This window comes from Lygodium microphyllum, chromosome 1, assembly GCF_053477565.2.
Source record: "Lygodium microphyllum isolate KBCC chromosome 1, Lygodium_microphyllum_v1.1.10, whole genome shotgun sequence".
Lineage (NCBI taxonomy): Eukaryota > Viridiplantae > Streptophyta > Polypodiopsida > Schizaeales > Lygodiaceae > Lygodium > Lygodium microphyllum.
In genome coordinates, this window is record NC_141135.1 from 55,407,031 (window position 1) to 55,551,209 (window position 144,179).

At 41.4% G+C, this 144,179-nt stretch overlaps 1 protein-coding gene across 1 annotated transcript; it reads left to right on the forward strand.

The window, feature by feature from the left end:
• The first annotated feature begins 13,072 nt into the window (after positions 1-13,072).
• LOC148041138 (large ribosomal subunit protein eL27-like) lies at positions 13,073-13,808 on the forward strand. Its single transcript, XM_087678058.1, has 2 exons — positions 13,073-13,099; positions 13,387-13,808. The coding sequence occupies exons 1-2, from the start codon at positions 13,073-13,075 to the stop codon at positions 13,792-13,794; spliced, it is 435 nt and encodes a 144-aa protein (XP_087534184.1). The 3' UTR covers positions 13,795-13,808.
• Positions 13,809-144,179: the final 130,371 nt, after the last annotated feature.

A 144,179-nucleotide genomic window follows, 5' to 3' on the forward strand; every position in this document is an offset into this window, starting at 1 on the left:
CAATAGACATAACAAAATATAGGCGTGGCGCCTATCAAAATCTAGTCCAAGAGTCGAAAACCCGCTAGACTCCAATGCTTTCCTCCGCCACTGCTGCTATCTCTACACATCAACTGAAGCATTCACAATCGTTAGTAAAATAACACAATTAAACCGACAAAAGTGAATACCTAGCAGTCTTCAGCTACATAAATAAATCAACTGGTTAGAAATAAATCCTAACCTTAATTTATTACGAGTGCGCACTCTAAACTCATAAACGTTTATTAATTTAATATGCATTTTGCGGAATCACCCGCTATGGAATCACCCATGTACACACTAAATTAATGAAACGCCCGAAAAGGACAGGCGTCCCCATCAACTTCTCGCACAAAGAATCCTCTTTGCGTATGAGCCCCGGTCATCTAAGTTTACGGAATCCACCGTAAAACCTCACGGAATCCACCGTGGAATATGCCTCCTGCCATCAGTGGACTACTGAAACCTCACCAAAAAAAGTTATAATATATTCATGTGTCTCATTTATTCCATTTTAATCATATTTAAAATAAAAATAAAAATAAAGAATAACATAACAACATAATTTAAAAAAAAAACAAAATAAATCGTGCATACCAAACATATATACATCCATTAACCTTGCCTTCACGTGTCACATCATTTTCAGTTCGTGGTTTTTTCCTTTTTGGAATGCTGACTTGCATCTTGGGATTGAGACGTGTGCATTCCATTTCATTGCATACAGACATACCCCCTTCTAGATATATTTTTTCCTTTCTATTTTTTATTTTTCGATATCCCAAAATTCACGATTAAATCTTAAAATGAGTCCTAAACACCACCATGGCACGTGTACTTGCGCAAAACACACCTTTTTTTAATAAATTAAAATCAACCCGCCATTCACTTTGCATGTGCTACATGCGTTTCAGAGGCACCTTAATTTTAAATAAAAATGAATCAGCCGTCACAAAAATACACTCACTGAAAAAGAAGAGCACTTCAAACACATAAAATTTTAAACAAATGAATATGCATTTAGAGACCTGAGTCTAGGTATCGAAGTCCAAGATTCGTTAAAAGCACCGTTTCACATTAATAAATTGTAACTAACAATTTAAAAATGAACCATCGTTTTCTTATTAAGGTTTACAACCTAATAAAATTTCAAGCATTGTTAATAATTTATTAAAATGAACCCTTCACTAAAATGATTCCCCTCACTGCACTTTTTTCCCTTTTCAATAAATACACTTCGTGGGATGGGCACGTGCAGTCTTTCAAGTTGTTATTGCTTATAGAAGTTCTAGTTATGTCCTGAGAGGGTAATTGAGGTATTATGGTTTGATTGTATGATACGATTACGGGCGCGGTCTGTAGTTTTTTTTTTGCTGATACGAGGTCTTGGGTGCATGTTTGTTGCATAGCATGAAGCTTTCGATTGCATATGTGTAGGGGTCATGCCGAATTTTTTCTAGGATGTGGATTGCTTCGGGTGGTCAATTGGTTAGACATGTCTGTGTGTGATTATTCTTATCAACTTCTTTTTGATAGATATTCCATTGTTTTGCAGGCATTCATTGTGATTGTCTGTGTGTGTGGTGTGTGTATGTGTATTCCATCTAAATGGCACCTCAAGCTACTCCTCCTGTTCAGTATGTCATTAATCAGTAGGGATTATTCTTTCCTACTGACTTTTGAGCCTATTGCGAAAGCTGGCCTTGCATCTTTTGTGGCTACTCCACTCCCTCTGATTCCAAACAATCCATCCCTTTGTGATGAGTTTCTCGCGTCATATAGTAAGAAATCGGGCTTGGTTCATGGTACTTCCATGGTCCTGACAGCTAGAGGGTTAGGGAAGGCTTCGTCTCTTCCCTACAAAGGAGAACCCTTTGTCACAGCCAGAAAGTTATTCTCAAATGAAGAGATCCTCAAGCTATTACAAAAGCAGACTAAAGAGGTCCTTGATGTCAAGAAGGTGATTAACACTTCAGGAGTGTCATTCTCAATGATCACTGATCCTCTCTGGAAGCTAATCTGCCAATTTCTCCAAGACAAGTTCATGCCTGCCAACACACCATCTCACTATTTGTCCAAGGAGCTCTTCACAGCTTCTAGAATGGTTTTAAAAGGGGTTTCCATTGACTGGAGTACTTATCTTCTTACGAAGATGGACCAGCATTTTGTCAAGGTGATTAGAGGAAATGTTACCAATGTAACTTGTGGTTCATATTTATATGCTTTCCGTACATATTCAAGCCTTAAGAAGGGTGTTTTACCTCCTCCTCCATCTAATCCAGTCCCTCCCCCTCCACCTTTAGAAGATTCAAAATCCATTGACATAGAGGATATTGACTCCTCTCCTCCGTTGGTCATTCAGTGGAAGCGCTTGATGCGTGTAGCAGAGACAATTTCACTAGTCATTTCTTCAATGTCAGTTCCTGCTACCTTTGGAAGTGACCTCCCTGTCTACCTCACATGCAACAACTTATTTAGGGCACATCGAGAGGCTTCTTTGGATATATCGGTTCCTTCGCTAAACAACTTAGTGACAGGGGATGCCATTCCTTTCCTTTGTAATGACATCCAGAGTTCTATTGAACTCTCAATGACAGCTTGTGTTCAACAGTTATATGCTTCTTTCTATGAAGAATTGATGCAATCCAAAGACCAGATGCATAAGGCAACACAGAGTTAGCCTCTACTAAAGACACTCTTTCTGATCTGTTTAAGTAGATGGAGCATCAGACACAAATGATTGATACCCAGAGAGAAGAAATATCTTCTTTGGAAACTCAGTTAGGAGAAGCTCAATCAGAGGTCACTAGAGTTTCAGAGGAGAAATAGAAAATGTCAAAAGAAGCTCAAAAGTTTAAGATTGTTCTGGATACGAAACTGTCAGCTTTGCAGACTACTCACAATATAGTGGAATTCCAAGCTTCCCAGATTAAACCGTTAAAGGACAAACTAGCGCAATCACAGTCCATCCCTCCAAGTCCCAGTGTCCCCATGATTCCTTCTATATCTCAGCAGGACTTGGCAGTTCTCCAAAGACAAGCCACATTATGTCTGTTTTTTCAAGCTAAAGTGGAAAGATTGCAGTCCAGGATGGATTTATTATGGTCTAGATTTGAGCAATTTTAGGAGTATGTTCCTCCCAACCATTCCTTTTTTGTCCCTGGCAAACCCGCATCAAGCTCATCCTGATGAAGAAGGGTCTCTGGGCCATCACAAATGGCAAAGAGAAGAAACCTCGAGATGCGGACCTTGCAATTACTTGGCAAAAGAATGATGACAAGGCACAAGCCATCATTAAACTGGAATTGGATGACAGCTACATCCATCATGTGGATCCCTGTGACACGTCCCATGACACTTGGGACAAATTGGATACCTTATTTGGTGCACAGTCAAAGTTGTCTAAGTATGGTCTATTAATTGAATTTTTCGGACTTGATATGAAGCCTCATACATCCCTAGCATCCCATCTGAACTAATGGAAAGCCTGCTTACCCAACTTGCAGGGATAAAGCTAAAAATGGATGAAGTTGTTTGTATTGGTGTCTTGTTAAAAAGCCTGCCTCCTGCCTATGATAATGTATCAACCACTCTAACCAATATGCATGATCCTCAACTTGTTGATATTAAAGCCTCTCTTCTAGAGGAAGAAAAGAAACTTAAAAGCAAAGAAGAGCCTAGCACTTCAAAGGATGAACAAATGTTATATGTAAACAACAGATACAAAGGTAAAAAGGAACCGCTCTTCTATGACTTCTGCAAAAGGACTGGACACACTAAGAAGTTCTGTCATGCTAGAAAGAGGTCCCAAAAGGCCTATCTTGTAGCTGTGAAAGAAGAAGAAGACCATGGACCAAAAGAAGAAGATGAAGATGAAGATGAAGACCACCAGGATCGGAAGGATAAGCCTCATCAGTCCTTCTACTCTCATTGCTCTAATAGACTGTTTTAAAAATCCTTGTATTTCCTTGCCCTAATACTTCCTGCCATAAGCTTTGTAAACTCCTCATGTAACTTGGCATTACAGTCCCTATACACTTTCTGAGGCCCCTGTTACAGCCTCTGGATGTCCATCATGTTTTGGTGCCCACACTTAGCCTTTTCTGCGACAGCCTCTGGTGTCTACCATGTTTGTAGTGTGCCCACACTTTGCAGGTGGTTCTCATTACAGCCTCTACACACTTTATGCCTTTCTAGTTGTGATTGAGAAGGGGTGTTGAGATTCAGTAATCACACTCACTAACAGCCTCTTTATATGGAGCTTCAGGGCCAAGGACATGCAGGCTTACCTATCCCATATGCACAGTGGTGCCTACTGCAGTTTCCTACTTTCCTATAAAGCATTGTACTTGCTTCCTTTTCTTAATGCAATGATAGTACTCTTTTCTTATCAATCAAGTGTCTGTGTCATTGTCAGTCCTACACAAGATTGTGTTTATGAGTTCAAGTCTCAATCTTGAAACCTAATTCACTTGTGTAATAGTTGTCTACAATGCCATGTCAACATGAGTAGTATCTTTATCTTCCATCCTCTATAGCTTCCGCCTTTGCCATGCTCTAGATCCCGCATCTTTGACAATTTTGTGTTTGTGATGTATTAATTTGTATGTGATGAGTTCATGCTGGTTAAATAAGTTGTTCGAGAGTTCTCTTTTCGACTACTGATATTGATGGTAATGGTGGATGGCAAACCTACGATGCAAAGCTGAGGAACCTCTTATATCCTTTACAAATTTGTTGTGAATTTCTATTATTTATAAGATGTGTTAATGAATAATGATGTTTTCCTTTAGTAGTATTCTTTCTTAGATAGAGGTGATAAGTTAGGGTCGTGGTTTGGGTGATTATTGAAGGTACTAAAGAAGATCAAATTGAGCTCTTTACTGAACTTATATTCTTATTTTCCTTAGGTCACGAGGACGTCCTTTCTAAGTGTGGGAACATATGTTGAGAGTGGAAAAAGATTGAATTTTTGACTGATTTTTGTTGTTTCTAAGGTCTGAATGGTTGATTTTTGATGAATTTTGAGTGATGATTGGTTGTTTTTGGAAGTGTTTGAGAGTGTTTTGGATGATATTTATTATGTTTTGGAAGCTCATGATGATTCTTAGTAGAAATATGAGGCTCTGTGATGTTCTGGTAGGTTCTGTTGAGGTTATGATACCTTCTATTTAGCTTGTGTTTTGTTCTAATTTTCTTCTGTATGAAGTATGGATTGATGATTAATGAAGGTTGAGGTCTTTTGAAAGCTTATTGAATAGTTTTTGATAGTTTGGAATGGTTTTAGTATGAGTTATGAGGATCTATTATTCTCTGATGACCTTCTGTAACCCTCTATAGACCTTCTGTAGAGCCTCTGTCTCTGCTCTGTCTTTGCTCTGTTTCTGTTCTGTTATGTTCTGTAAGTGTTCTGTAGAATGTATGTGTGGTTTTGGAAAAGTTTTCTAACTTTTGGAAATGATGAATCTAAGTTCAAAAGAGCTAAAACAAATGAAAGAAGTAGTTGCTGAAGATTGAAGAGCAGACTGGAGTGACAGTGACAGTAGTGAGCTATGAAGAGACACTATAGTGGCTCTGGTGCCCTTTCATACCTCCCATACCTCTTGGGAGGTGCATCCACGACCTAAGAAGGATTATTAAGTGCCATTCTTGACTATTGTAGTGAGGAGATTATGTACTATTGATAGAGAGAGAGAGAGAGAGAGAGAGAGAGAGAGAGAGAGAGTGAGTCAAAGATAGCCAATTCTATAAAACCAATGTATCTTTCTATAAGAGATTGAGAGAGAAAACTATGAAGACGTTGAAGATGAATACTATGTGATTGATTTTGATTCAAAAGTGGTGTATTCATTTGTGTTCTTGTTTTTTATGATGGACTTTATGAAAAAATTGAAGATTATGGTTGATTCTATCAAATCCGTGGGAGATATCTACTATGTTGTTGTGTGAAGATTTGTTATTTTCCTTGTTTTGGTCATCAAAAGAAAGAAATAAAAGCTTGTTGATGTTACAATATAGATTTTCTTGCAATAGAATCCCCTTTTCCTTGGTGTTCCTCTTGGAGCTCCATCACACTTAAAATCTTAATGGATTGGTTTGTCTAATCAACAAGGATCTCTCACTTGACCATGAACCAAATCCTTGCATTCATACGCTTAAAACATAACACATATATATAAATTCAAGAGCACATATATATAAATTCAAGAGGTAAGGTTAGAAACACTTGGCATGTTCAAATGGTCTAGGTGTACATGTTGGATGTTGAGGTCGTATTATGCAGGAGGTACCATAGCTTGCCACAACACGCATCCAGCATAGCAGAGACCATGCAGTAGTAGCCAATGTGATAGCATGGTTGATGAAGTTCTAGTAAGTCGCCAATGTGACAAAGAATATAGCACTCATCTCAACACGCACTCATGTAAGAATGGTAGATTAGTCTCTCATCCCCATGGCTATTATTACTCAAGGAGGAAGGAAGAGAACCCATATCTCACACTTAGTTGAGAAATTGACAAGAGGAATGGCATAGAGGTAGTATGCTAGTGTGCATAGTTGATGGTACATTAATGCATCCCAACCCATTTGGCATAGGTGTGAGAAGATAGGCCATGGAATCTTATATTGCAGTGCACAGAGAGCAAAGTGACATATGTTGTGGTAATGGAAAAGGCCTATCCTGTGTGTTCATAGGAAAATGGAAATATATCGGTGCTAGTATCATAACGTTCCACAATCCTCACCTCTCAGAGTTGATTGAAGGAAAACTATTTACACTCAGCCCCCCAAACTGTCTCACACTCTCTTGATAGATACAAGAGGGAAGCCCATACTTACATCCCCATCTAGTTAGAATAAAAGCTCACATCACTCAAGGAGTCCTAAATGATGATTGGCTTCATCCTATCGATGATGTCCAAGAGTATTAGCCGATGAGTAGGCATACCCAAGGAGGCAGTCAACAAATCAAGAACTTGAATGTCGTGTAGGAGAGGTCATCTATTGTAGGGGTTAAATGTAATTGTCAAAGAAAAAGAAACAATGCGCCAAGGGAGATGGCTTCCAAACTGCATCCTATGGCATTGATGGTTTGCACTTGGAGAGCCATTAGGGTTGACAGTGAGTATCTTGTAGGGGCATATCCAGTGTTGTTGGAGCTTTTCTAGACACTTTCCAAAGCATGAATCATAAGCAAGGACGAGATCAACTTCTTTGAATTCTTTGTGCTTGTTGAAGTTGTCATGGTAAGCAATATTCAAAGCTTGTGTGGGTTCCATATACTATAAGGCCATCTTGTGAGTCTCATCCAAACATTCCAAGTGTAGGAGATAGTGTTGCAGGGACTTGCCATCTTGGAGTTTCTCTTTGATAGAGCTACTTGCAAAGAGGGTAGTTCTAGATCAAGAGGGAAGATGGCTTTTGTGCCTACACCACAACTGGAAAGGTGTCTATCTTGTATTAGCCTTATGGGAAGTTCTATACACCTAGAAGGCCTCTATAAGTCAATCATCCCAATCACCATAATATGCAACACTCATCCTTATCAGGATCAAGCAAGGGATGTGATTGGTGAATTTGACTTGGTCATTGGCTCTAGGGAGGTAGTAGGGTGTGGACTTAACATGGTAGATCTTGTAAAGCTCTATCAACTCCTCCATAATATTATTCACAAAGTGAGTGTCTCTATCATTCTCTAAGAGACTTCCAAGACGAGTAACAATGTTCTCATATAGGAATAGAGCCACGTCATTGTTACCATCGTCTCATTTGAGATCTTTGGCTTCACATCACTTTATCACATAGTTTGTATATACCAAGATGTATCAGTTCTACTTCCTTCTAGTTGGAGGATCGATGGGGCCCACGAATTTGATTCTCCACATCTCAAATGGCTTTAGGGGAAAGGATAGGTTGTATGGCATGGCATTGGATTTGGTGGGCTTTTCCATCCATTAACAAGCATCACAAGCATTAGTCGTACACATCCTTATGCAGTGTAAGCCACCAATAACCTATGAGTAGAGCCTTTTTGCCATTGCTTCTCCCACAAAGTGTCTACCATAGGGCTCATCATAGCACGCTTTCAGCAAAATCTCACCATGATCTCCATCTCTTATTGTGCAATACATGTAGATAGCACTTCATATTTGCCTTTCTTGTACAATGCATCGCCTAGCAAAGTGTAGGGAATTGACTCCAACATAACCTTCTTCTTCTGTCTACTCAAGATGCCAGGGGGATACTGTTGTGTGGCCAAGAGGTTGGCAATGTCTACATACCCTGGGGTTACTATTTTGACCAGAAATAGTGAATCATTAGAGAGATATGGATCATCTTGCTCTTCTTCAATCTAAGGGATCCATAACAAATGATTAGCTAGACATGGGAGCGATCGGTCTTTGTAACCACTTCAAATTCAAACTCCTAAACATGAGTAACCATTGCATCATTCTACCTTTCACATCGGCTTCATTCATCAAGAAGAACAGTGTCTCATGATCCACATAAAACTTGAGGTATGTTGATAGTAGGGTAGTGTCGAATCTTCTCCAAGGCAAACATCGTTGTGAGCACTCTAACTAAGTCATTGTGTAGTTCCTCACTCGACACTAACCTTATGGATTTCATAATAGATATCTGATCCAACTTTGAAGAGCCTTTTTGGCAAAGGATTGTGCATAAGCCTTCGATAGTGCACATGAAACTCCTTTGTCCAATCAAGGGGTTGTATGATGCGTGCTTTAATCAGACACTGCTTCAAAGTGTTGAAGGTGTCTTCACAATCATCTCTCCAAATGAACTCTAAATCTTTAGTAGGAGCTTCTATAGGGGCCGCTTTTTTTGCAAAATGTGTGATGAACTGTGTGTAATAGTCCACATGGCCAAGAGATCCCTTCAACTATTTGAGGTTGGTTGGTGTAGTTAGAGTTGCAATCTTCTCAATCTTGGTAGGATTTGTTGCTATCCCTTGTGTTGAGACAATGTGGCCTAATAGAATACCCGAAGAGACTCCAACAATGTATTTTTTGGAGTTGAGGGAGATTCCATACTCCCAACATTCATCACAATTCTAGGTGTCTCTAGTGCTCACAGAGCATACTAAAGATACAAAAATCATCTAGATATACTCTCAATGAAGTGAGGCAAGCCATTTTGGAATGCAACCATCATGACTCGCTGAAAGGTAACACGATCATTACATAGAGCCCAAATGGCATCACTCTATAAGCATAGGTACCCCATTCTATTGTAAAGATCCATCTTGGATTGATCTTCTTTTGCTATTTGGACTTGGTTATACCTAGTAAATCCATCCAATAGGAAATAGAGCTCATGTCCCACCACTATATCCAACAATTGGTCTATTAAAGTGATAGGAATATGATCCTTCTTTGTCTTGGAATTCAACTTACAAAAGTCCATATAAATCCACAAAATTTCTATTCTTGTTGGGATACTACCACGATGGGCCAAACCCATTTACTATTGTGGATACTGGATAGATGAACTTAGCTTTTAATAGCTTTTGTATTTCTGCTTTCACCACGACTAAGTAATTTGGATTCATGCACCTTTGTTGTTGCCATACCAGCTAGGCATTAGGCTCAAGGTCGATGTGATGCTGACACACTATGGGATCAATCCTTTTCAGATCTTTATACAACCATGCAAAAACATCCAAGTTATCCTTTAGCAGGTCACGCAGGACCAACAACTCCTCTTCTGAAAGGCTGATACTCCCCTTCAAGTGATGTTTCGTATCATCTTCATCCACAAAAGTTAATTTCTTTTCACCTTCCACTTTGCAAATGAAGGTTTGAAGGATTGCTTCTGGGTATAAATTTGACTCCTTCAAGGGAGTGGCCTCCTCATTTGATGCTCCACTAAAATAGACTTCTTCCTTCCATGGGGACTCAGCTGGCTCTTTGGGATGTTGAAATGGTATCATCGTTTTTTTAAATTTTGTTTGAGAATTAATTACCTCTTGACTTGAGGACTCATCTTCTAAAGACACATCGAAGAACATCACATAACAGGGACCGTTTGTATTCTATTCAGGTTGTAGGACTTGTGCTTGTTGGCAAGGTGCATCATCATCATCCTTTCTTGAGAAGGGTAAATTAGAGCAATAAGAGTCATTGCTATATTGAGAAACACAGATCCTTGAGCAAGGTTTAGCTATGGGGAATGGATGTCAATGACAAAATGCATAATGAATGAGACTAGACACATTGACTATTACTCTTGAATTAGATTCCAAGATTAATTGACTTGGACTCATAAACACAATCTTGAGAGGACATGGACAAGACTAAAAGTACAAAGTGAAATCGCATTCATATTCAAATGATTGACAAGTACATTCTTTTATAGTTGCAAGATGCATACAAAGAGGCATATATGGGTGTGATTAAATATTTCTCAATATCCCTTCTCAATCACAACCATAAAAAAACATTGAATATACAAAGGTTGTCATGTGAGTAGAACCTTACTAAGTGTAGACATGGAAAAAATGTTAGGATCTAAAACTGGCCCGACACTAGCTCTAGGGCTCTAGCTGAGTCTCCTATGCTCACCAAACCATCCTCAGAGCCTCGTAGCTAGGAACGTCTAGAGGTTATACACTACTCTAAGAAATAACATATTTGTATCGATTTCAGTCCAATGGTTTTGTCCTTTCCCAACTCCACAGAGGGAGTACCGAAACATACAAGTGGCTAGCACCTTGATTCACATAAATAAAGAGCTTCCCCCTAGCAGAATGATGTGGCTCTTACGACCCTCCTACACTCCAAGGATCAGGCCTAGGATGCACCTCTTACACATAGAGCATGAATGTAACAAAGTCCTCTCATAATATAAGCGTAACGATCCAGGAGACTATATATATTTCTCACTTAATCAATTTTCCAAATATTGCACTAACCTATAGCAAAAGGCAATCTTACTCTCAATGTTTGTTATCACTTAGACATACAATTGCAATGCATCCAGGAATTTATCTTCCGATACCATATCTAGATTGCATGTGCAAAGTGTATGGCATTCCATGCTCAAACAACATAACTAAAAACCAACCAACGTGAAGTGCACAAATAATCTTTCATTACTTTTTTCTACTAGTGTCGTATTGCATTGCTAAGGAATATCATCGAGCCAACCTGTGCTACTGAACCTCTTAAAACTTATATGAATCACATCCTGTATGTTAAGATATGCAAAGAAATCAGCAACTTAATCAAATGTATTTCCCTTTCAGGCCCACATCCCTACCATTTACATTTAGATTGATTGTGCAAATATAGAGAGATCTCATTACAATTTTTTATAGAAACAAGCCCTAAAATACGTTCTCTAATATATAAACAAAGGCAAATTGAGGTAAATCCTCATGCTTCACCTTCATTAGATACTCACAAATATTCTCCCAATATTCTTTTAATTTTTTACATTTATTTGACTTTTTTAATGAATTGTTTCCTTCACTTCAACACAAATTATTAATTTTTTTGAGTTTTTTAATTTGTATGACTTATGTGAAGTGTGATCCATTAGGATATTCAATTTCATGCCATATGAATATCATTTGAATTCCAAAACCCAAGAACAATCTCAGGTTTTCATTAAATCTTATGTTTTGGGTTTTGTAGTTTTATTACTTTTAATATACGAAAAGAAAAATGAATGATTTTTTGATATTGTAGACATAAGAAAATATTCAATTATTTGCAACCATTTTCTCATCATATTCCCTAACAATTAATCATTAAAATTAAATAATGATTGCTTACTCAAAAATTTACATATATATGTCTTGTAATTCAAGAAAAATGAAGTTAGTGATGCAATTTCCTAGCCGTTGACACTTCCAAATCACTTAGTCTACTTTTCATTATGCTTTTGAACCATCTTTCATCACTGGTTCATCAAATCAGTCCTCCCTCCCTCTCTCTCTCTCTTTTAAACAACCATATGAACAGAACAAGGAGGAGAGAGAAATAAGAGAGAAATTTTGATTTTTTATCTTGCTAAATAGTACACCATTTCTTGTGCAGATCGGAGCGGTGTTGTATTGCTGCGCATTCGAGGTGTGAAAACCACCTAAAAGTTGTGTGTGTGATTTGATACTTTGTACATATTTAGTTGTTATGTTTGCTCTTTCATTCTATGCCGAAGACGGAGAAGAATAAGGAATTTTGGTAGATTGGTAACTTGAGATGCAATTACATGGACCACTTTGATTGTGACCAAGGGTTCGTTTGAAAGCTGTGGCAGCATAGGAGCATTCCCAATTGGGCCAAGAGATACATGCTGAGATCATCCTAAGGGGCCTAGAAAGAGACTCTGTTGTTGATGACATGCTTGTGGACATGTATGAATTATGTGACAACTCGTGAATGGGCAACGGCAGTTGATAGAAAAAAACTACCAATTTCTATTCTCTACAGGAAGGATCTTGTGAAACTAGATGGTACAGATTCCATGCTATTGTATGGTTATGGATCCTATGAGTATCCAATTGAGCCAGAATTTTGATCAAATAGATTAGCGCTGATTGATAGAGGATTTGTGTATGCTGTTGCACACATACGCGGAGGGGGGAGAGATGGGAGGAAAATGGTATGAAGACAGGAAGCTATTGAAAAAGAAGAACACGTTTATTGACTTTATTGCCTCAGCAGAACACCTATTGGCCCACAATTTTGGTGCTAAGGACAAGTTATGTATCCATGGGAGAAGTGCAGGTGGTCTATTGATTGGTGCTGTGCTAAATATGAGGCGTGTGGAACAAAAAGAAAGGAAAAAGAGGTTTTTTTAAAGGGGAAAAAAGGAAGAGCTTTTTTTGAATCGAGAGAGAGGGAAAATAGACGAATGAGGAAAGAAAATAGGGGGAGGAACGCCATGGACGGAGCTATCGGATTGTGAGCACCGTAGCAGAAGGAGATGCAGAAGACAAAGAGGCCATGGTGCAACTAAATAATAAGACAAAGAAGGAGGTGACGGGGGCTCATAAGGCAGACGATGAGGCGAAGACCTACTGAAGATGGCGGACAGTCAATCGCGGACGAAGGTGAGGACTAAGCTGCTACAAAAGACGAGAATTTGAGAATCTGAGACCACGACGAAGCTAATGGGAGAGCCGACAGAGGTGATGTAGCTTCAACGACAAGGAAACTGGTAAACTCTCCTGAAACGAAGGCTGGGAACGGGATGACAAAGGCATGGATGAAGCCGAGATGAAGCCAAAGGGAGGAAACACGACATTATTGTGGTTAAGTTATCATTTATCATCGGCGTGTAGAGAAATTGAAGAGGAGACTTCATTGAGGAGGAAGTTGATGGAAACCTGCAACTGAGGGGGGGAAGTTCCTGAAGCCCAACAAGGTGGTGGTCATCCTGCAGGGCCGCTACGCAGGTCGGAAGGCTGTCATCATCAAGAACTACGACGATGACACGCAGAGCCGCTCTTATGGCCATGCTCTGGTTGCAGGCATCGACAGGTACCCCCGGAAGGTGATAAAGAAGGCTTCTCAGAAGAAGATTGCCAAGAGGTCTCGCTTGAAGCCTTTTATCAAACTTGTCAACTACAACCACATTATGCCAACTAGGTACACTCTTGACGTTGTTCTTAAGATTGTTGTTACTACTGAAAAGCTCGAGACTAAGGCTAAGAGAGTTGAAACAAGAAAGGAGACCAAGGCAATATTTGAAGAGAGATTCAAAACGGGGAAGAATAGGTGGTTTTTCTCCAAGTTGCGATTTTGAAGCCTGTAGGACAGCTGCTGCCTGCTGAATTGAACAGTGTGGTAGTCTTCTGATAGCGGATGTTTCCAACAGCCTTTCTCAATTTTATCTTCAGCTCTACCTCCAGCTCCTCACACAGAAGGCACAAGTTTGTATATGAATCAATGTGTGATATTGCTGGTCAAGATAACCAGATGAAGGCATTGCTATTTTCAGCCACAGAAATTTACAGGTTTACACGGTTAAGGGAGTGGGAAGTATGCTGAATGTACTTGTTGAATGTACTGCGAATGCACCTGCCCTCAGAGATTCCTATTGTGGGTTATGAGCTGATTCCCAATGTTCTCTTGCACTGTCAGATGGCTCCATTACTCCAGACAATGTCCCTAAAATAGCACCTGTGACTGGGATTTATCTCAAATATGTGTGGTTCAAATTCAAAGTGATAGAAGGATTACAGTCTGTAATGTGCACTCTTCAAAGCCAGCTACCCTTCAATGCCTAGGATGTGTCAAAGTAAAGATAATCAGCAAGAGTTACCACTGTTCTCCTGAGTACTTTGCTAACTATTGGAAACATAGTGACCAGTAATGATATTCAGACCCGGGTTATCCTAGACAGTGAAGCACTTCCTTACCCGTTGTCTCTGTTTTCTCAAAATCCAGTGAAAAATATAAAGAAGGAAGAAGAAAGGAGAAAAGACTCGTAATTTAATTCGATTTTTTATGTGATGTCTGGTGCTGGAGCAAGCTGATCTATTGGAGTGATTTCCATTCAGATGAAGTTGATTATTAACCTCCTATCCTGATATTATTCAAAGTCCTCCGTGGTCGCGACTTTGCTTTCGAAAACCCTTCGACAGCGGAGAGTGAAAAATTGAAGCATCCAATACCCAAGAGTAGGGAGAGAATGGTTGCAGTTCAAAAAAATCCATTTTTTGGGGGAAAGAAGAAGACGACAAAAAATGTGTCTCCCCCTCTCCCATGGTGTTTCATTTCTTGGAGATTAAGCTCTTCTTTTAAAAAATTACCACAAGTCTCTCAAATAACTAGTTCAATCTTGGGTTTTCACACTTGTGTAAAGTGGTTTTGGCTTGGTTGAGGGGGTTAACAGTGTCAAAATTTCTTTCCAGCTTTCGAATCATAGTAGTTCCTTCATAATACCAAACATTACTACCATTAAATGGGGGGTCAAGTGGACTCTGATTGACGAATGGACACTTGTGTTGGGATATTGGGATTGAAATGCATCTAGGAAGACTACAGCTCCTTAATCCATAACCATTTCATTTTGCACCAAAAATGCATCTTTCACACCTCTCAAGATCTTTTTGTACTTGAATCTCAACTTTAAAATGTGCTCTCATTGGCGACCATGGGATAGGGTGACTCAAGTGGTGGAATCCATGAACTAATTTGCACAAACTTAAACCATAAAGAGCATCAAGTTGCTACAAAGAAAAGTACAAAACAATGCACAAACACAGCTCTCACCCTATCAATGATAAGATCAAAGCATGAAGTCCACAAGGGATAGACCAAGCTCAATCAGGAAAAGCTCCAAAGCTAGCCACTAACCAACTGCTCCAACACAAATCGCTAAAAAGAACTATCAAAGGAGTCATCATAAGTGGTGGTCTAATGTGCCTACCTAGCCTAGGAGAACTGGACCAAGAACTCCTACTAGGCAAGGACTCCTATAGCCTAGTCTACAGATTTTTCCATTTTACCACATTTTTCTTCAGTATTTTATACTTGGGAGTGTAAAAAGAAGAGAGTTGAGTGCATTGTGACCCAAGGGGAGAACATGACATTAGACTCAGGCCCTGTCTCAGTATCCAAGAACCTACGAAGCTCTCGCAAGGTGACACTAAATCCTTTTCTTCTTCTATTCACTTTTGTTTTAGCTCCAACCATCTGTATTTCTTTTTCCAATTAAATGCCACCCCCAAGAAGACAAGGCATTGGCCTTGCATCTCTAACACGCCCTCAAGAAAGTACCAGCTCCTCGCAAGGCCATGATCATCTACTCTTGGAATTTCTTTCTTTCTTTTCTTTTTTCAAAAGTTAGGACTCCTTTTTACACACCTCCATATCTTATAAATATTTATGATATATTCATGATCTGTTTCTTATATTTGAAAGGCTTCTCTATCTATCTCATAACTAATAGGGACTCCTAGAAACAATTGCCTAGTAGGCTAGCAGAACAAGGTCACTAGGACTACTCTCAAAAAAAGCTCTTAGAGTGCCCAACAATGTCTTTACAAGCAGCAAACAACTGCTAAAACCTTCCTAGACACACCAAACCTAGCCCTGGGACTTCATGCCTTGAATGCTAGCCCCTCACAAAAAGAAAAAATTTCCAAGTATATATATACACAAAAAGCATAAAGGAAAAGACCTCATAAAGGAAGCACATCACCTTGACTTGGTTAGAAGAATCTTTTACACAGCATGAGGCTCGCTCATGATGCTCCATCGAACTTTTTTAGTGCATCACTGACACAAAAACCCATTAACCACACCGGCACCAAACAAATAAATAGCCCTCTTGGTCTAATGAGGTAAATTCAATTCACTACAAAATAAAGGGCCCTCTTAGCCTAATGAAATCAAACATTAAATCCAACAAGAACAGCCCTCTTGGCCTAATGAGATAAATCCACCAAAGCATACCATTCAACATCCTATTGTTGAAAACAAACTGTTGGCCCCCACATAAATCATATTGAAGCAAAAAACTAGGCCAATGGGATTGCTTGCTCGTGCTCTACACTAAATGCATCAAATTATTAGCTAACCCCTTATATAAATGGTAAGAGGTGTCCTACGAATATGTCATTGAACGATCCGATGTGTCCATGACAGAATAGGAAGATGGTCAATCACTACTTGGCTCATAAACCATACTAACCATTGACAACCAAAATAGGATATGTTAGTAAGCAGTCCTCATACCAGCCTTGGACTAACATCAAGAGACAATTGTTAAAGTCTCTCCGCTCCACAATTAAGAAAGACATCTTTAAGAAAGGCATAAGTTGATACATCACTACCTCAAAAATCCCAAGGATGTCCTAGTTTGCATGATGATACATTCTTAGAATGAGATTTCTCACACTATAAGTCCCATTCAATTGGTTGATCACTAACTGCGAGTCACCTTAACCAATAACCGGGGAATAACACCATGTTTGGCTAGATTTATTTTCATAAACAAGGCCTTGTATTATACCATATTATTTGTAAAAGTAGTTCCTAAATATACTTCCATTCTTAAAACTACTCAACAATGGGGATCTTGTATGACAACCCCAATACTCACATGCTAAATGGGTCCTCCACTCGGGGGGGTTCACGATGTATATATATCCTCTATATAATGTGCATTCATGGCCTATTTATAAATATCCTAATATGTGAATTTTTTTTAAATAAAACACAACCCTTTTCTATTCAATCTGTAAGTAACCCCTTTATATGACACCCTTCTGTATGTAAAAATTGTATAAAAATGGTGTTTTAAAAACCTCTTATTTTGAACTCATGTTATATATACATATATTTATGAGTGACCCCCCCCCGAGGTCCTCCAGAAGCTCCATCAAAATACCACATATAAACCGAGGCTTCATTGATGGAACTTGCCATGGCAATCAACTTACTCGTACTTATGATAGTTAAAATCTAATTGAGAGAGAGTGTGTAAGGTATGTAACTCAATAGGGATATTAGTAAGCACACGATGACAATGGTAGCAATAGACTCGAATATCCCATGTAAAATATCAATCTTTCCACTCAGTAATGTGATAACCCTTACTCCACTAGATCATTATGGCTTGGTGGTAACACTGCTCTAAATATGGATGCTCAAGATAAAGAATGATTCTCCCCATCCAATAGTCTTGGTACTCTCTGTAAGTTTAAGTTGAATCTTGAAGGACCTGCAAAGGCACAAAGTCTGACATTAGTCCCTATACATAATAGGACTTCAGTTTATTGAAATTTACTTTAGCTTTAAACTCTACCCCTTGCAAATACGCACTCTAATTGATGAACTGACACTTGCATTGGGTTCCTATAATCAAAATGCATCTTAAAAAACTCGAGCTCCTTGATTTGTAACCGTCTTATTTTGCACCAAAAAATGTCCCTTTTATGCCGCTTAGGGTCCTTTTGCACTTGAATCCCAGGTCTTTCACTATCAATTTGTTGGGTCCTCTACCCAAGGTTAGGGTTTCCTTGAACCAATCCGTCTGTACTCTTACTTCAAAAATCCATGGTCTTCCCCAGAAACAGAGGATAAGAGGTCTTGTAAGAATTTGGTTTCACCACCAAATAAGTTAGCTAATAGTCTCTTTCCACTAGAGTTGACTTCACATATGGGAGAATATCCAAAGACTTAATTCTTCTCTAGTCTGCTAGTTTGATAAACCACTGTGTAGACTGCATACATTGTAAGTCTAGATCCTTCATTGTCACATTCGTCATTATGTTCACTGATGAGTCTCCACTATCAATCAATACATTCGTAATAAATCATCCTTCAATCCAAATGTTAATCTCTAGGTGTCACAAACCAGGAAGGCATTAGCCACATCCACTATTATTACTAGCTCTGGGGCCTTGTTGGACTTAATGGCAATTGTGGAGCAATCCTTAGGCCACGCCTTCTTGTAATTATGCTCTTAAATTTCTTTCGGAAATAGCTAGGGGACAACATCAGCACTTTCGGAGTGTTAGGCTTAGTTTGAAGGTATCTAGGTCTTCGACCAAATCGTACTCTTTGATAGGATCCACACACTTCTCCAACTGGCTAGAGAAATGGGTGATAGCCACTTTCATCTTTTCTCTTTGTTCTATAAGTGGCAACATCTAAACTTCTTCTAATACTGGAGGTACTTCTACATCACCTATCTCCTAGACCTATTCATATCTCCTAGATAGTCTTTGTGTCTGTCTCTAGCACATCAGTGCTTTGTATTGCATTATTATATTCTATACCGTTGAATTTTCTCTATTGGAAGATTGGACTTTATAGTTTTGGAAAGAGGATTATTTTGTTTTTGGATGAGTGATTTGCTTTTCTTAGCATATGTGATTGCGAAAACTTTCAATTCCACTAAGTTGGAGGCAGGTTCTTAGGCCTTGATCTAGCTTTTGGCACCATTGACCTTCATAGGGGCTGGATTGGGATAGTCTTTTTAGTATATCCTTCTCCTTTGCATCTGCTGCATAAGGGCTTATGGTCCACTGACCTTGTAGGGTTTGGAAAATTATCGGGGAAGTTACTATATGTATATCATCTACATCATGTGCGTTCAAGGCCTATTTATAAATATCCTTATCTATGAATTTTTCTTGAATAAAACATAACCATTTTCTATTCAATCTATAAATAAACCCTTTATATTGCACCCTTCTGTATGTAAAAAGTGTATAAAAATGGTATTTTAAAAATACTTTATTTTGAACCCACATGATACACACATATATTCATGAGTAACTTACCCAATGAAAAATTTGGTGAAATATGTTCTTAATACTATATTAGGGAATTTGGAAATTCTTATATAATTTAAAAATTCCTAGTATAGTTAATATTTGGCCACATGATCAAATCTTATTCTCTTACTTGAAAGTGAAATCTACCCTAATTACTATATAGGTGTTCTTTCCAAACCCTGCTTTGAAGCATGGGTTAAGATTTAGCCACATGTCCAAATCTTTACCCCTTATTTGAAAGTGGGACTTGAGAGACTTCCAAATTCTCTAATATGGTGTTTTTTTTCTCCATATCTGTAATACTCCACTTCTGATCTCTAGCTACACCAGACTGTCTTCCTCTATAGCTTTGGAAGGGAAACTTCCTTGGGCCAAAATTAGGACCAAACTCTTTAGGCTTTGGGCCAATATCCTAGGTTGTCATCTTATTCTAGCAGGTTAAACCTTGCTTTCTCATCTTTCTTTCTTCTTTCATATATCTCCTTTAGAGAATAAATGTCTTTTGCGCGGTTCTTCTATACACAATATGAACAGAAGGCTCCTGGGATAGTTGGTTTTCAAGTATATTCAGTGGCTAAATGTCTTGCTTGATTGTTCATTCCACACCATGTAATAGATTGCGTCATATCTCTTCCATGTTCTATAGTATTGGAGATGTTGGAGATATTCACCTTTAGTTTCTATAGCTATTCTATAATAACATCCATCAACTCTTGAATTGAATTGGATAAATAGTCCTTAAATTTTTCTCCTCCTCGAGTAGTCATAGTAGGATTTTGGGAAGTCTCTGTAATCACTACATAGACTACTTGGATATGTCCAAAGGGTCCTCTTGATTCTGATTTTTAGACCTCTTGTTGAGACTGTTGGTTTTTTTGTTTTAGTTGATAGGGTTCCACTGTTGTTGTTGACTTGCCATTGGGAGAATGGTTTGAGGCCACTATTATTGTGGTTGAACCATCATTTGAGGAACTGCTATATGTGGCCATTGTGGATTTGGTGCAGTGTACTATGGAACTATTTGCATCTGAGGGGAGGAATAGGGAAAAATCCTTGGGATTCCATTTGGTGGGTATACCATTCTTAGCAAGGGAGGATATAAGACTCCTCTTCTTGAAGTCATCAAGAGCCTTGCTTCAACTTTATCATATAAACTTGCACCTTCCACTGGAGCTTGCAGGTTGACTAGTCTTCTCAACTCCATAAACTTACAAACTTTTGGTTATAGGCCTCTAAGAAAAACTCCCTTCTAAATACCTTCATCCAAGTTATGGTTGGTTCATCTCTTCAGTATGGATTTCATTCTAGAAACACGTGCTTTCACTCATTCTCCAGAGGATTGACTCCTCTCTATCTGCTCTTCAAAACCTTCATGCCTGAATCTGGCAAGAAAGGCAACTGTTAGGTTGTCCCATGTGCCAAAAGTTCATGCTACTTGTCTCTCATACCACTGGAACGTCGCCCTTTTAAAAGTGATGGGGAATATTTCCAACCAATGCTTGGGGGATTCTAGCATTATTGGCCATACAAGCTACCATGAACCGACTACATGAAGATCAATGCGTTCATTGTACTCTCCCTTAAAGATTGGAAACACAAGACTACATTTGATGGCATATCATCAACATTTCTAGGATGGATCTGACTTGAAAGGGGACCTTGAGTTTCCAATGGAACTACTATAAAGAGTACCACAAAGGCATTAAAGGAAGCTTCTACTACTAGCTTGTTCTTAGCTTCGATTTTTTTCTTCTCTCTTCTCACATGCCTCTAGATTCGTTCTAATGCTTGCCTCTTGATCCATCATTAACATTAAGGAGTTGGATCCACCCAAATTTTTGTACTCAATAGAAAGAAATCAAAAGGGCTTCAGTATCTAGATGACTCTCTTACTAACATTTCTTCTACTTCCTTCTTTTCAACATGTCTGAATTTGGTTTTCATTCCACTAGAGAGAGGAATATATTCAATTTTAAATATATCAAAATTCATTCTTCTGAGGATCGCCATAGTGCCATTATCCTGATAATACCAACTTCAGAGGGTTTCAATAGCATAGGTGGTGAAGAATACTCTATCTATTGTCCAGGACTCTTAAAACTTCTTCATAATCTCCTAGTTGATGATATCAAACAATTCTTCAATGAAGGCCAAATCTTTCATTGATACTCATTTTGTCTGTTTTTCTCTTCAAATTTTTTAGAAACAATTGACTATAGTGAAACAACTTTCGATAGCTTCAAAAGACAATCGGATCAGTTTGTCACATAGAGCCCACATTAGGATGGTGATATGTTTCTTCCACTGAGGAATGCACTTCTTGTAGAAAGTGGCTTTAGAAATGAAGATCTCCAATTCTTCAATAGTAGTAGGTATTGTATACTCTTTCATTACTTTTTTTCGTCTTCAACAATGCTACTACTTCTGTTTTCAGCCCTCTAATGGTAGTATTCCCCGACTACGCACCAAAAAAATGGAGTCCTAAGAGAGGAACACCAAGAAAGTGGACAAACTAATGTAGCAAAAATTATCTTGTCACACAAACAAGTATATTCTTCATACTTTAATCAACCACAATAAGAAAATAAACACTAAGAACAACCAATCTTCACACAACATTATATAGTAACTATCCCACACATTTATCATAAAAAATCTTCAACATATTCTTCATATTCTTCATAGAATCCATCTAATAATCAATAGGACACAAAGAAATGATCAACTTTCAATGAAATTGATCACATAGTATTCATATTTCATTGTCTTCATAGTCATCACAATCTTTCTCTCAATATCTCTCATAGTCTCACTCATAGATATATTATTTTTTATAGAAAATTGGCTCTCTCATACACTATCTCTCTCACATATTCTTTCTCTCAGTAGTATATTGTAATAAAAAATAATAACTCTAAAAAATCCTCTCTTGGTCATGGATACCCCTCCCAAGAGGTATGCTTAAAATGAAGAGTTATCAGTGCCACTACAGTGTTCCTTAAGAGCTCATCAGTATCATTGTCACTTTGGTCTTTAGTTCAAATCTTCATAAGCTACTTTCTCTACTTCTTCAAGCTATTTCAAGCTTGCATTATTCCTCTTTCAAGATTGCAAAACATCCCCAATCTAGACATCCATCCATCAAAATACTCATAAAAGCAAACAAAGGTTTGCAGACCACATACAAAAGCTCTATATAGAACACTATAGAAGGTCTATAGAAGGCATAAACACCATATAGCTTAAACCAAAACCAATTTAAACCATTCAAAACCTCCCAAAACACTCTCAATAATTCCTCAGCTCACTCATTCACAATCTCAACCTTACAAATAAAAAGAAAACATATCAAAATCAGAGGCAAAACAAACCCTATCAGAACTAAATAGCAATTCACAAAACTAATCAAAACATCATAAGTTAATCAAAACCATCATGAGCTTCTTAAAACTACTCAACCCATCCCAAAAAACTTCAAATACTTCCAAAATCAATCAATAAATCCTCAAAATAAACCATTCAACTCACAAACACAACAAAAATCAACCCAAAAATCAAGGCAATTGAGTCCTCAATAGATTGTGATTTGTTTATTCTTTCTCTCATCTTGATCTCTTTAAACCTTACTCTTTGCACCCTTATTTCTAAAATCCCTATGGTTTCAGGTTTCATTCATTTATCCCCAGATAGTAGTAAACATTGAGACATATAATCATTCACATCTTTCAAAGCCCTTTTCAATAAAAGCTTTTGTGGATCTTATCAAATATCTCAAATAGGCCCAAATGTCCACCATTAGAGATGAATGCATGTATTGAATATTTTTTTGGTTGAAGTTGGTTAGAAGCATCAAATAAACTTGTCCCTTGAACCATAAGAGACCATTATGCCACTTGAAATCTAGAAGTTCTTCATTGTCACCTTACTGTAATTTCTACATTAACATGGTAGGATGGCCATCCAATAAGTAGTCCTCTTCAATTTCATGAATCAAACATGCCCACATTCTAGATAAAGCATAAGTCACTATATTATATTTCCTCGCCATGTGAGAGATCTCAAAGTAATAACTCTCTAAAGTAGCTAATCATCACCTTTGGTTGGGAGAAAGGTTAGGTTGCCAAAGGAAATACTTTAAGATCGGATGATCGCCCTTGACCTTGAACTAGCTGCCATAGAGATAATGATGCCATTTCTTGATGGCTTCTGAGAGATCTCAAAGTCATAACTCTCTAAAGTAGCTCATCATCACCTTTGCTTAGGAGAAAGGTTAGGTTGCGAAAGGAAATACTTTAAGATTGGATGATCACCCTTGACCTTGAACTAGCTGCCATAGAGATAATGATGCCATTTCTTGATGGCTTCATAGAGGATTGCAAGCATCTCTTGCTCATAGACATGGTGCATCCTTTCTTTGTCATCAAGCTTTCTACTTTTGTATGTAGTTTGATATCAATGTAATGGAAGGGACTTCAACTGAAAATAAAATTCTCAATAACTAGAAGATATCTAGCAAAATCCATATCTTACCATATGTTCATGAGTAGCACATGGTACCTAGAAGCTATAGTTGAAATGTAAAAGTATAATGGAAAAATATGCAACATGATACTCAGCTCATGGTATGAGTACACACCCTCAATGACTAGTGGAAGGTTTAAGACTCAAGAGCTAGATTGCTCAAATGAAAAATGATAAAAAATCCTTTACAATGGCAAACACTTGCCTTTTATATGGGCTCCTAAGTTTCTAAGGTTATTACAAGGCTAAGGGTGAATTTTACTTTATTACATATATCATGAAGATATAAGCTATTGATATATGAGACTATGGGAGCATTTATAATATGTTTCCATGTATGTGCGCCATGGAATCAAGGTATATGCTAAGATACCTACACAGCATGATCATAAAAAAACTTGCATGATTATGATGACATGTGACTAGCCTTACAGTCTAAGATAAACAACTTATGGTAAGATTTTTAATACAAAGCTATCTTTTATCATTGTTTTCATTGCAAATGTGATTTGTGGCCCGAACCTTATCAATGAAGACACCATGTTATTCTTACAAGATTACCACAAGGATAATAATAGTGATGCTTGTCAATAGTGATGTGGTAGGTGCGTCTTAATAGGCCGGAAAGTTGTGTATCCAAAAATATTCATGAAGAGATGGGTTGGTGCTACTATTATTAGATATGGCCATATATGGCTATGCTTTCATGTTTATGGAGATGATGGTAGCCAAGGCATCATCCATACATGGAAAATATCTATACATTGAGTCAATGACATTGAGGGAGTTGCAACATGTCAAGAGTGTCATTATCCTTTCGATAATGGAGCTTGTGGAGCATGGGAGGCATGTATAGTTGTGATCCACCATGTTTTCCATCAAAGAAAATAAGTTCCTTAAGTGTGAAGGCCATCCTAATTACAGAGTAAGTGGTGTTGGGTTATAGCCCATGAGTAGGTTAAAGTTGAGAGTTGACTCCCTACTACAAGAGCAATTAATAACCATGGCTAAGCACTTAGCTTAAGAACAATTTGTAAGAAAATCATAGGTCACACATTGATTTTTATTTGGCATATCCAATCATTGGTAGTTGTGTTGAGATTAAATAAGGATAATTAGGGTTTATATTATTCGGGATAAATGAAACCTTAGTCCAAGAGAATGGTTGTGTGCTCGATAAATAACACAAGGAAGGATGTAATGTGTAGAAGAATGTCTAGAAGAGGTTCAAGCTCAACATGACTCTAGCAACAAGTGGCCTAAATCAAGGGGTACATCGATCCAATTAAGGGGTAAGAATATGATTGTGGGCTAGCCTTGGGAGGTATCCAACGTAACTTAAGCTGTATGCCTATGGCTATTTAAAGGGAACTAGATCAATGAATCTAAGGTTAAGTGCATTAGTCAACCTCCCTCTCTATGATGTCTCCATTCACACCGACTCCTATGCGACGCTATCGCTGCTTCGCGTGCCCGATTTTGACTTTCACGCGAGAGACGCATCCCAGGCCAAGCCTTTTTTGCATTTTCCATATATCATTCACAGCAAATTTATTATAATAACTGGGCAGTGGATCGCGATTCGCCACGCGGAAAGGTCCAGCGTGACCCGCACGCAGATTCCAGCCAGGACGACGCGGCCGCATTGACTCGAAACTTCCTGTCTCCAGACTCCCATTATCCGTAAGAGCCGCCGCCAAATCCAATCTCTTTTCATCGGAGAGACGTCGACGACTCACGAGGACTCCTCCTGGGACCTGCAGCCTTCAGAGAAGAGGAGTCGCACAACTGACTGACTGACTGCACCTTCAACAAATTCCTTGCCATCGTCTCGCGCAGGACAGGCCGAGTACTACTACTGCTTCTACCACTCCTCTGCACTGTGCAGCTTCAGAAGAGATCAGCTGTTCTTCGATCGAACAGAACAAGAACAGTAACTACTACACGGATGCTGATGCAGATTGTCGATTGGGACCTAGAGCATACCCCACAGTACTCTGCTGCCTTTGCTGCTGCTGCTGCATCGCCATCACCATCACCTCCCACTTATGTGCATCAAATAGAAGCTGCTGTAGCCAGCACGGCCAGTACCCGCACAGCTATAGGCTCTAACCACTGCCGTGATAACTACGCAGGACTCGCAAACATGATCCTTGACAGAGCCGCGCTGACGAGCTTCCACATCTACACCGACGGCTCATGGAAGAAGAAGCCACCGCCACCGCTCGCAACGCCATCCGCAGGCATGCCACCAACTGATTCTGGCACAACAACAATCACTGCAGGTTACGGCGTCTTCTTCCGAGCCTGGGATGTCGGAATCGGAGTCCAGGTACAGGAAGCAGAGCTGCGCCGTGTCAGCAGTTGCTCCCCACAGAGCTTGGAGCTCATGGCCATATGCTGCGCAGTTGAGTCGCTCTTGGCTCTGTACTCAGCCTCCCCATCTGATCACCCTCCTATTGAAACAGCAGCTGCGACCATTCACACCGACTCCTATGCGACGCTATCGCTGCTTCGCGTGTTCCAGGAAAGCCCTCAGGTTCTCCGAAACCACCAAGACTTGAAGTTGCTGGAGCGGATTGGGGCAGCTGTTAAGGATGTTGAGCCTTGGTGCCGCATCACGCTGCAGAAGGTCCGGGCTCACTGCGGCATCGCCGGCAACGAGGTCGCCGATTGGCTTGCCAAGCAAGGGGCAACCCTTCCTGATAAGAACTCCGCAGGTTGTACTGCGTCTGCGGTGGGTCAGTACCATTCTCCTTCTTCTTCCAAAGGTACCATACTGAGGGATCGTCATCAGTACCATCATTCGATCCCAACAGAACCACCCCCCTATGGTCACCACTGGCAGTCCTTCTACCTCAGCACGGACAAGCTATCCCCTGCATTGGACCGTCTACATCCCATCACCTCGGAGAAGATCGCCTCCGCCGCTACCTTGTATTTTTCTTCGGTGCTGCCAGCCTCTTCAAGTGCTGCTGCTACTTACACTCAGCATCTGCAGCAGCAGGCTTTTGCAGTTACAGCATACCGAACTAGTAACCCCATTCATGGCAGTGCCAATGGGCAGCAACATGCAGATGCACAGTACTACAGTGAGCACCAACAACATATATCTGCTGCAGCAACAATGCTGCCAAATTTTACGGCTGATCAGCCCAGCAGCTGCTCCCGTACCATGATGGGGCAATATGGGCAAGGTCCTGCAGCATGCAGGTCAACTAATTACATGTGGCAGCCGCAGAGATTTTACCCGACTGCAGGTTTCAGCATGAATCAGCAACCCTGCAGTGGCCCAAACCAGGCTTCCAGTATGCCTTCTTGGGGCCATAGTCCTGTTCGCGGCCATCAGCGGCTTGTATGGTTCGGTTCCACCTATTGATGATGATCAGTAACCCCAAGATCAGGGATAATGCCCTGCAGAAAGGAAAGAAGAAAGAAACAAGCAAGCAACAAAAAAGCCGCCTTTTGCCACTTTAAGTGCAGCAACATGCAGACGCAGAGTACTACAGACGCAGGCACCAACAACGGGTATCTGCTGCAGGAACAAGGCCAAACACTGGTGAGCAGAGCAGCTGCTCCCTGAACATGATGGGAACACGGGCAAACTCCTGCAATATGGACTATATGACAGCCCCAACCAATTGTACCCTGCAATGTGGGGCAATATGGGCAAACTCCTGCAATATGCACATCAATATGCAATATGTGGCGGCCCCAACCAACTGTACTCAACTGCGCCAGGTTTCAGTAATAATGAATCAGCAGCCCTGCAGTGGCCCAAACCAGGCTTCCAGTACGCATTGATTCTCAGGCCGCATTGATCACTAAGGTACCCTGACGTCAGGGATAATCCCCAAAAAGGATTTAAGGGAGGAAAGCAAAAAACAATGAAGCATCAATGCACCTGTAATGGTCAACACACCATTCATGTTGTAGTCAAGGAAGGATGATGCCCTGAAACATCAGCTTGTTCATCTCCCTCAATTAAGTGGTAATTCTGAGCAAAGACATCGGCAGCAAATTGGTCTGCAAGATACTCTTCATTTGTTTTGTACTGCACTTTGAAAACCAGTGTAATTCTGAGCAAAGACATCTGCAGCAAATTGGTCTGCAAGATACTCTTCATTTGTTTTGTACTGCACTTTGAAATCCAGTGCTTTTTAAAACGTCAAACAACTGCCTAATTTTGTAGAGCTTTAAGATCGGCGCTTGTCGATACGATGTTTATGTAAATTAGAACCGTGCTGTAATTAGAAGCTTATATCAAGCAGCAGCAGCATCAAAGTGTTGTGCTAATGTGATGCAGTAGAATGATTTGATCAAAATGCAACTTTTCCCAAGCTACCTGCATTCTTTGATAGAAGCAATACGCATATAACAACCGCATCACTCTGTAGTTCTGTTACGAGACAGTGGCTTTCTAGGCGCGCAACTCCAACATGTCCACCAAACAAAATATCTCTCTCTCTCTCTCACGCGCGCACGCGCCTGGCAACATGTCTGTAACAAAATGTATCCAATCCCTTTATGTTATCACAAAAACTACCAAAAACACTCGGTATTAATTTCGTAGTCACGTTTTCTTCATTCGCAATTAAAAATGGAGTTAAATTCAGGAGAAATTTGGGTCTGTATTGCTTTGTGAGTGGATTGCCTTAGGGGTTAGCATCATTCTTTAAAGTGCTGATCGTAGTATTTGAGTTATATAACAACAGCTAGCATGGATGTTGTATATGCAAGTCTAGTAAAACTGGATGTGATTGTACTTGTTTTGGGAAGGTCTAATACACATCATTGTGTGAGTAAGTAGATTGTATGTGATGGAGATCATCTTGTCACTGTCTTCAAAGCATTTCTTGCTTCCATTGCGCACAAAAGTGTCCAATTTCTACCTCTGATATAGTAATTGTCATTGATAAGTACAAAGGATTAGGATCGTCATCCCTTTAACTCACACCCTTCTTGGAGGCGCCTAACACTAAGAGATAGGAGGGGAATGTAGGTGGTGCCTCTAAGGTCACTTTGGCAAAAATGCATATGCTACTACTGTTCACCTCCAATCTTTCTGCATCTTCAAATGACAATAGCAATTCGTGTTCATGCACAGCCACCTACTTCATAAGATAGCTCTTGGTAGAGAGAGAGAGGAACCTATTTGTGTCACATCCTTTCTCTAGAGACATGCTATGCAAGCATGAGACTAGCTTTCTTTGATGCCTTGCTTGTCCAACAAGAACCACCCATCTTCACATGCACACCATCCTCTGAGAGAGAGAGAGAGAGAGAGAGAGCAAGAGAGATAGAACCACCCATCTTCACCACTACTCCTCCTCCTCCTCTCTCTCTCTCTCTCTCTCTCTCTCTTCCCTTTTCTTCTATTTTCAATGCTACATTACTTGGTCTTATAGCTTATGCAAATGAGCAAGTGTACTAGCAACCAACAATAGCATTGTGTGTTCATAGTAGGAGGAATACTAATGAGTTGTTTCTCTAGCAACAATGTGTGTTCAATCATAGTCAATAATTGTGTGTATAGCAACTCCATGTGACACATTTCAGTTGCAAGTAATGCATTCCCAATTGCAAGTAGTGTGCGGAGAAAAGAGAAACCCCTCTATAGCTAACACATTGGAGACCAAGAAGATGGCGTAGAGTAGGGTAGAGCACTCGCTCATGCAAATAAGCAAGCCTTAGTAATAACACTTTTTCATATTATTGCTTGTTGAGAGAGCAAGATTTTTTATAAGAGCCGATGAGTCTCAAATACCAGATTAGCAAACAAATAAACAAACTCTTGAATTTCAAGGCAATCCACCAAATTTTAGAGTGTACATCTCTGACATATGGTATGCATGGAGGGATGCCATATGTAATATCAAAGATTTTATCAAGGTTCGACCACATAAATATGGAGGGAATTTAAGGTGGAGCTTATACCATGCAACACATATCTTGCAGCCATGGATCTTGTATGCAGCTCCAAGAATTTGAGATGGAGCTTATCTAGACCATGTGTAGCACCAATAATTTGAGATGGAGCTTATCAAGGGGTTCACTACATGTAAACCATTTATATCACATGCATGTAAGGCCTAATTAAAACTACCCACATTTATGAATTTTGTCTAGATAAAACACACCCCATTTATGATTCAAACTATGAATAACACTTTTATATGGTACCCTTTTGAGTGTAAAAAATGTGTAAAAATGGTATTTTAAAATCTCATAATTTGAACTCACATGATATACTTTACATATTTATGAGAGTGACCTCCCTGAGATGTCATGTGATTGAAGAAGGGAAGCTTTTGATGATTTGATTTTATACCTTATGCATATCATTATAAAAGCATATCCCCTTCATTCAATTAGCCTTCACTTCAGGGATAGATACTTCTTGATAATTGTGTAATCACACACACACACACACACACACACGACTCTGTATTGTATTGGTGTAATGAAAGAAGCTAAGAGGAGAGAGAAGAAGAGCTGAAGAGAGAGCGCCAAGAAGAAAAATGAAGAAGACTAGAAGAAGAGAGAGAAAGAGAGAAAAGAGGAGAGAAGGAAGGAGGAAGCCATGGAAGCTGGAGATGAAGGTGAAGAGTATGATCTTGATAATAACTGGTTGCCCAAATCTAGGGCTCTTACACCTTATATACCCCGATCAGTGTGATAGGGTGTCTAAACTCTAGTCGGTGTGTATCCCGCTTGTTACAATCCATCCCCACTCGGAAGGTTTTTGCCCTCAAAAACAAGGTGAAATAGAGGAAAGTGATGGGTGGGCAAAGGGAGGGTTGCAGAGTACACTCGGATTCCTTTGACAATGAAAATTGGGTGGCTAGAGACTAGGGACAACATGCAGTCTGGGACCGGTTTGCTGAAGTAAACAAGTTATAACTTTTGATAGGTTGCTCTAAATAGGGCATACCACATGTCGAAATAGAGCTTATGATGAGTACCTTCAATGGTTGTAGAATGCACATGCTTGGGATTTGAGTATGTACAAAATTGTTCTAAAACAATGTGCAGTGTGTGGGCAAAGGGTGGTCAATTGGGGCATGATCGGCTAGTCTTCCAGCCGTTGGACCTCACGGAGGTAGGGAAATTCATTGATGATGGTTTCTGGGCACCAAGAGGATTCTTCCAAGTGTAGGCCTTGCCATTTGATGAGGTATTCTTTAATGGACCAGGACCATAAGTGCTTATCTCACTGCCCAATGATTGCTTCAGGGATATATTGAGAGTGATGCCTTCTTCATCTATGGGGGGAAGTTCTTCCACATAGTCCATTGAGGAGCCTACAAAGGGTTTCAGCTGACTGACATGAAACACATTGTGGATTTTGGTGGTAAGGGGGGGAGTTCTAAGCAGTAGGCCAAGTCACCAACTCTCTTCAGGATCTGGTATGGGCCATAGAAGCGGTGGGCCAGCTTGTTACTGCTGCCCTCTTTGAGAGTCGAGTAGCGGGACTTAGGCACTTTCAAAAGGACCAATTCCCCTTCTTGGAATTCCAAATGCCTTTGTTTCTCATCAGCATAGAGTTTCATGTGTGTTTGGGCCTTTTGAAGGTTCATTTTGCATTGCTGAAGTAAAGCTTGCATGCGATCAAAGTCAACCTGACTCTGAGGATTGATCTTATCATTAAATAAGACTGTGGGGAGGGGAACCTTATACCCATATAAGGCCTCAAAAGGGGAAACTCCAATGCTAGAGTGCTTGGAGTTATTACATGCAAACTCAGCCAAGTGAAGCCACGTATCCCAATTGTGTTGTACATCATGGCAAAAGTGCCTCAAATATGTCTCAAGCCATTTGTTCACTCTTTCAGTCTGGTCATCAGTCTGAGGGCGGTATGTAGTGGACATTGGTCCCCATGGAGGTAAAAACTGTCTGCCAGAAGTTACTCATAAACTTCGCATCCCGATCATGTACTATGACCTGTGGCAAGCAATGCAACTTGAAGACATTTTCCATAAACTGAGTTGCCACCTTGGAGGCAATATAAAGTGGGCAGCTTTGGTGAGGCGATCAATGACCACACAGATATTGTTCCACCCTTTCTTAGTCACAGGAAACACTAGTGATAAAGTCCATTGTGATGTGAGTCCATTTCCCTTCAGGGATAGGGAGAGGCTACAAGAGGCTAGCGGGCCTGAGTGTACTATTCTTGTTTTGTTGGCATGGAACACATTTGGTCACAAAGTCATAGTTCTGTAAGATTGCCACCCATCACCTTTGCTTAGAAGTCAAAGTAGAGTGAGTCAAGAAGTACTGTAGGACTCGGCGGTCGCATTTTACTTAGAAGCGGCTGCCATACAAATAGTGGTGCCATTTCTTGATGGCATGGCGAATGGCCAATATCTCCTGGTCATATACATTCATTTGCATCTCCTTCTCATCAAGCTTGCAACTCTCAAATGCAATCACACCATGATCTTGCAACAATACTGCACCAATACCCCAGCCATTGGCATCAGAATGAATGGTAAACAGCTTAGAGAAGTCAGGGAAAACAAGGATGGGGACTAAAGTAAGTGCATCCTTTAACTGTTTGAAGCTATGATCCGCAGTGGCATCCCAAAAGACTCCTTTTTCAAGAGATCAATCAAAGGTGCTGCAATGGTGGCATAGTGCTTAATGAAGTGTCTGTAGAATGTAGAGAGACCAAGGAAGCCACGCAAAGAAGTGGTGGTCGACGGAGTAGGCCAATCTCTAACACATTGCATCTTCTTCGGGTCGGCTTGTATACTATTTTTGCTCACAATGTGTCCCAAGTACTCCATAGTTTTTTGCATGAATATGCATTTTCTCTCCTTAGCAAATAGTCAATGCTCTCTCAATATGTCAAACACCCTCTGAACATGTGTCAAGTGCTCCGTGGATGACTTGCTATAAATGAGGATGTCATCAAAGAAAACAAGCACAAACTTGAACATAACGGGTTGTAGGATTTTGTTCATGAGGCTTTGAAAGGTAGCGGGGGCATTAGTCAACCCAAAAGGCATTACTAGAAAATGATAGAGTCCATGATCAGTCCTAAAGGCCATTTTGACCTCATCTCCTGCCTGCATACAAATCTAAGGGTAGCCAGAGTGCAAGTCAATCTTAATGAAAAAGCATGCCCCTTTCAACTCATCTAGCAAATCATCAGTTCGTGGGATGGGGTGGTTCTTTACTGTAATTTTGTTCAAATCTCTAAAGTCAATGCACATGCGAAAGGAGCTATCTTTCTTTTTGACTAAGAGGATGGGGGATGCATAAGGGGAAGAACTCGGTTTAATGAAACCCATCTCTAACAACTCCTTGATTTGCTTTGTAACCTCTTCACGCTCACACTTGGAGAGTCTATAGGGGGTTTATTCACTGACTTGGAATGGGGCTCTAGGTCAAGTGGGTGGTCCACTTGTCTCTTGGGAGGGAGGGATGTAGGCATCTGAAATAGGTCATTGTATTCCTCAAGACTAAGGCCTACAAGGTTAAATCATGAGATACTGCAGAGGACTGATTGAAATTGTCCTTATTTAATTACAAAACAAATATTTGTGAGCATTTCTTAAACTCCTATTTGAGTTGCTTTGTTATAATGAGCTCAAAATCAGCATGATCTTGAACTCCATCTAGGTGGATAGGTTGCCGATGCATCATAAACTCCATGTAAAGCTGAGAGAAGTCCATAGCAATCTTTCCCAATTGTTTCAGCCAATCACACCCCAAGACAATGTCAATGGGGCCCATATCTAAGGCAATTAGGTCAACCAATGCCACATAATTTTTAGCCAAGCATAAGGAAACTGCAGCACATACATGTATGCTGATTTCTTCTTCTCCATTTGCTACTTGGACCTCAAGGGGTGGTGTAATGCCGTAGGGGTGCATTTCAACCGATCAATGGCTGATTTATTGACAAAACTATGAGTGCTTCCACTATCCACAAGGATAAAAACATGCTTTCCATTGATATTGCCTTGAATGCGAAGGGTACTAGGGCTATGAGAACCTGTCCAAGCATCCAAGGACACCGAGCAAAGGGAAGTGGGAGGTGGGTGGGGTGTCAAATCAAGTATCTGTGATGGAGCACCACCCGGGTCAAATGGAAACCTATCCTTGAGGTCATAGAACTGCTCCTGATCAACATCCTCCATAGGCTCAACCTAGTCAATGGGTAGGTCATCCTCCTCAGTGTGCCAATCTTCCATGACATACATGCTATGAACTTTGATCTTAGCTTTCTTGTACGGACATTTGGAGGCACAATCAACAATGTAATTATCTCCACACTTAAAGCATAGGGCCTTTTCCTTTGGTTACTTCACAATATCTGGGGAGATGAAGCGTTGGTTACTCGATCCATGGTACACTGATGCAATAGACTGTTTATTTTTAGCATACTTATTCTCAGCATTAAAGCTCAATGCTATCCCAAAAGTGCCCATTTTTCTTTCAAAATGGAAGATGGGGTAAGTGGGTACTCTGGGGCTATTATTAGGCATAGAAGTGCCTCGAAAACCACCTCCGTATGGGGCTGCTCGTGAAGGAATGCGGGGCTACCCAACACCTTGCCGAAAATGCTCATTCTTACGGTACTTTCTTGCATATCTCTCAGCCAATTTGATTGCATCAAACTGTGTGGTAGGTTTTTGGGCCATGACATCTGCCGATAGACTCGCTTCCAACCCATAGATGTACTTGTGTAATTGAGCATCATTGCTAATGCTCTCCACATACATGGCTAAGTTCATGAACTAATTTGTGTATTCACGTACAGTGAGGTTACATTGGTCAAGAGTGTACCATCATCTTGCCAACCGTTCTTTTTCTATAGGGGACACAAAAACTTGGACCATATGCATTTTAAAATCTTCCCAATCAATGAACTGTTGATTCTCTCGATTGATATAGCACCACCATGTGTGCGCAAACCCTTCCAAGTGGAGAGAAGAAAAATGTATTTTCTGATCATTAGTGCAGGGTAAGATATTGAAGTAGGAATCCAACTTGGACATCCATTCCTCCAAGTTAGATGGCGAAGGGGCTTGCCCATTGTACTTTGTTAGGATAACCTTGTCATGCAGATCATTGGGGCCATGCTGCCCATGAAATCCTTGTTGTCCATACATCCGGTGGTGGCCATACATGCCTTACTGTCCATACATCCCATGTGGTGCATTAATCTCATGTTGTCCATTATAACCATGATGTCCATGATTGCCAAGTCAGCCATTTGTACCATATTGTCCTTGATGGGGCTGATTCATATGGGCTGCATGGGGGCTCCTAGGGAGAGTGGGGGAAATCCAACCTAGGGTGGGAGAAGGCCTCAAATGGATGTTGGGTGTATGGTGGACGGGGGAATTCAATAGGTGCTCATCATGCGTTGTCGAAGGGTTTCGAAAGCAAAGTCGCGACCACAGAGGACTTTGAATAATTTCAGGATAGAAGGTCAATCTAGTGAGATCAAATTCAATTTGAAAGCTCAATTTTTGATAATATGTGACATATATTCAGCTTCATCTGAATGGGAACCTTTCCAATAAACATCTTGACAAAAATTCATGTCATGTTAACAACCTATCTTTTCCAAAGGAACAAGGAAATATGAAGTAAGATCTAAGGGGTTGGAATAGGATCATGAAGGCATCTTTGTATTCAGGTACAATTTTTGTAGATACATTCAGCTCTATTATATAGATGAAAAAAAAAATGTAACAGTCAACCAGAGAATGATGCTCTGCTTATATTGGGCCTATACAGTGATGTAGGCCAACAATGCTCTTCGAATCAAGCCTTTCAAGACTCAAATCTTGGGTGATCATGAAGCTCTTCCGAAATCAATCAATCAATCAAACAAGGGTTTGAATCAATGTCACCTCTTGGGTCATGTAAGGCAGCAACACTCAATAAGCAAGTTAAGAGGATTGAATGAAAACCACTTCGTTCTGAGGTGAAGGGTGCAATCAAAAAGATAAAAATGTTGACGGAATGGCAGCACCAACCCACATTTGACAGGGACAGAATTTGCAGTCCTTATAACTCTCTGCTCCCATAATATCCTTTCTGCGAACCTGGTCCTTTGCCATTAAGCTCCCATGTTCCCCCTGTTCCTTTGTAGACTATACAGTATCTGACCCTAGCCATGAATCTTTAATTTCAGCACGTTTCTGTAACAGCAACTGCCAAGTGGACTCTTGTTTGCAGTAAAGAGAAAAGTTTTCCATATGCACCGTCAGCTTCATATGGAACATAATCTGGATGGCCTTTGCTTAGAAGGTCATTGTACTCCTTCCACCCGATGTACTTCACCATTGAAACCTCTGACTCCTGAAGCAAGCGTCTGGTTTCAGATTCTAGCTGTGTCAGATTGGCAAGCAACATGACCAACAACCTGTTTATCGATTGTCTTGGTCTTCCTAGCACCCCGTTGCAGTCTTTCCTTTCTGGTTAATTGTCGAGATTCATCTGGATACTTAGAATCAATTCTTGCCAACGGGCATGCCAGTTCCAACTCTCGGATATTTGTGCGCAGCCTGACAGATGTAAATGGCTGTTTGCCCTCAAACAATTCTGTATCTTTGCTCATCTCCAATAAACACCGCCACTGCAAATCTAGCTCTGCAACTGTTGTGCTCGAAAGGACAAACACATTTTGACACTTTATTTTTCCCACAATTGTCACTACAAGACGATTGTGACCTGCGTTGCCTTCCTTTCTGTCGTATTTTTCTGCTCACGATTGGACAACAAGACTTAGCCTTCATTGTTCCTATCTTCCACGATTAACTATCTGCCGTTTTCTGGATAATGTCTTCTTTTACGCGGAGTTTGCATGACTCTTTTCAGTTTCATCTTCCGAGCTCTTTTGTTCTTCCTCCACCTCAGTTGCAGAGATCCTCTTCGATTCCCCTGTTACTGAGAATAATCCCCTCTATCATCATCTGAGATCTTCTCTTTTTGGATGTACTTAATGTAGAAGTCAATAACCGTGTCATTCCATAAACTCCGAAGGTCCAAGATGGCGAAGGTCTGTGTATTGAACCTCCATGGCTTCTGGATCAGATCAATTTCATTCTTAGCTTTCTGTAGAAAAAGCCATTGAAGGAGTAGAAAACATTGCCCTCTATCCTCCTTTCGGACCAGAAAAGCGGCTTCCCCCTTTTTAGCTCAACGACCATGCTGGTCCTCCTCTCACAATCATCGCTTAGTGATGAAGAAGCTGCCAACGTGTAGCTGTGGTTATCATTGATGAAGCCTCGTCGCATGACGACAGACTTCTACTCTTCAGGTTAACATAGCTTTAGCTCATCGCAGTCCGGTTCATCACAATCCAATAGAGATGTTCATTTTTAGCGCCTGATCTCTCCTCTTCTGCTATCCCCCCGTCTGTTTTTCTTCATAATGCTCCTTTTTTTTTCGCTTCGTCATCTTCGTTTTTGCTTCCCTCCAAAAAGCCCTCATTTCAAAAATAATCCTTCTTGCTTTTTCTTTCTCATGCCCCCAAAATATCTAAGATAACCAAATAGTTTTTCAAACTGAGAGCTAACCCATAATCCCTGATCATACATTCTATCTCAACACCTTTATCAACAAGGCTTGCATGACAGCAAGCAGTGAGAAGGGATAGGTAAGTGACACCATCCAGTAACATACCTGCTGGTTGCATTTCCTTAAATACTTACAGGCATGCTGCAATATTTCCTTCTTGTCCATAACCAGAAAGGAGTGCATTACATGAAACAAGATCATACTGAGGAATCATACAAAACACCGCCAATGCTAAGCCTTTTCTTCTTGCATTTGTCTATACAATCGCAAGGCATTCTCCAATCTGCCCTGCTCAACATAGGCTGAAAGCATCCCTTCATGCCGACCATTATTGAAGGAGGACCTATCAGGTGCAACCCCAGCTGAAAGAAAAGGTAGTAAAAGACCCCTCTTTACTATATTACCACGCAGAATAAATATGCAAACATAACAACTAAGTATGTACAAAATATCAACTCCCACACACACAACTTTTGGGTGGATTCCACACCTCGGATGCGCAGCAATACGACATCCACCCCCTCTAATCCTGCGCATCCTCCGGATGGGCCAACTACCCATGATCGTTATCATCAAGATCCACAAACAGATCAATCTCTTCATTATGCATTTCCAGTATATCAACAAGATTATATGTCATATCATCTGTCTCTTCCATTGGAGTTTCTTCTCGTTGCTCTTCTCTTGCAAATTCTTCCAATGCATAATCTTCATCATCTCTTTTCTTGAAAATCTTGATTCTTTTTCCAGCAATAGGCACTCTAAGCACTGTCCCATCCAATTCTGTCAACTCATATGTTGCATTATCAAAGACATGTCTGACTATGTACGGCCCAAACCATCTTTTCACCATCTTCCAAAGAATCTGCAGTAACTTCCTCAATTTTCGCATGGCTCTAGTGTGACGCTCATCCCAAAATAATTTTTGCCCCTTTCGAAACAGCTGATATAAACAATGTGCTATGTGTGCAAAATGGGGTATCCAAATCATATAAAACACACATACTCCAATGAATCTCCGTACCTCTGAAGTGGTAAAACAATACTCTGTAATCTTGCCTATAGAATCCACCTTCTTATCCACAGTCTTGTATTTTGTGTCAACCCTGGCTTCATTATGATCCTCTACATTACTCAAATCTTGTTGTAAATCAACAATTCTGCACTCTGGTGGCTGAATATCCTCAACCCTCTACTCTATGGACTACATAGGAACAGCCCTAAACTCTGGATGCTGAAATATTTCAGCAGTAAACTCTGTTGGCTGAAAGTTTTCAGCCCTCTGTGTCTCTGTAAAATGATCATAATCAGCCGGAAACTCTGTTTGTTGAATTTCTTCAGCACTCAACACTTTTTGCTGAGCCACCTTAGCCTTTGACTCAATCTGTGACACAAAATCTGCAATTTCATGAAACATGTCCAGGGATTGCACTAATACATTACTGTGACAACTCTGCATATCAGTTTTCAGCATATCTTCCATCTATGTCATTGTATCTGCACAAATCATACTGTCATACATCCCATCTATGTGCTCATCATGCTCTAAAATTCCTGCATTTTTCAATTTTTTCTCCTTCCTGCATATGTACTGCCTGGCAGCTCTAGGCAACTTAGAAGTCTTCTGATAGCTCATCGAACTGTTTGCTGAAATCCCAACAAAACTGGAGGAGAAAACACTGCTGCCAGGAGGCGAGAACTCCAATCTCCTCTGCTCTGTACCACCGTCGTCTCACAAAACAGCGGTACCTAACGAAAACCCAAATCCCTCACAGTGGGCAAAGGTGCATCTCTAAGAGTATCCCTGTTTCTAACATGGTTCACACACACAGTCATAAACTGAACTGCTCTCATGCCATCTTTACTGCGAATCCGTGCATAAGCAGATCCATCATCCATTACCTTTGTTTCCATACGCATCTCTGTGATGAATGGCTGTCCAAGAATTATGGGATAAGAGCATGAATCCTGCACAAAGAAATGGAAATCCTCCTCTACATCTCCAATAGAAACCGTGACACTAGGACATGCAGCATACAAATCACCTACAGTGTTGTTGGCAGCTCTCATACGCCACCCATGCTCTACATCCATAGGCCATCTGTTACTCTCATAAACTCCACGAACTATGAGATTAATCTCTGAACCATGATCCACCAAAGCAACATAAGGCACCTGTTTCTCTCCAATTTTTACCATCGTCTCTGTAGTTGCCCTAGCCCAATGACTCCGCGAAAAGTGACTATGCGGTATCAAGACAGGCTCATCAGTTTCAGCATAATGCATAGGCTGAACCCTCTTCTCTATCTGTGGAAAAATAGAAGCATTCTCAACCATAACCTCATCCTCATCCTCATCTAACTCCCCAACCAAAACTCCCTGTGTATCAATAGTAGGCAATGCATGTCTTTTCCTCTTCAGGACCTCTTGAAACTGATCTTGAAACTCTCTTTTCGAGATGCTCAAAACCTCAGAAATAGTAAAAGTCACCTCACTACCAAGTATCTTGTCATTAAAGATTTTCTTCATGTCTGCAGATGTCTCAATTGTTGAGATGGCAAGCTCAACACATGTGGACATGGATGATGGACCGCCTGGTTAGATGGGTCCACACGTCTACACTTAGTACGTCGGTGGTCATTATGACTCTCACATGGCCACTGACTCATTACTTATTATATTCAGGTTGTTACACCTATTTACAGCTGGCATAGTTATAGCGCCAGTCGACTAGTGTAGTCGGTTATGCATTGTTTGACTTAGTAGGCCACTTTCCTTTTATGTTGTATCTTATCTATACTTTGTGTACATTGTAAAGTGTGTGGAAGAAGAAGAAGAAATCAGCAAGAAAACGTTTTGGCCTCCATCTCTCTTCTTGTCTCTTGAGTGAGCTTCTCCTTGTGCATTCTGTGTGTGTTCGGCGCAGCATCTTGAGCAATCCCCTCCACCACGCGATTATTGACATGGTATCAGAGCCGCGCCATTGAGAGAGGCTGATTTCGAAGGTTGAAGCAAAGGAGAAGAAGCAAGGTTCGAGCAAGCAAGCTACGGGTAAGAAGCTCTCCCATCCTTTCACTCTTTCTCTTGGATAGTGCCTGTGGAGGCACCGGAAGCAGGGCAGAGCAAAAATCTCAGATTGCAGTGAGATTTGGTGTGCGCGAAGAGCGCTGTATATTCTGCAGATAAGCCCTTTAGGGCTTACCCGCAGTTATTTAGGGCATTTGAGGCCGTTTCAGGGCCCGTTTTAGAGCCGCAAGGTTGCGGACAGCAATTTCAGGGTACGCTGTGACTTCGGCTGTATCGATCGAAAGTGGGTGCGCAGGTTACATATTTCAGATCTGTAAGATCAAAGGTGTTTACCAGTGAGTAAACACAAGGTTTATCTGCAAACTGGTTGCAGATTGCATGTATTGTTGAGCAGACAGTGAAAAAGGCTGTCTGGTGTATTGCTGTGCACTACAGGTCGAGGGTTGCAGAAGATTTGCTTGTTGTTTGGTATTATTCTTGTGATAATGGCAGAGAATAGTGGAAGCCCCATCATTGAGAAGCTCGACAAGAACAACTACCCTTCATGGAAGTTCCGGGTCACGAACTTTCTTATTGGAAAAGGCCTCTACGAGTTCGTTTCAGGTGAAGAAAAGGAGCCGGAGGTGAGTGATCCTCCAACTGCAGAAGAGATAAAGGCACGAAAGGAATGGAATGCAAAAGACAAGAAGGTCATGTATTGGTTGTCTGCAGTAATTGACAATAATATGTTGGGACACATTAGAAATGCAGAGAATGCATATGCAGCTTGGACCATACTTGAAAGTATGTTTTCTGTAAATACAAAGGCACGGAAGATTCAACTCAAGCAAGAGTTGAATACATTAAAGAAAGGGAAGATGTCTATAAATGAGTATGCACTGAAGGTAAGAAGCATTGCAGATGCATTGGCAGCGATTGATGCAATGCCCGATGATGATGATTTGGTGTCGTCTACCTTGGGTGGACTTAATAATGAAAAGGCTTGGAAGTCTTTTGTAACTTCCGTATATGTCAGAAAGCCATTTCCAGATTTTGATGAGTTGGTCTCCCTTATGATCACTGAAGAGATCAACATGCAGAGTGAGACATCTGAAAGAAGCGGTGAACAGGTCCAAGCTTTCTACTCCAGTTCAGGAAGGGGACGTGGCAGGTTCTCTTCAAGAGGCCGTGGTACAGGACGTGGTAGTGACAACCAGCAAAATAGATTGAATCAGCAATTTGGCGATATGCAGGTTTCAGGAGGTCGTGGTAACTTTAGAGGCAGGGGGAGCTTTAGAGGAAGAGGTGGATGGCAGAACAGAGGTTCTAACAACTCTGGTATTGTGTGCCACTACTGTGGCAAAACAGGTCATATTGCAGCCCAATGTTATGCTAAGAGAGATGATATCCGCAGTGGTAAGTTGCAGCAAGGAAACTATGCATCGTCTTCACGACAGAATGAAGACAAAAATGAACGTTTGTTTGTTATGCAGCATATGCTGAATGCTGTTACAGGAAAGGGAACACATGAAGATTTTTGGTATGTTGATTCAGGTGCATCCAATCATATGACCAGCCATGCAGAATGGTTTGGAGAGATGCAGGATTTGCAGAATGCAGGTTATGTGCAGACGGGTGATGACTCATGCCACCCAATTTCACACATTGGAAAAGTTCCCTTGTCCTTGCATGATGGTAAGACAAAGAGTCTTTCAGATGTATTACATGTACCATCTATTACAAAGAACTTGGTGTCAGTCGGTCAAATGGTAGAGCAAGGGCTGCAAGTCAGATTTAATGCAAAGGGCTGCTTTGTAGAAGACTTCAATGACAAGTGCAGGTTGGTAGCAAAGGGAAGTAGAGTTGGACGTATGTTCACTCTAGATGCTGGAATTCCTACTATGAATGCGGCTATGTATGCCAAAGGAAAAGGTGTTGTTGCAGACATTGAAATTTGGCACAAACGCATTGGACATGCAAATGTACAAAGGCTGAAATTAATGCAGTCCAAAGGGTTGGTTACAGGTTTGCCTACATTTAAAGTTGCAGAATTTCAGAAGGTATGTGAAGCATGTCAGTTTGGTAAGCAGGCAAGACAACCATTTTCACATGACAGAGATGTAAGCAGAAATATCCTTGATGTTGTGCATACAGACATTTGGGGGCCTACACAAAATGTATCTCTTGGAGGCAGTTCATACTTTGTCACATTCATTGATGATTGTTCTAGAAAGCTGTGGGTATATTTTATGAAGGAAAAGAGTGAAGCTTTTGAGCATTTTAGAACTTTCAAGGCTGCAGTTGAAAGAGAAACAGGCTTGAAAGTAAAGTGCCTGAGGTCAGATGGAGGGGGAGAGTACCTCTCAAATGAGTTCAGTGATTTTCTGAGGTCTCATGGGATAAAGAGACAGTTCACATGCAGGTATACCCCACAGCAAAATGGGGTTGCAGAAAGGAAAAACAGGCATATTGCAGAAGTTGCACGCGCCTTGATGGCTGAAAAGAATATGCCTAAGCATTTTTGGTCTGAGGCTGTTCATACTGCTGTTTATATTATGAACAGAACTCCCACAGCTGCAGTTCATGGTATGACCCCCGAAGAATGTTTTACAGGTAAGAAGCCTGATGTTTCACACTTGAAAGTGTTTGGCTGCATTGCGTATGTTCATGTACCAGATGAGTTGCGGAAGAAACTGGATCCAAAGGCTGAAAAGTGTATCTTTATTGGATACTCTTTAGAGCAAAAAGGGTATCGCTGTTACAACCCTGTCACATGTAAGTTCAGAGTGAGCAGGGATGTCATCTTTGATGAAATGAGCAGTTGGTATGCATCTAGTGGTGATGCATTGGATGTTGATGATGATCATGACACTCATGTGCAGGCTGAAAGGCAAGAATCACGGACTCTTAGTGGACCAGAGACATCATCTGGTAGTCCTTGGTCTGGGAGACTAAGGAGTACCTCTACATCTTCGAGTGCATCTAGTAGCACTACAGGTAAAGACAAAGGAAAGAATAAAGTGTCAGAAGGCATTGATGCAGTTCTTGATGGAGACTCCAGTGGCTCAGAGAGCTTGGATGATGAGCTTGGCATTCCTTCAGTGAGGACTCCAAGTGTGCAGAGAGCACGTGTTAATGCAAAGACTCCATTGAGTGATCCAGTGGTACGCACGTCTAGCAGGGTGAGATACCCTGTTAAAAGATTTGGTTTTGAGGGTTATGCAGCTCACCATTATGCTTATATGGTGAAACTAGTTGAGGATGTTGAGCCCACATGTTTTGAGGAGGCTGTTGGTCATGCTCATTGGGATGCAGCAATGGATGAGGAGATGGCTGCATTAGAGGCCAATAAGACTTGGGATCTAGTATCATTGCCAAAGGGAAAGAAAGCTATTGGATGTAAGTGGGTTTATAAGATTAAGCACAATGCAGATGGTTCTATTAGCAGGTACAAAGCTAGGCTGGTTGCAAAAGGCTATGCCCAAACATATGGCATAGATTATGATGAAACCTTCAGTCCAGTTGCTAGGATGGCAACTGTCAGATGTGTGATTGCTTTGGCAGCAGCCAAAGGTTGGAGGTTGCAGCAAATGGATGTAAAGAATGCCTTCTTGCATGGTGATTTGCAGGAAGAAGTGTATATGGATCAGCCAGCAGGTTATGAAGATTTAGAGCATCCCACGTATGTGTGCAGGTTGAAGAAGGCACTCTATGGGCTCAAGCAAGCACCTAGAGCATGGTCTGACAAGATCAGAGAGTATCTTGTCAATATTGGCTTTTATGTTTCTGATGCTGATCACTCACTTTACGTGAGAAAGGGAGATGCAGGTTTGGTCATCATAGTCATCTATGTGGATGACTTGATTATTACAGGTGATAGTGATAGTGGAATTGCTGAAGTCAAGGGCTGTTTGAAGATGAAGTTTGAGATGAAGGATTTAGGTGAGCTAAGGTACTTCCTTGGCATTGAGGTGATCAGATGTGATGATGGTATATGGCTGTCCCAAAGACAGTATGGCTTGGATATGTTGTCCAAGTATGGTATGACTGCATGCAAACCACTTTCAGTCCCGTTGGAGCAGAATGTAAAGCTGAGTGCTGATGTTGGGGATGAGATAGAAGACCCTACTATGTTCAGGAGGATAGTGGGGAGTTTGATCTACATGACCATTACAAGGCCAGACTTGAGCTACGCTGTTGGTCTTGTGAGTCAGTTTATGCAAGTACCTAGAAAGCCACATTTGGATGCAGTGAGACGCATATTGAGATATGTGAAGTCCACATTACATTATGGGCTTTTCTATGAGGCAGGTACAGACGTACAGGTGTTTGGATACACAGATGCAGATTGGGCTGGTAGTATGTCTGATAGACGATCTACCAGCGGATACATGTTCTCTCTTGGTAGTGCAGCAGTTGCTTGGAGCAGCAAAAAGCAATCTACAGTTGCTTTGTCGAGTACAGAGGCTGAGTATAGAGGTGCTGCTGTTGCAGCATGTGAGGTAGTATGGCTGCAAAAGTTACTGGCTGATTTGGATGTGCAGGTGGAAGGTCCAGTTGTCATTTATTGTGACAACATGAGCAGTATACAGTTGGCTAGGAACCCTGTGTTCCATGCCAGGACAAAACATATTGAGGTACACTACCACTTTGTGAGAGAGAAGGTACTAGCAGGTGAGATTGACTTGGTGTATGTCAGCACACAGGATCAGATAGCTGATATCTTCACGAAGGCATTGGGTACAGAGAAGCTTCAAAAGTTTCGAAGCTTACTTGGAGTTGCAGAGATACAGTTGAGCTTGAGGGGGAGTGTTGAGATGGCAAGCTCAACACATGTGGACATGGATGATGGACCGCCTGGTTAGATGGGTCCACACGTCTACACTTAGTACGTCGGTGGTCATTATGACTCTCACATGGCCACTGACTCATTACTTATTATATTCAGGTTGTTACACCTATTTACAGCTGGCATAGTTATAGCGCCAGTCGACTAGTGTAGTCGGTTATGCATTGTTTGACTTAGTAGGCCACTTTCCTTTTATGTTGTATCTTATCTATACTTTGTGTACATTGTAAAGTGTGTGGAAGAAGAAGAAGAAATCAGCAAGAAAACGTTTTGGCCTCCATCTCTCTTCTTGTCTCTTGAGTGAGCTTCTCCTTGTGCATTCTGTGTGTGTTCGGCGCAGCATCTTGAGCAATCCCCTCCACCACGCGATTATTGACATCAATATCAGACATCAATCTAAACCCTGGCTGCTTTCTCTCTCTAGGCTCTTGCCTCTTTTCTCTCTTTTGAGCATCTTCCATCTGTCGTTCTGGCCATGGTCTCAAAGACGGTCCTGCAGTAGGTAGAGTAACAAACTCACCCCCTCTAGTCTTTTTAGCTGCACTTGAATTTTCTTCATCCCTCTTACGCTTCTCCTCAACAAGTACATCTGCTCCCTGAGACTCAGTCAAGTAGGCATAAATAGAGTACCTGTCAACAGGCGAATCCCAACCTGTCTCAGATCTGATGCTAGAGCCTGCACTAGTCAAAATAGTTTGCTGAATTTTTCCCTTGTTTGTAGTCTCCATAGCATACGTCCATAATGCTGACTGATTCTCTGATCCCTTCTCAATCTGAACTCCATATACAGAAGCATCTCCTCTACCTGCCACATAAGAAGTATGCGCAGCCATGTCATCCACTAACTTCTTCATTCTGCCTTTCCCAAAGTTGGTAGCAAGCGGAGCTCCTATTTCAGTCAACCAAATCTTACCATCTTGTCCCCAAAATACCAAATTCTTCCTCCTTGCATCCTGAAAAGATTCACAATCCCTGCAATACTGATGGTCCGTACTATCGCACCAAATACATATTCGATCTCTCCTAGGTGCACTAGGAGCACTCCTAGGTGCAATAGGAGCACCAGAAGAAATAGTAGGCGCAGTCGAAGCAAACTCCTCTTTCAATTTCCCCACCAATTCTGCTTTAACTGACTCCAGTGTCAAATCCGTTATGCCTTTGATTATATCATCAAGAGAGGAAGGCACCGATGGAGCGGATGGTTTTGGAGCAGAAGGAACTGGCATCGGTCGTGGAACTGGAGGAACAGGAGGAGTAGAAACAGTAGGCACTAGCATAGGCCAAGAAACTGGCTGAGGAGGAGAAGAAATAACAGGGATAGAAGCAGGCATAGGAGCAGAAGACGGTGTCGGTGTCATAGAACCATTCTGTAGGCGGGTCTTCCATATCCTCCTCTTGGTCAAAGTCGAGACTGCATCCTGGGCATCTTGCCAATCCGTTTTAAGTCCCATAGGCTTCGTGCGATCCTCAAGAAGCTCTCCTAATTCTTCCTGAAGAGCAGGATCTGCAGCTTGCAAGAAAAGCTCAACTTTCTCAACATCCAATGCTCTTTGTTCAATGGCATCAAGCTGACTATACCTTTCTTCAAATTCTCGAATCAACTCTGAAGCAGCTAGACCTTTGTTTGGCATGTAGACCCACTCTCGGAATAACCGCCGTGTAGCCATCCCAAAGTCCTCAAGGAAATACTCTTCTTTCAGGGCCTTCTTAAAATCTTGCCAATGTGAATTTTGAATAAAAGGATCAGTCACTTTTGCCCTCAAGGCAGGTGTGACAAGACGAAGGAAATACTTACTCATAAGTCCAGCTGGAACTCCAAAAAACCCCATCTTGATCTCATATGTCTTCAAATATGCTGAAACATTACAGCCATCAAATAGCTTCTTCTCATTCTCAACTGCTTCAATCGCCTTAGTCGCGCTGATTGCATTCTCCTGCCCCGAATATAGTTGCCTTTGCTAAGACAACTGCTGTTGATGCAATTGCTGCTGCTGCTGCATATACAATTGTGTCTGCTGATTTTGAAGCTGCATATACATAGACATATTCTACAAAATCTACTTTAGATCATCCGTTGAAGTACTTGACGCAGCAATCAATGATGGAGCTGAAGTAGAGGACACAGCAGGAATTGTAGAAGAGGCTGAAATGGATGCTGAAGTATCTCCCATCCTGGAATTTATGCGACGCTTTCACGTCAGGTTCACCAAAGATGTCGAAGGGTTTCGAAAGCAAAGTTGCGACCACAGAGGACTTTGAATAATTTCAGGATAGAAGGTCAATCTAGCGAGATCAAATTCAATTTGAAAGCTCAATTTTTGATAATATGTGACATATATTCAGCTTCATCTGAATGGAAACCTTTCCAATAAACATCTTGACAAAAATTCATATCATGTTAATAGCCTATCTTTTCCAAAGAAACAAGGAAATCTGAAGTAAGATCTAAGGGGTTGGAATAGGATCATGAAGGTATCTTTGTATTCAGGTACAGTTTTTGTAGATACATTCAGCTCTATTATATAGATGAAAAAAAAAAATCTGTAACAGTCAACCAGAGAATGATGCTCTGCTTATATTGGGCCTATACAGTGATGTAGGCCAACAATGCTCTTCGAATCAAGCCTTTCAAGACTCAGATCTTGGGTGATCATGAAGCTCTTCCGAAATCAATCAATCAATCAAACAAGGGTTTGAATCAATGTCACCTCTTGGGTCATGCAAGGCAGCAACACTCAATAAGCAAGTTAAGAGGATTGAATGAAAACCACTTCGTTCTGAGGTGAAGGGTGCAATCAAAAAGATAAAAATGTTGACGGAATGGCAGCACCAACCCACATTTGACAGGGACAGAATTTGCAGTCCTTATAACTCTCTGCTCCCATAATATCCTTTCTGCGAACCTGGTCCTTTGCCATTAAGCTCCCCTGTTCCCCCTGTTCCTTTGTAGACTATACAGTATCTGACCCTGGCCATGAATCTTTAATTTCAGCACGTTTCCGTAACAGCAACTGCCCAGTGGACTCTTGTTTGCAGTAAAGAAAAAAGTTTTCCATATGCACCGTCAGCTTCATACGGAACATAATCTGGATGGCCTTTGCTTAGAAGGTCATTGTACTCCTTCCACCGGATGTACTTCACCATCGAAACCTCTGACTCCTGAAGCAAGCGTCTGGTTTCAAATTCTAGCTGTGTCAGATTGGCAAGCAACATGACAAGCAACATGACCAACAACCTGTTTATCGATTGTCTTGGTCTTCCTAGCACCCCGTTGCAGTCTTTCCTTTCTGGTTAATTCTCGAGATTCACGATAACAATCGATGGAAAGGTCTAGATACTTAGAATCAATTCTTGCCAGCAGGCATGCCAGTTCCAACTCTGGGATATTTGTGCACAGCCTGACAGATGTAAATGGCTATTTGCCCTCAAACAATTTTGTATCTTTGCTCATCTCCAATAAAATCCGCCACTGCAAATCTAGCTCTGCAACTGTTGTGCTCGAAAGGACAAACACATTTCAATACTTTATTTTTCCCACAATTGTCACTACAAGACGATTGTGACCTGCGCTGCCTTCCTTTCTGTCGTATTTTTCTACTCACGGTTGGACAACAGGACTTCACCTTCATTGTTCCTATCTTCCACGATTAACTATTTGCCATTTTCTGGATAATGTCTTCTTTTACGCGGAGTTTGCATGACTCTTTTCAGTTTCATCTTCCGAGCTCTTTTGTTCTTCCTCCACCTCAATTGTAGAGATCCTCTTCAATTCCCCTGTTACTGAGAATAATCCCCTCTATCATTGTCTGAGATCTTCTCTTTTTGGATGTACTTAATGTAGAAGTCAATAACCGTGTCATTCCATAAACTCCGAAGGTCCAAGATGGCGAAGGTCTGTGTATTGAACCTCCATGGCTTTCGAATCAGATCAATGTCATTCTTAGCTTTATGTAGAAAAAGCTATTGAATAAGTAGAAAACATTGCCCTCTATCCTCCTTTCAGACCAGAAAAGTGGCTTCCCCCTTTTTAGCTCAACGACCATGCTGGTCCTCCTCTCACAATCATCGCTTACTGATGAAGAAGCTGCCAACGTGTAGCTGTGGTTATCATTGATGAAGCCTCGTCGCATGACGACAGACTTCTACTCTTTAGGTTAACATAGCTTTAGCTCATCGCAGTCCGGTTCATCACAATCCAATAGAGATGTTCATTTTTAGCGCCTGATCTCTCCTCTTCTGCTATCCCCCCGTCTGTTTTTCTTCATAATGCTCCCTTTTTTTCGCTTCGTCATCTTCGTTTTTTCTTCCCTCCAAAAAGCCCTCATTTTAAAAATAATCCTTCTTGCTTTTTCTTTCTCACGCCCCCAAAATATCTAAGATAACCAAATAGTTTTTCAAACAGGGAGCTAACCCATAATCCCTGATCATACATTCTATCTCAACACCTTTATCGACAAGGTTTACATGACAACAAGCAGTGAGAAGGGATAGGTAAGTGACACCATCCAGTAACATATCTGCTGGTTGCATTTCCTCAAATACTTACAGGCATGCTGCAATATTTCCTTCCTGTCCATAACCAGAAAGGAGTGCATTACATGAAACAAGATCATACTAAGGAATCATACAAAACACCGCCAATGCTAAGCCTTTTCTTCTTGCATTTGTCTATACAATCGCAAGGCATTCTCCAATCTGCCCTGCTCAACATAGGCTAAAAGCATCCCTTCATGCCCACCATTATTGAAGGAGGACCTATCAGGTGCAACCCCAGTTGAAAGAAAAGGTAGTAAAAGACCCCTCTTTACTATATTACCACATAGAATAAAGATGCAAACACAACAACTAAGTATGTACAAAATATCAACTCCCACACACACAACTTTTGGGTGGATTCCACACCTCGGATGCGCAGCAATACGATAGCGTATGAGAGGGCCAATCTCATAGGTAGAAGGGGAAATTCCCTTAGCGCCAAGTGTACCTTGTGGACCAGGCAATGGTTCTTGATGTGGAGGACGTCTAGACTCATGCCTAGAGTCATTGGTCTTCTCTTGGGATGAAGCAGTCGCTAATTGAGCAACAAGAGTAGTGAGCTGCTCCAAGGCCTATTGAATCTTTGAGTTTGAGATAGCCATGTGCTTAATTGCTTCATCAAACTTGGACATCATTTGGTGATGGTTGGTGACCATATCATTATGTCGTTCCATATGACGGAGCTCATGTTGGCAAAGGGTGTGATTGAGAAGGGTGTACAGGTCCATTTCAGGCATTTCCTCCTATATGGTAATCTTATGCCGAGCTTGGTTCCTCATTCATAAGGTCTGGGAGTTTCTAATCTCCCTCTGGAGTTCCTCTTGGGCCTTGCTTTTGCCTTTCTGGCCAGCCATCTGGATGCAGTCTATAGGACCTGCTGTCAGTAAAAGGGGCATAACTCTTTGTAGCCATCTGGATGCAGTCTATAGGACCTGCTGTCAGTAAAAGGGGCATAACTCTTTGTAGGAAACTCCGATTGATGAGGTTTTGGGCTCAACTCGGAGGGGAAAAAGTCCTCTTCAAGGTGAGCTATTAAACTTTGTGACAAAAAATGATCAGAATTTTCCTGTAATGGGTTTACTATTCTTGACCTGGAGCGGTCTGCACCCTATCCATAGTGACCCTAGTGCACAAAAATGGGCATAAATTTTAAACCCTAGCTTCGATTGGGGAGTTTTTTAATTCAAACAGGAGGGGCCAAAGCCCTCTTTGAGATTATCTATAGGGTTTACTTCTAGATTCAAAAAATAATAATCTGCAATGGGATCTTCTTGACTGTCCTGCAAGATTGTGAGCAAAAACACTGCATGTCCCTTAGTACTAAGGTCTTACGTGGATAGAGCATAGTTCAAGGGGATTGATCAGCCACATCAATAGCATACTGAGCATACTGAGCATAATCCCAAGCATCATTGCATACCCATCAGCTCTACCATTAATGCATAAGTACATTCACTGCGATACATCTCCTTTGATTGCATGCACTTCAAGTGTCATACATGGGTGCCATTAGCATTGTGGGGTGTCCAAGAGGGAATATTGGGGCAGGGGAGTGGAGCTCATGGAAGTACATGCACCTACATACAAGTATTAGGTTCCGGATCATCGAGAGGTGGGCAAAGTTCCCCCGAGCGGGGTTATGCACCCCTTCAGGGTCTTAAGTGGTAAGAGAGGGTCACCTCTCTTTTGTCTTACCACCTCACCTGGCATTGGCCTTTTTCCTCAGTCAAAGTATACATGGCAAACATTTTTATTAAGCAATCAGCATGAAATGCATTGGAAAGAAGACATTTTCCCTTTTCATGAGATGCAAGGAATGACAAAGGTTGGAGTAGGGGTTACCTTGGTAATCCAGTGACTCACTAGCTGCTACTTACCCAATTTACAATGGCTATTAGTCATTTTGGGTTGATCCAAGATCACAAGACCAAATGGGGGTTAATGTCAACCGTTACAATAAATTCTAGGAAGAGGTATGATGCATGCACATGAAGAGGATTGAACTATTAAACCTATGCAATCTTAAATCTCTCCAACCAACAATGGATTAAGCTCAGCAAGTGGCTAGATTGAGAGATTAAGATCAGATTGGCATACCTCTTTAATACTCGAGAGGATCGTGGAAGCATGAATCATCGATCAAGTTCGGTTGGTTGGGGCATCCATGGAAGAATACTTCAGCATTCGAATGCTCCTACTGATGAGGAAGGCTCCTCGTGTTTGTCCCCTAGCTTGAGCTTCAAGAATGGGAAGCTTCAAGTGAAGCTTTCATGGATGCCCACAAAGCTTCCATGCATGTTGAACTCCATGTCTTCATTCGGGTGAGAGGATTCATTCACCAGCTGAAGGGCTTGTGGGGTTTGAGCTCTCATGGTCAGGGATGGCTTCAACTTGAAGAATCCATGGCTGCCCCAAATTGTTTCAAACAATCCAGCTACTGTCCACCCTTAAGTTTGAATCGCGGGATCAAAAGTGCCAAGGGGGAAGAGAGAGGTATGCTAAATCAATGCCCAAGAGTGGCAAGGAGTGGCCAGGAGGTAGCGGTGGGGGAATGGCAGGAGGGCTGGGGGAGGGCAGGGCAAGAGGGCTGGGGGAATGGTAAGAGAGCTAGGGGAGGGCAGGGTAGCCATCGCAAAATGCATCGCAAATTGCTTGGGCTGTCCTATAGGCCTTCTAGGTAGCAACTCCCCTAGTCCACTACTTGATCAATAGCTTAGGGGTCAGGGATGATGTTCTAGGGCTCGTTGATGTCGGGGAGCACCCTCAGGCCAAATCTTGGGGTTTCTTTGGGTTGGCAACCATGGCAGCTTGCAGGAGAAGAGAGAGAGAGGGCTGGAGCAAAAAGTAACTGAGGTTTTGCCCTCTTCCAACTCCTAGGACTCTAAACTTGGCCTGGAACCCTTAAAATTTGCATGAAAAGAAGTGACGACCTGCTATTTTAATCGTTTTACCTCCAGATATGTCTAAGTCTCTAGCCATAGCTCCTGCTTGCTCTAAAAAGTTGAAGTTAACTGCAATGCTTCTTACTATACCTGTACCTATAAGCTAAGTAACTAGGGTTTTTGGGATTTGAAAAGGAAGAAAGAAGAAAGAAGAAAAGGACCAAAGACTGAAGCTCTGATGCCACTTGTAATGAGAGAAGCTAGAGGAGAGAGAAGAAGAGCTGAGGAGAGAGAAAGAGAGCAAGAAGAAGAAAGAAGAAGACTGGAAGAAGAGAGAGAAAGAGAAAAGAGGAGAAAAGAAAGGAGGAAGCCATGGAAGCTGGAGATAAAGGTGAAGAGTATGATCTTGATAATAACTGGTTGTCCTAATTTGGGGCTCTTACACCTTATATACCCCGATCAGTGTGACAAAGTGTCTAAACCCTAGTCGGTGTGTATCCCGCTTGTTACAATTGGCTCTAGTATGAAATTGATTGTTCAAAAACAAAGGTAGGCCACACGCCTAGTTTTTATTAGTAATGTGAAAATATATTTCTAGGAAATATTCACATGCTCTTCAAGGGAAGGGAAAGCCAAGGCACATGGCTAATTCCCTAGAAACTGGCTTCAAAGTTTCTTGCACATAGTGCCAACAAGAAGGCATGCGGCAATTCAAGTTGTGACCATAGAATGGAAGCAAGAAAGCAACTACACTAAGTTAGCACCCATGAATAGCATCTTCAATTCTTTTTTGTCCTTTTAATACAGAAATATTAGGTTAGGGTTTGCCCATCCCCTTGATAATCTTGCCCCATTTGTAGCCTTTTCTAGCCCATCATGGCCTTGTTTACATGCAAATAAGCTTTCATATTGTCAAAAAAATAGATTGAATATAGAACAATATCTACTAGGTACAATTTTCATAAGAGCAAGCCCAACTCTCATAAAGTAACAATGTCAAGTGTTACAAAATAATAATTGATATCTTCCAATATATCTATCAAAATTTATATGAATTAATTTCCTTTATCTCTTTTGATCTTCTGATCTTTCTTCTTATTGTCTTTCTATTAACATTTATTCCCTCTCCTAGATGAGTACCAAGGTCCCATGGCATTTTTGCCAACCAGATGGTGCTAGTGCTAGTGAAAGGCTTTCGGACAACTAATCAGGGAAATGGAAAGGGTGGATCGAGTGATGTTGCAAAAGAGATGCAGATGGCATGGTAAAAGAAATTGAAAGTGCTATAGTTAGCATGAAGAGGGGGGAGAGGTGATGGTTGATGATGAAGAGGTCAAGACATGTGCAAGCCATTGATATTTGTGGTTTGTGAAGAGCTTCGCAATACCTATTTGTCACTTGTGCTCTTCTAAAAGGGTGTGTCTATCTGTTAGTGCAATGATTGTATACTTGTGTTTGTGCAACTAGGATTTGGATCAAATTTCAAGTAAACTTGAAATATTGTCCCACATTTAAGGATCCAATTGGTGGAACTGTGTGATGTAGTGCTATCCTCATAATAATAGGGCATCCAAGCAAGCCTAGAATGTCTCACCACCTTGATGTGCCCCAAGGTTTGTGACATGGGAAAGGGGCAAGGGTTTTTCCCTAGGTGCAGTGAATGTGCAGGTGCTTTTCTTTTCCTTTTTTGGGATTAAATAAATGTAAAAAAAATGACAAGATACAAGAGAGGAATCGATCACTCAAGTAGTGGCTTTAGTGTGCATTGGTAAGAAGGTATTGCTTGACATGCTCCCATAGTTGTAGCAATGCCTCTAGGTAAAATAGATGTGTACACATGGTGAATCTATTATCCACCATGTCCTCCAATAATAACTGGATACAATAGGTTGGAAATAATAGGAAGTAGAGTTGAAGTCAACCCATGTCCACTAAATCAATTTGGGCATTGATGTGGAAAAAGAGTGGGGGGTTAGCCTGCCTTCATGAAGGATTACTAGTTGTTGGAGGGTTGTTAGAGGAGCTTGATGAGAAGCTAGAGGAAGTAACATGTGATGATAAAGGAGGGGTCTAGGAAATTAGCAAACTCTCTTACAAAATGTGCAAAGGAGGGGATTAGGTCAAGGGGATTGCAATGTATAAGAATGTGAAGCTAGAGGAAGTAACATGTGATGATAAAGGAGGGGTCTAGGAAATTAGCAAACTCTCTTACGAAATGTGCAAAGGAGGGGATTAGGTCAAGGGGATTGAGGAGATTACAATGTATAAGAATGTGCATCATGTGAGTTGAAAAAAGTGAATATAAAAAGATATAATCTTACATATGTACATTTATAGAAGGAAATATTTTAAAATGCACAAATTTATTCACATCAGTTTGCAAGCATCAAGAAAGAATCAATGGATGTGATTATAGAATAGCTACTACAGCCATTGAAAGTGAATACTGCTAGCATATTCAGTATTGCAGGAGGTGGAAGAGATGTGATGCGATCAAACACATGGTGTGGAAAGTGTCATCAAGTGGGACATTTAACAATTGAATGTACCCAAAAATCAACTAATCTTGGAGCTTTCTATTTATACTACCTAAGAAAGAACCACACAGAGGATATCTACTCTTTGAACGAGATGCATGAAAGAAGGAAGAAAGATGAGGAAGGAAGGTTCAAAGCCTAGAGATTTTGGTTCCAATTTCGGTTCAAGGAGGTTTCCCTCCCAAAGCTACAAAGGAAAATAGTATGTTGCTTGTTGGTGGATAGAGATCAAAAGTGGAATGTTATAGATGTGGAGAAAAAGGTCACATCTTCCCAAATTTTCCAAGCTTAGAAAGTTAGTAGACTACAAGCCCTTACAAAATTGATGCAAAGAAAAAGGCCATAGTGCCAAAGATTGTCCTAGTCCAGCCCCTATGAAGGCCAATACCGCTGATAACTAATAGAAATCCCAAGAGCCTACATCCAACTTGGTAGACCTAGAACTTGGTAGATCTAGAAGTTGCTGCAATAATGCGTGCTAAGAATAGAGAACCAATAGTTCCAAAAGAAAACGTTCCCCCTGCTAAATTCAAGCTCTCAATAGAGCCATAGATTAGTACATTACAGAGTAATCCAGTGTCACTAAAGGATACAAAGAGTTAGAGAAGTGGGACCAGAGATCTAGGAGATAGAAGAGGTGGATATACCTTTTGAGATAGAAAAAGTGTCGATGCAACCCTTGCTTGAAGAAAGAGGAAAAATGAAAGTGGGTATCACCCCATTCCCTAGTCAATTGAAAAAGCCAGTAGACCCTATCAAGGAATATGACATGGTGAAGAACCTAAATACCTTCTATCCTAACTTGACATTCCCTCAATTGGGCAGAAAGAGATTGAAAAGTATTCTCACACAACAATGTGGTCTAAGGATTACCAACCTTGCAACTATTACAAAACCCAACAAAGTCCCAAAGCCTGTAAAAGAAGTTGATGTAGCCAACACCTTCCTACTGGAGGCTTGGCACACTAGAGACTGGTATCTGGATAGAAGGCTACTTCATTGCAAGTGCATTAATAGATGGAGGTTCTTTACTGAGCATAATGAGTGATATGACGATGAAAGATCTAGGCTTGAAAGGCACACAACCTACCTAGTGGCTTATTAGATTAGCCGATCAAAGTAGGATCAATCCTTTAGGCATCCTCCCATATGTCAAGACTACATTGGCAAGACGAGATTACATGATGACATACCTAGTGGTAAAGCCAAACTCTTATGGTACATCTTACCATCTGTTATTGGGAAGACCCTAGATATTTGAAGTAAGAGTAAGGATTGATTGGTTCAAAGGAACCCTAACCCTAAGTGGGGGATCAAATAAAATAGTGTTGAAATTGTATGGTGCTCAAAAGGGGCATGGATCCACCTCCATCAAGATTTTCTCTATCTCTTTTAATGAGGTTGTAGATGGAACATCATCAAAAAAAGGTGCCATCAAGAAAATTTTCCAAAATAAGCTTAAATCATAGTCTCTAACATTGAGCACTAAAAGCCAGCTCTCAAAAGATGCAAATTCATTTATTGATGGGTGAATATCTCCTACTTGAACTAGAAGGAATGACTTCTGAAGTTACCTCTAATAGTGAAATAGAGGCATGGATAAACTTCTCCCCGTGCTACATGCCCATAGCTGAGCTAGAGATAGAAGTAGAAGATGCAATAGAGAGCCTATTCTTCTCCTATAGATCCGCTATAGAGGTAGAGACAAAGTCCAAAGAGAATGATTATAGAAGTGAAGGTATAGATTATGAAAGTGAAGTGAAAAAAGATATCCAACTAGAAGAGAATATAAATGAGAATGAAGTCCCAAAGGCCACAAAAGCTAAAGATCCCATGCTATTGGGACAAAATGGCTAGGGTATCCTTTGGATTGGTAAATGAATCTCATCATAGGAAAAATATTTCTAAGAAGTGGATTAAGTAAAATAAGCCTTTCTTTAGTAGTGGATCTTGTCATCCTAAACTACCATTCTCAAGAATGGATAATGATGATACACGTTACCAATAAGTACCAGTCCTACATCCTGAACATAACTTAAATGTTTCCTATCATGTGACATTCCTAGATGTATCATCAAAAGATGAGTCCTCAAGTCAATAAGTAATTAAATCTCAAACAAGATTTGAAATCAATTGACTTTTATTAATGTAGATGGCACAAAAAGACATCTCAAAGTGGCAACAGCCTTCTAGAAGAGGAGTTCTTGACCCTTCATAACCTATTGAAGGAGAATCTTGACGTTTTTGCTTGGTCTTATAAAGACTTAAAGGGGATAGATCCCATTGTATGTCACCATCATATCGACCTAGAGCTTAATGCTAAGTCAGTATGGCAATGACAGAGGTGCATAAATCCAAATTACCATGCTTGGTGAATGTAGAGTTGTTAAACCTTCTAGAAGTTGAGTTCATCTATCTAATGGACAATAGTGAATGGATTTCACACATCGTGGTCAAACCTAAGAAGAATGAAAAGTTGCAGATCTATGTGGACTTCTAAAACCTCAATTCCAAAACAAAACAAGATCATTTTCCTATCCCCTTCACCGACCAAAAGTTAGACATAGCGGCATGTCATGAACTCTATTCCTTACTAGATGGCTTTAGTGGATACAATTAGGTGCATACTACAGAAGAAAACTAGTCCAAGATGACCTTTACAACTAAATGGGGTACCTATGTGTATAGAGTGATGCCATTTGGGCTTTGTAATGCCCCTGCTACCTTTCAACTAGTCATGATGGTTGCATTTCAAAATCACCTACACGATCTCATTGAGGTATATCTAGATGATTTATTTTCCTTCAGTCCACTTAGTAAGCATTAGGCACACATAGAGTCATGATTTTGATCGATGACAATAGCATGTGATCTCTCTCAACCTTGACAAATGCATCTTTGGAGACTCCTCGAGAGTACTTTTGGGCCACATTGTCATTGCACAAAGAATAGCAATAGACCCTATCAAGATTGGCAATCCTAACTATACCAACCAACCTAAAATAGTTGAGAGGATTTCTTGGCCATGTGGACTACTATAGGAGGCTTATCGCACATTTTGCAACAAAGGAAACCCCCCTCCATAAGCTCTTGAGGAAGGATGTAGAGTTTATTTGGACACGCAATTCTGAAGAAGCCTTTAATGCCTTGAAGTAGTGCCTCATCAAAGCACCTTTTTTACAACCTCCTAATTGAATGAAGTGATTATTAAACTTGGTCGTTTTCATCTCCTGGCTGATCATCTATCATGAATCCCTCAGAGTGACGAAGGGGAGCAAAATGATCCTGACCTTCCTAATGCAGCTTTGTTTCTAGTAGAGACTATGACTCCATGATATGCAAACATTGCCAACCTCTTGGCCACACAATAGTACCCCTTGGTATCTCTAGCAAAGAAAAGAAGAAGCTTCTATTGGAATTTGCCCCTTACACTTTGCTAGGTGTGCACTATACAAGCGAGGCAAAGATGAAGTGTTGTGGAGATATGTTGCATGAGAGATGAGATTTGGATCCTACTGAAATAATGCCATGATGAGCCATGTCGTGGAAACTTTGCAAGAGAAGCGACTACCAAGAAAGCTCTACTTGCAGGATACTAGTAGCCAACCCTCCAAAAGACACAATGATTACTATTAACATTGTGATGCTTGTCAATAGATGGGACAGCCTACCAAAACTACTGCCATGCCAGTGTATCCATCCTTTCTTTAAAGCCATTTGAGAAATGGGATATTGACTTCATGGGTCCTATTGACTCTCCAACCAACAAAAAATAAAACAAATACACTTTGGTATGTGTGGATTGTGTAGCAAAAGTGATGTGAAGTCAAAGCTCTCAAGCACGATGATGGTAATAGCATGGCTTTATTCTTGTATGAGAACATTATCACCCACTTTGGCAGTGCCTTAGATCTTATCAGTGATAGAGGTACTCACTTTCTGAAAAAAATCATGGAAGAGCTAGCAAAGATCTACAACATCTGCCATCGTAAGTCTAGACCCTATTATCCTAGAACTAACAGCCAAGTCAAAGTCACCAATAGCATCCTCTACTCAATCCTCACAAGGACAATTGCCCCACATCACTATGATTGGGATGATTGACTTACAGAGACCCTTTGGGCATACCAAACCTCCCATAAGACCATAATAGAACAAACACCTTTCCAAGTGGTATATGGCACAAATTTGTTTTTCCCTATTGAACTAGAACTACCCTCTCTTTGATGGATTAAAGAGTTGCTAGGAGATTATGAGTCTCTACAATGCTGCCTACTACTCTACTTGGAATGTTTGGACAAAACTTGCAAGATGGCCTTATAGTGTATGGAAGACACATAGGCCCAACACAAAGTCTACCATGACAACTTCATTAAATAGAAATAATTCAAAGAAAGTGATCTCATCCTTACCTATGATTCAACATTTGGTAAGTTTCTTGGAAAGCTCCAACACTGTTGGATGGACCCTTATAAGGTACTTGCAATCAACCCTAACGGCTATGTTTAGATCAAAGTCATAGATGCCTCTGGCGATCACTTCCTAATCAATGATTGTTACTTGAGAAAGTATTACCCTCCCTATGGATCTTGAAAATCACTATCTATAGTTACTTTTTCCCTTTGATGTCATTTCTTCATGCTTCACATGCTACTTATGATAGTCATCCTCATGTGGATTCTGTTGATAAAGTGAATGATTTCTACTATACCTTTTGTCCTAACTTCTATCCCCTTTCCTTTCAATCCAACAAATGTGGCAAGGATATTTCTAAATACTAGAATTTTTAATTTTTTAAAGGAAAAAAAGAAAATAGGTTGGGGAGAAAAGGGCTTCGGTCCCCCCTGCCATATTGACCTACTCTTTGAGAAAAGGTGGAAACACCCTTGGGAGTAGAAAGAAAAAAAAACCACAAATAAAGAAAATAAACTAATAAATTGTTATGAAGGAAATGAAAGAAATTCCCTATCATAATAGGCCTTGCTCCAAGAAAAGGTAGTAAACAACCTTGGGCGGGAAGTTGGCTCTACAGAAAAGGTGGTACCATCCCATTGTTCAAATTATCTAACTCATCAATTGAAATCTTCAGGACACAGTCTCAAAGTTGCCTCCCTTGGTGCATTGTGTCTTGTCATTGTATAAGCATCTGACTCCTCCAATAGACAAAAGCACATACATTCAAATCAATTTTCTAATATATCAGCTGCCTCTCTTGGTATGCCTCTTTATCACTAGATACTATTTGGTATCCTCCTCGACAAGGTGAAGCCGATCTTCATCGAAAACCCCTTGAGTGTTATGAGTATTCATCCTAATTGGATGGGGATGTAAGCATGGACTGCTCACCATATTCATCAACAGAGCATGAGACAGAAGGTAAGATGAGTGACAAGTCTTTTTCCTTTCACTCCAAATGAGAGGTGAGATGTGTGAATGGAGCATTAAACACACAAATTGGGTCTCTTAATGCACAAATCAAGATATGTTCCTATGCATGACACTATAAGGCTCCCTGGCCTTCCTTCTTGTATTGTATATTGGCATAGGCGAGATACACTACTATACTATCAATTATACACAAGGCATATAATCTCTACACAAGTGGCAGTGAGGATTACATCAATGGGTGTGAGGAATTAGGTTGCCCTCCTATGTTTATCAATAGAGCATGTGACATAGGGAGAGCCAAGTGTAACTAAATTTTCCTTCAATCAGTTGAGAGGTGAGGATTATGGGATGTTACAACATCTAGTAATCAGATACAATTTCGTTTCCCTCTGCACATATGGGATGAGCCTCTATCACCATACCAAGACACATCACTCCATTCTGTGTAGTGCACTACAAGGCTCCCTTGCCTTCCTTCTTGCACCTATGCCAGATGGGTTGGAACACACTGATACACTTTCAATTGTGCAGTCTAGCATACTACCTCCAAGCCCCTCAATTTTTTATATTTCTTAAGTGGGTATGAGATAAGGGTTTGCTTCAATTCTTAAGTGGGTGTGAGATAAGGGTTCCCTTCAATTCTTCTCTGAGTGATGTAAGCTAGGGAGTGAACTCTTGATCTCTCATTCCCACATGAGTGATTGTTGAGCTGAGTGTTGTATTCTTCATCGTTGACAACTTAATGGATCTTCAACAACCATGCTACCTCTCGGGGTGTTGTTGCATGGTCCCAGCCATGATCAAAGTGCACCATGGTGCATTGTGGTACATCTTGTAAGCGACTTCGACACTAAGCATGTCAACGATTGCCCACCTCAACCATTTGCTAAATGGACCAAGTATTTCTAGCCCTACTATTGCATTCATATATGTATATCATATCTTAAGTGAGGGGATGCATTCCTATTTGTCTCTTTTGCATATACTTTCATGAGATGGAATCTTTTTTATAGGCCTAGGACTCAACGCAAACTCTTTTACGCTTTGTAGACAAATTTTCATGTGAACGTGCCCTTCATTCATCGAACCTAAAATTTGGCCTTAGAGCCCTATTTTTCCCTTTGAATGTGACACCTTTTCCTTTTAGCATCCTTTGTTTTGAGTGATGGTTCGTAAGTTATAAATTTTTGAAGGATTTTATGCATATCCAACGTGTTTCCATGCAAATGTTCCTTTTTCACGCTGGACTTGCCATTGCATTGGACCTCATTGTCTTTATCCTTCCCTTCCCTCAACCATTTCTCCTTTTTACCACTTCTTAATCCGAGGCATGGATTGATTGTTATTAATTTTTATGTGTTTTTGTATATTTTTCATTGGCCCTTTAACCCTTTTTTCATGTGAGCACTCCCATTTGTCATTGAAACCATGTTATGATTTTATAGCCCTGTCCATCTTGTAAATTTTCCTTTTTATTGCACTCCATTTTGGCATATGGATTATCCATTATTAATTTTTTATCATGTTTTCAAGTACATTTTCAACAATTTTTCGATGTGCTAGTTTCTTTCCCTTGTCATCTTGCCCCTCTTTCCTTTTTTCTACATGTCAATCCAATGCCTAGATCTTTTCAAATTCTTTTTTTTTTTGAATTTTTGGTCATGTCACCCCTATGTGTCCATGCGAATGCTTGGTTTTTACCTCGAGACGCATGTCATTGGGTTTGACATGTCACAACTAGCTTGCCTATACTCCTGCCACTTTCATCCACTCTCGGTAATGCAAAATTTTTTATTCCACCTCACGCTTGTGTGCTGGATTATTGTTTTAAAAAGTCCCATCCCCCAACCACATGTGTTCCCTCCCTCCCATCTCTCTCTTCTTTCTTTCTCTCTTTCTTTCTTCTCGTCTTTCCTTCCCCTCTCTCTCTCTCCCCACCTCCTCCAACTTCTTCACCCTCTTCCATCCCATCCCTAGGCATCGCCTCCTCTCCTTACCCGCCCACCATTCTGCCCACCCCAGTGTCTAGGTGTCATCGTGCCATCTGGGTGCCGCCTTGTCTAGCCACCTTTCTACCTTCTCTGCCTCCTATTCCCCTCCCCACCCCACCATGCAGTGTGTGTTCTTTGCCTTCTCTCATGCTCCTAGTCCTCCACCATCTTCACTGCTTCACCCTCTACCGCCTTCTCCTCTTCCTCTTCCTTCTTCATCTACACTCCCCCTCCTGTTGACTAGCCATGCCCATCGATCCCTCTCCTCCCCTCCCCCCCCTCCTCCAACAACCCAGTTCCCCCCCACCAACCATGCAATTACCTCCCCCCTAATCAAACCTCCCACCCCTTCAGCTCCCCTTCCAACCCATTTCCCCCCACCACCCTCCCCTATTTACCCCCCATTCCCCTACCTCGTCAGAACACCCCCACCCCCAAAACCCACCATCCTCCTTGGCCCCTCTTCACATGGAGATGATGCAACCATAATAATCTCATCTAAACTAACCCAAACCTCCTTGTTAGTGACTATTGTTCCCATGCAGATACCCTACATGTTCCCATTGCTATTGTCACTATGTGTTGTTCACACATTGCTACATTCATATTTGTGGTTTGCATTGTTAGGAAAATTTGCAAAAATTAAATCCACTTAAAACAAGTTGGAAAATGCATTTCCATGAAGAGGAGCAAGCACATATGAGCTAGCAAGTTGGTTATAAGAAGTTTGGTTTCGAGAGATTGAGCAGATGGAGAGCAAGCACAAGATTTAGTCCGCAATATGGAGGGCATTATTCAAAAATATAGAATGTTGGATTGTTTAGACAAAGGTATACTTGGACACAAAGCTTATTTAGACATGAAGAAAAACTTTGACTATGGGAAATAATGTGCAAGGTTTATTATTGCCTATAAGTGTGGAAAAAGTGTGTTTGAGAAAGGGCTTTAAGCCTTAGAAAATATTGGGAGTCGTAAGCCTTAAAGGAAGAATATATTGGAAAGATTAAGGAAGCTTTGTAATGCTTTTGTTTTGAAAAGAAAAAGACAGAAACAAAAATAAAGTTGGATGATTAGAATGGGTTTATAAGGAGGCTATAGTCGATGCTTGAGAGGGAAGCTTATTGAAAAATATTTTTTCAAAAAAATTTGAGAAGTGAGGTGCAATAAGGGAGTGATTCAGATAGGCATTGATTGTTTTTGGGAAGCATTGTTGAGTATCAAAAGTTAGTCACCTTACCAATTATTATTCTAGGGATTTATGTTGCCATATGACAAAGTATCTTAGTTGTCAATCGCATATGTAGCATAGAATGGGGAAGATACAATTGTGAAAAGATCAATCACTAGTTTGTTCCACCACAGCTATTTGTTTGTATGAATCTCCAAATAATGTCATCCTGCAACAGCACGTGTGTTTCAAGCACTCTATTTTCAAGAACTTCTAAAGAGAAGGGTTTTAGCAAATTATGGCCATTAATAGCATCTGGAGGAGTCAGGTGCAAATTTTGGATTAGAAGACATAGTGCCCAAAGTATAGCAAAGATTACGAAAGGACTCTGAATAGAATATTCATAGAATTTTCTTTGTTGACCTTTGAATTGTGTCTTTGGTAGTCTCATTTCATTCTTGCGAACTATATTGAGGCACAAGCTTTAGAGTTATTCTATGAAGGTGGTGTAGTAATTGCCTTGAATCTTCAATCACAAGAATCATTTAGATAAAGTTGATTGCAAATGAGATTTTCTATTCATAGTTGCTTGTATTGAAGAAGGAAGTTGTATCGGATCTAAATAAGTGATCATTGTATGATCTTTATAGAATTTGAATATAAAGTTGGACACATCTTGTTGATGATCAACACTTTGACGATCGAAGAGCATATACTATCCTTTTATTTTTGAAGCTATCATTCTTCAGTCTTGGGGGTAAGACATCAAGTGCTCGTTATTTTCTAAACATCAATAGGAGAAAACTTTTAGAGTGTGGAGGACTTCATTGAAGAAAAACTTGTGGAATTTGTGGCATTGCTAGTGTCAAAAAAGATTTTTTTTCTTCCTTGGTTATGTTGATGTTTTCAACGAGTTAGGGAATAAGCATTAAAATCCTGGTTGTGCACAAGCACGTTGCTGATTTGAAAATGATGTTTGAGCACTTTAGGATCATTCACCTTTGCATGTGCATGTAAACCATGGTATTGGAATAAAAAACCCTGGATGCATAGCACCTGTTTTCAATGGCAATGACCCACGTTGAGTGTGGAAAGGCATCCTAAGCCGTAGGATAGACGTTCGTTTCTTGGGGGATTATTTGGTAAGAAAACATGGTATCTCCTAGAGTACTTTCGAAGTGAAGAGTGGAGTTTGTTCGTTTGTTTATAGTTTCTAAGACTTTTTTGCATAGCATTCAAATTTTGAGAGATTTATCATCAGACGACATTGACCTATTCCGATGCTTCTTTTTTTCTTGTGGCTTGGCTTGTGTGAGGGATCTATTCGTGATCACTGCTCATGATACAATGTGTGCACACGTTTTGATGCTCCCATTCATGTGTCAGGACACATGTGGTCTTGACCGTGACGTGTGGCCTATGATTCACACGCAGTGCAATTGGGTATTCTCCTTTTTCTTGAATATTTCTTTATTTATTAAAAATAATAAGAAAAAAACAAAAAAAAACATAACAATAAAATCTACAATAAATTCAAACAAATGAAAAGAAATTTTTAAAAATAGTGAGACAAATAAAAAATTTACTAGAAATTTTGAGACAATAAATCCAAACTAAAAATTCACATAAAATAATTAAAAATACTAGAAAACTCTAACAAAATTTTGAAAATTCCATGGAAGATGCTTGAAAATTCGAAAAGATAGCTGAAAATTTGTCCTAAAAAGTTCAAAATTTTTTCTTTACAAGTTCTAATCATTTTTCTCCCTATTTGGTCACTCCAAACTACATATTTATTTATTTTTAAAAATATCAAGGAAAGATACAAAAAAATACTAAAAACAAAACAAAAACCTAACAAGACACAACCACAATCATATAAAAAGCATATGTTAGAAAAAATAAAAACATAAAATCAAAGAAAACAATAAAATTCTAAAAGTCACAAGTTAAAAAGATAAAATAAATCAATAAACACTCCCAAACAACTCATATATTTCCCCATCATTTGGTATTTTTCTACATGGTCTTGTTTTTATTTTATTATTATGCAGGAAACCAACTCTTTCTTAGTCGACTTGTTATCCTCTTGATCATGAACTTTTTGTTATTGAGGATTTTTGGATGTGGGATTTCTACTCCTTACCACCATGTTATCAAATCTTGTGGGTGTCCACACACTCTCGAATTTATTTTCTTTTTCCTCATTCACATGTAGTATAACACATAATAATTTGTAAATAAAATTAGTCCAATCATCGTTGCATCCACAAAATAAACACATTGTACTTTGCTAATTTTATAATTACAATAAACTCAATTGTTAAATTGTAAAATGAACCTCCACTATTGCACAAATCCATGGCATAATAATCCATGTAATTTTGTAAATTAAAAAGTGAATCCCCTATTCATAGTGCATGCATATACATGCTACATACACATCAAATTGTAATAAAAAATGAATCCTTGCCATCACACATATATGCACTTTATACCAAACATTATATAAATTGTAACAATAAGGTGTATTTGTAGAGATCTATAGTCAAGTCTGAGTGGGTTTTGGGTTGCAAAATCTAAATCATTATGTATTAAGGGATAAAAAGATTAATGAACTATAAACTAATTTATCATCCAATGAAAGGAAATTTGTGTAGTTTTTACTCATTCACATCACTATACGAGAGGTTGACGAAAAGCATTTATAGGGATGGGGTCTTGTCATATTGGTCTTATTAGTCCCTATATATTATGTTTGTGAGTCAATGATTCTATCATGAGTCTATTTTGATCTATTTGCCATGTCAAAAATGCAGTATAACTAAGATTACATTTGATTTGAGTTTTTAAATATGAGTTTTTAGGGTGTATGCATGTTTGCATATCATGAAGCTTTCGGTTGCACGTGTCTAAGTCATGTTGAATTTTTTCCATAGGATGTGGTCTGCTTGGGAAAGTCTAGTCCAGTCATATCTATCTTTTGGTTTTCTTCTTGATATTCATCTTACTGGTGGATTGTGTGGATTTTGCATGAACTTTCTCTTTTCCTTGGTTTTTGTATATGTCGGTGTTTGTAGAGGCGAGCTTACGCTCAACCACCAAGACCTAGGGACCACTTATTGTTCAAGTGTTTGAAGCAATCACCTATGGCTATCTCTCACCTAGCCAATGCACCTTCTATCCTACCAGGGTGTAGTGAGCTTATCTCGATGCCCAAACAAGTTACCTCCTCTCAAGCACACCGGTAGCTCCACGATTCAAGATGCAAGCTCAACCATCCTCAAGCCTCCATCTCCAAGCTCAATCTTCCATAGCCGCGCACGAGACAAGAGAAGAGAAGACGAGAGGAGATGCGAAATCCCTTTTGGATGGTCATTCCCTTATCCCCTTTTTACATGGTTGGTCATGGCCTAGGCCCTCTTTCCCATTGTCCTCCTATATTCCTAGCTTCCTTCCTACCACCCATCTACTTTTATAATTTGTATAGGAGGGAGCCTTGTGCTCTTTTACAAAATGTTTTAGGGGTGCCTCACATTTCAAAATGTGCTTTTGCCTTTGGCTTAGCTTTTGAGACCATCCTTGCGCTTTCGGCCATTTCCCTTCCTACTTCTTCCGTTGTGTCCAATTTCCTTCTAGGCCACCTCTTTTGGCTCCTAGCTTGCGCTTTTCCACTTTTTTTACTTTTTCTTGTGCTAAGGTTAACATTACCCTCCTCCTAGCCTAGTGCGAGTCCCATGGCACTGATGGGTAGTAGTTGGAAGGGGGGATGGGTGTAGCCAAATGGCTTTTTTGGTTTGTATACAAGCCATTGCGAGGGATGATCCTTGCGAGAGCTTTCAGAGGATCTCCCTCATGCTTGAGAGAGCGTTACTAGAATATCTGGTGCTTTCCTTCGTCCTTGAGAGAGCATCCTTTATCCTTGACAATATCTCCCTCATTCGTGAGGAGACCTCGTCAAAGAAGTCGGAGCTTGTAACGTGTCCACATGTTCCCTTCAGGACATGTCTTAACAGTCCATCGGAAAGGAGATCTAGAAAGCTCTAACCGGCACTCCCATGGAATGTCACGGGGTTTGCGATCCAGGACTTTCTGCGTCTGCCACATAGCGGTGTCGAAGGGTTTTCGAAAGCAAAGTTGCGTCCACAGAGGACCTTGACGAATTTCAAGATAGAAGATCCATCATGTGAATAATCCTATTGTTCAATTTCCCACACAGCAACAAGTTCTGGACGGCTTTGTTTTATGGTTGTGGGTGTACGCTCAAGCTCCAGGGCAAAGCATCGTGCATAAGACATCAAAGTACAGCAAAGTATATCTTAGAGTCAGATAATCTGAGGAAATTCTTTGTCTATATGGAGCTTCCAAATTCTGATGTGCAATCAGATGCTACTGCAACATTCAAAGAGCTCTAAAGTAGTTTGTAGCTCAAGGGCTACACTTGATTCAGTATCTAATGATTTCTAAAGATTATAGACACGAATAGACCTATCGCTTGATGTTGCTAATCGAGTATCTGGAGTATTAATTGTAGGAACTGCTAGCTAGTTTAGTGATAACCACCCCTTCTGTCTTGACCTCTTGCTATTGGTGTTCCTTGATGATTTGTGGCTTGGCCTCCTATTCCTGTTGGCTCAAAGTGGAAGAATCTACTGTTGCCAGGAGGCGAGAACTCCAATCTCCTCTTCTCTGTACCACCGTCGTCTCGCGGGACAGCGGTACCTAATGAAAACCCGAATCCGTCAAAGTGGGCAAAGGTGCATCTCGAAGAGTATCCCTATTTCTAGCATGGTTTACACACACAGTCATAAATTGGAATGCTCTTATACCATCTTTACTGCGAATCCATGCATAAGCAGATCCATCATCCATCACTTTTGTCTCCATGCGCATCTCTGGATGAATGGCTATCCTAGGATTATGGGGTAAGAGCATGAATCCTGCACAAAGAAATGGAAATCCTCCTCAACATCTCCAATAGAAATCCTGACACTGGGACAGGCAGCATACAAATCACCTGCAGTATTGTTGGCGGCTCTCATACGCCACCCATGCTCTGCATCCATAGGCCATCTATTACTTTCATAAACTCCATGAACTATGAGATTAATCTCTGAACCATGATCCACCAAAGCAACATAAGGCACCTATTTCTCTCCAATTTTTACCATTGTTTCTGTAGTTGCCCTAGCCTAATGACTCTGCGAAAAATGACTACGAGGTACCAAGATAGGCTCATCAATTTCAGCATAATGCATAGGCTGAACCCTCTTCTCTGTCTGTGGAAAAATAGAAGCATTCTTAGCCATAACCTCATCCTCATCCTCATCCAACTCCCCAATCAAAACTCCCTGTGTATCGGTAGTAGGCAATGTATGTCTTTTTCTCTTCAAGACTTCTTGGAATTGATCTTGAAACTCTCTTTTTGAGATGCCCAAAACCTCAAAAATAGTAAAAGTCACCTCACTGCCAAGTATCTTGTCATTGAAGATTTTCTTCATGTCTATAGATGTCTCAATATCGGACATCAATCTAAACCCTGGCTACTTTCTCTGTCTAGGTTCCTGCATCTTTTCTTTCTTTTGAGCATCCTCCATTTGTCGTTCTGGCCCTGATCTCAAAGATGGCCCTACATTAGGTGGAGTAACAAACTCACCTCCTCTAGTCTTTTTAGCTACATTTGGATTCTCTTCATCTCACTTGTGCTTCTCCTCGACAAGTGCATCTCCTCCCTGAGACTTAGCCAAGTAGGCATAAATAGTGTACCTGTCAACAGGCGAATCCCAACCTGTCTCAGATCTGATGCTAGAACCTGCACTAGTCAAAACAGTCTGTTCAATTTTCCCCTTGTTTGCCATCTCCAAAGCATATGTCCATAATGCTGACTTACTCTCTGAACCTTTCTCAATCTAGACTCCATATGCAGAAGCATCTCCTCTAGCTGCCACATAAGAAGTACGCGCAGCCATATCATCTACTAATTTCTTCATTTCGCCTTTCCCAAAATTGGTAGCAAGCGGAGCTCCTGTTTCAGTCAATCAGATCTTGCCATCTTGTCCCCAAATTACCAAATTCTTCCTCCTTGCATCTTGAAAAGATTCGCAATCCTTGCAATGCTGATGGTCTGTACTATCACACCAAATACATCTTCGATCTCTCCTAGGTACACTAGGAGCACTCCTAGGTGCAGTAGGAGCACTAGAAGAAATAGTAGGCGCAGTCGAAGCAAACTGCTCTTTCAATTTCCCCACCAATTCTACTTTAACTAACTCCAGTGTCAAATCTGTTATGCCTTTGATTATGTCATCAAGAGAGGAAGGAACTGACGGAGCGGATGATTTTGGAGCAGAAGGAGCCGGCATCGGTCTTGGAATAGGAGGAACAGGAGGATTAGAAACAGTAGGCACTGGCATAGGCCAAGTAACTGGCTGAGGAAGAGAAGAAATAACAGGGGTAGAAGCAGGCATAGGAGCAGAAGACGGCGACGGTGTCATGGATCCTTTCTATAAGCGGGTCTTCCATATCCGCCTCTTGGTCAAAGTCGAGACTGCATCCTAAGCATCTTGCCAATCTGTTTTAAGACCCATAGGCTTCGTGCGATTCTCAAGAAGCTCTCCTAATTCTTCCTAAAGAGCAGGATTTGCAACTTGCAAGAAAAACTCAACTTTCTTAACATCCAATGCTCTTTGTTCAATGGCATCAAGCTGACTATACCTCTCTTTAAATTCTCGTATCAATTCTGAAGCAACTAAACCTTTGTTTGGCATGTAGACCCACTCTCGGAATGACCGCCATGTAGCCATCCCAAAGTCCTCAAGAAAATACTCCTCTTTCAAGGCCTTTTTAAAATCTTGCCAATGCGAATTTTGAAGGAAAAGATCAGTCACTTTTACCCTCAAGGTGGGTGTGACAAGGTGAAGAAAATATTTACTCATAAGTCCTGTTGGTACTCCAAAAAATCCCATCTTAATCTCATACGTCTTCAAATAAGCCGATACATTACGGCCATCAAATAGCTTATTCTCATTTTCAATTGCTTCAATCGCCTTAGTCACACTGATTACATTCTCTTGCCCCGAATATAGTTGCCTTTGCTGAGACAACTGTTGTTGATGTAACTAATGATGTTGCTGCATATACAGTTGTGTCTACTAGTTTTGAAGCTACATATACATAGACATATTCTGCAAAATCTTCTTTAAATCATTTGTAGAAGTACTTGAAGTAGAAGTCGATGATGAAGCTGAAGTAGAGAACAAAGCAGGAATCGTAGAAGAGGCTGAAATTGATGCTGAAGTATCTCCCATCCTAAAAAAAAATTTAATGCAACGCTTTCATGTCGGAGTCACCAAAGATGTCAAAGGGTTTTCGAAAGCAAAGTCACGTCCACAGAGGACCTTGACAAATTTCAAGATAGAAGATCCATCATGTGAATAATCCTATTGTCCAATTTCCCACACAGCAACAAGTTCTGGACGGCTTTGTTTTATGGTTGTGGGTGTACGCTCAAGCTCCAGGGGAAAGCATCATGCATAAGACATCAAAGTACAGCAAAGTATATCTTAGAGTCAAATAATCTGAGGAAATTCTTTGTCTATATGGAGCTTCCAAATTTTGATGTGCAATTAGATGCTACTACAACATTCAAAGAGCTCTAAAGTAGTCTGTAGCTTAAGGGCTACACTTGATTCAGTATCTAATGATTTCTGAAGATTACTAACACGAACTGACCTGTCACTTGATGTTGCTAATCGAGTATCCAGAGTATTAATTGTAGGAACTGCTAGTTGTTTTAGTGATAACCACCCCTTCTGTCTTGACCTCTTGCTATTGCTGTTCCTTGATGATTTTTGGCTTGGCCTCCTATTCCTGTTGGCTCAAAGTGGAAGAATCTACTGCTGCCTTTTGGCCATATCGAAAAACTACTTCCCATCACAGCTTCTTTTCCCCATACATATTCTACTTATTTACAACTTTCAGTATATCCTTTCTATACCATGGCATTGTATTGCATTTCTAAAGCCCAACAAGGAGGGAAAACACATGAGACCATGGCAAAGTCAAAAACCCTTCAACCTTAATGCTCGTGAAATATACTCAAAAACCAGAGAGCCAATGATACAAGAATAAGCTCAAGGCCATGTGAATTTGTTCTAAACCAGTCAAAAAAAAACCTGAGCATTGTTGCCTTGTCCAGCTACTTGGGATTTCTTAGAACAATGATAACAGAGTCTCCTCTGAGGAACATTTTGCTGATGAACCTATCCTTATTAACTGGTTTTGCCTTCTTCTTTCCTTTTCCAGTTTTAGGAACCTCTGTCCACATTTCCTTGACATTCTCCAGCACCATGTTGCAATGCCAATCGAAGCCTTAACCCTGTCAAACAGCTTCTTATTGTTCCGGAAATTAATCAACACCTGTGTATTGTTTTTCACGCTTGCTGTCAACACTGAAAGAGGACGTGTGCTAAATTCGGCCTCCTCCATCTCTGATTGCGTTAACAAGTAATGATGTTCAGCTCCCTGGAAAAAGCCTCTAATTCTAATTCATGAATCTGTCTCTTTCTATCAGCTCCATCTGGTTCGTTCAACTGGTCATTGTTACCAAAGAACTCACTACTACACCATGGTGCATTGCAAATTAAGGCTGAGCCCACAAGTCCTGAGAGCCTTATTGTTGTTGAACAGTGGCTAATTATTGATCAGTAGTTTTGACACATGCCATTCGTCATGCAACTCGCTTGGTAGACTACCAAAACTCACGTCTCCGCAACTTGCTACGCTGAGCCTCACTTCTTACTCCATTCCAATGGAGATCGTCCTCCTCCTCCTCTATTCAAGCTCCCCAAAAAATATCCCTTGATTCCGTTATTGAGTTCCCTGTACTTCCCTCTGATCCCGTTATTGAGTTCCCTGTACTTCCCTCTGATCGCAGGCAAAGTACAATTCTTCCTTCTTTTTTTTCTGCCAATCGAACATGGCTTTTTTTTCCCCTTTTCTCACCAGTCGAATGATTCTATTTTTACCGCCTAGTGGCTAGTACGAAAGCTTTGCATTATAATTAGAATCTAACAAAACGTTTGAGGACTTGAAATCCCAAAAAATCACTGGCCTTTCAATATCGTGTAAATCATACACAAGCAATCTCTGGTCACTACGCAGAAGCCAATCAATTTGACAAGATTGGGATGGTGAAGTGCACCCAAAAAATATATTTCTACCATCCATTCTTTGTGACCCTACTGCCCTTCTGGATTCAACCTCTTGACTGTTATCACTTTCCCTTGATGTGGGCGTGCAGGCATTAAGAACAATAGTAAATATGATTAAATTTGGCTTTACACCTTCTATCATTCAAGAACTTATCAAATACTTCCCATGCTTTTGCAAACAGACCACATTTGGCATACTTATCCACCAATGCAGTGCCAAGAACAACATCTTTTTCCAGCAATCCCTCCTTCACAATCTCATCATGTATTTCTTTGACCTTGTCAACAGCTCCTATGTTGCCACAAGCTTTCACAATGCAAGAAAATATTATTGCACTTGGAAAAAGGCCCTCTAGCTGCATCTTTTCAAAACACATCACTACTTATCCATCATATCCATGTTGAACATAACCTATAATCAGCGTACTCCATGATATGACATCTTGAGCTGAAATATTGTAAAATACTTCTTGGGCTTTTCCAAGCATACCAGATTTTGCATACATGTCAACTAGAGCATTATAGATAAGTTCCTCTTGCTCCAAACCCCTCTCCACTATACTGCCCACGCAGAACAAAAATGCAAACACAACGACTAAGTATGTAACAAAGTAAAAAATGTCACACACACAACTTTTTGGTGGATTCCACACCTCGGATGCACAGCAGTACGACATCGGAAGTATTCTGGCCGTTCCCACTTAGAACCAACCTGAATCATGGTTTCCCCTAATGGTCGTTTCCTAAATGGCAACTAGCATCGAACCCCGAGCGAACTACTTTACGCAGAAACACCATGGCCAAAGCGGATTCACACTGCACTTGGTTCAAGGAGAATGGGAAACGAGAGGGATGCAAGGATCGACCTCTCTGCCATAAGGCATAGTCCCATTCTGTTCCCCTAAAACAACATAAATCTGGGATTATTATCACCTAGACTCTAGGTTAGCGCCCTTGCTATTCATTTCCTTTGAAACGATCTCCTTGCTGTCCATTATGATTGAGAAAAGTTCCCGGTCAACCGGGACCACCCATCCATAGGACGGACCCATGGCCACATCCACCACACTTTCCTCAGGTTGTTTTAGTTGTCTAATTACCTACCACATTTAGTTGGACATACATCAAGCAGCTTCCTTAATTAGCCCGTTAGACACCGATTCCTTCACGTAATCATAGCACTTGACATAGAAAAGCAATGTCAAACAAGTTCCTTTTCAACAATTTATCATGTTTATCTTTGGAATACATTTATAAAGTCTAGCCCATAGGCTTATCCATAATCCATCCAAAGGCTATCCAGCAATCCACAGGGATTACTAATCCAAGATTCCACCCGTAGACTAGTATGCGGGCCTCGAGATCCAATCCCAAGTCACGTTGGCTTCTTTTGCAGGGCCCATAAGGCGAGGGATTTACGGCCAGAGCCCCCCTGGAACCCAAGCGTTCTCCTGCTCCAAGTAGCGCTCAACGGAGAGACCTCACACAGTGGGTTCGGTCCACCTTCCTAGCATGGTTAACAGCCCCCTTGGTTAGGGTCAGGCAAACAGCCAAGGCTAATTGAGCTACCACTCCCTTCAGGCCTTCAACCTGAAGCATTAGGTATCTTTTCATACTTTAGTTCCTTGTGCAAACAAAGAAAACAGTGCTCTTTAAACTGATACAAGCACAATCATTTCTAGTGGTCGTTATTTTTGGCCAACTGCTAAGGACTGGATCATTTTCTCCGAATGCATCCAACATTCGATTCCGGGGTCAATTGTGACTTGGAAAGATCCCCAAGGTTTTGTTTGATAACCCATATGTCCTTGGGTTAGGGCCATACCCTATTAACCCAACTTAACCAATAACTTAAGTTTTATTAATAGAAAGTATGTTGCTCCAAATTATTGATTGGTCCTTTGCTTCCAAGCAAATATCTAATCCCCTTATCTTGGTCACTTTTCCCAAGATAGGTACTATATCAGGATGACTACTCATCCTCTTGCAAGATAACCTTGTGCAAGAATTTGCCAATCTCATTCCAAGGAATTGTCCATTCCCATGTGATCAAACCACAAGATCATGCGACTCTGCAACTTGTTGCACAAGTGTCACATCTAATCCATGGGACTATTTCATCCATCAAACGACATCTTCTAATCACGGAATCATGATTGGATAAGAACAGGGTTTAGGGTGTTTTCATATCCAATTCATTTTCGATTGCACTAGGCCGAATCCGTCGATCCTAGAGTTCCAACTCAATCTGAGTTTCATCTTTTTAATCGAGCAATCCTTAGGGTAGAAACCCTAGATCGTTTCTTGCGAGCATGTTCTATTGTCCCTACATTCTGTGAATGTGGGCAGGTTTTTAGGGTATGAGAGTTTTCAACTTGGCAATAAGTGCAACTAGGTCACGTCCTCAACGTGCTAAACCCTAGTTAGCACTTAGGATATGTTGCATCGATTTAACCATTCCTAAGCAATTCCTTTGTGGTTTAGGTGTTTGGGATAAACCAATTTACTTGTCTATTCCTGAAGATATTGTCTTGATCAACGAGGGGGAAAACTAGTTGCATTACGATACCATTCTCGTAAGCACACGATTCATTGCCTACGTATGATTAGATTTACAACCCCTAACTTTTCTGGTTAAGATCAAAGTGTATGTTAAGTTACAACATAATTCCTATTGATCCTTCTAAAACATGCATTCAAGTTTCATGCCACTAAACTTTTAGGGTTTTATGTTAAAATGAACCATGCAGCCTTTCCCTAACTTCATGAAATATTCGTGTGGTGAATGAGCATTACACAACCTTTCCTAGCTACTATGTAGTTTGAATGACATTTATGCCAGTTGTCTAGAGTTTAACCTACTTCATGCAGTCCTAGAATCATTTCCATGCCTTGCAAATTCCTACAGTTGTTAGCAATCTTCTTTAATGAATCATTGCGAAGAAAGAGATGTCTAATAATGCGACATGCGATTTAATCTTTCCATGCGCAATCGAAGTGTACTACAATAATTTGGACTTTGTAATGATGGTCATTAGTTGATCTAGATTCGTTACTTTGCAATGCATAACAACAATTTGCTAAGAATGCATAGACATCTTATGTTCTTCTTTCGTTTGTTTCTTTGAGAAATATAAATGACCGATTCTTCAATTGTGAGCTATTTCCTTTAAGATAGCCAATTTTTTTCAATGGTAAAAGTGCATCTTACTTCCGTGAATTAACCATGCATAATTGCAATATTACGACGTAACTAAAAAATATGAAGAAAACTTGGACTTGTGGGTTCGGTGAAATGTCCACATGAATGTTAGGAGATGATCCTCCTGTGGTTGCGCATTGTGCCTTTTTAGGGGCCATCGTGAATTTGACCTTCTTGCCTTGGCCGAGTAGTCTGATGATCTTGGTCGTTCTCCCTTGTACGCGCAATTCCCTTTTGAAATAGGGTTTCCTTGACCTATGCATCTTCTTGCAGAATTTGGGCTTTGGAAATGGAAACTTATGAACTTCTCCTTCTTTTCATAGAAGTTCTGGGGATAAGGATCTTTGTGGAGAAGGAGTGTGGGGGAAAATTTAGGGAATGGGTTTATGGGGGAATTCGAGTGGAAAGTGCTTTGTAGCTCTCTCTCCTTCAAAACCCTGGAAAGGCGTATTAGGGAACTAATGGGAAGACCTTATAGGCTTCCACTACGAAGCTTAAGGGGAAAATAATTTTTGGGCTTTTAGAGGGTTCAAAAGGGAAGGGCCTTTTAACCAGCTAGAAAAATAGGCTTGTGGGAGTTGCAATAGGAAGGATGGTTTTAAATCTGGAAGGTAGAGTGGACCTTAAGAGTTCCAATGGAAAAGGGGGTTTAAAACCTACTAATATGGCTTTAAAGGACTTGTGTGAGAATCCAAGGGAAGGAGTAATAGTCGTGAAAAAGAATGGATTTTTGGGGGATCCAAGGGGAAAGGGCTTAATTCCCGAGGATGCAAGGGGAAAGGGGGCTTAAATCCGGGGGGTTTAAAGACTGCTTAAGAAGGGGCAATGGAAAAGGGGGCTTAGAGAGACCCCTTAGAAGATTTTTGGAAGCTTCTAAGGCTTCTGGCTACAGCAGTACTTGGCGTGGAGGGAAGAAGATGGGAGCTCGATGGCGGCCACGATCTTCAGGCGGTAGCGAATGGAGATGGCGCTGGCGGCGTACTCAGGCTTTAGGCGGCGGCAACTGGTGTAGCACATACTTCTCACCTCCCTCCTTCAGCCTCATGACTCCCTCCTTACGCACAAGTTTCCTCAACTTTTTTCCTCCCTCTTCACCCCTTAGAGGGGGTTTATATAGGATAAGGGGTGGAAAGGGCTCCCTCCCCCACATGGCCCCTGCATGCATTCTCTTCTTCCACCTCTACAATTTCCCATTATATCCCCATCCTCTTCCCTCAGCCATGCTTCGGCTGGGGAGAAGAGAATTAAAAAAAATTGCAATAAATCTAACAATTATCCTTTTGACCTCCTCCCAAGAGGAGGTTCACATGTAGATATGCAGGTTTTTTTAAAACCTTGGTCTCGATTTTTGCCAGTGGAGGGTCATGTTGTGTACAACATAAAGATCGCACCGTTCGTATCTTCAATGCCGGCATTGTCATTTGCATGAGTCTCACACAGCTAGTAATATTTTCCAACAGAAATATTACATTCTCTCCCCCTTGGAGGAATCAAGATGTCCTCATGTCGAGATAAACTGGGGATATTGATGGTTGAGAGTGCTTTCATCCACCCAAGTCGCATCCTCCTCGAGATAATCTTTCCATTGGACAAGGCATTCTCTCAGGGTTCTGGATCTCAGTTGTCTCTCCCTAACATCTAAGATCCTGTTAGGCCGTAGCTCAAGGACTCCTTGACAAGGCATTACAACTTGTTGGTCATCAAGTACATGGCTAGGATTAGGTACATACTTCTTCAATAGGCTGATATGGAATACATTATGAACCTTTAGGTTCTCAGGAAGTTGTAGTCTATAAGCATTAGGTCCTAGGCACTTGAGGATCTTGTATGGTCCACAATCCCTTGGACTTAGCTTCTTGCAATCTCCTAAGGATAGGGAACTCTTCTTTGGACGTACGCAAATGAAGACCATGTCTCCTTCCTCGAAGATTCTATCTTGATGCTTCAAATTCGTGTATGCCTTCTGTCTATTCTTGGCGGCTTGGATGTCCTGTCTTATTGACTTTACTTGGTCATCCATCTCTTCCAACATCTCCCTTGAAGCTTCAACCCTCAAGGTTGGATCTGAGAAGTTTAGGGGACTTTCATAGTCATGACCATACAATGCTTGAAAAGGGGTCATCTGAATGCTTTGTTGGTAAGAAGCATTGTAGGCAAATTCAACCAAGGGCAAGTATTGAATCCACCTTCTTGGTTCATGGCAGCAGTGCGCCCTAAGCATATCCTCAATAACTTGATTGACTCGCTCTGTTTGGCCATCAGTTTGGGGATGGTAAGCTGTAATAAAACAGAGTTGAGTCCCAATGGCTTCGAAGATAGCTCTCCAGAAGTGTGATGTGAAGAGAGAATCACGATCACTAATGATTCTTTTGGGTAGCCCATGTAGCTTGAATATCTCCTTGATAAACAACCTTGCAATGTCTGAGGCTTTATAGTTTGTCTTTATTGGAATAAGGTGTGCAACCTTAGTAAGCATGTTAACCACAATCATGATGGAGTTGTATCCTCCCTGAACTTGGGGTAGGCCAACAACAAAGTCCATACTGATGAATTCCCATTTCATTTGGGGAATGTCAAGTGGTTGTAACTTTCCTGGCATTTTGACATGTTCGGCTTTGATACGTTGACAAGACAAACACTCAATGACATATTTGAGAACGTCACCTTTAAGCCTCTCCCAATGGTAGCTCTTCCTAACTGCATTGAGAGTCTTAGCATAGCCACGATGTCTCGAGAAAGGGGAATCATGAGCTTCCCACAGTATCTTCTGCTTAAGTGACTGGCTTGCTGATATACATAATCTCGTTCGATAGTAGACAAGTCCACTATTGATAGATAATTCATGATACTTAGCCTGTAGCTTTTGGTCCTAGTCATTGATAGGGATCTCCCCTAGCATCTTTTGATAGCTTGGATCATGGCATGCTTCTTCTCTAGCTAGCTCAAGTATTGGGTTGTTTGGCATGGACACCTTTATGGCTAGAGATCTAGTTGTTGATGGATTTTGCAAGATTAGAGAATTAAGGAATGCCTTGCGACTGAGTGCATCGGCAACTACATTCTCCTTTCCTGGTCGGTACTTTATTTCAAAATCATGCTCCTCCAGCACTTCAATCCACCAACATTGCCTCATATTGAGCTCATTCTGGGTAAAGATCCACTTGAGACTTTTATGATCAGTCACTAGAGTAAACTTGTTACCCAACAGGTAGTGTCTCCAAAGCTTTAGAGCATGGATGACAACTAATAGTTCTAGATCATGGGTAGCATAATTCTTCTCATGGCTCTTCAGTTTCGTTGAAGAGTATGCTACAGGATGACCTTCCTGCATGAGCACACATCCTAAGGCAAGTGTGTTAGCATCAGTTACTGCCTCGAACTCTTACTGAGGTCTAGAAGTTTTAGGATAGGTGTTGATACCAAACTTTTCTTGAATCTATCAAAGTTGATTTGTTCGGCAATTGACCATGCAATGGATGTTTGCTTCTTCAGTAAGTCCGTCAGAGGTGCTGCAATCAAAGCATAGCTTTTGATGAAGACCCTATACCATCCTATCAATCCAAGAAAACTACGTATTTCTTTGACAGTTGTTGGTATTGGCCATTCTAAAACATCTCTGACTTTGGCTGGATCCATTGAGATTCCTTCCGTTGATATGATGAATCCCAGATATTCAATCTGACGTTTAAAGAATGCACACTTCTTCATCTTAGCATAGAGCTTATGTGCTCTCATTGTCTCAAGGACAATCTTAAGTTGTGGTTCATGATCTTCTTGGCTGTTTGGAATAGACTAAAGTGTCCTCGAAGAAGATGAGTATGAAGTCATCAAGATATGGCCTAAAGATATCCTGAATTAACCTGTTGAAGGTGGCAGGCGCATTCGTAAGCCCGAATGACATAACTAGAAACTCAAAGTGTCCATATCTTGTGTTGAAAGCTGTCTTTGGAATATCTTCTTCCTTGATCCTTATCTGATAGTAACCAGACCTGAGATCAATCTTGGAGAAGATCTTCGCACCATGAAGACAATCAAGAAGCTCATCTATTCTAGGAATAGGGTACTTGTTTTTTACACTTGATTGATTCAACCCTCTGTAATCAATACACAGTCGAAGCATTCCATCTTTCTTTTTCTGGAATAGTACTGGAGCTCCCCATGGTGAACTGCTAGGACGGGTAGCCCTGATCTAGCAGTTGCTTGAGTTGTTCCTTTAGCTCAATTGCTTTCGGGATGGACATTCTATAAGACCTCTTTGCAATTGGCGCAGCTCCTGCTGGCACTAGCTTGATCTCATGATCCACTTCTCTTTGAGGCGGGAGTTCTGTCAACTCTTCAGGAAATATGTCCATGTATTCCTTTAGCCATGAAGGTCCTTCACTAGACTCCTGCTTCTGATCTAACTTAGTGAGCTTAATCAAGTAGATAGGTAGTCCCTTTCTAACTCCCTTTATAATCCGAGATGCTTTGGCCAATTGAATTTTCAATTTTCCAACCTCACCTTGAGTCATGACCAATTCCCCTTTAAAGTTTCGAAAGGAAATTTGGCCTTTTCCACAATGAATGTGGGCGTCATTAGGTTTAAGCCAACCCATTCCGAGTAGACACTCATGGATACCTAGGTTCATGACTCTGAATTTGACCAAAGTTGTCTTTCCTCCCAAAAATAATTCCACCTTAGCAATTTGCCTGGTACAAGTAACCCTCACGACCATCTGCTAAAACCACAAGCAAGGTAGGTGCTTCTACTGTGGCTGTTCCTAATCTTTTTGCACAAGCTAGTGAGATAAAGAAATGTGTACTGCCACAATCAATCAAGGTCTTGAAACCTTTACCTTGATAATCTAATGGTGTCTGAATCACCGAAAACTGGCGATTCGGACCTTTCTTGTGAAGAGCGGCATGGACTGTCCCCCTTTCAAACTCTACTTCCATGGTTGGATCTTCTTCTTCGCACATTTCTCTGCTGGCAACACAGGCAGTTTTTCCTCTACCTTAGGTAGCGGCTCCCTGGCCACAGCCAGTTCCTTGGAAAGGTGCTTGGCAATGTCCTCTTCCAAGCTTGGGACATTGCCTCTTGAAATGACCAGGCTTGTTACAGTGGAAACAACGGAGGTTTCGACCATTGCTTTGGATAGGGACAAAGCTGTTGGCATTATTAGTCCTTTCTTTCTTTCTTTGTCCCCGATTCTGACCTTGAACTCTCTTCATTTGAGGCCTATATGCTCCTCTGTTTGGGTCCTTATAAGACCAAGTTTTGTTACTTCTTGGCCTACCCTGCACCTCCTGAATTATAGGCACAGCTCAAATGAGTGCGTCTTGAAGATCTGATGAGTGCATAGATTCAAGACGGGTATTCACTGGTGGGTTTAAACCAGCAAAAAATTTTGACACTGCTGTGTCATGTCCATCTGTTTCGCATACTTAAGAAGTGAGACGAATTTAGAGTAGTATGTGTCAAGAGTGAGTCCCAGCTGTTTCAGCTCGTAGAACTCATTCATTTTCTGCGTGCGATATGCAGGTGGTAAGTATCTTCCTTGCACAGCTTTCTTCAGTTTTTCCCAGGTAGTAGATCCTTCCGCAATCCCTTGATCTCTACACCATTGCTTCCACCAAATCCTGGCTTCGCCGGTGAGCTTTAGCTTGGCGAGCATAGCCAGGTTCGCAGGTGTAGTACCGGCTGCTTCAAAGTAATCCTCCATAGATTCTATCCAAATCTCAGCATCCGCTTGGACAGTCCTACCTTTCCCGTCAAATTCTGGCGGCTTGATCTGCTTGAGAAGAAACTTCTTCTCCTGGATCACAGCCGTACTTGATGTAGGAGGCGAACTGGGAATCTATACCTGGGGTTGTGCCTGGATAGAGGCTTCTTAATGTTATAAATCGCTAATCGTTATGATTTATATTTCATACCCAATTCAGCTATCAACCAAGAATCCTAGCTACTTAACTTTTTATCAATTCTCATGGAAAAGACAGACATTGATAAAATAAGTCTTATTGCATTTATATGGACCTAGCCCTTTCGGAGTACAACATTTCCTGAGATGATAGAGCAACCGTTACATTTAGTTTGGGGAGAATAATGTTGTATTACATTTATCTATGGGAACTGGATAATAGTATGGTTTCGGGTCATGGATCTTTAGGAATCGGTAAGTCATTGGAAGATTAGGGTATCCTATCCTTTGGAACCCATTCTTCTCATAGCGCCCCAACACCTTGATCCTATCGGTGGGGATTACACGGGTCACTTCCTCATATACATATGAGTTCAGCTCAACCCTCCGATCTTGAATATGTAAAGTTGAGTTTACGTGAGCCTCCACAAAAATGAACAACTTCACGGTCTTTAGGTCTTCCAACCACTTAATCCTCTTTAGGTTGGTTTGAAGGTATGCAAACCGGTGGGCAGCTATGTAATAAATTCCTGAGTCACATGTCCATCTTTGTTCCACGTACAAAGGTGATGGATTATAAATACGATCTAGGATGTTCATCATTTCAACCCTTTGTCAATAATCTGGGGAATGCATCGCGGTCATAAACATGACTTGGAACACTAAGAACATGTTCCATGCTTCATAATTCTGCAAGACAGCATCGAAAGTAAGGAAATGTTCTGAACAGCAACATTTGCTTTACTTCTTCTTATTAAGATTTCTTAAAAAACAAATCCTTCATTGGTTCGCTCTGATACCAACTGTAACGTGTCCACCTAATCCCTTCAGGACATGTCTTAGCAGTCCATCGGAAAGGAGATCTAGAAAGCTCCGCGTGGCACTCCCATAGAATGTCATGGGGTTTGCGATCCAGGACTTTTCACGTCTGCCACGTAGCGGAAGTATTCTGGCCGTTCCCACTTATGACCGACCTGAATCAGGATTTCCCCTAATGGTCATTTCTTAAATGGCAACTAGCGTCGAACCCCGAGTGAACTACTTTACACAGAAACGCCAGGGCCGAAGCGGATTCACGTTGCACTTGGTTCAAGGAGAATGGAAAATGAGAGGGATGCAATGCTCGACCTCTCTGCCATAAGGCATAGTCCCATTCCGTTCCCCTAAAACAGCATAAATCCGGGATTATTATCACCTAGACTCTAGGTTAGCGCCCTTGCTATTCATTTCCTTTGAAACGATCTCCTTGCTGTCCATTATGATTGAGAAAAGTTCCCGGCCAACCGGGACCACCCATCCGTAGGACAGACCCATGGCCACATCCACCGCACTTTCCTCAGGTTGTTTTAGTTGTCTAATTACCTACCACATTTAGTTGGACATGCATCAAGCAGCTTCCTTAATTAGCCCGCACCGATTCCTTCACGTAATCATAGCACTTGATATAGAAAAATAGTGTCAAACAAGTTCCTTTTCAATAGTTTATCATATTTATCTTTGTAATACATTTATAAAGTTCAGCCCATAGGCTTATCCATAATCCGCCCAAGGGCTATCTAGCAATCCATAGGGATTACTAATCCAAGATTCTGCCCATAGACTAGTATGCAGCCTCGAGATCCAGTCCCGAGTCACATTGGCCTCTTGTGCAAGGCCCCGAAGGCAAGGGATTTATGGCCAGAGCCCCCCTGGCACCCAAGCGTCCTCCTGCTCCAAGTAGCGCTCAACGGAGAGACCTCATGCAGTGGGTTCGGTCCACCTTCCCGGCGCGGTTAACAACCCCCTTGGTTAGGGTCAGTCAGACACTCGGGGGTAACTAAGCTGCCACTCCCTTTAAGCCTTCAACCTGAAGCATTAGGTATCTTTTCATCCTTTAGTTCCTTGTGCAAACAAAGCAAACAGTGCTCTTTAAACTGATACAAGCACAATCATTTCCAGTGGTCGTTATTTTTTGCCAACTGCTAAGGAGTGAATCATTTTCTCCGAATGCATCCAGCATTCGATTCTGGGGTCAATTGCGACTTGGCAAGATCCCCAAGGTTTTGTTTCATAACCCGTATGTCCTTGGGTTAGGGCCGTACCCTATTAACCCAACCTAACCAATACCTTAAGTTTTATTAACAGAAAGTATGTTGCTCCAAATTATTGATTAGTCCTTTACTTCCAAGCAAATATCTAATCCCCTTATCTTGGTCACTTTTCCCAAGAAATGTACTATATCAAGACGACTACTCATCCTCTTGCAAGATAACCTTGCGCAAGAATCTGCCAATCTCATTCCAAGGAATTGGCCATTCCCTTGTGATCAAACCACAAGATCATGCGACTCTGCAACTTGTTGCACAAGTGTCGCATCTAATCCATGGGACTATTTCACCCATCAAACGGCGCCTTCTAATCAGGGAATCATGATTGGATAAGAACAAGGTTTAGGGTGTCTTCATATCCAATTCATTCTCGATTGCACTAGGCCAAATCCGTCGGTCCTAGAGTTCAACCTCAATCCGAGTTTCATCTTTTTAATCGAGTGATCCTTAGGGTAGAAACCCTAGATCGTTTCTTGCGAGCATGTCCTATTGTCCCTACATTCCGTGAATGTGGGCAAGTTTTTAGGGTATGAGAGTTTTCAACTTGGCAATAAGTGCGACTAGGTCACGTCCTCAACGTACTAAATCCTAGTTAGCACTTGGGATATGTTGCATCAATTTAACCATTCCTAAGCAATTCCTTTGCAGTTTAGGTGTTTGGGGTAAACCAATTTACTTGTCTATTCATGAAGATATTGTCTTGATCAAAGAGGGGAAAAACTAGTTGCATTACGATACCATTCTCATAAGCACACGATTCATTGCGTACGTATGATTAGATTTACAACCCCTAACTTTTCTAGTTAAGATCAAAGCGTATGTTAAGTTACAACATAATTCCTATTGATCCTTCTAGAACATGCATTCAAGATTCATGCCACTAAACTTTTAGGGTTTTATGTTAAAACGAACCATACAGCCTTTCCCTAACTTCATGAAATATTCGTGTGGTGGATGAGCATTACAGAACCTTTCCTAACTACTATGTAGTTTGAATGACATTTATGCCAATTGTCTAGAGTTTAACCTACTTCATGCAGCCCTAGAATCATTTCCATGCCTTGCAAATTCCTACAGTTGTTAGCAATCTTCTTTAATGAATCATTGCGAAGAAAGAGATGTCTAATAATGCGACATGCGATTTAATATTTCCATGCGCAATCGAAGTGTACTACAATAATTTGGACTTTGTAATGATGGTCATTAGTTGATCTAGATTCGTTACTTTGCAATGCATAACAACAATTTGCTAAGAATGCATAGACGTCTTATGTACTTCTTTCGTTCGTTTCTTTGAGAAATACAAATGACCGATTCTTCAATTGTGAGCTATTTCCTTTAAGATAGCCAATGTTTTTCAATGGCAAAAGTGCATCTTACTTCCATGAATTAACCATGCATAATTGCAATATTACGACATAAATAAAAAATATGAAGAAAACCTGGACTTGTGGGTTCGGTGAAATGTCCACATGAATGTTAGGGGATGATCCTCTTGCGGTTGCGCCTTGTGCCTTTTTAGGGGCCATCCTGAATTTGACCTTCTTGCCTTGGCCGAGCAGTCTGATGATCTTGGTCGTTCTCCCTTGTACACGCAATTCCCTTTTGAAATAGGGTTTCCTTGACCTATGCACCTTCTTGCGGAATTTGGGCTTTGGAAATGGGAACTTATTGTTGAGATATCGAGCTCCACTCGTGATATGCCAGGGTGACCGTTGTGCATTTATGTCACCGACTTGTCAGTTGCAGATGCGGTTGGTACACCGTCCATGAATAATAGCTAGATGACAGCTATCCTTATCTACTCTAGTTCGTGGCTTAGTTAGTATGCCACCTTAGTTAGTTGAGTTTGGTTTGAGACCCATATATAGGGTTCTTCCATTTCTTTGTATGAGAGTTCTTTTGGCTTACACAACTAAGAAGAGGAAAACTATTTTCAGCCTCCATCTTTGTATGTATTCCCCCATTGTGCAAGCAAGAAAGCTACAAGTGAGACTCCTTCCTTCTCTCCCACAATCTTGACATGGTATCAGAGCCTTGTTCGTGGTAAGGAGCTCAAGAAAGCAAGCCAAGTTCGCGGTGTTCTGGTAAGAGGAGCAGTGTTGCTTTCATTTTTTATTTTGGGAGCAGATCTCTGCAGGTAGCACGACCGGAAATTGCAAGAGTGCATTATCTCAGGTTGAGATGCCCTTCGCGGTGAAGCAACAGGGCAGTATATGCTGCGGGATAGGGCTTTAGCCCTTGGTGACCCTGTTTTTTTTATTTGAGGCCATTTTGGGGCTTGTTTTGGAGGCAGAAGTTTTCTACATGCACTCAGTAAAAGGCCCTGTTTTATGCTGTGCGACCACTGTTCTACAGGTCTGTGAAAAGTTACCACAGAAATTGCATCGTATGCTTGTGTGCAGAGACATTGGGAGTTACAGAATCATCCTTGTTTCCTGTTTATGCAAAATCGTCACTAGGAAGTGACTGTGTGGTCAAATACCACTTTCGCCAGTTTTGCAGATTTGCCCTTGTGAGGGTGAAGCTGTGTTTTTTGCAGTGACAGAATTTTTTGTAGTATTCTGTAATGGCGTCTGATTCTCTTTCATAGATTGTAACTGAAAAGCTTGACAAGAACAACTTCCAAGCATGGAAGTTTAGAATGACGAATTTCCTTATGGAAAAAGGATATTTGAAATTTGTTGCAGGAAATGAAGAAGAACCAGTTCTTCCTGATGTTCCCAATCAACAGCAAATGCAGGCATTCAAAGCATGGCATGAGAGAGCCAGGAAAGTTATATACTGGCTGACTATCAGTATTTCAGACTCTATGATTGTGCATATTTAGGATGTAAGTACGCCAAAGGAGGCATGGGATACTTTGTCAAAAATGTATAGCACAAATACGCAAGCCAGGAAAATGCAACTCAATCAAGAGTTGCATAATGTGCAAAGAGAAAGTATGAGCATCAATGACTACCACATGAATGTGAAGAAGATTGCAAATGCACTTGCTTCCATTGGGTCGCCAGTGGAAGATGATGATTTAGTTTCTGTGACCTTGAATGGTCTAGGAAAGGATTATGCACACTTTCGAAAATCCATTTCAGTTCGTGAAAGATTTCCTAATTTTGAGGAGTTGATTGCTCTTCTAATTTCTAAGGAGCAAAGAAATGGTGGTGCATCTTCTTCAGGAGGAACTTGAAAAGAAACTGTCTTCTACTCAAATGCTGGAAGAGGTAGAGGTAGAGGTAGAGGAGGTCGATTTGGAGGCCGTGGTAGAAATCAGAATATGCAGCAGACTCAAGAAAACCAGTCCTATGGAGGAGGACGTGGTAACTCTAGAGGCAGGGGGAGCCAAAGAGGTCATGGTGGATGGCAAAGAGGCCAAAATGCAAACAGCAATGTTGAATGCTACTACTGTGGTAAAATGGGTCATATGGCTAAAGACTGCTATAAAAAGTAGAATGACATCATGAATGGGAAATTGCAACAATGAAATTATGCATCTTCTAGTAGACAGGGTGATGACAAAAATGAGCATTTGTTTATGGTGCAGCACATGAACAATTCTGTAACAAGTGCAGAAGAAAGCAACGAAGTGTGGTATGTTGACTCAGGTGCATCAAACCACATGACAGGTCATGCAGAATGGATGCAGGATGCAAGAAAAATGGAAAAACCAGGATTTGTGGAGACTGGTGATGATACTGCACATCCTATTGTGCAGATTGGAAAAGTTCCTTTGTCTATGCAGGATGGGAAAAAGAAATACCTGTCCGATGTATTTCATGTCCCGAATATCACCAAGAATCTGGTTTCTATTGGTCAAATGATTGAGCAGGGCTTGCAGGTCAGATTTAATCCTCATGGATGCTTTGTTGAGGATATGAAAAATAAAGGTCGCTTGATAGCAAAAGGAAAGAAGAAGGGCAGAATGTTTACGTTGGATGCAGACATGCCTGAATTGAGTGCAGCAATGTTTGCACATGGGACCAGTGTAGTTGCAGATATTGATATCTGGCATAAACGCATTGGTCATGTTAATGTACAACGACTTAAATCAATGCAGGCCCAAAATATTGTCGCAGGATTGCCTAAATTCAAGGTTGCAGAAATGCATAAGGTATGTGAAGCCTGTCAGTTTGGAAAACAGGCAAGGAAACCATTTCCTAGACATGTTCAAGAGAGTAAGAAGCCATTGGAATTAATCCACTCTGATGTGTGGACTATAAAGCTTCATCTCTTGGAGGCTGTCATTATTTTGTTACTTTTATTGATGACTATAGTAGAAAAGTTTGGGTGTATTTTATGAAAAAGAAAAGTGAAGTTTTTGGGCATTTCAAAACTCTTAAAGCTATGGTTGAAAAAGAAACAGGCCTGCAAATAAAATGCCTAAGGTCAGATGGAGGGGGAGAGTACCTCTCAAATGAGTTTGCAAGGTTCCTACAGGAGCATGGCATAAAGCAGCAATATTCATGCAGTTATACCCCACAACAGAATGGAATTGCAGAAAGGAAAAACAGACATATTGGAGAGGTATCTCGTGCCATGCTCAATGAAAAAGACCTGCCAAATTTTTATTGGGCTGAGACAGTTGCTACAGTAGTCTACATAATGAACAGAACTCCTACTGCAGCAATACATGGGATGACTCTAGAGGAGAGGTATACTGGTAGGAAACCAAATATTTCTCATTTGAAAATTTTTGGTTGCATTGCCTATGTTCATGTGCCAGATGAGTTGAGATCCAAGTTGGATCCAAAAGTTGAGAAGTGCATCTTTATTGGTTACTCTTTGCAGCAGAAAGGGTATAGATGCTATAACCCTTCTACTGGTAAGTTTACAGTGAGCAGAGATGTTGTTTTTGATGAGATGAGTAGCTGGTATAAACCAGTAAATGTGACTGATAATGTAGATGCACAAAAGGTAATGCTGCACAGAATTCACAGCAGTAGTCACAAGATATTAGTGGACCTGGAGCGTCCTCTAGCAGTGGTTCACATTCTTCGCCATGGACAGGCAGATTGAGATCAAGAGAATCTTCTCAAAGCAATGCAGATAGTGGTATGCAGGTATCACGAAAAGGAAAAGAGAAGGTAGATCAGCCCATGTTTGATGTGAATGCAGGTCACTCTTATGTGGATGGTGAATCCAGTGGCTCAGAACAGAGCATTGATGATGAGTTGGGTATTCCTTCTATTGTTACACCTGGAGTAAGGAAGACCAAGGATGTTTTGAGAGCACCTGGAAGTGAGCCTACTTTGCGTAGGTCTACCAGAGCTAGGTATTCTGTGGATAGGCTGAAATATGATGGATTTACAGCCATTCACTATGCATATATAGTCAAAGTGATACAGGAACTAGAACCCACTTCTTTTGACCAAGCCATGGGAAAAGAAAAATGGGAGAAAGCTATGGATGAAGAAATGGATGCCTTGGAAGCAAATGCTACATGGGAGTTGGTACCTTTGCCTAAAGATAAGAATGCAATTGGCTGTAAGTGGGTTTATAAGGTGAAGCACAACGCAGATGGTTCTGTGAACAGATACAAGGAAAGATTAGTAGTCAAGGGGTATGCACAAACATATGGCATTGACTATGAAGAAACATTCAGTCCGGTTGCAAGGATGGCAACCGTAATAGCAGTCATTGCTATGGTTGCATCAAAGGGATGGTCTTTACATCAAATGGATTTAAAGAATGCCTTCTTGCATGGTGATTTGCAAGAAGAGGTCTATATGGAGTAGCCACCAGGTTATGTGCATGCTGTTCATCTTGAGTTTGTTTGCAGGTTGAAGAAAGCCTTGTATGGCTTGAAGCAAGCACCTAGAGCATGGTCTGACAAGATAGGAAAATATCTTGTCACTATTGGTTTTTAGATTTCCAAGGTAGATTTCTCACTTTATGTGAGAAAAACAGAGAAAGGTATTATGTTACTTGTCATTTATATTGATGATTTGATTATCACAGGTGATAGTGATGAAGATATCCTTCATGTGAAAATGCTATTGAAGCAAAAGTTTGAGATGAAGGATTTGGGAGAGCTGTGTTATTTCTTGGGCATTGAGGTGATTAGATCACCAAGTGGGATATGGCTCTTGCAGAGGCAGTATGGATTGGACATGCTGTCCAAATATGGGATGACAGGCTGTAAGCCTATTTCAATTCCTTTGGAGCAGAATGTGAAGCTGAGCGCAGATGCAGGTGAGCTTCTAAAAGACCCTACTATGTATAGACGCATAGTAGGAAGTTTGATTTATATGACTATTACCATGCCAGATTTGAGCTATGCTGTTGGATTGGTAAGTCAGTTTATGCAGGCTCCAAGGAAACCACATTTGGATGCGGCTAGACGCATACTCAGATATGTGAAGTCCACATTGCAATATGGACTATTTTATGAGACTGGGGTTCAGATACAGTTACATGGATACACTGATGCTGATTGGGCTGGTAGTATTTCTGATAGATGATCCACCAGTGGATATGTGTTCTCTTTTGGGAGTGCTGCAGTCACTTGGAGCAGCAAGAAACAGCCTACAATTGCCTTGTCGAGCACAGAGGCTGAGTACAGGGGTGCAGCAATGGCTGCATGTGAGGTAGCTTGGTTGCATAAGCTACTTTATGATATGCATCAGCCTACAGATGGGCCAGTTGTCATTTATTGTGACAACATGAGTAGTATACACTTGGCAAATAACCCAGTCTATCATGCTAGAACAAAGCACATTGAGGTGCATTATCACTATGTGCGGGAGAGGGTTTTACTAGGTCTTATTGATTTAGTTTATGTCAGCATAGAGGATCAGGTAGCTGACATATTCATGAAGGCATTGGACACAGAGAAGCTGCGCAAGTTCAGAGACCTGCTTGGTGTGCAGGAATTGGGATTGAGCTCGAGGGGGAGTGTTGAGATATCGAGCTCCACTCGTGATATGCCAGGGTGACCGTTGTGCATTTATGTCACCGACTTGTCAGTTGCAGATGCGGTTGGTACACCGCCCATGAATAATAGCTAGATGACAGCTATCCTTATCTACTCTAATTCGTGGCTCAGTTAGTATGCCACCTTAGTCAGTTATCTTTGGTTTGAGACCCATATATAGGGTTCTTCTATTTCTTTGTATGAGAGTTATTTTGGCTTACACAACTAAGAAGAGGAAAATTGTTTTCAGCCTCCACCTTTGTGTGTATTCCCCCATTGTGCAAGCAAGAAAGCTACAAGTGAGACTCCTTCCTTCTATCCCACAATCTTGACATTATGAACTTCTCCTTCTTTTCATAGAAGTTTCGGGGTAAGGATCTTTATGGAGAAGGAGTGTGGGGGAAAAATTAGGGAATGGGTTTATGGGGGAATTCGAGTAGAAAGTGCTTTTTAGCTCTCTCTCCTTCAAAACCCTGGAAAGGCGTATTAGGGAACTAATGGGAAGACCTTATAGGCTTCCACTACGAAGCTTAAGGGGAAAATAATTTTTGGGCTTTCAGAGGGTTCAAAAGGGAAGGACCTTTTAACCGGCTAGAAAAATAGGCTTGTGGGAGTTGCAATAGGAAGGATGGTTTTAAATCTGGAGGGTAGAGTGGACCTTAAGAGTTCCAATGGAAAAGGGGGTTTAAAACCTGCTAATATGGCTTTAAAGGACTTGTGTGAGAATCCACGAGAAGAAGTAATAACCAGGGAAAAAATGGATTTTTGGAGGATCCAAGGGAAAAGGGCTTAATTCCCGAGGATGCAAGGGGAAAAGGGGCTTAAATCTGCGGGGTCTAAAGACCGCTTGAGAAGGGGCAATGGAAAATGGAGCTTAGAGAGACCCCTTAGAAGGTTCTTGGTAGCTTCTAAGGCTTCTGGCTACAGCAATACGTGGCGTGGAGGGAAGAGGATAGGAGCTTGATGGCGGCCACGATCTTTAGGCGGCAACGAATGGAGACGGCGCTGGTGGCGTACTCAGGCGTACTTCAAGCGACGACAACTGGTGCAGCACGTACTTCTCACCTCCCTCCTTCAACCTCATGACTCCCTCCTCACGCACAAGTTTCCTCAGCTTTTTTCCTCCCTCTTCACCCCTTAGAGGGGGTTTGTATAGGATAAGGGGGGGAAAGGGCTCCCTCCCCCACGTGGGCCCTGCATGCATTCTCTTCTTCCACCTCTACAATTTCCCATTATAGACCCATCCTCTTCCCTCCCACGCTTCGGCTGGGGAGAAGAGAATTAAAAAAATTTACAATAAATCTAACAATTATCCTTTTGACCTCCTCCCAAGAGGAGGTTCACATGTAGATATGCAGGGTTTTTTTTTTTTAACCTTGGTCTCGATTTTTGCTAGTAGAGGGTCATGTTTTGTACAACATAAAGATCACACCATCTGTATCTTCAATGCCGGAATTGTCATTTGCATGAGTCTCACGCAGCTAGTAATATTTTCCAATAGAAATATTATAGAGCTCCCCCTCGTTTTTTCTCAGGTTGCCATCTCCTACATTGTTCCTAATGAGATTATTCACTTACTTTTTAACTTGGGCTTCTTTGGTCTTCATTTTCTTTGTTTTGGCTACATGTTGTGCAACAGCAGTCGTGTAAGTTGATGAAGATGTGGTTGCGTAGGGATTGGTCTTTGGAAGAAACTAATCAACCGGTTGAAGTAGTGGGGGTTGAGGAGGGTGAATTGAGGGGATGATGGGGCCTCCAAAGTTGGTGGGTTACAGTATTTGGATTTACTAGAAAAGAAGGTGCACTATTTGGGGATGTGTTTACCTTACCATGTGGTGCATTGTGCTCATGATAGTGGAATTGGAAGTCACAGGCAAGCCTAGGTGTTATCCCACACTTGACGACCTAGTTTGTGCAGAAAGGGAGGTGCGGTGGGTGTAGCTTAGGGGACAAGTTTTGGAAGTCCTACCCTTGAGGTGCCCTAAGTGTTGAGTGGGGAAGAAAAAGGGGCTACGGGGTTAGGGATGGAGACACATGACTGAGGCCATCGAATGGGCCTAGCTTGAGAACCCCTAGGTACAGTGATTGTGGCTAATATGGAGCTAACTGCTTTTTCTTATGATTTTCTTCTCTTTCTAGTTTAGTATCTTCTTTCTCTCTTTTTTTTTGAAAATTACGTAGTCATGACAAGGGCTAATCTTCATCATTTGTGTCAGGAGAGGGCGGAGTTGGGGGCTTAGAGATTTACTAAGGAATTGCTAGCTCTGTATATACCCTCTGAGGTTCAAGTGTACTTGGAAAGTGGTGGTGGAAAGAAATGGATGATTGTAGCATGTGAAGCTGCTATCATTCATATGTTCCACCCTAGCAGGGCTAAGCAAAATGAAGGAAGTAAAGCGGCTCGCATAATCAATATTTCCATGGCACAGCTGTCTATTCCATTTGGATAAAAAAGAGGAGTGTAAGGCGATGCTCTTGTGACGTGCGATCTTGTCTAAGTAGTATCCTGAGCAGTATAAGATTATAGCTGTGATGAAGGTGGGATCAAGCCCAATTGTACATTAAGTTTGTTGGAATGCATGGACCTGAGCATGGCTATGGTGGCTTGAAGGTATAGAGTGAACTCATGAAGAAGACATAGAGTTGAAGGTAGAATGTCACACAAGTGAATTAGGTTCCAAGATTGAGATTTGGAATCATAAACAAAGTCTTGTGTAGTTGGACATTGACTTAGTCACTTAATTGAAAGGACAAAAGTACCATCATATATTGCATGAAAATGAAAGGAAAGTACAATGCTTTATAGAAAAGTCTAGGCAGCACATCCTCCTACTGTGCTTATGGAATTCTTGTCCTAAGCTCCCACAGCTCCATCTAAAGAGACTGAAGTAGGTGTGATTGCAAACATCTCAACACCCCTCCTCAATCACAACCAGAAGTACAAAGTGTGTAGAGGCTTTAGTGAAAGAAATACCTGCAAAGTGTGGGCACGCCATAAACAATACAAAACACCAGAGGCTATCGCAGAAAAGGCTAAGTGTGGGTACCACAAACATGGTGGACATCGAGAGGCTGCAACAGGGGCCTCACAAAAAGTGTACAGAGGCTGTACTACAAGGATACATGAGAAGTTCATAAGCTTATGATAAAGGCATTTGGGCTTTAGAAATTACAAGTCTAAACAATCTATTAGAGTAGGCATAGAAGGAATGATGAGGCTTTTCCTTCTCCTGGTGGTCTTCTTCTTCTTCTTCTTCCTTTGCTCCATGGTCTTCTTCTTCTTTAACTACAACAAGATAGGCCTTCTAGGATTTTTTTTTTTGCGTGGAAGAACTTCTCTGTGTGTTCGGTCCTTTTGCAAAAATTGTAGAAAAGATATTCATTCTTGCCTTTGTACCTGTTGCCAACATAGGTCTTCAAGAACCTTTAGAAATCTGCTCCAAATCTTCCAAATCCCATCCTTGATTTGATGCTGGTTCGGTTTGGTAGTAGACTCGAGTGACAAGGTGAAAAAAGAAGCTTGAGAAGGGCTATGCTTCAAAAGATTTGTAAGAAAAATCTCCAAATTCTTCCCTCTCAATGGTTTGAGGATAAATCTTGCTGGAGTCTTCAGTGGCCCAATAAACCAAAGTGACAATGTCTTAATCCAAGTGGTAGGAGAGAGAAAATGAAGAAGAGAAAAAAGCTTGAGTACTCTTGGCTATGGAGGACTATGTTAGGGTTTCAGACCTGTCTGGTAAAAATGACGACAACAGCGCATAGGTACCCTTTTTTTGCAAACCCTCTGGTGAAGAATAAGCTTACATGTGGTACTTGAGAAGCCCTATGGTCGCAGGTTAAAGCACTGTGTGTGTAGACAGAGCCTAAATTGTACTGTTAACCCCAACGCGAAGAAAGCAAAAGAAAATAAAAAAGACACAGGGAAAAGGCAAAAAAAAGGTAGCCCGACTGAAGAAAGAAGAGAAGAAAATGCCAAAAGTGCAAGGGCAACCTTAAAAAGTCCAAGGAAAATGCAAAAGGGGAAAGGTGCATTTTAAAATATAAAGGCGCACCCTGAAATCTTGTAAAAGAGTGCCAGGCGGTGGAAAATCTGGAAAACTAAAACAGAAGACAAAGACAAAAGCCAAGGCAAAGAGAAACGGAAGACAAAGGTGCACAAGGAAAAGCGCAAGTCAAAACTTTTGTAAAAGAGCGCAAGCGCATCATGGTTTAATTTAAGTTGCGTCGGGCTCTCACCCGAAGGGCTCTCACCCGTCGTGCAATTTGTAAATGTAGACGAGCGGTGGAAAGGAAGCTAGGAAGATAGAAGGACAATGGGAAAAAGGGCCTAGGCTATGGCTGGCCATGTAAAAAAGGGGAAAAGGGGATGACCGCCCAAAAGGGATTTAGGGTTTGTATATAAAGTTGAAAAGTGAATGAGAAGCTCATTCTTGTGTGTGGCAAAAAGTGGCTCTCTTCTTCTCCCTCTTCTTCTTGTTCTTGCTTGCTTGAGCTTGTGCTTGAGAGAGGGAGTATGAGACAATGAGGAAGTGAGTGTGTGAGGGTAAGGAATCAAGAGGGTGAAGCTCTCCATCTTCTCTTCTCTTCTCTTCTCTTCTCTTCTCTTCTCTTCTCTTCTCTTCTCTTGCCCACGGTGATGGAGCATGGAGCGTGGAGCTTGAGGATGGAGCTTGCTTGAAGCTTGCACTTGGATCGTGGAGCTACTGAAGTGCACGGGAGAGGAGGTAACTCGAACGGCATGGAGGTAAGCTCACTACACCCGTAGATATGGATGGTGCATCGGCTATATGAAAGGTAGCTATTAGTGCTCGGCTTGGAACGTTTGAAGCAATAAGCGGTCCGTGGGTCTTGGCAGTTGAGTGAAAGCTCCCACATTTTTGTTCTATTGCCGAGACAAATGGATTCAAGCCTTGAGCGCTTGCGTGCTTCGAATCGAGCATTGAAGTAAGGGCTTTCCCGGAACCGGTGCTTGAGATAGGTAGGAAGTGAGGGGGTTGAAGATAGTATTTGATCTCCTTGGCAAGTAGGTTTTTAGCTTTTTTGAGATTTATGTTGTGAGATGGAGTAGTGTAGGCATTTACTTTGTGAATTGGATGCATTAGAGTAGGAGAAAACAAAGAAAATAAGAATTAGGATTTACTGTTGCAAAACAGGGTAAAACAGGGCAAAAATCATGCAAAAAATGATAAAAAGCTCGCTTGTGATGCCTAAGATGGGCAAGTGAGTGATTGGGGGCATCAACACCATACCCGGGAAGGGGCATAAGAGCCAAGAGGCCAAGGGAGAGCTCATTTGTGACCATTTCAGTGAGAGAGAGAGAGAGAGAGAGAGAGAGAGAGCCATTGCACGATTCGTTCTGATCGTGCCATCGACAAGCCTACTGCTCTATTCAGGTATATGAATCCCTTCCCCTATCCCCCTAGATAGGATCTGGAGGTTTATGCTTGCTATGATTGTCAAGAATCGCGTGGTGGAGGGGGTTGCTCAAGATGCTGTGCCGAACACACATAGAATGCACAAGGAGAAGCTCACTCAAGAGACAAGAAGAGAGATGGAGGCCAAAACGTTTTCTTGCTGATTTTTTCTTCTTCTTCCACACACTTTACAATGTACTCAAAGTATAGATAAGATACAACATAAAAGGAAAGTGGCCTACTAAGTCAAACAATGCATACCCGACTACACTAGTCGACTGGCGCTATAACTATGCCAGCTGTAAATAGGTGTAACGACCTGAATATAATAAGTAATGAGTCAGTGGCCATGTGAGAGTCATAATGACCATCGACGTGCTAAGTGTAGACGTGTGGACCCATATAACCAGGTGGTCCATCATCCATGTCCACATGTGTTGAGCTTGCCATCTCAACAATGATTGGGTAAATCGCACAAATCAAGCAAGATCGACATCTCGCTGCTATCATCGCGCCGCGTTCGGCCCGTCCGAGCAGCCACTTCTGGGTCAAGTCCCAGAATCGGCCCTCGGCCCTCTTTCGCTCAGCCCACTCAGCCCAAAACCCTAATTGGCCCTCGACCCAAACCTACTCGGCCCGTCCGAGTCAACCATTCTGACCATCGACCAATTTGGCCCTCGGCCACGTGTCATATTCGGCCCTCGGCCCAAGTGCCTCAGCCCGTCCAAATTGACCATTCAACCCGTCCAAGCCAACCTGTCCGAGCGACTTCATCCAAGTTTGCACCTCGGCCTGTTCGAGTCTACCATGTCCGAGTCCCAAATTTGGCCCTTGCCCCATGTACCTCGGCCCGTCCGAGTGACCCACTCGGACCGTGCAATTCGGACCAGCTTGGTCGAGTGAAAATTTGTATCAAATTCTCAGAAATTTGACCTGACCCAACTGGAGCTCAGCAGCCTAAAATATCGAAAGTCCTTCTAACGCTCAGAACTTGATTCTGGCACATGGAATAGACGGAATCGTAGGGAGCAGCCGCTTGGCAGCTTGAAGTAGACAGCAAAGAGACCCAAAGACCTAGATGCAAAATGCTGAGCAGTTAAAATTTGATTGGCCAAAAACAAACGATGCAACATATTAGAAAAACCCTAATCCCCGAAATTGACCCCAAAGGCTACGCAGAGCTAAAGGCACATCACAGAACCATCACTGGGCTAAAACTTAGAACATTAGTTTAAAATTTGGCTAAACAGTCCTCCAAATTGCGCATGGTGTTTACTGTACCTCCCCCAAGTAGGTTGGAGAGAAAACACGTGCTATGACAGGTCCCCCAAATTAGACCTTGGTGTAGTAATGGCTCTACACGAATGTGGATCCTCGCTGACAAAAGAGTAACTAAAAGCCCATACCGGAACCGAGAGAAACAGAGACCCTAGAACCTCAATGGGACAATCTAGCCAACAAGGGCAAGGAGGCCACACTGCAAAAACACATACGTGTTGCATTCGGACTACATCTAGTCAAAGTGGAAGGCAACAACATCAGGCTACGATAGCGAGAATGACTAGATATGACAGTCCTGATGATAGATGCTCCTTGAATAGCCCTGCACTAACGAGCCAAGACATCAGTGGAGAATCCACATCTGGTCGTGCAGTTGGGGACTCAAGGGCATTTGTCAGAAGGCTTAAATTTACAAGTCAAGATGCGGAAGATGAAGACATAGTACCACCTGCTTATCTTAGGGTCAAACTCACCGCGAAAAGAGAGCATACTATCGATGCTCTGATTGATGAAGGAGCCGATTTTAAAGGCTTGACCTATGAGGCATGGACCCTACTAGGCCAACGAGAGCTGACACCGACTAATGCAACTCTTAGCCCTTATGGGGGACCTCCACAAGCACTCATAGGGAAGTGCAATATCCTTGCAACAATTGAAACTGAAAACTTGCCTATCCTATTTCATGTTCCTCCAAATAGTGTTAAATATGGTAAGGAAACCCTCCTGGGAAGACCCTTCAAAAGGATGATCAAATGTGAGGCTGACTATGTAGCACAGAGGATACACCTAACACTACCAGGTGTGAGGATAGTCACAACCTTTAGCAAGGGTGACCTCATCGAACCTCGAGGGAAAGGCAAGGAAGGTGCTGACGTAACAGTCAAGCCTACTATCGAGAGCAAGGACTTGTTGGAAGAGCTAATACAAGCACAGGTCGAACAACGAGAACCAGTGAGTGAGGCCATGCTTGAAACAAGAAGTCAAGAGACAATGCCAAGGACGGGCTTTGGACTTACAAATATCATAGAAGACCACAAAAGAAGCCTAATCCTTATAGACAAAGGCATTGATGGAGGGTGAGCACAATGCCGCAATGTATATCCAAAGCGTTGCTACGTGCTCAAGGGTATTACGTAGGTAACCGATGGATGTGGGTACCAAAATCCCCTGCTAAACCATCTCTATCAGTTGAAGGCAAGATTGCATCAAAAGCAACAAAGCACAGGAGGAAATCTAAGAGAAACTATAGGTCTCGAGGCAAGAGACTGGACATGAGTGTTCGAAAGAAAGAGCCTCGGCCTAGCATGCTTACTAAGCAAATGTCATATGTAGCCATTGAGCGTGCACAAAAGCCATTAGTGCCTAAAGAGCCTTTGATTTTCCAAGAGGATGACAGGCATCATAGGCACAACATTGCTCATGGCAAGGGTAATCGCTCAACAAAGCAAATGGCACAATTGTCTAATAGCCTCTCCCAAAAGGGAGATAGTTGTACCCTCACATGGGACTTGGTTGAAGAGCTAGACTCTCCCAAAAGGGAGATAGTTGTACCCTCACAACCTGGCGAGGCTAATCAACAGGCCACGGCTATGTCCCACGAGGACACACTAGAGAAAGGAAATCCTGAGGCCCAACCAAGCACATCAACGGTTGACCTAGTCGAGGGTCCTGAGTCGTTGAGAGATGCACCTTCACTGGCCAAGAAAAAGAGGAGAAAATAGCGAAAACAACAACAGTTGCAGGTGGTTGTGGACCCCAAGAACATTGAGACGAAGAGTACTGGAGAGCTAATGAATAAAGCATCGAGTCCATCCACCAATGAACCCATTGATGCCTCTCCTAATAGCGGTGAAACCTCAGACACATTCATGTGCTCTGAAAAATCAAAGCAGTCATTGCCATCAAAGGCTGCTTGCAACACTCAATCCACCGATAATAGAACTTGCATTGACCAATCAAGAGTGGATATAACGCTGTCACAATAGGGTGACAAGCCTATACCAGTCACATCTAAGGAGAACCATGACACAATAATGAAGCCTCAGGAGAAACATGGAAACCCCAAGAGCATAAGAAATCCTAGCATTGGCCAAACTTGTGCATCTAGGCCTGAGTCCCCCAGCTACGCTAAAGCCCAGGCAAACTCCTAGAACCTTGCATGAGATAGCAACCGACCAAGCCCTCGTTGAACATAGAAGTGTCACAGAGCGCTTAACTGAGTTGGATGCTAAGCTCAAAGTGTTCTCATGTGTCTATGTCTTGGCAGACTTGCGTGCATTCCCTAAAGAGCAGCTCGAAGAATACTTGCCATTTCCCTTATCTTGGAAAGAGCAAGAACATCTTGACGAGCACTATAACAAGCTCCTGTATGAATGCATGCGACTCATCTCTGGCGAGGATGCCGACAAACTGTGCTTAACTGTCACATTCAACGATGCGCTCTGCCAACCAAATCTCTTAGAGATAGAGCAACTAAAGCGACTATTAGAGGGCCAAAGTCAATTTGAACAGCTTTGGTGTGAAACCCGCGTTGTAATCGCCAAACTAGGAGCCCAGATCATGACCGTCTCAGAGGAGCGATTGGCCAAATGGCAGTCTTAAAGAGACCCAACCTATGTGGCACCGACTTCCCTTCAAATGATGACTGCTATTCGGGGTACGGACTTACCTGAACCTAGCCAAGAGAACTCTCTGTTTGATAAGGTTCTCATTGAGGAGGAGTTACATGTTGCCAATAGACTCGGACAAGGTTCCATGCTACTCGATGTTGCAAAATATCTATCGGTATTGAGTAAACTGCCACGAGTACTGGATGCGTGCGCCACGCTCCAGTACAATCCAGAGTTCTACAATTGGCTTTTATCCTCATGAAGTGACATGGATTCATGGATATGTATGTAAATAAACAATGACTTTTGTGACCCTGTATAGACACTATCAACACACACAAGCAATAATAGTCAAGCGCAGGGAGAAGGGTTGGGGTCAACAGGCTAAGCTCGTCAGGTCCTCCTCTCACCACATATTTAGAAGTTGTGTGACCATTTTCACCTCCGGACGGAGGGCATGCACCCCTCATGACCACCATAGGAAGTCCTGACCAACATCTCTGATGGTGTAGATAGGGTGCAGTCCCTTTCTATACATATTTTTTCCTTTCCAGTCTATCCTTCCGAGGATGAGCCCGGAAGGATAGACCGGAACTCAGCGTGAGCCAAGATCTACTAATGGTTGGCAGCTAAATGAACATCATCATGGGGTCTATCCCTCTACGACAAGCACTGCATGCCTCACCCCTCTCCTTCTCGTCATATGCACTTGAAAACCCACACTATAATCTCTTACATGCAAATATTTTTATCATGTATCAAGGCCTAATCCTTGGTTCACATCTTGCAGGTCCCCCTATGAGGAAGACATGGAGCACCTAGAGCAGCTAGCTTGCAAAGACGCTCTCTGCTATCGACGAGAACATGCAACACACGCCCCCCGCCGGTGCGCTACGTGCCTATCCTCAAAAGGTATACAAAGAAACGGGGTCCCAAGAGACACCACCCCGGACGTAGGCCGAAGAATCCTCAGGTCAGGGGAGTAGAAGTTCAAAGAAGCACACAAGGTGTGGCAACATCGGTTGTGCAAGCCCCCAACAGGCGCTCGGGCACCAGGTGCTCAAAGGCTAAAAAGGCAGCTCGAGACAAGGAAGAATTCGATGCATTGTTCAAAAGCATCTTGGAAATGGCCGTGGCCAGAGACTACACCATTCAGGTCCCGGCCGACATCTTCCATGACCAACCTCACAGGAGCCCCTCACCAGCAGAGCCTCAGTTGCCTAACCACCCGAACTCACCCTGCCTTGTGCAAATCGAGTAGCCCCTATGATATACAAGCAGCTTAACAAACCGTCCTGCCATAAATTTTTGTCTTTTGATCCCCACTTGTACACACTTCCTTTACCTATCATTAATGTAAGCCACGTCTTTAACAAGCAATGGAATAGGCATTGCAATCAGCTTTCAGACTTGATAGAGATTGCAACTTTGCACTTTTCCAAAAGTGCATATGATTGACCACCAAATGGGTTGATTTTGGCGTTAGTGGGCCGTAACTACGGTTTGCCAATTTGAGTCCAATGATCGTGAGTTAGGACATTAAAGTCAGTGACCTCATCGATCAATGCATCAATGGCATGTTTGTGCTGTGCTGTAATGGTCATGCACAGGTAAGTTGGAGCCACTGCTTCATCGTCCTCTGCTTCAATCTCCATAATGTTGGTTACTCGTATACTGACAAGAGCTTGTAGCATCGAGGGTTCATGAAGTGGATGCATGGGGAGCTAGTACTTTTTTATGCAGATGCCATTAAAGAAGCCTATGCCCTCACCTTCCAAGGTTTTGAGTTCCACATTACTGAGTTCAGCTTATGGTGCAAAGTCTAAAAGGTCCTAACCCCCTATACTTCATTTTCTACTTATGTCCCTTGACCGAGTACAACAGTACAAAGTCTCCTTGTTTGAAATCTGGCTACATGGTGTGTTTGTCAAACCAACTCTTCCGTCATGTCTTTTCACAGATCAACGCATGGTGGCTAGATGTTGAGTTTTTTATAAGCCTTCTAGCTCAACTAGACATTCTGTCCATGGTTCCTTTCCCTCCCATCTCTCTTGAATGGCGATTCTCAAGCTAGGGACGAGGAATTCTATAGGCAAAATTGCCTCCATTTTGTAGGTCAACCTGAAGGGTGTCTATCTCATAGCCATTGTCAAAGGGTTTGTGATAGCAATGTCGCGTCTTCAGAAGACTTTGATAAATTTCTGGATAGAAGCTCAGCTAAGATGCAAAGATGAAAGAATCTTTATACAAAACTGTTGTCACTATTTTAACAGCGACCAGTTGAGCTAGTAGCCCTTTTCCAATCTGTAAGAGACACAAAACAAAAATAAACTGCTGCATGGGACCTGCTAGTTTACAGCCTGGAGTGTTGAAAATAGAACACGGTTGACAAGCACAAAGCCTTTTATACTGTAGATAGAGTATTGATTGACATAGTAGGGCTACAATCGTCACGTTCATATCATCCAACTCAGCTCTAAATGCTTTGTAATCTCTCCATACACCTGTATATCAACCTTTGTATAACACAACCACTGATTATGCATCATCTTTGATGTTATAGTTCCGTACTTTAAGCCTGGTCGATTGCAATACTAGGACAGTATATCTCACAACCCAACACACCATTATCATCTTTAAGTCTAGTACATGTACTTTGCAAATTACTGTCACATGTTAGAAAATCTTGATTAACCTTTCTTGTCTGCTGAAAAAGATGGCATTGCTCCAGCAGCTTCAGGATTCAGTACCGCAGTTCTTCCTCTTTCCATGCTCAATGCCTGCTCCTCAAAGACACTTTGAGCCTTCTCATTCCCAAAGTTCTTGATCTTTCCGGTGGAAGGAATTTTCAGTTCTGTTTGGATTAGAGTTTAAATCAACAAGGAGTTTGCCACTTAAATCTTCCCTATGGTCGGAATTTTTAGATCCAATCAGGTCAACTAGAAGTCTGCCACTTAGCCCAGATGACGTCAACGTTAAAAAAAAAAAATGCGATCAAACTGCCTCCAGAGACATTCATGTCGGTAGGATTCTGGAACCTTTGGAACAGAAATTAACAATGGAGAAAAGCCAGCCGCAAATAGTCCTTCCGTGGAGTTTCCACAACGATCAGAAAGCTTTCCTTTAATGATTCAGTCTACAGTTGTATGCATACACTGTTCGTGCTGCTTCAGATCGGCAGGGGATCCCGCGAGAGGAGTCAGAATGCGGTGATTCTTTCTTGAATTGAGATATTCTGGTACAAAGACCTGCGCAATGATTCCAGATACACCACCGAAAAACGCTTGTCTGGGAAGAGATGAGTTTCTTTCATCTTTCGAGTATGTATGCCTCCACTGCTCATAGGTAATAATCCGGACTGATCAATGCTCCCCTCTCAGCAGTGTGCGCTTTCAAGCCAAGACTGAATTCGAGTTTGGAGCTGGCAATAGGATAGGTGAATGATGACAAAGCTTCAAAAATCCTGAAATTTTGGCCCAGAGGTTCAATCCCCAAAAACAGCACTGGCCGACAGTACCTTCATATCTTCCCCAAAATAAAAACGGAATAGGAATCATTGATGCTTTGAGGCTTTGAAGCAGGCAGTGCTGGCTGAATATTCGTGAGATTTGTTACCATCGTTTACGTAAAACTCCTCCTCCTTCTCCCCAATACACCACACTATTCTCCCCTTTCCAGTTGACGACTTCCTCCTTTGATCACCTCTGTCACTGCAGCATCCTCCGATCATGTCCTCTTCTCCATCAAGTTGAAGCATCCTGCTAGTCAAAGTAGCCGAGCGAAAGAGTCGCAAGGGAGAATTTTTTTTTAATCTCCAGTAGTTCCCAAAAATTCCGTCATCACCAGCATAATTCCTCCCTGTCGAGCAGCAGAGTACCATCTATTTTTTTCTTCTATTTCAGTCATCGTCTCCTTTTCGGGCCCTTCTTTTTGCTTTTCCCTCCCTCTTTAGCTTTTGAAATCCCCTCATTAGCCTCCTCCTTCCGTGTTTTCTTTTTCCCTTCCGTTTCTCCTCAAATTAGCTTCCCTCCCAGAACCAGAAAAGCACCCCTCCAAGGAAAAGTAGCCCCAAAGTAGCCACGTGCTGTAATGCCAAAGAACCTCAATCGAAAGTGTTCCCACTCGGAAGAAAACATCCCATGACCATGAAAGAGACATTTGAAATCAAAACTGCCTTCAAATCTAGTCGTTCAAGTGTTGCAATCACAATTTCAGCATCACATGAGCTTAACCCTTCAATTTGATGCAGAACAGAAGTCTGTGTGTGTAAGCATATTGAATGCATGCCAAAGGTTAGCTTTAAGAGTTTACAAACTTTTCTGATCTGTAAAGTCCGCTCAGCTGAGTACATGAGCAATAGTGCTGATGGATTTTGGCAAGCAGTGGTTCCAGATCTCTTTGCATCAACATGTACAGCAACTGCCAATGCATACACTGCTTCATAAGGCATTCCAGTCACTTTTCCAATAGCCAATACATCTAATCCAGTACCGCAGGCTTCCCAGAATTTCCAGTCGCATTTACTGGCAATTGTATTCTTTCTTTTCTCAATATTACATTTTAAATCTCCTAAACAAGCCAAATGACCAGCATTGGTAAAAGCACACAAATATGTTTCAAAATCAGTGCCTCCAGTTGTGCTCCTTGTCCCATGCTTCTCATAGCACGTTTCAATGCTTGGCCTCCTTTCCAACTCCTGGATGTGGAGGTTTGGTATCATTAGGTATTTTTGATGTAGCTGGAGAAGGAGAAGACAAAGTCCTGAACGAATACGTGTAACACATTCACCAGCATCAGTTGTGCTTTCCACTTGACCTTGCTCAACATAGGCTGAAAGCATCTCATCATGTTCTCCACTATGCCTCCAACTCCTCCCCACTATACTCATACACAGAAAATAAATGTAAACACAACAACTAAGTATGTACAAAGTATCAAATCACACACACAACTTTTGGGTGGTTTCACACCTCGAATGCGCAGCAATACGACATCCACCCCCTCTAATCCTGCGCATCCTCCGGATGGGCCAACTACCCATGATCATTATCATCAAGATCCACAAACAGATCAATCTCTTCATTATGCATTTCCGGTAGATCAACAAGATTATCTGTCATATCATCTGTCTCTTCCATTGGAGTTTCTTGTCGTTGCTCTTCTCTTGCAAATTCTTCTAATGCATAGTCCTCATCATCCCTTTTCTTGAAAATCTTGATTCCTTTTCCAGCAATAGGCACTCTAAGCACTGTTCCATCCAATTTAGTCAGCTCATATGTTGCATTATCAAAGACATGTCTGACTATGTACGGCCCAAACCATCTTTTCACCATCTTCCGAAGTGCAGTATGCTGATTTTCAAGGCTGCTATCAAAGACCAATACCCAATATCCCTCTTCTATTGCTCTTGGCCGCAAGCGATACCTACTGTCAAACCTGTCCTTATTTCTTAGTCTAGCAACCTTCAACCTGTCAATAGCTAGCTGAATATCCTCAGGTCTCCTCTCCAACTGTTGAATCCGAAGAGCTAAGAGCTCTTCTCTCGTCAAATCCTCCTGCCAAGGTAAAACTGACCAAGTCAAAGCACAAGTCTCAATCGGCATAACAGGTTTCTGACCATACATCAACTCTGCAGGCATATATCCTGTGGTAACACTATGAGTCGTACGATCAACCCATAAAGCAAATGGTAGAAGTCTTGGCCATTCTCCAATCCGTCCTCTGCATGCTTTGGCTAATGCTTTCACTATTGGCGGATGCCCTCTTTCACTCTTTCCATTTCCCTCTGGATTATATGCTGTGGTTAGAGCCAACTTGATTCCTAGCTAAGAGAAAAACTCCCTAGCTTCATCTGCATCCAATTCACCACGATCCGCAGTGATCTTACCCACACAACCATACCTGCAGAAAATTTCCTCCAATAAGAACTTACACACTGCACTAGTGGTCTTCATTCTCAAAGATCTGCCCTCAACATGATTGGTAAGATCCTCTCTAGCCAAAACAATGTACCTCATCTGCCATAAACCCATAGGCATGGTAACCAAATCAACTACCCACTTATAATGAATGCATAGCGGATAGGTCGGATGAAGCTCATCTCGATGACGCACTACTGAATACATCTGGCAGTCTCTGCAAGTCTCAACAAAGTGAGAAACATCTCTATACATGCCTTTCCACCAATATTTCTCCTTGATTTTCTCATAAGTAGCCCACACTCCTCTATGACCAGCCCAAGGACTCTCATGAAACTCCCTCATCACCTGTAACTGTGTCTCTCTATCGCAGACAACCCGCAAAGGTAATCCGCCTCTTTTCTTCGGGTGCTTCCAAAGAAATCCGTCCTTGAGAATATAACCATAGGCTTTCCTTCTGATCTTCTTGAACGCTTCATCTGTCCATTCATCTCTTTTGCTTAGTGTACTAAGGTACCTGCCAATCTGCAACCAATCTCCAACATAGAGTTCTTCTATGAAAGCCACAATATCATAGACATGACAAACATGATCAACCATAGTGGCTGAAATTTCTGCATCATCCTCTTCTGCAAGTAGAGTCTCCTCATCATCATATCTGGCTCTAGACAACATATCTGCCACTGGATTATCCTTCCCTGCTATGTGTTTAAATTCCGGATTTAATGACTTGATGTATGCAATCCATCTCAACATGGCTATATCCGGAGTAGGGCAACTCATAATCATACCAATCAATGGCCAGCAATCTGTCTCTACCACAACTGAAGCTCCAATAAAGTACTCCTTGTCAGATTTGAGAGCCGTGACAATCCCCAATAACTCCCTCTTGATTTGCGGATATCTCCTCTGTCTCTCGTTTAGGACTTTCGCCCCAAACCGAATAGCATACCTATTTCCATCTGCATCATCCTGACCCACAACCCAACCTATGCCAATTGGACTAGTGTCAACTGTCAATACAATAGGCCTTCCACAATTATAATCCGTTTTCCTAAGAGTAGGAGCATTCTGCAATAACTTCTTCAATTTCCGCATGGCTTTAGTGTGGCTCTCATCCCAATAGAATTTCTGCCCCTTTCGAAAGAGCTGATACAAACAATCTGCTATGTGTGCAAAATGAGGTATCCAAATCATATAAAACACACAAGCACCAATGAATCTCCGTACCTCTGAAGTAGTAGAACAATACTCTGCAATCTTGCCTATAGCATTCACCTTATCAGGTGAGGGTTTCCTGCCATAATATCCATACATATGTCCAACAATGACAACCTCATTCACTCCAAAAACAGATTTTTGCCCTGAAAGTGTCAAGTTTACTTCTTCTAACCTGGCCAAAATCTTCTCACATGCTAAAATATGATCAGCCACAAAGTATCTGCATCCCTGCTCATTTAGACTCTCATTCTTCTCTTCTTCTGCACACCCCTTAATGGGCACATCATCCAAGAAAGGCATAGTAAGCTGTGGTATATAATCACGAAGAACCTTATGCATGGCATTCATCATATGCGCAACAGAATTAGTGGCACCTTGAGGCAAGGTACACATCCTGACAAGCCCAATAGGAGTTCTCATGGTGGTTATGTCCCTGCTTTCCAAAGCCAGCTGAAACTGATCATATCCTGAATACAAATCACCCAAAGAATAGATGGCGCGTCCAGCAAATGCCTCTGCAAACTCATCCACAACTGGACCTATACCAACATTCCTGATAGTAACTCTGTTCACTGGCTGCATGTCCTGAATAAATCGGAGAGTACCATTCTTCTTTGGAACTGTAAACCACCTGTTTGAGTATAGTGCAGATGAAGGCTCAAGGATTCCCATCCTGATTTTCTCATTCAATAAATCAATCATCTTTAGCAAGTGTGCTTTAGGCACCGGAATAGGTCGGAGATTCCATGGGATATGAGGAATAGTAAAAATGACCATATTCAAGAAGCTCACCCAATTCTTCTTGAAGAGCAGGATCTGCAGCTTGCAAGAAAAGCTCAACTTTTTCAACATCCAATGCTCTTTGTTCAATGGCATCAAGCTGACTATACCTCTCTTCGAATTCTCGAATCAACTCCGAAGCAGCGAGACCTTTGTTTGGCATGTAGACCCACTCTCGGAATGACCGCCAAGTAGCCATACCAAAGTCCTCAAGGAAGTATTCTTCTTTCAAGGCCTTCTTAAAATCTTGCCAATGTGTATTTTGAATAAAAAGATCAGTCACTTTTGTCCTCAAAGTGGGTGTGACAAGACGAAGGAAGTACTTACTCATAAGTCCAGCAGGAACTCCAAAAAACCCCATCTTGATCTCATATGTCTTTAAATATGCTGAAACATTACGCCCGTCAAATAGCTTCTTCTCATTCTCAACTGCTTCAATAGCCTTAGTCGCGCTGTTTGCATTCTCCTGCTCCGAATAGAGTTGCCTTTGCTGAGACAACTGCTATTGATGCAATTGTTGTTGCTGTTGCATATACATGGACATATTCTGCAAAATCTGCTTTAGATCCTCCGTTGAAGTACTTGACGCAGCAGTCATAGATGGAGCTGAAGTAGAGGTAGCTGAAATTGTAGACGAAGCTGAAATAGAGGCTGAAGTATCTCCCATCCTGAAATTTCTGCGACGCTTTCACGTCGGGTTCACCAAAGATGTCAAAGGGTTTGTGATAGCAATGTCGCGTCTTCAGAAGACTTTGATAAATTTCTGGATAGAAGCTCAGCTAAGATGCAAAGATGAAAGAATCTTTATACAAAACTGTTGTCACTATTTTAACAGCGACCAGTTGAGCTAGTAGCCCTTTTCCAGTCTGTAAGAGACACAAAACAAAAATAAACTGCAGCATGGGACCAGCTAGTTTACAACCTGGAGTGTTGAAAATAGAATACGGTTGACAAGCACAAAGCCTTTTATACTGTAGATAAAGTATTGACTGACATAGTAGGGCTACAATCGTCACGTTCATATCATCCAACTCAGCTCTAAATGCTTTGTAATCTCTCCATACACCTGTATATCAACCTTTGTATAACACAGCCACTGATTATGCATCATCTTTGATGTTATAGTTCCGTACTTTAAGCCTAGTTGATTGCAATACTAGGACAGCATATCTCACAGCCCAACACAGCATTATCATCTTTAAGTCTAGTACATGTACTTTGCAAATTACTGTCACATGTTAGAAAATCTTGATTAACCTTTCTTGTCTGCTGAAAAAGATGGCATTGCTCCAGCAGCTTCAGGATTCAGTACCGCAGTTCTTCCTCTTTCCATGCTCAATGCATGCTCCTCAAAGACACTTTGAGCCTTCTCATTCCCAAAGTTCTTGATCTTTCCAGTGGAAGGAATTTTCAGTTCTGTTTGGATTAGAGTTTAAATCAACAAGGAGTTTGCCACTTAAATCTTCCCTATGGTCGGAATTTTTAGATCCAATCAGGTCAACTAGAAGTCTGCCACTTAGCCCAGATGACGTTAGCGTTTAAAAAAAAAATGCAATCAAACTGCCTCCAGAGACATTCATGTCGGTAGGATTCTGGAACCTTTGGAACAAAAATTAACAATGGAGAAAAGCCAGCCGCAAATAGTCCTTCCGTGGAGTTTCCACAACGATCAGAAAGCTTTCCTTTAATGATTCAGTCTACAGTTGTATGCATACACTGTTCGTGTTGCTTCAGATCGGCAAGGGATCCCGCGAGAGGAGTCAGAATGCGGTGATTCTTTCTTGAATTGAGATATTCTGGTACAAAGACCTGCGCAATGATTCTAGATACACCACCGAAAAATGCTTTTTTGGGAAGAGATGAGTTTCTTTCATCTTTCGAGTATGTATGCCTCCACTGCTCATAGGTAATAATCTGGACTGATCAGTGCTCCCCTCTCAGCAGTGTGCGCTTTCAAGCCAAGACTGAATTCGAGTTTGGAGCTGGCAATAGGATAGGTGAATGACGACAAAGCTTCGAAAATCCTGAAATTTTGGCCCAGAGGTTCAATCCCCAAAAACAGCACTGGCCGACAGTACCTTCATATCTTCCCCAAAATAAAAACGGAATAGGAATCATTGATGCTTTGAGGCTTTGAAGCAGGCAGTGCTGGCTGAATATTCGTGAGATTTGTTACCGTCGTTTACGCAAAACTCCTCCTCCTTCTCCCCAATACACCACACTATTCTCCCCTTTCCAGTTGACGACTTCCTCCTTTGATCACCTCTGTCACCGCAGCATCCTCCGATCATGTCCTCTTCTCCATCAAGTTGAAGCATCCTGCTAGTCAAAGTAGCCGAGCGAAAGAGTCGCAAGGGAGAATTATTTTTTTATCTCTAGTAGTTCCCAAAAATTCCGTCATCACCACATAATTCCTCCCTATCGAGCAGCAGAGTACCATCTATTTTTTTCTTCTGTTTCAGTCATCGTCTCCTTTTCGGGCCCTTCTTTTTGCTTTTCCCTCCCTCTTTAGCTTTTGAAATCCCCTCATTAGCCTCCTCCTTCCGTGTTTTCTTTTTCCCTTCCGTTTCTCCTCAAATTAGCTTCCCTCCCAGAACCAGAAAAGCACCCCTTCAAGGAAAAGTAGCCCCAAAGTAGCCACGTGCTGTAATGCCAAAGAACCTCAATTGAAAGTGTTCCCACTCGGAAGAAAACATCCCATGACCATGAAAGAGACATTTGAAATCGAAACTGCCTTCAAATCTAGTCGTTCAGGTGTTGCAATCACAATTTCAGCATCACATGAGCTTAACCCTTCAATTTGATGCAGAACAGAAGTCTGTGTGTGTAAGCATATTGAATGCATGCCAAAGGTTAGCTTTAAGAGTTTACAAACTTTTCTGATCTGTAAAGTCCACTCAGCTGAGTACACGAGCAATAGTGCTGATGGATTTTGGCAAGTAGTGGTTCCAGATCTCTTTGCAACAACATGTACAGCAACTGCCAATGCATACACTGCTTCATAAGGCATTCCAGTCACTTTTCCAATAGCCAATACATCTAATCCAGTACCGCAGGCTTCCCAGAATTTCCAGTCGCATTTACTGGCAATTGTATTCTTTCTTTTCTCAATATTACATTTTAAATCTCCTAAACAAGCCAAATGACCAGCATTGGTAAAAGCACACAAATATATTTCAAAATCAGTGCCTCCAGTTGTGCTCCTTGTCCCATGCTTCTCATAGCACGTTTCAATGCTTGGCCTCCTTTCCAACTCCTGGATGTGGAGGTTTGGTATCATTAGGTATTTTTGATGTAGCTGGAGAAGGAGAAGACAAAGTCCTGAACGAATACGTGTAACACATTCACCGGCATCAGTTGTGCTTTCCACTTGACCTTGCTCAACATAGGCTGAAAGCATCTCATCATGTTCTCCACTATGCCTCCAACTCCTCCCCACTATACTCATACACAGAAAATAAATGTAAACACAACAACTAAGTATGTACAAAGTATCAAATCACACACACAACTTTTGGGTGGTTTCACACCTCGAATGCGCAGCAATACGACACTGTTTTATCGATTGTCTATTGATAGGCCCATAAGGCTGCCAGACTACCTTGGTCAGGATGTTTACTAGAATCTTATTTGTTAATTCTACTTGGCCATTTGCCTGAGGGTAGTAGGGTGAGGATTTCGCATGGATGATTAGGAAAGTGGACATGAGATGAGCAATCACCTCATTGATGAAGTGCGTGCCTTGATCACTGACAAGTTTGATGGGGCAGCCAAATCAAGAGATTACGTGCTTCCATAAGAACTTAGTAGTGGTTCGTGTGTCGTTCTTCTTGGTGGCTCCACCCACTTTGTGAAATAATCAGTGGCAACAATGATGTATTTCACTTGCGAATATTGAGCTGCGGGACTGATAGGCCCAATGAAGTTAATCCCCCATTTCTCGAATGGTTGTCATGCTATGATGGGACTTAGCTCCATTTTGTTCTTACAAACTAGGACCTTGGTCCGTTGGCACTTGTCATAGTGTTTCACGAATCATGTCACATCTCGGAGGCCACCACAGTTGAGATTGCAGCACCTTGCGATGGGATGTCGTATCTCTACTGAAGTGTCCTCCTGCAATTTTTCCGTGCACCTCAACTAGCACGTCGTGCATTTTGTACTCACACATGCATCTCCACATAAATGCATCTTGCCCTAGTCAATACAGCTGGCCTACTATTAATTTATAGGGTTGGATTTTGAGAATAATTTGCCTTAGTCGGGCATTTTCTGTGGGTCGATCAAGTAGTCCGTGCTCTAGCACTTGGACTATGTCATCTGCCTAGTATGGCATCAAGTTGGCCCTAAATAGATATCTTTTTCTAGATAGGGTAAATAGATATTCGTCGATTTATTAGTCTCCAATGCCATGTCCAACGGCTTCTCTCGTGGGTATGTGAGACATGTGATCAACCATATATTGTTTCTTTCCCTTCCGTACGACACAACAGAGAAGTCAAATTTGAGAAGTAGAAGTAAACCAAGCTATGCGTCCTATAGCGTAGGGTGTGTTTACTAGATACAGCAAGGCTTGATGGTCAACAAAGAAAATAAAGGCCATAGCTAGAAGATAACACTAAAATTTCTTTACGGAAAATACCATGGTTGGAGCCTCAAGAGAGACACCAAGGAAAAGGGGATTCTACTATAATAAAATCTATCTTGTATTATCAACAAGCTTGTTTTTTCTTCTTTATGTGATTAAAACAAAGAAAACATCAAATCTTCACGCAGCAACATAGTAGACATCTCCCACGGATTTGATAGAATCAACTATAATCTTCAATTTCTTCATAAAATCCATCATAACAAACAAGAACACAAAGGAATACACCACTTTTGAATGGAAATCAATCACATAGTATTCATCTTCAATGTTTTCATAGTTCTCTCTCGATCTCTCATAGTAGATACATTATTTTTAGTCATAGAACTAAGTTTCTCTCACTTCTCTCTCTTGCATACTCTTGCTCTCTCAATAATACATCATAGCATCACTACAATACTCAAGAATGGCACTAAATTCTCCTCTCTTGGTCGTGGATATACCTCCCAAAAGGTATGTCAGATGCGAAGAGGCACTAGAGACATCATAATGTCGTGTGAGATATCTGGCTTCTATCACACTGTTCTTCTGTAACCTTTTGTAAATCTTCATCAACTACTTCTTCACTTCAATTAGCTTGAATAGAGCTTCCATTCATCCTTTTCTAAGACAAGAACACTTCCCAAAACATCCATACATCCAACATAACACTCAACAGAAACAAACATAACAAACCATAGAGCAACAGAAATACAGAACAACAGAACCACATAACCTTACAGAAGATCAATGGAGACCATAAAAACCAAACCAAAACCAATTCAATCTTTCATAAAACTTGTAGCACAACCTCAATCATCTCTCAAAAAATTCATTCAACCATCTCAACTACCAAAACATAAACAAAACAGAAGAAAACATAAGAAAATTATACCTTACAGAACCAAACAAAAAAAATTACAGAACCCTACAAAACAACATATCCTCATCCAAAATCATCATAAACCCTTCAAATATACTCAAACCATTCCAAACACTTCAAAACAACTTAAAATTCTGATGCCAGGAGGCATATTTTACGGTGGATTCCGTGCCACGGTGGATTCCGTGAGGTTTTACGGTGGATTCCGTAAACTTTGATGACCGGGGCTCATACACAAAGTGGATTCTTTGTGCGAGAAGTTGATGGGGATGCCTATCCTTTTCGGGCGTTTCATTAATTTAGTGTGTACATGGGTGATTCCATAGCGGGTAATTCCACAAAATGCATATTAAATTAATAAACATTTATGAGTTTAGAGTGCGCACTCGTAATAAATTAAGGTTAGGATTGATTTCTAACCAGTTGATTTATTTATGTAGCTGAAGACTGCTAGGTATTCACTTTTGTTGGTTTAATTGTATTATTTTACTAATGATTGTGAATGCTTTAGTTTATGTGTAGAAATAGCAGTAGTGGTGGAGGAAAGCATTGGAGGATAGCGAGTATTCGATTTATCATTTATATTTTGATGGGCGCATACCTTAGGCATGGCGCCTATATTTTGTCGCGCATATTTATTGAGGCGTTGGATATTATTTATTATTTTGTATGCGCATGGGCGTACGATTATGTTATTTGTACTTGGACATTGTATTGGGTATGCCAGACTCTTTGGGCACCGCCCACTAGCTTTATTTCTATTTGTGCTAAAGCAAACTCAAAAGCTAAAAGCTTGCTATTTTGTAATTTGGGCTATTATTTGAGCTTGAAGATGATTAATACATAAAATACATGCTTTGTGGAGCGCTCTCACAAGGCATGGGGGGAGATTGCACCCAATTGGTCTCTTGTTCATGTCGTGCATGCTTTTTACCTTGAGTTTTGTGCAAAAAGTAGAGTTCTTTTGTTCTTGGGGACCTTCTGGCATTCACTACGCAAGCGTACAGCATCTGATCTGCGCACCAGTGGTATCAAAGCGAAGCTGAGATCAAGAGCTTCCAATCGCTACCCATCTTGTGCGAAGGCGGAGCTCCTGGAACGAACGAGCTCTACGGTTAATCTCGTCGCGAACGGTCAATACGGGTGGATTCCTGGCGATCAAGAACCTCTGTTTCCATCATCAGATCACGAAGGACCGGCCTGCAGCAGCGGAGGACCACTCCTACATCCTCACATACAAGTCGTCAAGAACCAGAGATAAGTCCCAATTTCCATAAGACTTAAAAGCTTAAAGAAGCTTTAAGCTTCTAAATTTCATCGTGAGGTATCAAAAGATGGCCATGAATTTTCCGCCGGGCTGAAAAATGCCCGCCCCCCAAATTTCGCCGTTTTGATTCACTTAAAGCTCTAAGCTAAGTCTCCAAACCTCCAAATCACATAAGCCTCACATACTCAGCAAGTACTGTAAGTCTTCCAAGTTCAAATCCCGCAAGTCAGATAAAGCAACTAAGTTCTGCAAGTCTTGGAACTCTGCAAGTCACATAAGTCTGCAACTCTACAAGTCAGACAAGTCATCTGAAGTCAAAACTGACTTCTGTTCGAAATTCATAGAAGGGTTGTTCCTGCGCAGAAACTCCGAACTGCAAAGTTGTTCATTGGAAGGTACTCTTCGCATATGCGGTTTTGCTGAAGCATTTTCAGCATATGCAGAAGGATAAAACGCAGATTTTTCAAAGATTGCAAATCCCGCAATAGCCAAAGATGAAGATTGTGAAAGCCACACACAAAAATATATAAGCCTTGTATACCCGATCTTGAGCTACACTCATCCCGCTAACTTGATTTTGAGAGTGAGAGGTCTTTTGAGTTTTGCAGGATGATGGAATCACATATGGATGATTTAATGGCTGAAGGCGATCTACCTGAACCTACGATGGACAAAAGCTGGACTTAATTATGATGCAGTTGGATGAAGAACGATGAGCTAGGCAAGCATTGCAAGTTCAATTGGCTAATTTACAAAGATCGACTATCGATAAAGAGGAACCTCAATCTGAAGACCTTATCCGGCGTACCATCGACGCAACTCTCGAAGCTCAATCCATCCGCAAGGAAACAAAGATAAGTAAAAGAAATTTCAAATTCCGTACTTTCAATGGTACTTGAGAGGGAAAAACTGTTCTTGCATTCATTAGTTAGTTTGATGACTACTTTCATGAGGAAACATATGCAGAAAAAGATAAAATCAAGTGTGTCACTAATCATTTAGTGGATAGAGCATCTCTTTGGTGGACCGTGGTTCGTAAAAGTATAGATTGTCCCGCTACCTGGGAGAATTTCAAGAAGAAGTTTATGCAAAATTTCCTTCCTCCACAATTTCATGAAAAAGCTATAAAGCAATGGGACCTTCTTCAACCTCCTCAGTACATCGAGCATTTTTGGAATGCATTACTCCACTTACGCATGCTTGAAGACGTACCTGAAGCAACGCACAAGCGCAAGTATATGACTGGACTACTTGGGCATTACTACGCTGAAGTTAATATGTTCAAGCCTGCAACTCTTGAAGACGCAATTTCATTAGCTCATGACACCGAAGACAAGCTGCGAGAAAGAGACAAGCATCCACAGCAATTCCAAGCCAATGGTAACTATGGATCTAAGCAATTCAACTCAAATTTTAGAAGATTTAATCAAGGTCATTTTTCTTCATCATCTTTCCGTAAAAATTGGGCAAAACCACCTGCTTTACCATTTAATACCAACCAAAACCCCAAGCCTATTCCACAGCCAAATCCTAATGTCCCTAGACTTCCTGCCATTGCAAACAATGTAAACAAAGCCAAACCTATAGATGTTATAAATGCCACCAACTTGGACATCTAGCAGCCAATTGCCATTCGAAGAAGCCACCTATCCATATCAACTACCTTGGAGCAATGGAAGAAGACGAACATGAAAAAATGCCTGATTTCACGGAAGATGAAGACGACATTACTACTCCTTCGGATACTTTACCAGGTATGCCAACTCCACATTCTTTATTGACAATGAAATGTTTAGTGCATGGAAAGGAAAAGATTATTTTGCATGATGATGGTAGTACTCATGATTTTATTTCTGCAAAGCTAGTAAAAGAATTGAAGTTACAGACTGTACCTACGCATTATCGCATCAAAGCAGCATTCTTAGGCACTATGTATAATGGTACACAGGAAGTGCATGACTTAGAAATTCAAATTGGTGAATACACTGAAAGAAGAAATTTTCTAGTTGTACCATTACAGTCTAGCGATATTATTTTAGGTATGCCTTGGCGTCATCAGCATAAACCTGATATAGATTATTCCACACATTTAATTAATATTAATTTTCAAGGAAAACATATTACATTGTATGGTATACATGCATCTAATGCTTTTCCACTGATTTCGCATACTCAAGCTAAACGTGCATTACGCAAAAGTAGTAAATCTTATCTCATTTGGGTGAATGAACTGCAAGTTAAAGAAAATCATATGCACCCTAGGCATAAAGAATTTCTTGCACACTTTAAAGACTGTTTTGTGGAAGATCTACCATCTGGTTTACCTCCTTCACGTCCAGAAGACCATAAAATAGATTTGATTCCTGGTACACAACCACCTTGCAAAGCACCATATAGGCATAACCAGATAGAGCAAAAAGAAATTCAAAGTCAAGTTGAGGAATTACTAAATAGAGGATTGATTAGACCTAGTAGTTCTCCATTTGGTGCACCTGTTCTGTTAGTAAAGAAGAAAAATAATACATATCGTATGTGCATTGACTATCGTGCTTTAAATAAGATCACTGTAAAGAATAGGTATCCAATTCCTAGAGTCGATGACCTTATGGATAAACTGCAAGGTTCTACCATATTTAGTAAAATAGACCTTAAATCTGGTTATCATTAGGTAAGATTAGATAAGTCTGACATATTCAAGACTGCATTTAGGACACAATTTGGTCATTATGAATTTTTAGTGATGCCTTTCGGATTGACTAATGCACCTGCTACATTTAGTAGAATGATGAATCGTATATTTTTAAAATATCAGTATTGTGTTATTGTATTCTTTGATGATATTTTGATGTTTAGTCAAAATGAGAAAGAACATTATGAGCATTTGTCATTGGTTTTCCAGTTATTAAAAGATAATCAATTGTATGCAAATCCGAAAAAGAGTGAGTTCTTTAAAACAGAAATTGAGTATTTAGGTCATATTGTATCATCTGATGGTATTAAGGTTGACCCTAAGAAAATAGAAGCAATATTGAATTGGCCTATACCTAAAAATGTGCATGAGTTACGATCTTTCCTAGGTCTTGCTAGTTTCTACATGAAGTTTGTGCGTAATTTTTCATTACTTGCTTTACCATTGACCAAACTTCTGAAGAAAGGTATTGTTTATCCTTGGTCTGATAATCAACAGAAATCCTTTGACTTATTGAAACATGCATTAACCCATGCTCCTGTACTACAGTTGCCTGATTTTAATAGACCATTTTTTTTAGTAGTGACTGATGCTAGCGGATCAGGAATAGGAGCCGTACTTATGCAGGACAATCGTCCCATAGCCTATTCTAGTTGTAAGCTGAAACCCTCTGAACTGAAATATTCCACATATGACAAAGAATTATTAGCTGTGGTACAAGCCTTAAGACAGTGGAAACACTACTTAATGGGCTCTGAATTTATGATTAAAACTGATCAACAAAGTATTAGACATTTACTTAGCCAACCCCAAATATCTGACCAACATATCAAATGGGCAGCCTTTATTCAGAGTTTCATCCTATCATTCAATATCAACCAGGTAAAGAAAATGTAGTGGCTGATGCATTAAGTAGAAGACCTGCCATTCATAATATTTCTGTTATATCATTTGATTCTTTGATTGCTATGAAAGATACTTATCATCAGGATATTACTTTTCATGCTAATTGGAATAAATTAGTTCAAAATAACTTGATTCCTATTGATTCACTATCTTATAATGATGGATTCATGTTTTATGAAAAGAGATTATGTGTTACAGTTCCATTCAGATCTTTTGTTTTAAATGAGATTCATTGTCCTCCATATCAAGGTCATAGAGGTATCATATCTACTTTACGTACATTAACTGAAGATTTTTATTGGCCGCATATGGACACTGATGTATCTAACTTTGTTTCTGAATGTTTGATTTGTCAAAGAGTTAAGAGACATCACGGTAAACAGTATGGATTACTTATGCCTTTATCTATTCCATCGAGACCATGGAAACAAATTTCTATGGATTTTATTACTGGTTTACCTAATACTAAAGCTAACCATGATATGATTTGGATAGTAGTAGATAGGTTTAGTAAACAAGCATATTTCATTCCATGTAAGAAAACTTTAACAGCATCACAGGCAGCACAATTGTTTTTGAAAACTGTTTTCACTAACCATGGATTACCAAAAGTTATTATTTCTGATCGTGATTCTAGATTTTGTAACAACTTTTGGATTACTTTGTTTGCTAACCTAGGCACAAAAATTGATTTCTCATCTGCATTTCATCCTGAAACTAGTGGACAAACATAAGCCACTAGTAGCACTATTTTAGATCTTTTACGTGTTTATACTATTTCTAAACCACAGACATGGGATACACATTTGCATTTATTACAGTTTGCATATAACAATAAACCACACACATCTACAAAGAAAGCACCGTTTGAAGTGATTTATGGTTATAGATTGTCTACACATGTTGCATCTTTATCAAATAGAATTCAGAGTGCTGATGATATTGCTAGTATGCACAATACTATTTTTGATGAGGTTAAAGACATGATTGCCAAAGCCCAGCAATCATATACTAAGCAAGCCAATAAGAAAAGACAAGCAATGAATTTCAAAGTTGATGACTATGTTTGGTTGAGAATAGAAAAACGTAGACTACAAAGTGTAAATAGACACCCAGTTGTGAAATTAGCCCCTAGATTCTATGGACCATTTAGGATCATTCATAAAATTAATGACAATGCATTCAAGTTAGAATTACCACCTCACTAGAAAATTCACAACACATTTCATATTAGTTTATTAAGACTCTTTAGAGGCCAATTACCTGTACACCCTGTTTATGAAAACCCACCTTTGTTAGAGGAAGAGACTGAAATACTTGAACCTGAAGCTATCATAGATACTGATTTTATGACCACTAGAACTGGCCGAAAATATTCTAGATATCTAGTCAAATTTAAGAACCATCCTGTAGAAGAAGCCCAATGGATGCACGCTAGAGACTTAAATGCTTTCCCCACTCTGTTAGCTCCACATTGAGCTAATAGCAATTGAGGTCAATTGCTATCCCACCCCGGGGGTATGATGCCAGGAGGCATATTTCACGGTGGATTCCGTGAGGTTTTACGGTGGATTCCGTAAACTTTGATGACCGGGGCTCATACACAAAGTGGATTCTTTGTGCGAGAAGTTGATGGGGATGCCTATCCTTTTCGGGCGTTTCATTAATTTAGTGTGTACATGGGTGATTCCATAGCGGGTGATTCCGCAAAATGTATATTAAATTAATAAACGTTTATGAGTTTAGAGTGCGCACTCGTAATAAATTAAAGTTAGGATTGATTTCTAACCAGTTGATTTATTTATGTAGCTGAAGACTGCTAGGTATTCACTTTTGTCGGTTTAATTGTATTATTTTACTAACGATTGTGAATGCTTCAGTTTATGTGTAGAAATAGCAGCAGTGGCGGAGGAAAGCATTGGAGGATAGCGAGTATTCGATTTATCATTAATATTTTGATGGGCGCTGCACCTTAGGCATGGTGTGTTGAGATATCGAGCTCCACTCATGATACGCCAGGGTGACCGTTGTGTATTTATGTCACCGACTTGTCAGTTGCAGACGCGGTTGGTACACCGCCCATGAATAATAGCTACATGATAGCTATCCTTATCTACTCTAGTTCGTGGCTCAGTTAGTATGCCACCTTAGTTAGTTGAGTTTGGTTTGAGACCCATATATAGGGTTCTTCTATTTCTTTGTACTAGAGTTCTTTTGGCTTACACAACTAAGAAGAGGAAAACTGTTTTCAGCCTCCACCCGTGTGTGTATTCCCCCATTGTGCAAGCAAGAAAGCTACAAGTGAGACTCCTTCCTTCTCTCCCACAATCTTGACATGGTATTAGAGCCTTGTTCGTGGTAAGGAGCTCAAGAAAGCAAGCCAAGCTCGCGGTGTTCTGGTAAGAGCAGCAGTGTTGCTTTCATCTTCTGTTTTGGGAGCAGATCTCTGCAGGTAGCACAGCCGAAAAGTGCAGGAGTGTATTGTCTCAGGTTGAGACGCCCTTCGCGGTGAAGCAAGAGGGCAGTATATGCTGCGGGGGAGGGCTTTAGCCCCCTTGGCGACCTTGTTTTTTTTATTTGAGGCCATTTCGGGGCCTATTTTGGAGGCGGAAGTTCTCTGCACGCACTCAGAAAAAGGCCCAGTTTTATGCTGTGCAACCACTGTTCTACAGGTCGGTGAAAAGTTACTGTAGAAATTGCATCGTATGCTTGTGCGCAGAGACATTGGGAGTTACAGAATCATCCCTGTTGCCTGTTGATGCAAAATCGTCAGTAGGAAGTGACTGTGTGGTCAAATACCACTTTCGCCAGTTTTGCAGATTTTCCCTTGTGAGGGTGAAGCTGTGTTTTTTGTAGTGACAGAATTTTTTGCAGTGTTCTGTAATGGCGTCTGATTCTCTCTCACAGATTGTCACTGAAAAGCTTGACAAGAACAACTTCCAAGCATGGAAGTTTAGAATGACGAATTTCCTTATGGGAAAAGGATATTGGGAATTTGTTGCAAGAAATGAAGAAGAACCAGTTCTTCCTGATGTTCCCAATCAACAGCAAATGCAGGCATTCAAGGCATGGCATGAGAGAGCCAGGAAAGTTATGTACTGGCTGTCTATCAGCATTTCAGACTCTATGATTGTGCATATTCAGGATGCAAGTACGCCAAAGGAGGCATGGGATACTCTGTCAAAGATGTATAGCACAAATACGCAAGCCAGGAAAATGTAGCTCAAGCAAGAGTTGCACAATGTGCAAAGAGAAAATATGAGCATCAATGACTACCACATGAAGGTGAAGAATATTACAGATGCACTTGCTTCCATTGGGTCGCCAGTGGAAGATGATGATTTAGTTTCTGTGACCTTGAATGGTCTAGGAAAGGATTATGCGTAGTTTCGGACATCCATTTCCGTCCGTGAAAGATTTCCTGATTTTGAGGAGTTGATTGCTCTTCTAATTTCTGAGGAGCAGAGAAATGGTGGTGCATCTTCTTTAGGAGGAACTTCAAAAGAAGCTGTCTTCTACTCAAATGCTGGAAGAGGTAGAGGCAGAGGTAGAGGAGGCCGATCTGGAGGCTGTGGTAGAAATCAGAATATGCAGCAAACTCAAGAAAACCAGTCCTATGGAGGAGGATGTGGTAACTCTAGAGGCAGGGGGAGCCAAAGAGGTCCTGGTGGATGGCAAAGAGGTCAAAATGCAAACAGTAATGTTGAATGCTACTATTGTGGTAAAATGGGTCATATGGCTAAAGACTGCTATAAAAAGCAGAATGACATCATGAATGGAAAACTGCAACAAGGAAATTATGCATCTTCTAGTAGACAGGGTGATGACAGAAATGAGCATTTGTTCATGGCGCAGCACATGAACAATTCTGTGACAAGTGCAGAAGAAAGCAATGATGTATGGTATGTTGACTCAGGTGCATCAAACCATATGACAGGTCATGCAGAATGGATGGAGGATGCAAGGAAAATGGAAAAACCAGGATTTGTGGAGACTGGTGATGATACTGCACATCCGATTGTGCAGATTGGAAAAATTCCTTTGTCTATGCAGGATGGGAAAAAGAAATACCTGTCCGATGTATTTCATGTCCCGAATATCACCAAGAATCTGGTTTCTGTTGGTCAAATGGTTGAGCAGGGCTTGCAGGTCAGATTTAATCCTCATGGATGCTTTGTTGAGGATATGAAAAATGAAGGTCGCTTGATAGCAAAAGGAAAGAAGAAGGGCAGAATGTTTACATTGGATGCAGACATGTCTGAATTGAGTGCAGCAATGTTTGCACATGGGACCGGTGTAGTTGCAGATATTGATATCTGGCATAAATGCATTGGTCATGTTAATGTACAGCGACTTAAATCAATGCAGGCCCAAAACATTGTTGCAGGATTGCCTAAATTCAAGGTTGCAGAAATGCATAAGGTATGTGAAGCCTGTCAGTTTGGAAAACAGGCAAGGAAACCATTTCCTAGACATGTTCAAGAGAGTAAGAAGCCATTGGAATTAATCCACTCTGATGTGTGGACTACTAAAGCTACATCTCTTGGAGGCTGTCATTATTTTGTCAGTTTTATTGATGACTATAGCAGAAAAGTTTGGGTGTATTTTATGAAAAAGAAAAGTGAAGTTTTTGGGCATTTCAAAACTCTTAAAGCTATGGTTGAAAAAGAAACAGGTCTGTAGATAAAATGCCTAAGGTCAGATGGAGGGGGAGTGTACCTCTCAAATGAGTTTGCAAGGTTCCTGCAGGAGCATGGCATAAAGCAGCAATATTCATGCAATCATACCCCACAACAAAATGGAATTGCAGAAAGGAAAAACAAGCATATTGGAGAGGTATCTCGTGCCATGCTCAATGAAAAAGACTTGCCAGATTTTTATTGGGCTGAAGCAGTTGCTACAGCAGTCTACATAATGAACAGGACTCCCACTGCAGCAATACATGGAGTGACTCCAGAGGAGAAGTATACTGGTAGGAAACCAGATATTTCTCATTTGAAAATTTTTGGTTGCATTGCCTATGTACATGTGCCAGATGAGTTGAGATCCAAGTTGGATCCAAAAGCTGAGAAGTGCATCTTTATTGGTTACTCTCTACAGCAAAAAGGGTATAGATGCTATAACCCTTCTACTCGTAAGTTTACAGTGAGCAGAGATGTTGTTTTTTATGAGATGAGTAGCTGGTATAAACCAGTAAATGTGATTGATGATGTAGATGCACAAAATGGTAATGCTGCACAGAATTCACAACAGCAATCACAAAATATTAGTGGACCTGGAGCGTCTTCTAGCAGTGGTTCACATTCTTCGCCATGGACAGGCAGATTGAGATCAGGAGAATCTTCTCAAAGCAATGCAGATAGTGGTATACAGGTATCACGAAAAGGAAAAGAGAAGGTTGATCAGCCCATGTTTGATGTGAATGTAGGTCACTCTTATGTGGATGGTGAATCCAGTGGCTCAGAACAGAGCATTGATGATGAGTTGGGTATTCCTTCTATTGTTACACCTGGAGTAAGGAAGACCAGGGATGTTTTAAGAGCACCTGGGAGTGAACCTACTCTGCGCAGGTCTACGAGAGCTAGGTATCCTGTGGATAGGCTGAAATATGATGGATTTACAGCCATTCACTATGCATATATGGTCAAAGTGATACAGGAACCAGAACCCACATCTTTTGAGCAAGCCATGGGAAAAGAAAAATGGGAGAAAGCCATGGATGAAGAAATGGATGCCTTGGAAGCAAATGCTACATGGGAATTGGTACCTTTGCCTAAAGGTAAAAATGCAATTGGCTGTAAGTGGGTTTATAAGGTGAAGCACAATGCAGATGGTTCTGTGAACAGATACAAGGCAAGATTAGTAGTCAAGGGGTATGCACAAACATATGGCATTGACTATGAAGAAACATTCAGTCCGGTTGCAAGGATGGCAACCGTAAGAGCAGTCATTGCTATGGCTGCATCAAAGGGATGGTCTTTACATCAGATGGATGTAAAGAATGCCTTCTTGCATGGTGATTTGCAAGAAGATGTCTATATGGAGCAACCACTAGGTTATGTGCATGCTGTTCATCCTGAATTTGTTTGCAGGTTGAAGAAACCCTTGTATGGCTTGAAGCAAGCACCTAGAGCATGGTCTGACAAGATAGGACAGTATCTTGTCACTATTGGCTTTCAGATTTCCAAGGCACATTTCTCACTTTATGTGAGAAAAATAGAGAAAGGTATTATGCTACTTGTCATTTATATTGATGATTTGATTATGACAGGTGACAGTGATGAAGATATCCTTCATGTGAAAATGCTATTGAAGCAGAAGTTTGAGATGAAGGATTTGGGAGAGCTGCGTTATTTCTTGGGCATTGAGGTGATTAGATCACCAAGTGGGATACAGCTCTTGCAGAGGCAGTATGGATTGGACATGCTGTCCAAATATGGGATGACAGGCTGTAAGCCTATTTCAGTTCCTTTGGAGCAGAATGTGAAGCTGAGCACAGATGCAGGTGAGCTTCTAGAAGACCCTACTATGTACAGACGCATAGTAGGAAGTTTGATTTATATGACTATTACCAGGCCAAATTTGAGCTATGCTGTTGGATTGGTAAGTCAGTTTATGCAGGCTCCAAGGAAACCACATTTGGATGCGGCTAGACGCATACTCAGGTATGTGAAGTCCACATTGCAGTATGGACTATTTTATGAGACTGGGGTTCAGATACAGTTGCATGGATACACTGATGCTGATTGGGCTGGTAGTATTTCTGATAGACGATCTACCAGTGGATATGTGTTCTCTTTTGGGAGTGCTGCAGTCACTTGGAGCAGCAAGAAACAGCCTACAGTTGCCTTGTCGAGCACAGAGGCTGAGTACAGGGGTGCAGCAATGGCTGCATGTGAGGTAGCTTGGTTGCATAAGCTACTTTATGATATGCATCAGTCTACAGATGGACCAGTTGTCATTTATTGTGACAACATGAGTAGTATACAATTGGCAAATAACCCAGTCTATCATGCTAGAACAAAGCACATTGAGGTGCATTATCACTATGTGCGAGAGAGGGTTTTACTAGGTCTTATTGATCTAGTTTATGTCAGCACAGAGGATCAGGTAGCTGACATATTCACAAAGGCATTGGGCGCAGAGAAGCTGCGCAAGTTCAGAGACCTGCTTGGTGTGCAGGAATTGGGATTGAGCTTGAGGGGGAGTGTTGAGATATCGAGCTCCACTCGTGATATGCCAGGGTGACCGTTGTGTATTTATGTCACCGACTTGTCAGTTGCAGACGCGGTTGGTACACCGCCCATGAATAATAGCTACATGATAGCTATCCTTATCTACTCTAGTTCGTGGTTCAGTTAGTATGCCACCTTAGTTAGTTGAGTTTGGTTTGAGACCCATATATAGGGTTCTTCTATTTCTTTGTACTAGAGTTCTTTTGGCTTACACAACTAAGAAGAGGAAAACTGTTTTCAGCCTCCACCCGTGTGTGTATTCCCCCATTGTGCAAGCAAGAAAGCTACAAGTGAGACTCCTTCCTTCTCTCCCACAATCTTGACATGGTGCCTATATTTTGTTGCGCCTATTTATTGAGGCATTGGATATTTATTTATTATTTTGTATGCACATGGGCGTACGATTATGTTATTTGTACTTGGACATTGTATTGGGTATGCCAGACTCTTTGGGCACCGCCCACTAGCTTTATTTCTATTTGTGCTAAAGCAAACTCAAAAGCTAAAAGCTTGCTATTTTGTAATTTGGGCTATTATTTGAGCTTGAAGATGATTAATACATAAAATACATACTTTGTGGAGCGCTCTCACAAGGCATGGGGGGAGATTGCACCCAATTGGTCTCTTGTTCATGTCGTGCATGCTTTTTACCTTGAGTTTTGTGCAAAAAGTAGAGTTCTTTTGTTCTTGGGGACCTTCCAGCATTCACTATGCAAGCGTACAGCATCCGATCTGCGCACCAAATTCAAACAATCCATCACCAAAAACAACCATTCAGCAACAAAAACAACAAAAAATCAGCCCAAAAAACATATCATTTCAACACTCAAAATATCCCCACACTTAGAAAGGAAGCATCCTCGTGATCTCAAAAACAAAAGGAGAATAAAAGCTCTAATATCTGCTACAAATAATCTTTAATCCTTCACAAGTCACCAACTAGTATCACGTCCCCAACATATCATCTTTATAGAACTTATATCTAAAACACATTTGAAAGGAAAACCAATAATACCAAGAACCATTCCAACATCATAAAACCAAAATAACTCAAACTATTAAAGGATATAAAAGTTCAGCATCCAAGTTTTCAACTGCAACCATGTTATAACTAATATCATCAATCTTCACAGCTTCTTCTTCATGAGCTCCTCACAATATAAAAATTAAAAAAAAACCCAACACAAAAAATGCCCATATACAAATATAGTCTGAATGGCACAAATCCCCAAAAAATTGGAGAGAAAGAAGAAGTTTCCATTAAGAAAGAGAGGATACAATCATGAAAACCCTCCTACTAAATATGATGAAGGTATTTCTTCTTAAATTTCATACTAAATTTAAGACGGTCCAAGGCTTTGTTCTCATCTACAAAGTACTGAGGTACATTTTGGAGGAACTGTAGACAACACATACTTTCCAGTAAAATTATGAACCTGGTAGGGAAGGCCTATGCAAAGTAATACAGAACATCCATTTGAGCAATAGCTACATCCTCATTTGGATTAATCAGCAACTATGGGATACTCTTTCGAGTATTCAGGGTGGACTGCTAACGCATAAAAGCAAGATACCAACAAAAATGAGCTGCAATGCGAATAATGATATCCCCAGAAGTAACATGTACTCTAGCAAAATGGAGGTAAGAGTTCGAACATGCTATAGAGATATCCCAAACCCTAGAATAAAATGCCAATTAAAATGATATCCCTAGAAGTAACATGTACTCTAGCAAAATGGAGGTAAGAGTTCAAACATGCTGTAGAGATATCCCAAGACCCTAGAATAAAATGCCAATTAAACACCACTCTTGTCACAGAATCATGCAGTGTCCATTGTCTTTACGGAGTAAGTCATGCTCATATCCAAGAGTATCCAGCACTGTCTAGGGAGGAAGGTTAATGTAATCGAATGGAGAGGGCAATGGAATAAAAGGGGAACATTGTAATGGAGGATATGATAGATCATAAAAGGAAGGTAAATGAAGGGATAAAGAAGGTGGAAAAGACGGCGAATACATAAAAAATGTATGAAGAGAATCCGCTGAGAAAACAGAAGGGATAGGAGGAACAGTAGGTGGAGGTTCAGAAGGAGTAGAAGATAATGTAGGATTAGCAATGAAAGGACATGTAGTAAAAACATGAATATGAGGGAATCCTAAAGGGGTAAAGGATAAGAGAGGAATGGTGTCAGGACTAGATGAAAGAAGAGAAACATAAAGAGGGAAATGATAAGACATGAGGGAATAAGAAAGAAGATCTATAGGATCTAAGGGATAAATAGAATAATAAAATTTAAGGTATTGAAAAAAGGACTTAGTAAATAACGGGTGATCAGCAATAAAGCTCAATAACTAAGATTGTAGAGGATGGATATCAAATTTATGAAAAACATTTCTGAGTCAACGAGGCTCCAAAGAAATATCCTCCAAAGGTGGATGCCAAGCATGTCCCTTACACCAAAATGTTTGCTCATGATATGTTCGCAAACTCTCTACTAGCAGAAGCTCAACTGAGTGCACATACATCACTGCCTGTAAGATGACATCCCCCCACATAAACATTCAAGTCCTCCTCATCATGGATTTACAAATGGCCTATAAGATACATGAAAGATAACAATTGGACCTAATGGGAAACTAGCTCACCCACAAATCTATCAAATACCACCCTCAGGAGATCCGCAGACCATAGATTTGACCATCCATCCTCTAGAGGTTCCAAATACACATTGCTTAAAGAAATATACAAGGCAAACCTCTGTTGATTATAATTGATCCAAAAGGATGAAGGAGGTGACACCAAATCAGTATAGTGAATAAAATCTTATTGCATGCAATCCATATGGTGTTGAAGGTAGTCCACTTTAGTAGAAAACCCATCACACAGATTAGCGTTATGTTGCAACTGATTAAGCTCCTCTTTGGAAGACAAAGCAGAAGATACATGAGCAGGAGGAGAAACAGAAAGATCAGTCACTCTTTGGTTAAGTTCTTCAATAAGTTTCTTTTGGGACTCTATAGTTTCCTGAGAGTGCTGCAACTGTTCCTCACTAGTAGCAAGTTTACTAGCCAAAGCGACCATTTCCTCAAGGGCAGAATTTTTCTCAATCATCAAAGATGCATTCCCCTCCTCTAATTTTGCAATCTTAGATTCCAGCTCTTGAATACTTACCTTCTGTGAATCCATTAAGGCTGTAGCAGTAATCATTTGGTCATGGATATCACTGAGTATAGCCCTTTTAGAAGACAAATCCTCCAGTGACTTACTCAACAGACTGGTTAAGGAGTCCACCTTGTCTTGCATGGAAGTATAAACACTTGTGTACAGTGTCTGAAGTCAAGAAGTGAGGGAGGTTTCCAGAGTAGACTGGACATTTGAAACCATCTGTGGAAGCATGGGTCCAGATAATATAGTTTGTAAAGATGAAAGAATCTGCAAATCTAACTGTCCTTCCTTTTGGGATGCAAATATATTGATATAGGAGAGGAATGAAGGAATGGCACTGCCAGAAACAGCAGGAGTGGATGTTTGTAGTACTAGTGAATCTAGTACAAGAGGATTGGAAGGACCCTTCATGCGAAGGCATTTCTTGCGAGAAAACACAACAAGGACTCTTCATATTTTGAATTAGGTTGTATAGGCCGAGGAGAAGGAACTGAAGATGTAGGTTGCACTAGTAAAGGAGCGGGATCGGGCACTGGAACACCACCAGGAGGAGGTGCAAAAGTGAGGATTATCTGTAATAAGGCACCAAGGAGACATTACTATTTTGACCCTTCTGTACTCGCTGGAAATGTTGATCCATCTTGGATAATAGGAAGCATGCCCAATTGAACTTAGCACCCTCTAGAATCTTCACAGAAGCTATGAATAGTTCTTTGGATAGATACTTGGATACATACTTGCTCGACATAAACCGGTCCTGGAGGAACTAACATAGCTGCTTCCATATGGGAGAAGAGATATGGGCAACAAATATCCCTGAACTATTAATGAGGTGGTTAAGGAGCAAGGGGGTAGAAGTTTCCTTCTTCATCAGCGTAGCAATCACTTCGGCAGTGAGTAAATGGTTACCACTGCACACAAATGAAGCAAAATGGGCAAGCACAATACTTCACTGATATTAGTTGCAGATAAACAGAAGATGTGGTTATAAACCAGACCAAACTGGTTTTTAAAAGAAGCCAAGAAGGAGTAACAAAGTTTCTCATCCACAGACGGCAATGTGAGGGCAACAAATGGGTGGAGGCCTACAAGTCGTATGCAATTCGCCTCTAAAAGGAGGGAATAATCATGGACTGCGAGGGGAACATGCTGTACCATAATCGAAGGGGTAGAAGTAGGTGCCATTCAGACTATATAAAAAACCCACACACACACACAAAACCAGGAATAAAAAGAGAAAACATGCAAAACCCACAAACAAAACCATACTTTACCAATGAAAGATAGAGTGAGTCGCATGTTTACATGTATGGTGGTAGTCGAAACTATTTTTCTTCTTTAGATCTAGTTTATTATCTCTAGGGAAGGATTCATCCTTGTCGCGAGACAAGCATAGTGAATTACCCAAATCACCTAGCCGCAAGGGATTCGTATGGCATGGTTCAGTCAATACGATAGATACCCCAAACACTAACTAGGTATTAGCACGTTAAGGATTCGGCCAAGTTTTCCAATTGTCGCTAAGTCGAAACCTTCATGCCCAATGGCCCTAACCACATTCCCGAAATGTTGAGTCAATTGGGTGCTCATGCAAACAATAATCTAGGGTTCCTACCCTAAGGACCAATCGTTCAAAATGATGAAACTCGAATTGAGTTGGAACCCTAGGACTAAACGTTGTCGATCTAGTGAAATTAGGGATGGGTTTATATGTGACCGAAAGCTTCATGCGATGCAAACAATCAAGCACTCTGTATCCCCATATCAAGCACGCAAAATAAAACAAAAATGGTACACATACCGTAGCCTAGACAACGGACTCAAAAAATCATGATGGAACCAAATATTCTGACTAAAAATAGAATAAACACCATATGGACCAAGGTCAGATTAATAATCCCAAATCCCATGTAACGTTCAGAGTCCTACAGTGGTGCGGTGAAGTAGGTGGGTGAAACTAATGACTCATTTTTTATAAGATAATCCATTAAAAACACAATGCATGGTGAGTTGAAAACGTAGCCCAACCCCTCTCAGACTTGACACGACTTAACTTGACTAGCTCTCTACTGATGCAGTTCATTTTTAGAATTAGATGATGTGTGGCACTTAAGTGTATGCATGCATGACTTCGGGGGGTTTATTTTAATTACAATTTTAATGTGTCTGTAATGCGTGTGCGTGTGTATTGGTGAATGGTTTTTAATTTACAAATATTAAGTGGGTTGTAGTGCAAAGATGCGCGTGCAACAGCGGGGTTCCTTTTACAATTAATGTCCAGTTCATTTTATTTACAATTTTATGATGTGCATTTTGTTAATTTGGTATGTGCAACAGCCATTTGATTTTTATTACAATTAAATGTGTGTTATGGTGCAAGTGAGAGAGGGGAAAAAAGAAAGGAACCTAGCAATGTATGGGTGGATACTCGCAAGGTGTGAAACCACATTCTCCAAAATGGAATGCGCAATCCATGCAAATCCACAAAAACGGACAAAAGTTCGACTAATAATAGTCGTCCTGTTTGATAGAAAAAAACGAAAACTAACTAACACCTTGACTAAACAAAAACAACGATACACATGACCAAAATAAAGGAGAAGTGTGAATTGGAATTTTAATGGGATTTTTTTATTTGTGTGGTTTTCTTGTTTTTATTTTGTATTTTTTTTATTTTGGTTGTTTAAAAAAACAGTAAATGAAAAGGAGGGTTTGTTTCTGTTTGTTTCGTTGGTTTGCTTTGTGCTATTTTTGTGTATTGTGGGGTTGTTTTCATTTTTGTTTTTTTAATAAGATAAATTAAATTTTATAACCAAGAAACCAATTTGTCCCATTATGAGGGTTAAAAACCATTGTGTTTCAATGTGATGGAAATGTTTTTATCATGTTTGGGAGTTTCAAAGGATGTGTTTATGATAATTACATTATCATAAGATTTTTCAAAAAAAAATATTTTCCAAAAAAAATAATTTTTCATTTAAAAAAGTCAAAAAATAAATTAAAATTAATGTAATTTTTTGGATTTTTTTAATTTTTAGGTATTGTTTTGGAATTATTATCAATTTCCATCATTTTGTGAATACTTGTAGGCAATTTGGAATTTTCAATAATTAATTAATGACATTTCTCATGAAGAAAATTTTTAAAACTATGGAAAAAAGTTTCAACGGTTTTCTATAATTTTTAATATATATATATTTTTAATTTAAAAATTATTATTATTTTAAATGGATGTTATGATGTAAAAATTATTTTCAAGATTTCAAAAATGAATACTCAGACGCGTGTGTGAATAGTCACGTGTGAATAGCAGCAACTACGTACGCCCACGAACGAGTCCTCGCGTGTCCTCCCACGTGAACACCCGCAAAGACCACGGACTCAACGACCACGCACAGCTACATGTGAACAACCGCTACGAAGACAGAGAAATTTCTGCAGCATGGAAACAGCCACTAAACAGGCCCATGCAATAGTACCACGACATGGGAATAGCCACTAACCATCCCACAACCACAAAAAGTTGCTGCTGCATGCGAAGGGGGGCTTAAGAGGGGGTAGGAGTAGGGGGGTTTGGGTAGGGGCGGGGGAAGAGGGCTTAACAAGGGGTGGGGGAAGGGGGGCTTAACTGGGGGTGGGGAAAGGAGGGGGAGGAGGAGGAGGAGGGGGAGGAGGAGGAGGAAATGGTGGGGAAAGAGGAGGAGGAGGAGGGGGAGGAGATGGAGATGGTGGGGAAGGAGTAAGGGAAAGGAGGTGGTGTGGGAGGTGGAGGAGGTGGTGGTGGTGGTGGCGGGGAAGGAGGAGGAGATGGTGGGGAAGGAGGAGGAGGAGGAGGAGGAGGAGGAGGAGGAGGAGAGGGAGGAGGAGGAGATGGTGGGGAAGGAGGAAGGGGAAGGAGGTGGTGGGGGAGGAGGAGGAGGAGATAGTGGGGAAGGAGGAGGAGGAGGAGGAGAAGAGGGAGGAGAGAAGAAGGAGAAGAGGGAGGAAGAAGAAGGAGAAGGAAAAGGAGGAGGAGGAAGAGGGAGAAGAAGGAGAGGAGGAGGAGATGGGGGGAGGAGAGGAGAAGGAGAAGAGGGAGGAAGAAGAAGGAAAAGGAAAAGGAGGAGGAGGAGGAGGAAGAAGAAGGAGAAGAGGAGGAGGAGGAGGAGGAGGGGGGGGGAGAAGAAGAAGAAGAATAGGAAGAAGAAGAAGATCAAGGAGAGAGAAAGAGAGGGAGAGAGAAAGAAGAAGAAAGAGAGAGAGAGAGAGGGGGAGAGGGAACAACCGTCGGGGGGAGAGGGGTTTGATTTTTTGTTTTTGTTTTTTTTTTTGCCTTTGATGTTTTTTTTTGTTCTTTTTTTTTTAGTGAGTGGTGGGGGGTATTATTTTGTTTGATGGTGTTGTTGTGTGTTTTGTTTTTTTTTTTTGTGGGTTTTGTTTTTTGTTTTGTGTGGTGGTTGTTTTTGTGTGCTGGGTTTGTTTTTTTTTTGTTTTCTTTTTTTGTTCTATTGGTTGGTTTTATTTTTTTGTTTTTTTTAAGACCTATAAATAAAGAAAAAGAAAAGAAAGAACGAAAGAATGGAGGCTGCCCCCGTCTCCTGTGCATGCACGGGGCGAGGGTTAAAAACATTTGCAATGGTGGGAAGCAACGGGAGCCAGGACGGCAATGGGGAAGGCACGGACGTCACGAGGGCATCGCGAGGCGTGTAAAAATAAAACCATGCGCATTCACGCGCAAGGCGAGGTGCGCAGGGACACGATAAAACAAAGAAAATTTAATAACTTGTAAACCGTTCATTGAAACACAATTCCATAAAAAGGGAAAATGTGTTGGGAAACGAAAAGAAAAGGATTGAAAAATAGGACATGATGTTTGGGGCAAAAGCAGGGTGGGTTCATGGGAAAAAGGCAAAAAACGGCTCTAAAAACACATTCGGGGATTAATTTCAAAAAATCCACTTGTTAGAATAAAGTGCGGGAATAAGGAAAAATGTGCAAAACAATGTGCCCAACAATCTTATCATGTCAAACCACGGTTCCAACCGAGATAGGACGCGTTCACATGGGGAAAACCCAAAAATTAGACATGAAAATGGACTCGAAAATGAGTACGGAAAGAACCATGTGGTGGAATGAAGGGCAAAAAAAAGGAAAAATGTCCAGAAAAAGGGATTCACACGGTTGTCACATCAACACTCAGTTCCGAGGGAATTAGAAGGGTTCACATGCAAAAAACACAAAAAAGACACCTAAAAACACATGGAAAATTTAATAACTAGAAATCCGACGGTCGAAATAGGGGGGGAGAAAAAAGGAAAAAGGTAGGGAAAGATTGGCTGGACATTTTTTCAAATTAAATTGGAATTTCGGTGCAAAGAGGGCATGTGCACACGGGAAAAATGTGAAAATTACACACGAAAATGTCTTGAAAACCTGCAAAAATTAATATCGGAGCAACCGTGCATCGGAATGACACAGAGTAAAAAGAACAAATATCAAGGGGAAGGTGGTTGTCGGGGCTACCATGTTAAATCATGGTTCCGAAGCAATAAAGTCGTGTGCACATGGGAAACCGTCTAAGTTATGCAGAATGTGTCAAAAATTAATATCTCAAGAACCGTGTGTCGAAACAGGGGTTGGTAAAAAGAAAAAATGGGCAGTTCAAAGGGAAAAACACTGCTGTAAGGTTGGATTTAGATTCTGGTAAGCATAGGATGTGTTCACATGTAAAACGTCAAAACAAGGGATAAAGGAAAATAGTGAAGGAACGGCCCCAAGGGTGGGGTAAAGTTAGATGGGTGGGTGAGAAAGGGACCCCATGAGGGTAAAAATAGGTCATGGCATACATAGATGATCAATGTGAGGCATATGTAGGGGGCATACATCATAGACGCATAGGGATGCGTCCCCACACTTATAACCTTAACGAACATAGTAAAATGCATCAAGATAACCTAAGACTCGTCAACTGACTGGACTCTAACGTCCCCACACTTAAAAATTTACATACACTTGCAATCATAAAGATAGGGTTAGAAAAACTTGGCCCGTTTCGCCGAGCATTGCAGTTGATGGTTGATGTCACGTCTTGTGTCACAGTTGGCTCTGCAAGAGGTACCAGGGTGTCTTCAGAGCATACGTCCAACATGGTAGGGACCATGCAACAGCATCCAGGGAGGTAGCTGATCGATAAAGCCCATCTGGTAGGTGTCGTGGACAAAGGATAGTCTCTTAGCTCGTAGCACTCAGATGGGAATGAATGAACAGTCACTCGCCCCATTACTGACATCACTCGAGATAGTATTGATGGTAACCAAGATCTCACACCCGGTTTAGAAATCGATAAGGGGAATGGTGTAGAGTGAGTATACCAGGGTGCACAATTGATGGTGCATTAGTGCGTCCAACCCTGTCTGGCATAGGTGCAAGAAGAAAGGCCAAGGAGCCTTGTAGTGTAGTGTACAAAATAGGGTGACGTGTCCTTGATGACGAAAGAGACCCATCCCATGTGTGCATAGGGAAACTTACCTGGCTCCAATTGTCGTAGCATCCCTCAATCTCATCTCTCAAAATTGATCTCACCTCTCCAAATTGATTGAGGAGAAACACCAGTCACTTTCAGCCCACCCTCTGTCTCACACTCTGCTCAAAGATACAGAGGGTAGCCCATTCCTGAAACCCATTGATGTGATCCTCACATTCACTTGTATAGAGGTTGTATGCCTTGTGCACATTTGATGGTGCAACAGTGCATCCCGCCCTGTGTTGGCATACAGTGCAAGAAGGAAGGCCAGGGAGCCTTATGGTGTAGTGCACAGGAACAGATTGTGTGTTGTACATTAAGAGGCCCAACCCGTGCGTGCAATACTCAATTCACACATCTCACCTCTCATTTGATTTGAAGGGAAAGATTGGTCACTCACCCCATCCTCTGTCTCATACTCTTTTGATAGATACAGAGAGGCCAGCCCATACTCACGTCCCCATCCTGTTAGGATGAAAGCTCGCATTACTCAAGGGGTTGGTGATGAAGATCGCGTCGGTTGTTGTTGTCACCAAAGTGTTGAAGATTATGCGTATCTAGGAAGATAGCTGACACATCTAGTACTTCAATGATTTGTATGAAAGATCGTCTGTTAAGGAGGGTAGACGGACTGATATTACAGATACAGTGCACCAAGGGAGGTGGCTTCAAATTGCTTCTGGAAAGGTTCAGCTGGTGAATTAGCTATCCTGAACTACGGGGTGTTACCACCTTTTCCACTATCAACTTCCCGCCCAAGGGTGTTTCCACCTTTTCTTGGAATGAGGCGTGCTATGACAGGGAATTTCTTCCTTTTCTCCCATAACATTTTTTTTCTCTCTCTTTTTTTGGGCTTTTAGAAGGGAAATGGTAGAAACACCATTTGTCAGAACCATCCTCTCCACCGTGGCTGATTGAAAATAGAGAATAAGAGATCAGGGGGCAGAAGGTGGGATGGAGGGGACAGAGGGTTGCATGCACCTCTTCAGGAGTGGCAGAAGAACGCCTATCAGAAGTAGCATCAGAAGAATTACAGTGCTATGCCAATGGGGGAAAGGATGTGGTGACAATGATTGCCAAGATCCCCAAGGAGAGTACTTCTTCAAGCGATAGCCATTAATCAGGAAGGGGTCATCAGACGCATCAACGGTCTGCACCTGAGCAGAGCCATTAGGGTTGACAGCAAGTATCTTGTACGGGCCCATCCACCATTGTTGAAGCTTGCCAAGAAACTTGCCAAATCTCGAATCATAGGCGAGAACTAGATCACCTTCGTTGAACTGCTTATGTTTGATGAAGCTGCCATGGTAAGCCTTATGTCGGGCTTGCGTGGTTTTCATGCACTGTAGAGCCATCCAACAAGTTTCGTCTAAACATTCCAAGTGTAGAAGGTGGTGTTGCAGTGACTCATCATCTCCCAAGTGTTCTTTGATAGCCACTCGCAAAGAGGGCAACTCCAGCTCAACAGGGAAGATGGCTTCTGTGCCATGCACCTGGAAAGGAGTTTGTCCTGTCGCAGCCTTGTAAGAGGTTTTGTATGCCCAGAGGGCCTCTGTTACTTGATCATTCCAATCACGGCAATGTGTGGCAATCATCCTTGTTAGGATCGAGTAGAGGATGCGATTGGTGACTTTAACCTGGCCGTTGGCTTTGGGGGGTAATAGGGAGTGGACTTGCAATGGCGGATCTTATATAGTTCCATCAATTCTTCCATGATCTTGTTAAGGAAATGAGTACCTCTGGCACTTACCAGCTCAAGGGGATTGCCAAAACGGGTGATAATATTCTTGTACATGAACAGGGCTACGTTGCTACCATCATCCCGCTTCAGAGCTTTAGCTTTACACCACTTTGTGACATGATCTGTACATTCGCTGACAAGCATCACATCGCTTATAGTAGTCATATGCATCCTTGTGGAGGGTTGGCCACTAGTATCCCGCTAATAGAGCCTTCCTAGCTCTTGCTTCTCCTGCGAAGTGTCCACCACATGGTTCTCATGGCATGCTTTCAATACTATGTTGATTTCATCTCCTATAACACATCTTCGCAATACTTCATCTTTTCCTCTCTTGTATAGTGTACCATCTAGCAAGGTGTAGGGGGCTGATTCTAATAGAGCCTTCTTCTTCTTACAGCTTGAGATGCCAGGAGGATACTATTGAGTTGCTAGGAGGTTGGCTATGTTTGCATACTAGGGAGTGACAGTGTTGACAAAAAACAAGGATGCATCAGGGAGGTCTGGATCATCCTGCTCCTCTTCTACAGTCTGTGGAATACGCGATAGATGATCAACCAAAACATGAAAGCGGACAGGTTTGGTGATTACCTCGAAGCCAAACTCCGGGAATAGAAGGAGCCATCTCATGATTTTTACCTTCACATCTACTTTGTTCTTCAGGAAGGATAGGGCCTCATGATCCACATAAAATTTGAAGTGAGTTGAAAACAAGTAGTGGTGAAACTTCTCTAGGGCAAACACCATTGCTAAGCACTCAAGCTCTGTCACTATGTAGTTCCACTTGCGGTCGGTTACTTTTTGACTTGCATAATAGATTGGTTGATCTAATTTAGAGGGGCCCTTTTGACATAGGACAACATCTAGCTCGACTAATGCATCTGTGTGCACATGGAACTCCTTTGTCCAGTCAGGAGGTTGTAGGATAGGTGCTTGGATGAGGCATTATTTTAGGGTATTAAAGGCTTCTTCACAATCATCAGTCCAAAGGAATGTTAGAAATCAAGCTCACCGTCAGTGTGTCTTCATCTATGACCGACATCTATGACAGCTAGTGTGTACAGCTGTCTACATGTGACTACATTAAATAATTCGGGTTAGTAGACCTGACTAGAGTTAGCCAGTCTAGTATACGTTTACACTAGGTCACTTTATCTTGTAGTGTGTGTGCTTTTCAATAAAGTGTGTGGAAATGAAGAAATGAGCTTGAGAGCCTGAAGACTCATGGATATGGATTCTTTCCCTTTCTCTCTCTCTACTCTTTGAACATGGTATCAGAGCTTCATCCATGAGGCTGTGGGAGAATGGGCATGACAACTTGCAAATGAAGCCATAGTCAAAGGAAGGAATCAACGTGGACTGCCTTCTGAAAATCGTGGACTGCCTCCTGAAAATCAGCAACCTGTGTCTGAAAATCGTCGACTGCCTCCTGAAAATCAGCAACCTGTATCTAAAAATCTGCGCCTACTGATCTGAATGGACAGCAACCTGTATCTGAAAATATGTGCCTGCTGATCTGAGTGGACAGCAACCTGTGCTTGAAAATCTGTGCCCCCTGGTCTGAAAATCTGCGCCTGCTGATCTGAGTGGACAGCAACCTGTCAATATTCAGTGGGGCACTTGGACAAGGTTCATAGAGCATGTATGCTCACTATTGAAGGTATTTGAAGCGTGCAAGGAGTAAATGCTTGTGTGGGAGCTCTGTTATGAGCTGGACTGACAGACACAGGCCTGTAATCATTTCTGAACTGCTGTAAACATGAATGGACAGCATGCATTCAGTCATTACTGACACACAGGAGCCTTGTACTACACTCAGAAGGCATCTTTGGAGCACAAGAATGTGTCAAAGCATGTATACATTGGATCAAATGTCTTGAAGATGAGATCTCTTGCTCAGAATACTCAGATCTGAAAATCAATGACAGGTTGAAAACTGTCATACACAGTTGCTCAAAATACTCAGATCTGAAAATCAATGACATGCTGAAAATTGTCATATACAATCAATGACAGAATACTCAGATCTGAAAATCAATGAGAGGGTGAAAACTGTCATACACAGTCAATGACAGAATACTCAGATCTGAAAATCAATGATAGGCTGAAAACTGTCATACACAGTCAATGACAAGTACTGTGCATTACTGAAGCAATACAGGTCATCTTGGGGGTTCCATCATCTATATGAACTGACCTATACATGCTGAATGCATGGAGAATTGAAGCAAGCAATGAGCATCATTGAAAACTGAATTTTGAAGCTGAAATAAATGCAGTTACACTATCCTGGTTAATTACAAACAGCTCATGAGGTTTTTGCCATTGGTCAATGAAGACAGGGTGTCTATGCCTACTCAGATGCTCATGTATTGAACTTGCCACTACAAAGTAAATGTATGACATGGTCAAAAGACATTTTGGAGCTGCTTGGAGCTTGGTATGCTGAATTCTGGTTGACTGCAACCTAAAACTGAATTTGTTGACACACTCAGTTTTGGACTTGAAATTGCTGCTGGTTACTCACAGTTTACAGTTTTCAGACTGCATGTATGTACCCTGGCAGTGAGTGTGGGAGCTTTCACTCAACCGCCAAGACCCTCGGACCGCTTATTGTTTCAAGCGTTCCAAGCCGAGCACTAATGGCTACCTCTCACATAGCCGACGCGCCATCCATATCTATGGGTGTAGTGAGCTTACCTTGATGCCGTTCGAGTTACCTCCTCTCCCACGCACTTCGGTGGCTCCACGATCCAAGTGCAAGCTTCAAGCAAGCTCCATCCTCAAGCTCCATGCTCCAAGCTCCATTGCCGCGAGCAAGACAAGAGAAGAGAAGAGAAGAGAAAAAGAGAGGAGACGATGGAGAGCTTCTCCTCCTCGGTCCCTCACCCTCACACACTCACTCCCTCACACTCTCACACTCCCTCTCTCAAGCACAAGCTCAAGCAAGCAAGAACAAGAAGAAGAAGAAGAGAAGGAGAGCTACTTTTGGCCACACACAAGAATGAGCTTCTCATTCACTTTTCAACTTTATATACAAAACCCTAAATCCCTTTTGGGCGGTCATCCCCTTTTTCCCCTTTTTACATGGCCGGCCATAGCCTAGGCCCTTTTTCCCATTGTCCTTCTATCTTCCTAGCTTCCATTCCACCGCCCATCTACATTTACAAATTGCACGAGTGAGAGCCCGGCGCTCTTTTACAAGATTTCAGGGTGCGCCTTTCCCCTTTTGCCTTTGCCTTGGACTTTTAAGGTTGTCCTTGCACTTTTGGCCTTTTCTCCTTTTCTTTCTTCAGTCGAGCTACCCTTTTTCCGCCTTTGCCCTGCGTCTTTTCCACTTCTTTTTGCTTTCTTCGTGTTGGGGTTAACATTATCCCCCTCCTAGACAAGTGCCAGTCCCATGGCACTCACCGTCGTAGGTAGCAGGCTGTAGCATGCACCGAAGACGTGGGTGACAAGGACGCATGTGGTTTCCGTGGAGGAGTGTTGGTGGTGGTGTGGGAGAAGGTCCTGGGGGCCTGTTGGTGGCCAAGGTGGCTAGTGGAAGGTTGCTGGAGTTGGTGGTAGAGCCATGCTGTGTTGGGGATTGCATTGATGGCCAGCACAAGTGTTGGTTGGCTGGGGAGTCTGCACATGACGATTCTTTGCGGGCTTGTCAGATGGTAAGGATAAGCATTCAGAGTTGGGTGTTGATGAAGAGCGAACGACACTTGCATTGGAGTCTTCAACACCTGCAATTGAAAACCTCTCCTGTGGTCTCTTCCTAAGGGGTAGTGCTAGTCTTATTATCGTGCACAAGACATATTTTGATTAGTTTGGGAGACAGGTCAAACTCTAAGTAATGTTGGAGCATTGTCCTGGAGCTCCTTGATGTCTTAGCTTTTGGTAGCTAGTGGCTACTCGTAGAAAAGTATGTTGTACTTGTCCAGTGTCTTTCATGCCTTGCTTACCACTATTGATTGTAATGGCATTGAGATGAGTGCGAGAGAATTGTGCAAGTGGTTCAGGGTGACAAGTCTAACCATAGGCGAGGCGAGCTCCCGAGGTATGTCCTGCCCTTGATGTGCCCTGAAAAATTGTGGGGGATGTACAAAGGGCTAGGGGACTAGGGACGGAGCCAGCCGACCAAGGTCACTGGATGTACCTAATTTGAGGACCCCTAGGTGCGGTGCTGTGATTGTGTGTGTTTTTTTCTTTTTCTTTTTCTTTTTCTTTTTCTTTTTCTTTTTCTTTCTTTCTTTCTTTCTTTCTTTCTTTCTTTCTTTCTTCTTCTTTCTCTCTCTCTTTTTTTCCCCTCTTTTTTTTTCCTTTTTTTTTGTGGGAAAAATGAATACAATCAATGCCATACATTGAGGCTGTTAGCCTTTCATTTGGATTGAGAAATGTTGGGATCCAAAGGCTATGAAGGATGGATATTACAAAGATGATTGTGTCACCAACCTTGATGCTAGAGGAACTGTTGTTGAGATGAAGAGATACACTTGAGATTTTGTACCTCTTTGTAACATGTGAGACATCGAACAATTGAGGTAGCACTTGGAGTGAGCTGTGCATGGACAAGGGCAGAGCATCTTGCGAGTTGAATCTTGGATGATGAAGAGACGCTCGCCCTTGTTGAGAGCGTGGCTCGTGCCCGAACATAGAGTTTGGCCAAGAAGGAGGAGGAAATCGATGATTATGCTTTGGCCATGCTCGGTCGCAATATGTGCTTTTGCAGAGGTGTCCTTGGGTTCTCATCTAGTGGCGTTTCCGTCATGGCTTTTGTTTCTTGGTATTCCTGTCACTTCCTCCATAATGATTCTTTGTGGGGTTGGTGGTCTTGTGGTGACTTGGATGTGAAACGCTTCTAGACATTGACCTGTGCCATTCTGCATCAACTTGCCGCTTCATGAGAGTACATGCATGGTATATGCCGCAACTATAATAAACCAGTGCAATGCAAGGAGACATCACTTATCTGAATTTTATGGTGTTGACTTAGATATTTAGCGCCTGCGCTTGATTGGCTTTTTCTTTTGCTAAAGACATGAAATATATTAAACGCAAATTTGAAAAGTTCATACACTTCGGGATCATGTCAATACTTAACCATTTAAAGACAAAAAGTCATGGCCCGGTAGCATTTGATAAGCCCTTTATATAACATGGGGCTACTCTATTTGTACGAGGCGGGGCGATTCTGGATGGCTGGGTGACTGGGGCTCTGCTGGTGTGGGGCTCCCATGGGGGTGAGCAGGAAACATGTCGGCCGGGACATGAATGGTGTAATCCTGGCCCGCTACCGTCTACAGAATATCTTTAAATAACTCATTAAATTCTTCTTTTTCCCGACCTGCCCTTTCTGCCTTTGAGCATCTGGGGGCTGAGCGATAGCTGGGAGTGCGCACCACTAGTGCTGCCACCTGTTGCGTGTTTCGAGTCTCAACTTTCTTGACTCGAGGATTCTTCAACCTTTGCCCTGGGCAATGTCGCTTAGGGCCTCGCTTCTTGGCATACCTCTTGATGGTGGGCACATAGCACTCCGGTGGAGGGGCGCATGCCACATGCTCCCGCCTTGTGCGCAGAGCATCTTTGCATGCTAGATCTCCATGATCCTCCATGCGTTCCGCCACAAAGGGAAGCTTGCAAGATGCAATCCAAGGGTCAGACTTGGATATAGGATACAACTGTTTGCATGGAAGGGATTTTAGTGCGGTTTATCAAGAGCATGTGACAAGAAGGGGAGGGGTGAGGCATGCAGTGTTTTGTCGTAACAGGATGGCCCCCATGATGATGTTCTTTTTTCCTTCAGCCCTTAGCCAATATTTTCTTATGCTAAGTTGCATGGACTAGTTGTCATGGAGTGGGATAGGGCACATCCTCGGAAGGATAGACCAAAACGGGAAGAAGGTGTATAGAAAGGGACTGCACCCTGTCTACAACATCAGTGTTGTTGGTCAAGGCCTCCTATGGCGGTAATGTGGGTTGCATGCCTTTCACTTGGGGTGGGAATGGTCACACGGCTTTTAAATGTGTGATGAGAAGAGGACTTGAGGAGGTTAGCCTGTTAGAACCAACTCTTCTCCCTGCGCTTGACTATCATTACTTGTGTGTGTTGATATTGTTTATATAAGGTGACACAAAAATCAGTGTTTATTTATATACATATCTATGAATCCATGTCACATCACGAGGATAAGAACCAGGTGTAGAACTCGGGGTTGTACCGGAGCATGGCACACGCATCTAGTATTCGTGGCAGCTGACTTAATACTGATAGATATTTTGCCACGTCGAGTAGCATGGAACCTTGACCGAGTCTACTGGCAATATGTAACTCCTCCTCAGTGAGAACCTTATCAATCAAAGGGCCCTGAAGCCTAGTTCCAGCTAAGTCCGTACCCCGAATGTCAGTGAGTGCTCAAAGGGAAGTTGGTGCCACATAGGTTGGGTCCCTTTGGGATCGCCATTTGGCCAATCTCTCCTCAGAGACTGTCATGATCTGAGCCCCTAGTTCGGCCATTACAATGCGGCTTTCGCACCAACGCTGCTCAAATTGACTCTGGCCTGCTGACAGTCGCTTTAGTAGCTCTATGTCTACGAGATTCGGTCGGCAGAGCACTTCGTTGAACGTGACAGTTAAGCGTAGTTTGTCAGCCTCCTCATTAGGGATGAGTCGCATCTGTTTATGTAGGAGCCTATCGTAGTGCCCGTTAAGATGTTCTTGTTCTTCCCATGATAGAGGAAAGGTCAAGTAATCTCCAAGCTGCTCCTTGGGAATCGTGCCCACGTCCGGAAGGACGTAGACCCGCGCGACCACTTTGAGCTTAGCCTCCAACTCAGTTAAGCATTCTGCGACACCTCTATGTTCAACATGGGCTTGCTCGGTTGCTATCTCATGCAAAGTTCTAAGAGTTTCCTTAGGCTTTAGCATGGCTGGGGGCTCA

Coding starts and splice junctions, on each gene's coding strand:
- LOC148041138 (XM_087678058.1), top strand. CDS start 13,073: ATGGCGGACAGTCAATCGCGGACGAAG. Junction 13,100..13,386: donor ACAGTCAATCGCGGACGAAG/GTGAGGACTAAG, acceptor CCTGCAACTGAG/GGGGGGAAGTTCCTGAAGCC.